Source organism: Juglans regia, chromosome 13, assembly GCF_001411555.2.
Source record: "Juglans regia cultivar Chandler chromosome 13, Walnut 2.0, whole genome shotgun sequence".
NCBI lineage: Eukaryota > Viridiplantae > Streptophyta > Magnoliopsida > Fagales > Juglandaceae > Juglans > Juglans regia.
The window spans coordinates 38,806,402-38,928,393 of record NC_049913.1 but is presented as its reverse complement, the minus strand read 5'-3'; the positions used below and the strand labels follow the sequence as shown (position 1 = coordinate 38,928,393).

The 121,992-nt window shown below is 36.9% G+C and overlaps 12 protein-coding genes and 1 pseudogene across 14 annotated transcripts; 7 read left to right on the top strand and 6 right to left on the bottom strand.

Moving 5' to 3' along the window:
* Positions 1 to 11,949: 11,949 nt before the first annotated feature.
* LOC109010885 (low affinity inorganic phosphate transporter 4-like) lies at positions 11,950 to 13,542 on the bottom strand. The gene has a single exon (XM_018991833.1). It carries the CDS (start codon positions 13,540 to 13,542, stop codon positions 11,950 to 11,952), a length of 1,593 nt encoding a protein of 530 aa, XP_018847378.1.
* An 8,433-nt stretch (positions 13,543 to 21,975) lies between these two features.
* On the top strand, positions 21,976 to 22,967 carry LOC109010869 (mavicyanin-like). Its single transcript, XM_018991817.2, has 2 exons — positions 21,976 to 22,299; positions 22,479 to 22,967. The coding sequence occupies exons 1-2, from the start codon at positions 22,110 to 22,112 to the stop codon at positions 22,832 to 22,834; spliced, it is 546 nt and encodes a 181-aa protein (XP_018847362.1). The 5' UTR covers positions 21,976 to 22,109; the 3' UTR covers positions 22,835 to 22,967.
* Positions 22,968 to 25,729: 2,762 nt separating this feature from the next.
* Positions 25,730 to 36,433, top strand: LOC109010868 (mitochondrial carrier protein MTM1). 2 transcript variants are annotated; one of them, XM_018991815.2, is made up of 11 exons: positions 25,730 to 25,992; positions 26,092 to 26,373; positions 27,384 to 27,473; positions 28,218 to 28,346; positions 28,645 to 28,704; positions 28,864 to 29,034; positions 29,959 to 30,058; positions 30,261 to 30,352; positions 30,445 to 30,594; positions 35,365 to 35,423; positions 35,944 to 36,433. In XM_018991815.2, the coding sequence occupies exons 2-11, from the start codon at positions 26,137 to 26,139 to the stop codon at positions 36,074 to 36,076; spliced, it is 1,221 nt and encodes a 406-aa protein (XP_018847360.1). In that variant the 5' UTR covers positions 25,730 to 25,992; positions 26,092 to 26,136; the 3' UTR covers positions 36,077 to 36,433. The 2 variants fall into 2 exon arrangements, with proteins under 2 accessions (XP_018847360.1, XP_018847361.1); XM_018991816.2 differs by having other exon boundaries at positions 26,096 to 26,373; positions 35,944 to 36,429.
* Positions 36,434 to 41,617: 5,184 nt separating this feature from the next.
* LOC109010871 (arabinogalactan protein 41-like) lies at positions 41,618 to 42,800 on the bottom strand. Its single transcript, XM_018991819.2, has 2 exons — positions 42,581 to 42,800; positions 41,618 to 41,982 (listed from the first exon to the last, which is right to left on the bottom strand). The coding sequence occupies exons 1-2, from the start codon at positions 42,690 to 42,692 to the stop codon at positions 41,909 to 41,911; spliced, it is 186 nt and encodes a 61-aa protein (XP_018847364.1). The 5' UTR covers positions 42,693 to 42,800; the 3' UTR covers positions 41,618 to 41,908.
* A 743-nt stretch (positions 42,801 to 43,543) lies between these two features.
* Positions 43,544 to 44,989, top strand: LOC109010870 (heat stress transcription factor A-1e-like). The gene is made up of 2 exons (XM_018991818.2): positions 43,544 to 43,906; positions 44,525 to 44,989. Exons 1-2 carry the CDS (start codon positions 43,679 to 43,681, stop codon positions 44,528 to 44,530), a joined length of 234 nt encoding a protein of 77 aa, XP_018847363.1. The 5' UTR covers positions 43,544 to 43,678; the 3' UTR covers positions 44,531 to 44,989.
* A 2,097-nt stretch (positions 44,990 to 47,086) lies between these two features.
* LOC109017570 lies at positions 47,087 to 51,873 on the top strand (annotated as a pseudogene).
* A 570-nt stretch (positions 51,874 to 52,443) lies between these two features.
* LOC109010887 lies at positions 52,444 to 53,905 on the top strand. The gene has a single exon (XM_018991836.2). The coding sequence runs from the start codon at positions 52,517 to 52,519 to the stop codon at positions 53,786 to 53,788; it is 1,272 nt and encodes a 423-aa protein (XP_018847381.2). The 5' UTR covers positions 52,444 to 52,516; the 3' UTR covers positions 53,789 to 53,905.
* Positions 53,906 to 53,919: 14 nt separating this feature from the next.
* LOC109010867 (probable polygalacturonase) lies at positions 53,920 to 56,972 on the bottom strand. Its single transcript, XM_018991813.2, has 6 exons — positions 56,823 to 56,972; positions 55,831 to 56,166; positions 55,485 to 55,608; positions 55,189 to 55,363; positions 54,977 to 55,047; positions 53,920 to 54,851 (listed from the first exon to the last, which is right to left on the bottom strand). Exons 1-6 carry the CDS (start codon positions 56,853 to 56,855, stop codon positions 54,154 to 54,156), a joined length of 1,437 nt encoding a protein of 478 aa, XP_018847358.1. The 5' UTR covers positions 56,856 to 56,972; the 3' UTR covers positions 53,920 to 54,153.
* A 4,713-nt stretch (positions 56,973 to 61,685) lies between these two features.
* LOC109010874 lies at positions 61,686 to 66,573 on the bottom strand. 2 transcript variants are annotated; one of them, XM_018991821.2, is made up of 4 exons: positions 66,406 to 66,573; positions 65,579 to 66,106; positions 62,899 to 63,961; positions 61,686 to 61,964 (listed from the first exon to the last, which is right to left on the bottom strand). In XM_018991821.2, the coding sequence occupies exons 2-4, from the start codon at positions 66,042 to 66,044 to the stop codon at positions 61,778 to 61,780; spliced, it is 1,716 nt and encodes a 571-aa protein (XP_018847366.1). In that variant the 5' UTR covers positions 66,045 to 66,106; positions 66,406 to 66,573; the 3' UTR covers positions 61,686 to 61,777. The 2 variants fall into 2 exon arrangements, with proteins under 2 accessions (XP_018847366.1, XP_018847368.1); XM_018991823.2 differs by having other exon boundaries at positions 62,899 to 63,958.
* Positions 66,574 to 82,716: 16,143 nt separating this feature from the next.
* Positions 82,717 to 84,078, top strand: LOC118344298. The gene is made up of 2 exons (XM_035684801.1): positions 82,717 to 83,336; positions 83,434 to 84,078. Exons 1-2 carry the CDS (start codon positions 83,308 to 83,310, stop codon positions 83,972 to 83,974), a joined length of 570 nt encoding a protein of 189 aa, XP_035540694.1. The 5' UTR covers positions 82,717 to 83,307; the 3' UTR covers positions 83,975 to 84,078.
* Positions 84,079 to 101,649: 17,571 nt separating this feature from the next.
* On the bottom strand, positions 101,650 to 102,788 carry LOC118344255. The gene is made up of 3 exons (XM_035684408.1): positions 102,356 to 102,788; positions 102,055 to 102,244; positions 101,650 to 101,932 (listed from the first exon to the last, which is right to left on the bottom strand). The coding sequence occupies exons 1-3, from the start codon at positions 102,786 to 102,788 to the stop codon at positions 101,650 to 101,652; spliced, it is 906 nt and encodes a 301-aa protein (XP_035540301.1).
* A 2,584-nt stretch (positions 102,789 to 105,372) lies between these two features.
* Positions 105,373 to 108,633, top strand: LOC108984579 (transcription factor SPEECHLESS-like). The gene is made up of 3 exons (XM_018956586.2): positions 105,373 to 106,183; positions 106,804 to 107,340; positions 108,164 to 108,633. Exons 1-3 carry the CDS (start codon positions 105,776 to 105,778, stop codon positions 108,227 to 108,229), a joined length of 1,011 nt encoding a protein of 336 aa, XP_018812131.1. The 5' UTR covers positions 105,373 to 105,775; the 3' UTR covers positions 108,230 to 108,633.
* Positions 108,634 to 114,921: 6,288 nt separating this feature from the next.
* Positions 114,922 to 117,989, bottom strand: LOC108984580 (probable WRKY transcription factor 53). Its single transcript, XM_018956587.2, has 3 exons — positions 117,165 to 117,989; positions 116,930 to 117,061; positions 114,922 to 115,826 (listed from the first exon to the last, which is right to left on the bottom strand). Exons 1-3 carry the CDS (start codon positions 117,479 to 117,481, stop codon positions 115,133 to 115,135), a joined length of 1,143 nt encoding a protein of 380 aa, XP_018812132.1. The 5' UTR covers positions 117,482 to 117,989; the 3' UTR covers positions 114,922 to 115,132.
* Positions 117,990 to 121,992: the final 4,003 nt, after the last annotated feature.

Genomic DNA, 121,992 nt, shown 5'->3' with positions numbered 1-121,992 from the left:
TAGCATTACTCTTAGACAATTTATAGCAAGATACAACAACTAATTAACCTATATCTATTGAATTTTCTCAAAAGCGTGAATCCGGTTTGCCACGTGGATGTGTGGTGTAGGAAATAAGAATCTACAGAGAAAATTCATACTAGATGTATTAATTAATATAAGGATGTGTCTTAACGAGTATTTCTAGCGCAGCATACTGATATTTTTTTTTTTTTTAAAAAAAAAAAAGGTAAATGCTGTTCGTTTTCTATAATTAGAAAATAGTTTTTTTTAATTCTGATCTATCAAGAGGTTTTGCAGCTTTAGGGTATGGCCGCGCGCGTGCATGTCTTCTTCCTGTTCCTATTGTTTGTACATGCCCATGGGTTATATGCTTTGGCTTCGCTTTCTCTGATCTGGAATTAGAGGTTGCATATCGATCAACCTTAAATTAAGCTGTCCAAGTTGTTGTTGTGATCGCACGTTGTACAAGTTGAAATTAAAGTACATAGGTTTCTTCACCTTATAATTAAGGAAATGGCCAAATAATATTGTGCTTATTGAAATGATCCGGGACAAATATGTGTGTATATATATATATATTTATATAAGAATCATATATATAGATATTCACTAAATCAAAGACACTAAGGCGCCATTGTTAATATTAGATGTTACTTTCCATTTTCCAACAATATGCAGCAGCTAGCATGCATGTATCCAATTTTTTTTTTTCTTTTTAATATATTAAGCAATAACTCCTCAACATAAAAGGTACTCAAAGTAATAAAGGTTGGCCGATTTCAGGGAATAATTCAGGTGATCTGTAAATTTTAAAATAAATCAAACTTTTTTCTTCCCTAAAATTTCAAAAACTAATTAGATTCACAATATTTTTTACTTCAGCCCACTAGCAAAACCGTACCACGTACGTACTAGCGCTTGCCTTAGAAATTAAGCCATGTAATTGTATAACTGATTTAATTTGATGAGGAATGTTATGTATCAATTACTATTCACTCTCATATTCTATATTTATAACTTTTTAATAAAATATAAGATTGTTTTTCATAAGATGTAAAGTGTGTGATGATAAATAGTAGATAATAAAAAGAGTTTTTTCTAATTTGATATAACACGTGATATATATACATGACGTACCTATACGCACATAAATTAAGCATCGATGAGGTCTTTAATATAAATATATATATATATATATATATATATATATATATATATATATATATATATAAGCTCCCTCACATGATGACTCTGATTAGACATACATATAGTCTTTATTTTAAGAAAAAAGCTATTATACCCACCATTTTTTACCGCTCGATTAACTTGATTCCTTGGGAAAAAAATTTTATTTTTATTTTTTATTTTTACTTAACAGTTAAGAAAGTGATTATAAGTATATTAGTATATTTTTTATTTTTTAAAAATATTAAAAAATATTAAAAATATATGAATAGAAAAATAAAAAAACAATTACAAAAATAACTAATAGTAACAATGAAAGGTGCTACTCAGACGACAGAGTATATAGCACTGCCCCTATTTTAAACCATGTAAAAATTGTTTTTCTTACCTCGTGTGGTAGATTTTTTTTTAATATTTTCTTTTTCTTGGTCATACAAAATCTTATTGGTCAATATGGCATGTGTTTAATTGCAAGCTTGAATATGATTTCTTTTTTCTTTTTCTTTTTTTCTAAACTTGTACGTTTTCGTTGGCAATATTGTGCAATATTTAGGAACCTAACTGGGTTGAACTTGAAGTGATGAAGGGAGTTGAAGTTTAATCTAGAAACGGTGTCGTAGAAGCTTTGAAGAAGACAATGTCGTTTGAGTTGAAGTAAATAAGACGTTGTGTTTTATGTGGCTTGAAGCTGTTCATTTTGGATGTAACCAATATTGTGTGTTTTGCCAGGGTTTCCAAATTAAGTTGTCTATCATTTTCATAGGGTTTTATCTTTTGTCGACAGTTTATATATACTTTGTACTCCTCTGTTTTGGGGTGGTTACACTTAGATGTTGAACGAATGGTAAAAGGAGGAATCAAGAGGGAGAGAGGATTCATTCTGGAAACTTTAAGGAACCTGCTTGTTTTCTTGGAGGTTGGGTTGCCTCGAATACCCTGTGTAATTACAGCATATGATGAACATTCGCATTTAGCTTTCATTTCCATTTCTATAGATTGTCATTGATTTACATTTTCCCATTACAATTCAGTACACAAGAACCAGGGTCTTTACAATTGGTATCTAGAGGACGGGGTAAGTTTCAAGAAACAACAAGAAAATTTGTTGTTGATGGAAAAAATTCTTGAATCACTTCTACAACTCAAGAATTTAGTTAATCGAGTCCACGAAAATTACAAGGTTTTGAAGCAATCCCTCGTGGAGTGGCAAGACTAGGAAGACAAAGAGAACTTGGCAGCTATGGACTCAACTGAAGGAACACAAAAATCGGTAGTGCATGAAGAAAATGGAACAAATGATGTAGATGACGTTGCGAAGGAAGGCATAGAAAAGACATCAAAGGTGGAGGAGAGTGTGGTGGTGTCCACGAAAGTTAATCCCAAAGAAATCACTCCATCTGTTCTTAGAAATCCAAATCCAAAATTAATTTCTAAACTCTCATATTTCCTTATCTGAATTCATTTTCCTTCATTTCATCTCACAAATGACTTATTCCTCCCTTCGTACCTAGTAAAATCAATACACTGACTGTAAAGGGAGGAGCTGTGAAGCCTAGCCCCAAGCCCAATATTTTGGTTTACTATCTTTTGTTACTGTGGGCCTGGCCAGTATAGAAGCCCAAACTAGGACCTAAAACCCAGCCCTTTACCTCATATGACATCGTTTTGGCTTAAAGGGTTAAAACCCTAAGTTCTTTCTTCTTCCTCTTTCTTTTCCAGCGCCAAACACTTGCTCTTCACCCTTCCCAGTCGTTGCCTTCTACCCCACTTCGTCGGCACCATCGCATCCTCGCCATACCAAGCTCATCGTTGCTAGTAGTCTATTGATATCTATGTTCCTCGATCTTTTTGTTTTCGCTTCTCTCTCTCAGCCATCTTCCTTCTCTGCCGTAGCCGCACCTCACACCATTGTCATTGGCAATGTCTTAGGCAGCCACCCATAAGGCTTCGTCCGTCTCTCTCTGGCACCTCCAAACTTTTGCTCGGTTCCTTATAGCGGTGTTGTTCCAGCAACCGGCCCCGCTGCCGCCTTCATCGCTATGATGCACCACCGCTGCTCATCACTGATCAACCTCAAGCCCTAGCAGATGTAATGCCTTTCTTCCCATAGATCTCTCTCTCTCTCTCTCTCTCAGTCTCTCTGAGTCTTGCCCTCTGTCCCTCAATTAAGGCACTGCCGCTATGAATCGCCACCCTCCACAGTTATTGAAGGTCGCCCGACCACCCCCAACCTTCCAGTTCCAACTCAACCTCTCCCCTCTCAGATCTTCCCCAATATCGAAACCATATATATATATATATATATATATATATATATCTCTTTCTCTCTCTCTCTCTCTCTCTCTCTCTCCTAGGGTTTTACTTACTGCGGCCAACCACCACCAACCACTAGTAGTCCCACTTCCCATCCTCTAAGTTCATCAGATCCACCACCCATCAATTTTCACTCGTTGAGTCTCGTTTGGCCCAAAAATCGCCATTCTTCACTGTGCCATACCATTACAGCCACCGTGCTCCGCCCCTCTTGACACTACCACTATAAGTTGTGTGCCACTCTGCTTTAGTATTAATTTTTAGGCATTGTTAGTTTTAACTAACTGCTGTCCATCTCGTTGCAACACGTACTCACACACGAGATATCTTAAACAGCGCGTTCGATTATCCAAAATTACCTTCGACATTATAAGTAAAACCCTAGGCTGACCCTTGGAATAATGACATTGGAAAATTGTTTGACTGCATTATTACAATCTAGTTGTGTTGGAATTGTTGGCCGAGGGCCAAGTGAAGTACTAGGAATCGCGTGTAGTTGTGATTTGTGAATCTGTGTGTTGTTCGGCCATTGGTTGATGTATTATTGTCATGTCAACCAGTATCTATATGTTCATGCATCTGCATTATTAGTTATTGTTATTTACCTTTATTGTATTAACTATGCTCTGATCCATGTCTGTGTTGTGATTAATTCATTAATTGTGCTATGTTTTCTGGTTGTGCTGTGAAATTGAAAAACTATGTTCATGGTGTTATTTATTAAAAACGTGTTTGGTGGGTGGGTGCGCATCAAGACCCCAAGCCGAGATGAAGCATTATTGTAATGGAACTCCTCTGGTCACTAGGGAGCGTGTCAATCTAAGTGACGTCCCCTAGATTGTAGCTGGTTGAGAAGGAAGCTTGTTTGATACAATTTTGGTAATGCTGAAATATCTCAATTTTTTCCTTTATTGTGAAATGTTTATAATTTTTCGTAATGTTTCAACACTGTGTTTCATTTAGTGTAGTGTTTCAGCACTGCGTTTCATTTACATGAAACACATTGTTTAAGGATGTGACCTTGAATCTATCTTGTTTTTTGTCATTTACCGTTATTTTAGCTTTTGCATTTCATGTACTGGAATTCTGTTAGAATCTCAGATTGTATATAGGGAAGAGGACGAAACATTAAAGGACAAGCAGAATCAAAATATTTCCTTCATTAATTGTCGATGTTGGGTTGCTTGGAACAGACCCATGGTTATTTCATCTGAATGAAATTCTTCCATTTTTTCCTTCATCTTCATTCTGATTGAGCTTGATATTATATTTTTTTTCATTACTCAAAAAATCTATTACAAGAGCTTCCAACAGGGACTTAACATTTGGTATCCATAGCTTTCATCCTGATGGCAGTTGGTACATGCTCCAGGAAGTAGCATGATGCACTTCAACGACAGGCGGATCCCCATGAAAAATCCATGCAAAATGTCTACGGAAGGTTAGATCAAATCAATGAAAGGTTAGAGCAACTTACTAATATGATGAGAACAATAATGGCACACCAAAACAATAATGTTAATAGAGAACTCCAAGTGGGTCTTGAAGGGGACCAATTCCCTCACAAGGGTATGTTTACAAGGGGCGTCCGTTTGGATTTTCCCCATTTTGAAGGTTATAACCCTGCTGGGTGGGTATTTAAGGTCATACAATATTTTGACTTTCATCAAACACCTCTTACTCAAAGGTTATTGATGGCTTCATATAATATGGAGGGAGAGGCATTGGTGTGGTACCAAGATGTCATTGAATCTGGGCAATTTACATCATGGAAAACATTTGTGAGAGCATTATTGTTACGATTTGGGCCTACGGCTTACGATGACCCTATGGAAGCACTCACAAGACTCAAACAAACTTCCTCAGTAGCTATGTATAAGGCCCAGTTTGAGGCGCTATCAAACTGACTAAGAGGGTTGTCCGACCATCACAAGCTTTGTTGCTTTATGAGAAGGATGAAAGGTGAGATTCGATTGCGCATTTGAATGCTCAACCCCATCAACCTTGGGGCAGTCTTTGGCCTGGCCAAGATACAAGAGGAATACCTATCCTTTGCTAGAAGAGTTTCCAGATCTGTTCGAAAAGTCTTTTTCACAACCTGTAAAGTTTTCATCATAGGGTGGCCAATCAAGTGACAATAGTTTTAAGACCACTAAATATACACCCCCAACAGAAGGATTTCCTCCACCTGCATGGATGATAAGCGTCGGAATGGGCTTTGCTATCACTGCAAGGAGAAACAAAACCCAACTCACGTATGTAAGTCCCAAAAGATCTATGTATTACATGGTCAAAATGAAGTGAAAGACATGGGGGTAGTGAGTAACGAAGAACATGAAGCTCAATTGGTGGAAATGATAGGAAGTTCCATGACAGTACCAGTTGTACCTAGGGAGAAGGAACCAAAAATTTCACCGAATGCAATTTATGGAACCCCAAGTGCTAATACAATGAGACTCATAGGAAGAATTGGTCAAGAACAAGTAGTAGTCCTCATCGATTCAGGGAGTACACATAATTTCATTGATACATCTATTGGATTGAAAGCCAAACTCAGGGTCGATATGACTAAAATGTTGTCTGTCAAAATAGCAAATTGGGACCTGATAAGTGAAGGATGCTGTAGTAATGTACGCACCAAGATACAAGATACTCAGTTTTACCCTTCTTTTTATATCTTATCATTGGGTGGTTGTAATATTGTGTTGGGGTTAATTGGTTGGTGACTTTGGGCTCTATTATTTGAGATTTCTCTAAGTTGACAATGGAGTTTGCCTATAGGGATAAGAAAGTCAGTTTAAAGGGCTTAAGCCCTTCGGGGCTGTCTTTTGAGGGTAGCAACAAAACCCTCTTACATTCAATCAGTAAAAGGAAGGGAATTTTATTACAGTTAGTGGACACTGAGCTGGAACAACACTCCAATACAGCCCCTATGGAGATTCAAGGTATCCTTAATAAATTTTAGATAGTCTTTGAGACACCCAAAGGGTTACCACCCTTTCGGTCCCATGACCATAGAATTATTTTGAAAAAGGGAACTTAGCTAATTTCAACTAGACCATATCATTACCCTTATTATCAAAAGGTAGTGATAGAATAAATTATGCAGAATTACTTACCACTGGGGTAGTCAGGCCAAGTAATAGCCATTTTCATCCCCGGTACTATTAGAAAGGAAGGCGGACGAAAGTTGGCGTCTATGTGTGAAATATAGGGCACTTAACTAGGCGACAATTAAGAATAAGTTCCCTAGACAATTATTGATGAACTATTGGACGAGTTATATGGCTTAATGATTTTCTCTAAGCTGGACCTGCGATCTGGGTATCACTAGATCAGGGTAGCCCCCGAAGATGTACCCAAAACAGCCTTTAGGACACACGAGGGGCATTATGAGTTCCTTGTGATGCCGTTCGAGCTCACCAACGCCCTTTCTACTTTTCAAGGCCTTATGAATACCATATTTCATCCATTTTTTAGGCATTTTCTGTTGGTATTTTTCGACGACATTTTGATTTACAACAAGTCATGGGAGGAGCAGTTGGATCACCTTCAACAGGTTTTAAACGTGCTAAACAGCCACAAACTCTATGCTAAACTATCGAAGTGTAGATTTGGAATTTCTAAAATTGGTTATTTGGGGCATATTATCAATTCTGAAGGGGTTAAGGTTGATGCTTCTAAGGTTGCAGCAATGACAGATTGGCCAACACCAACTAGTATCAAGTCACTCCGCGGGTTTTTGGGCTTAATGGGCTATTACTGTAAGTTCCTTAAAATACTATGGTTTAATTGCATCACTACTCACCTAGCTGCTTAAAAAGAATGCTTTTCTGTAGAATGAAGATGCTGATAAAGTATTCTTAGAATTGAGACAGGTTGTATCCACTCTCCTGGCTTTAAGGTTACCAAATTTTTCACACCCCTTCACTATTGAATGTGATGCAAGTGGCAGGGGCATAGGGACAGTGTTAATGCAATTCAAACAACCTATTGCTTTCTTGAGCATGACTCTAAAAGGTAAAGCCCTCATGTTATCCACTTACAAGAAATAATTTTTTGCCATGGTAATAACAGTTCAAAGTGGCGGCCTTATTTACTAGGTCAACCCTTCATTATTAAGACTAACCAACAGGCCTTAAAGTACATTTTGGAGTAAAAAGTGGGCACAGAGGCTCAACAAAAATGGCTCAGCAAACTGTTAGGCTATGACTTCACTATTACTTACAAGAAGGGTAAGGAGAACTAGGTAGCCGACGCTTTATCAAGGAAGGGTGAGGAAGAGATCAGCCCACAAGGGTTATTGGCCAGATCTTTTTTCCTAACCCTGAATGGATTGAGGAATTGAAGTCCAACTATAGTGAATAAGCATAAATGAGGGATTTGATTACTAGGCTTTCAAGTAACTCAGACCCACCCAAGGGCTTCCATTTATAGTAGGGATTGATTATAAAGAAGGGTAGAATTGTCATTGTTCGAGACTCTAGTTTTAAAACTAAAGCACTGCATTATATTCACGATGACCCCTTAGTAGGTCATTTGGAATATTTAAAAACATACCACAGGGCAAATAGGGACTTTATATGGAAAAGGATGAAGCATGACATAAAATAAATGGTTCGAGAGTGCATACTGTGTCAGTCCATCAAGAATGAAACTGCTCCGCCAGCAGGGTTACTACAACCCCTGTCCATTCAACAACAACCTTGGACTGACATTTCTATGAACTTCATAGAAGGGTTACCTAAGTCTCACGGATATGATGTTATAGTGGTAGTGGTGGATCATCTCATTAAGCTTGGGCACTTCATACCTCTAGCCCACCCTTACATGGCTTCCATCGTGGCTAATTTATACATGAAACATGTTTTCAAATACATGGGTTACCTAAATCTATTGTGTCTGACTGGGATCTAGTGTTTATAAGCACTTTCTGGAATGCCCTCTTCACACTGCAGGGGTCTTCACTCAATTACAGTTCGGTCTATCACCCCCAAAGTGATGGCCACACTAAAGCCCTCAACAAGTGTCTCGAGGGCTATCTCAAAAGCTACGTAGGAGGAAAGCCTACCCAATGGGCCTAGTGGCTAGCCCTAGCAGAATGGTGGTACAACACATCTTATCATAGATCTACGAAACTTACCCCTTTTGAATCTGTGTATGGGTATCCCCTACCCCCCTCATTTCTTATGTTCCAGGTGCCTCTACCAATGACTCAGTTGACAAATTATTATGCACAAGGGAACAAATTCTGAAATTGCTAAAGTAAAACTTACAGATTGCACAAACTCATATGAAATATTATGCTAATAAGAAAAGAGTAGAAAAGGAGTTTACAGTGGGTGACATGGTGTACTTACGCCTGCAACCCTACATGCAAGCTTATCTGGCCACCAGACGCAACTTGAATTTCTCACCATGTTTCTATGGTCCCTTTCCGGTCAAGTAAAAGGTCAAATATGTCACATATCATTTGGATCTACCCACTACAGCAAAGATCCACCCCACCTTCCATGTTTCTTGTTTAAAGAAGAAGGTAGGAACTCAAATCTAGCCCCTGTCGACACTTCAACTTGTTGATGCACATGGAGAATTCTCCCAGAGCCCGAAGCCATCGTCGATCGTCGTCTCAGGAACGAAGGAAACCAACCCCTCACGGAAGTCTTAGTGAAATGGAGTGAAATTTGTGAAGATCATAACACTTGGGAAACTTTTTGGAGGCTTAAGCACCTTTACCCGCCCTTAGTAGGCAAGAGGGGTGGCGAGGTAACCCTAGGAGGATCTGGAAGAAGACTGAAGGAAGACGAGAAAGGAAGTGAACTCTCTGAAGTCAAAGTGAACTGTAGACTTAAGTGGGGATCTCTGGACGTCGTCATTTGAAGAGGTTGGAAAAAACGCATCGTATTGAAGCGATAAATAACCAGCTGAAATGTAGTGTTTCAACATTGTGTTTCATTTACATGAAACACAGTGTTTAAGGTTGTGACCTTGAATCTATCTTGTTGTTTTTTGTCATTTACTGTTATTTTAGCTTTTGCATTTTATGTCTTGGAATTCCGTTAGAATCTCAGATTGTATATAAGGAAGAGGATGAAACGTAAAAGACAAGCAGAATCAGAATATATTCTAGATTAATTGTGGAGGTTGGATTGCCTCGAACAGACCCATGGCTATTTCGTCTGAATGAAATTCTAATTCTCTGTTTTCCTTCATCTTCATTCTCACTGAGCTTGATATTATATTTCTTTTCATTACTCAAGAAATCTATTAGAAGAGCTTCCAACAGGGACATAACATACAACCTCTTGATCTTTACTAGGCCTGCAACCCGAGCGACCCATGCATGTTTTTGGACCGACCCAACCCGACCTGCATATTGATGGTTTCTAGTCGGGGTTCGACCTGTAATTTTCTTTTTTTGGACTAGCTTATACCTAGAATCACGTACTTCAGAAATATCGGCATCTCCGAGGCAAACAAGCTTTATGCTTGTTAAATGGCATGAAGACAAAATGTTCAAATTAAGTGTATGATGTGGTTCTGCGTCAAACCGTGAGTCCTCAACAGATTCAGAACAGAGTTGGGATTCTCTACGTTCTCAATGTTGAGCTTCTTGGAAGCTAAAGTGGCCAAATCTAAGGACAACCCACACGAGTTCCGGAGGAAGGAAATTGTAAGAGATTTTGGGTCCGTGGAATTAGGGGGTTCTGAGATGGGCTTGAGAGTGGAGGTTGAGTACAAGTGGCCATGGAAGATTGGTGAAGCTCTGCGCCTTAATTGTTAGGGCAGCTTAACGGAAATTAAACGAAGTATTTGGTTTGATTGCCGAAAAAGCTTAATCAATGGTTACCTAGATTGGGTTTTGAGATGGAATGCGATGCTCTTATTGATTGAAGCGTCGGCCTCCTCACTTTCCCCATGCTCTATGACTCTCAGTGCATCAATGAGTTCTGCTGGAGGTATAAGACTTGTAGTAAAACTTGTAGCTTTAGCCACGCGTTATTCGTCGCTCCAAGATTTAAGACTCTTGGGTTGTGGATGATAGCGTTGCGACGAAGAGAAGTGGGGAGGGGGGGAACAGAGGCAATGCAAAGAGAAGTGGAGGTGGCTGGTTAGGGTTTCATGTTTTAAGAGGCGGGTTGTACGGGTCGAACCCGAGATGTTGTTAAAATCGATTTTTCGGTGCGGGTCAGGTTAGGTCAGGTCAAGCGGACAAATTAGTTCAAGCAGTTTTTTGCACAAGCCTAATCTTTACATTCACAACTTGGCTCTTAATTCTTTGTTGGACGCATGATCTCTATAGATAGAAACATATTATATATATATATATATATATATATAAAAGACAATATATAGAGCAAATTGTAAACATAATATTGGCTTTTCTGATGAGGAAATGATCATATTATGTTGACTTGTCACGTATAATTAGACAAGTACGGTTAGGATAAACACCTGGATTAATATTTTTACCTTTTTTGTAAAAATTAAAAAGGGAAATATCACAAAAAAACTCATTGACCGCCAACAGAAAACCTAAATCAATCAATTCACACCAAAATTTTAAAGTGGAAACCCCTCCAATAAGAAGGGAAATACCACAATATGTAGCCATTAAATCTTCAACTGTCGTACTTAATAATGGCTTTACAAACTTCTTCCCTAGAGAACACTTTCTAGAGATCATGACTACGTACATGATCAGATCAAGAATATAAATATTTCTTCGATTAGCGTAGATGTTCATCTCAATGATAAAGTGAATTTCAACCATAATAATAAGAAAAATATCATTAAAGTGGGTATATACTAGTAGCCAACCAAGTGTGGCCACATGCGCGCACCACCCCTAATTAATTTCCTTTTAAAACACACGAGTGGCCTAGTTTGGGTACGTAGTGAGGTACTAGGTATTTTGAGAATATCTCATTGTTATTTATTATTTTATTATTTAATATTTAATATTTTTTTATTATTTTTTTACTACTATTTACAGATCAATACCTGAAAATACGTACTCACTATACCAAAAAAAAAGGTCCACGTCTGTTTTTTGTATTTCTTTTTATTTGGATCAAGTTGGTTCCCTTACATATGAGGCCGGGTACAGCCGAGCAAAACTAAGATCATATATAAAACACCAAAAAATGAAAAATAAAAATAAAAAGAAAACTAACGTAAACAACCTCAACCTTTTCAAAGCTTCCTTCAATTCATAACTTCACAACATTTAACAGCTCTTATTGGTAGGACACATGACCCAGACACGTACCATATTAACGTATAGTAAACAATATTTATATAGCAAGAAACATATGTCTTTTTCTGATGACTTATTTTGATGTCACGCATGCTTCACTTCATACTTTTTTTTTTTTTTTTGTGTGATCACATACATATATATCATCTATATTCCTTAACTTCCTTTAGTCAGAGAAAGTCTTATCTTCACATGGAGTACTCCCTATGAGTTCCGGTAGTAATTTGAGTCATCCCCACGACTCCAGTTGAACCCTGTGTGTTGTTGCCGCCACCATCCTCACCCGATATTTCCTCCAAAGACCGTCCTTTGGTCTCGACCACACAGAATGTGAAGAAAAAGCCTAAAATGTTGGTAAATGCCATAAAAATCATTGCTTTCCTAATTTTGTCTTGATTACCATCCAAAGTATAGTTCTGCACCCCAAATGCCCCGACTATTGCCCCAGCCTTCCCGGCAGCCGCGCTTAGAGCATGGCATGTCGACCTCACCCTAGTTGGGAACAATTCAGCTGGAAGCACAAAGGTGGTGCTATTAGGCCCAAAATTTGCAAAGAAAAATGTTAAACCATACAAAACCGCGAACAAGCTGCCATGGAGTTTGAGGTAGTCGTATTTGACCCCTATGATAAGCATGAAGGCGGACATCATGAAAAACCCAATGAGTTGGATCATGAACCGTCCCATCTTTTCAATGAAGAACACGGTGAACCAGTAACCAGGGAAGGTACCAAGCAGTGCAATGACAAACATGGCACGTGACGTCTCGAAGACTTCTCGGAGAGCATTCATTTCCACGTCCTTTTTTATTAAACCCATTGCTGGGAAAATATCCTTTTGGGTCAAGTTTTGGCTATAAAAGGCTATGTCCAACAAGAACCATGTCGTCGTTGTGCCAATTAGATGAACCCCGTGCCGCCGAAGGAACTCCTTAGAAAGCAATGGATAGCTGTTTGCAGCCTTGAACTGGGACAGCTTGTCATGTTGGGCTTGAATTTCAAGATCAAGTACCCGTCCCATATCGGCAGCAGCTTGTTGTGCGTTCCCTTCAATTATGGCCGTGTACCTACCTGTTTCGGGCATTTTCATTCGCCAGTAGTAAGTTAAGAGTGCCGGAACGGCTCCTATCATAAGCACAATCCGCCATAGATAATCTCCCTGTGGTTGTGTGGAAAACAGGTGTTCTTCTTGGAATGTGCCAACTTTTTCGCATGAGTCGAGGAAGATCTTTGAGAGTATCAAGGAGACTAGGCCTGCGAATACAATCCCCACACCTTGCATTGCAAACACGGCTGCAATGAACGTCCCACGAGTTTTTTTGTTGGCGTATTCAGACATGATCGTGGCCGAGAGAGGATAGTCTCCTCCAATACCAAACCCTAGCCAGAACCTGAAGAAGCAAAGCGTTCCGATAACGGATTGTGTACTTGAACCAAAAGACAAGCCGGAGCATATGGCGCAAAACACCATGATAATTAGAGTGACACCGTAAACCTTCTTACGGCCAAGCTTGTCACCAAGCCAGCCGAAGACTAGTTGGCCTGTTAGGGTACCAACAAGGGCAACACCAACCACGGCGTTGTTCACAGTATGGGGGAGCTTTCCAGGCTTTCCCGTGCTAGGGTCATAGTAGTAAAGGCGGCCCAAGAGTTTTGACACCGTCGAGATGCAAAAAAGGTCATATGCATCTGTGAAAAAACCCATCCCGGCAATGACAATGGTGGTGATATGGTACCATTGTGTACGGGCAGAGTCAAGGGCGTCAAGCACATCTAAAGCCATTTTTGTACGTGGGCTGTTTGTGGCCTGTGTTTTTCACTCTTTTCTAGCTGCATGCTCACTTTGTTATATATAGCTGGTCTGTGAAGAAATGTTAAGGAGGTGAGGACTCAGGAGCGTTTAATCCTAGGTTTTGGCTTGTTGCATTGGGGCCCGGGGCTGGGGAATGAAATTAAGAAAATTAAGTAACAAACTATTAATTTGATGGATATTCTATTTGCATAGATACAATAAAGGATATACCTTAATTAATTTTGTAGGCATGCCCAAATTAGACAAATTTAATGCTTAACCAGTATGCATGATGCTGTCGGATTGATTATTAATCGGCCATCCATAAGACAGCCGAAAACTTGTACAAATTCCGCTAATTACTATTGGAATATTATCTAAGTTGATAACAAGCTGGAATTAATTAAGTTATTTTACTAATTAAATGCACGGCCGAACATGATAATTTTTAAAAATTAATTATATATATACCAATTAAGATATATATTTTCTTAATTTGCAAAATCAAAGACCTATATTACGTCAAGATCGAGATGATCATGATCAATATATAGTTCCTGTTATAATATTGCACGTTGATTGAGAGTTTGGCATGTCATCTATCGCGCTGATCTCATGCAAATTGTACATTAATTTCTAGCTACATTGACGTGATCGATCGGTTTTCTTGGACAGTACTATTAGTACCATGCAACTCGTTTAATTAGTTGATCTGCCGGCACAAAAGATACTAGACTGGTTCAAGCAATAGCTAGGAAACTGGATAAAGATTTCGAGGTGGTACTAGTGCATGGATCGTGGAATTCTAAGTTTCCAGCAAGAATTGAAATCAACAACGTTGTCGCTTGCCACCTTGTAACTTTTAGTTAAGTTTAAATGACATGTTCTGATCGACCTAACCGCTACATGTCCCTAGCCTATCGTACTTGATATAAAACCAACTGTTATGAATTAAAAATTATTCACAACAAATGGTCTCAAGGCAAAAAAAAAAAAAAAAAAAAAAAATTAAAACTCAATATTGGATATCCACAGTTTAAATAAATCTAATAAACATATATAATATATTGACGACTGTGCTATTTACATTGATCAATTTGCCGATTGCAGCATGTTGTCCTCTGGAAGTTCATCTGGGATAAAATTCCACAACCGGTGGCAGTAGCATGTTGTGGCAGATGGGTGATTGACGGCCAACAACGGCAACCACAAAGTTCCACATAGCAATAAGAAGCTGCAGTAGTAGTAGTACTAGGCTTTCACTAGAAGCTAGATTCCTCTCAAACCTTTTGAAATAAGAAATAAAAATAAGTCAATTCTAATAACCATAGAGCCCATAAATTTGGAATGAAACTCCAAGTTTAATATATGATGAACAAGGTTACCAACCAATTCTTTAAATTCAGTAAAACAAACACAATGATTTAACATCTTTATTAAGTTCTAATAAGGTATAGTCCACTCACTTTAAAGCTAGTGAAAGAAGTCAGAATAACAATGAACTGCAAATGCAGTACTGTTGGCACCAAAAAATGGTAGCAGTGGAGGAAGCTATGAAAAAAGAAAGACTTTGAAACAAAGTAATTAGCTAAGCAGATTTATATGCAACTTAACAGAAATCTTCTAGTCACTTTATGTTGTAGTGACATTGTTCTAAATTAGTGTGGCAAGCTGTGCAAACTTCAGACTGGTTAACCCCTGTTGTAAGGTTGTGCTATCATATCATATCGTATACCATGTTTAACCCCCGTGGTAAGGTTGTGCTATCCTCGGTGGCTAAACCAGACAGTATCATATTGTGAAACTTTTCATTTTTCAATCTCGGAGTCCCGAGTGTGCACACATGAAAGAACACATAAAAGATCACTTTGTTTCCAAAGTTGGTGCACTCATATCATATCATATCATATTGGTACCAACCATATCACGTGAACCAATATCATCATATCAGAACTATATTCAGAATCAGAATAAAAACATGTAAGTATGCCAAAATTTTTCATATCCATATCATATCATTAAACCACGTGCTGAACATATTCATATTATTTTCATTTGATCAAAAAACAGATCCAAATCATTTTATATCACGTGTATAAAAATCTCAATGATATCATATTCACTCTTTAGCATATTTCATAAACATGTCAAATATTTTTCATGTCTACACTATTCATGTCAAAAGTATTTCTTTTCTCTTTCATACATATCTCATGAGTGAATGCAAAACATATACTGAGATTGTTTTTCACCTTTTCTTTTTAAAACAATATGTTCATTTTTACAAACCAACCCCAGTTCATTTCTTTTTATGCAAATCTAGCATAGGAACCCCACTTACCTGGATTTCTTAGTTTTTCAAAAATTTCCTCAACAATATCGAACAATTATCAATCGTCACCTATAAGATAATCACGTAATTCCCGTAAATTTCTAATCGATCACGTATTTCAATATTTAAGCCTAAGCTTCTAAAATGACCTGTTTTAATTCCTCAAAACCTAAAATCCTCAAAACCTCAAAATAACATCATTTTCCAAAACTATCAATATCCACTTAATTGAATTCGTAAGGAACAAGAATTTAATCGAACAAGTATTATGATAATTACATAACTCAATAAATACTAATATTAAAATATCTAAAATTCCAACAACATATTACAAATAAATAGAATACTTTGACTATTTAAAAAATCTTCTAAAATACGTCATGAAAAACTCCTCTCTTAAAAATAGGTTTACTTCCTTTAGTTAACAATATTATTAAAAATATTATCTACACAAATACAATATTTTATGAGACTTAAAAATAAACCCATTTAAATATAAACCCAAATAGACCACTTATTCGAAAATATATATATGGAACATACACTAAGGGTAAACTGGCAATAGTACTCAACTATTAGGTTAACAATTTACATATATATATATATATATATATATATAAAACTTTTAGAACAAAACTTGAGGATCAAACACACGAAAATAAAACCAAGTATGCGGCGGCAGGGGCTTACCCAAGGGAAACCGAGGCACGAGTGGAAGGGTAAGGTGCAACGGGGCTTGTTGGAGGGACTGTGGTGGCGAGGCTGAAGAGGAGGAGTGTGGCAGAGATTCTGTCGAGCTGGGCTGAGCATGAGAGAAAGAGAATGAGAGGTGAGCGAGAGAGAGGGCGGAGAGAGAGGGCAAGTAAACTGAGAGATACTCATCGTGAGGGGTTGCTAAGGGGCTGAGGTGGCATGTTGGTGTCCGACGTCCTTTTCCGTGCGGTTGGTGATGACTTGGAGCTGCTGGTGTGGTGCGGTGGTTCGGAGGGTAGGATCTTTATTTCTGGTGGCTAAAAACAAAGGAGTTCGTGGGTGGTGCTTTCTTTCAACGGCTGGGTGATGATGATGAAGGGTGGTGGGGTGTGGACAGAGGTTTTCGTGGGGTGGATGAACCGAGCGGCAACTATTTGGAGGTGTCAATTGGCTGTTGGCCGTGCGTGGATGCTACTCGACCAACATCCAATCAATAAATCCTAAAAAAATAGTTTTAATAAGACCTGAGATTCAAGAATAACACCCAACAAAATGGGTAATTTCTCACTACAAATCAACCAAAAAATGTCTATTTTCGTTTATCCCACGAAATGATCTAACCAGACAGCTCTAAAAATCAGTGAATCAAAATTTATAGACAATTGTGGCTTGATAGAGACAAAGCTAGAGAGAGATAGAGAGATCAACTTACCATGGATGGATGATTTGGTTTGGTGGCACACGATGCACTAGGCCGTGGGTATGGTGGCAAAATCGAGTCTGAAGATAATGTGAGAGAAACAGACGGAGAGCAAGAAGAGAGAGAGAGAGAGAGCTTACTAAAAATGAAGATTTATTGGAGGAGGTGGCAACGGCATGGAAGATTTACATCTGAATGTATTGTTATGTTCGGACGTTTATACAGTAAAACGTTTGAATGTAACGTTTTCCTGACCGTTTGACTCATAACGTTCGAACACAACATTTTATAGTTTGAACGGTTAGGTATATGTTTGAATTGTATACTACATTCGAATGTAAGGTCTCATGGGACGTTTTAGTCCTAACGTTTGACTGTAGACCTGCAATAGTTCAAACGTTTAGTCAAATACGTTCGAACGTATTTACATGAAATGTTCGAATGTAACGTTTCGTGGGTCTATTGACTCCTAACATTCGAACGTGATTACTTGCACGTTCAAATGTTATCATTTTATGTTCAAACGTATTTCAGAACAGTTTTAATTTGTTTCCTTATATATATGTATACTCAATTTTTTCTTTCTGTAGAAAATGGCTTATCATTTGACAATTAGGAAACGGGGTAAGGAAGGAACCCAAGAGACTTTTCGAATAGGTTGTAGAACTGTTATGGCAAAATGTGAAGTGTATATGAACTATTTAAACGAGCTGACATGAGAGAAGAAGAGTTTGAGGTCCATCTCTATTTTTAGAGGTTGGACCAACATCTGCGCACTGAGGGGGAGGATATACCCCTCCATGGTCCACGAGTTTTACATGGAGATATCGTCTATGCCTCATGATGCATCATCTCATACCGTAACTGTACACGGTGTTTAGTTCGAGGTTTCAGTGGATGTCATCGCCAAGCTACTCGGGGTCCATCGTGTATCTGAGGCATCCATTACGGTGGATGCTTAGGCTGAGAATGCACCAGATATAAGCACATTTGCATCATCTATAGGCTCAGTCGATTCTATGGCCATAGATATAGACTGTTTAGAGGGCGAGGGGACTGATCAATCTTAGAATGACGATCATGATGAGGATATCTTCATTCTCATTAGGAGATACCGCACACTGTTCAATAAGAAAAACATGTTCTCCCAGATGTTGATACTGCCATTTTTCCTCATGTTGCATCTCAAAGTTACAACAAACATAGATCCTATGGCACATAAGGCCACCTTCAATCAGACTCGCGCACAATTTCTCCTACGAGTGGCATGTGAAGAGTCCATCAATTTGCCACTACAGATATTTGAGAGGATCTGTAACAAGGTGAGCATCATATCCACTGACAACCTACCATATGGGGTGATCATTACTCAACTATTACTGGAGAGTGCCACCCCAAGCGGAGGAGTGGTTGATTGAGCAGATGAACCCCCTAGACATGACCTCACATCTTCGAAGCATTGGACAAGGGAAGGGGCGTGCTCGGCGCCTACACCAGATCTTGTTCCTCCAACTCAATTTGGGGTCATGTTGCTCCCTATAGTGAGAGTACTAGTCAGCAGCTAATTGGTATATCTACAAGGGATATGCGCCCTACTTGGCTAGATACAATGGTCTTAGATATTACTGCGCACATCGACTGACAGATCGCGTCAGTACAGTAGAGTGTCAATGAGGTTGGCCATCGTTTAGATATCCTAAACGAAAAGGTCAACACATTGAGTGAGCAATTTCATACATTTGTAAACAACTTGTTATGAGCTTTGGTGCACTTTTATCGGATTTTGTATTTATATTTTAATATATTTCTTTTTCTATACATTATGTAATGAACAATATCATTTAATATATCTAGTGTTTTTGTATTTCAATTCTCAATCTTTTTTAATTTGAAATTCCATATTTAATTTTAAAATAGTTCATGTTCAAACAATAATGACAATCGTTCGAACATAAACTAAATCATTCAAATTGTAAGACAAAATGTTAGAACGAATAGTCTACACATTCTAACGTTCGAACGAATAACTTACAAGTTCGCAAGTGGGCTTAATGTTTGAAAGTATTAAAACGTTCAAACATAACATTTTATACGTTCACATGTACTCATTCCAAAACGACATCATCTGAGTTACGTTTGAACGAAACATTATTATAATTCAAACGTATAATCATTTCTCATCCACCTTTAGTGACGATTTCCACTCACATAAAAAGGATTTGTGGTGACAGTTTGAGGACTGTCACAAATTTAAAATTGTCACAAAAATTCAATTGTATTGTAGTGCGGATCATATATTTCTATAATTTCCATGATATATATATATATATATATATATATGTGTGTGTGTGTGTGTGCGCGCGCGCGCGCATGGAAACTGACTTTGACTATCTTCTAGGCAACCAATTAGTTTCTTGGGGTACTATAGAATTGGATGGCAAGGGCAAGCTGAAGTGATCAGCTTGAGATGGGAGCTAGCTAGGGAGGTTAATTCGGACTACTGGATTGGAATTCGAATGATGGAGATGGGAAAATTAATTGTATGCATGACTGACTGGTCTCTAGCTTATTTATGAAAATGATGAATCACCGGCAGGCCAATCATCGATACCCAAGTTTTTGTACAAGGTGGTTATTTGAGCGTAAATTAAGATCGATTCACCCAAAGTATTTTTAAAATTGAGCAAAGAGAGGTAGTAGAGATAAATATGCATGGAAGAATATATAGCTAGAAAGCCTTGGGAAGGATTGAGGATATCCAATATCCATGGAAGAGATCAGACAAATGAAGAGAGTAAACAAAGGGAGGTCATGCCACTGCATATAGCTAAAATATGATTTTGGATTCCCATTTGCCCACATTGCATTTTCTCATTTAAAAATGAAAGAAAATAGAGGATTTGTCGGCCCAATATATATATGAGTAATTCTACTCTTAAGCCAGTTTAGTCTCCAACAATACACACCAACTGAGATGGCAAACCTGGTTTCTTAAAAACGATCTAATCATTCTCTACTCTCCCCCTTTCCTCTGCCGAATCCCTCCCCGCCTTCCAAAACTGAATCGCTTTTCCCTGTCAACACCCCTCGAGAAACTAGATAGGGGACTCAAAAATCTCCGACGAAATCCCTCCTTCCATCCCTCTGCCGACTGTGACAAACCCGTCAACACCCCTCAAGGGCTAAGGGTTGACTGGGAGAAATCTTCGACGAAATCCCTCCCTTGATTCCCTCCCTAATATAATGAGTGAGAGAAATGTAAACAGAGGGTTGCTCGTACTGTGGAGGTTAATGGATCTTCGGCAGTAGATGTCAATCAAGGAAGATTGAGAATAGTTGCAGACACTATGCAAAGAGCACTAAATTCGTACCTTCAAGGGCTAAGGGATGGTGGTGGGGTTACAACGAGCTCTGGTTGTGTAGATTCTCTAAGATTGGTATCTGGCAGTGAATCATTTTAGGTTGTGTAGATTTTTTAATTGCTTGTATTTTTTTTTTAAAGGGTATGCAAAGTGGAGGAACTTGAGGTGATGGGGGAAGAGAACCCTAGCAATGGATGATTTGAAAGAACAAAGTTGCAGAGTTCGGTGATGGATGGACAGTTAATCTGGGGCTAATTTGATTAGCAGACTTAGATCTCTAATTAGTAGGGTGGATGATATTTTTGGACCTTAGATCATCTGATAATTAGGGTGTATAATGTTTTTGAAGATGAGCGTAATTGTTTTTCTTGTACAAATCACACTTGACTACTGTATGATACGAACTCTGTAAAAAAAGTTGGTTTTGTTGGAGTTTTATATCCCCAATGGACACTTGCAAGATGTTCATCTTCTCTTTTAGCTACACTCGGTTCAACCACATCATCTCTGTTGTTCTGTTGTATTGTTGAATCTAGTTTGACAAACGCAACCTAAGGTCCCCATTCAAAATACTTAGTATTTTGCAACATGCTTCAACTTGTGAAGACCCCGCCCGGGGGGGGGGATATGTGCAAAGTCTTCTCCACATGCATTTGTTTTTTGTCATCTCACATTATTTTTTACAACAGTTTCAAATGACATTTATGAGCTCGCTCTCTTCTTTTTCTTTTTATCCTTCGTTTGTGGTTGATATTCATGCATCTAAAAGTAGACCTTCATAATATATTTTCATTACAACTTTACGAAAACCAATGGTAGCTTTTATATAAAATCTCCATTAGAATGCAAACAAAGTGAAATGGATTAAAAATGATTGATTCCACTACAATATTATTCAGTTGGGGTTGGTAAGAAAACGAGAGGGGTGAATCCGAATGGAAGCTTTGGGGGAGAAGGTCGAAAACGTGGAAGTAGTATTCAAAACGAATCGTTTTGAAAAAAAAAAAAAAAAAAAAGGTCAGCTCAGCTGGTGTGTGGTGTTGGAAACTTAAGTGGCCTAAGAGTAGAATTACTCTATATATACTGATTGATGATTATTATAATTAGAGTAATAATATATATATGCTATTTTTTTAAATCTTAAATTCTTTTTCTCAATCATACTTATTGGCATGACTGATGATTAGGTAATTGATAAGATTTAAACATGAAGGAACACCTTTTCTCTAACAATTTATGATGATACAAATGGGTTTTGGGGTCTAATAATAGAGGCCACGCTAAAAATAGTATAGTTCAGTACAATATTGTAACCACCCATGGTCGATATCGCTCCTTAATTTGTTGGAGGCGATGAAGGAAGTAATCATCAAACCCTCATCATCCTCCTCCTTGTCCAACGCGCACAAGTCTGCAGGAAATTAAAACCAGAAAGCTAGGAAAGAAGTACTACGTCTCGCGCGTGAAGAAAATGGCAAAGCTGCAACGTCGTCTTTGTTTAATATTGTTTGCAACTATCGGCTGTTTTCTAAGCGGGCTGCAGGTACGTGCAATGACGCACATTGTTGGAGGAAGCTATGGCTGGCGTTTCCCTTCAGCTAATATTTCCTTTTACCAAGATTGGGCCAGGCCCAGAAATTTCACTGCCGGAGACAAACTGGGTAACGTAAATGCATCTTATTATAAATTACATCATCATTTTGTGTTTTGCCTGCCTATCTATTAATTAATCTGACATCTATTAATAACTAATTTAACCCCTAAACGCGCGTAATACTCTTTTTTCAACTAAATCTAATTAATTAATTTTGATTCCACTCTTGCGCGCGCGCATTGACAGTCTTCTTGTACACAACGGGCATGCACAACGTGCTAGAGGTTAAAAAGGAGGATTATGATGATTGCACTCAGAAGAATGTGATCAAAACTTACACAAATGGACCAACAATTTTTGAGCTCACCAAACCTGGTGATCACTTCTTCATTTGTGGTCTCAGCAATCAATTCTGCAACGGTGGCCAGAAGTTGAGCATTAGGGTGATGAACGGAGATACGTCTTCCGATGGTACTACTGGTGGTTTATTTGGGATCATTACCAAGTCCAGCTCGGCCGATCAGTTGATTCACAGTCGTCTCGGTATGGTTTTGGGTTTGCTTCTTCCACTGATCATCATCATCATCATGCTGTTAATATAATATAAGATGATGACGATGATGACGATGATGATCAGCTCTCATCATGTGTAAATTATTAATTGGGATCTTTAATTAATTGTAAGCTGCATTAATGTGAGATCGATGCTAGCTAACTAGCATGCATTCAGTAGTACTTCATGTAGACTCTCAAATATTCATGTTTTCATGAACTAGTCTTTGGTATTGTTGTTGGGTACGCAATGGCCGGTGGTTAACACATGATTAATTGTGTTTAATTAATTAATTATTAATTAATGACTGCATCTTCTTTATTAATTAGACATGATATGAAACCGATCGAGAGGATCTTGTTCTCTTTTAACTTGTTAATTAATTGTACGAATTTGAATTAAAAAAAATTATTCAAACAAGAAAAAGATTAATTAATTACGTATTTAAACTTGATTATCCAATATTATATATTATGAAGAAATATCGAGTAATACTTCAAGCTGAGAATGAAAATTAGCTTCATAAAATATTTGGATTAGCCACAATTGATCAGTCACCCATATATAATTACTATTATTATTGTTGTTGTTGTTGTTATGTATAAGAGATTCGGATCAGTTACTCCTTGCACTATTTTACCAATTTTATCGAGCAAGTTTTATACTACGTACTACACCTTAATAGGCAACTCCAAAAAGAAGAAGGGCGAAAATCAACTTATGACAACTGTGATATTGTCTTAATTAGGAGTTTAGATTTGTGAAACCGTCGATTTAATTTTTGGGGATATGCTGATCAAAGTCAACATGGCAAGGAAATAATTACTTTTTGTATACAAAACATTTACCTTTATATCAAATACCTACGTACTTTATGTGAACATAAAATATAACTTTTCTCCTGCCGAAAGCTCTTCCATCACCTCACCAACATGTCTCACAAGTGACTTATGCCACGTGTAAGATTCACGCGTTGCTGTGCCTTGGAGAGCTTCTTACCGTCACGAGTGGCACTATCGGGATCAGAGGCATTGGATTTTTCAGATCCGACTTACCATTTTACTCCAAGTGTGGTGCGTGTCTTGCATGCGGCGCCACCTCCAGTGACAGCCCTTCGTCGACGGTTCGACACTGTTTCTAGTTGCTACTCTATGTTCTTGCTTTTCCTAACCTAGGATTAAGGGAAAGTCTATTCTAGCCAGTCCAGACCAACAAGATGTAGCACACAACCCTTTATTGCGGCTTCTAACTGCAGTTTTATAGTCTATTTATCAGACTATATTAAAATTGCTTCAAGCGATCTCCCCTAATGGGAAATGGGTAGGAGCCAAACTTTTGATTTCAATTTTTTTTTTTTTTTTGTGATGTATCTGTTGGTTTTGAGAAAACTGTAGGGGACTCCCACCCCATTAGAACTTATATCCTGTAATTCGCTAGTTTATGAGATGGAAATGATTTTACTCTTTAAGAGATATATTGCAATTAACTTATCAAAGCATAGAAAATTTATGCAATTCATCAAGAGTAGGGGTGTTAAAAAAAAAAAAACTAGAAACTTGGTTGAGCTGGACCGGATTAGACCAAACGGTCTGATTTGTAAATTGTCTAGTGCGGTAATGATTTTTAAAAACCAAAATCGGTTTTAAATCGGTATGGTACCGATTTTCATATTTTAAAAATTGATTTAAACCGAATCAGACCAGGATATATATTTATAATTTTTTTATATTATATTATATATATTATATGTTAAATTGTTAATTAATATAATATAAAATTATAATCTTATTATTCAAGTCTATTAATCTTATAACATAAAAATTTTAATTTTAATCTTAAACATAAACATTAATATTAAGTTATTAATATAAACTTACTTTTGATATATATATATATAAAGGATAAATGCATCTTTGGCATAATAAGGTTGAGTTTGGATGTTGAAGTGAGTTGAGTTGAGTTGAGATGATAAAATATTGTTAGAATATTATTTTTTAATATTATTATTATTTTGAGATTCGAAAAAGTTAAATTATTTATTATATTTTGTGCTGGAATTTAAAAAAGTTGTAATGATGAGTTGAGATGAGTTGAAAGTAGTTGATGATCCAAACGAAGCCTAAATGATATATATTATTTTTGTAAATACATTTTTATACATTTGATCATATATATTTATATAAAAGGTCTAAAAGTTATATAAACTATAGTTAAATTCAATACCATATTGGGATGTATTAATTATTATAAAATAATATATTTATACTATAATATAAATAGACTAATAGTTTAGTAAATATAAAGATCATATTATTACTAATATAAATAATTTGTAAAATCAGAAAAATTGAAAGTTTCAATTTCAATAATAAACTAGACAGATATCGATTCTTAAATTTTTAAAATAATATATATTGATTCATTTAAAAAAAAAAATGTACAAAATGGAATCAAACCTACAAAGCACACCCTTGGTTAATTAAGAGGGGTGTGCGAGCCCCACTGCTCACATAAATGTGCTCCGATTCCTCTCATATTGGTTACCTAATTTTTCTGTAATCGATCTATCGATTAGGCCATTTAATCTAAAAAAAAAATCATAAATTTATTAAAGTACATACGTAGAAGGTACTTCCTATTACGTATAATTTAAAAAAAAAATGATATTTATGAGGTTTACAAAATTATATTAATATGGTAACAAAAAAGGAATAAAACTATTTTCTTTAATATCCATTTTTAATTACAGCTATGTTTTTTGTATTTATTTATCCGTGAATTAATAAATCGAGCAATATTTCACACCGGCAAGCGTGCCTGGTGTGAACCGCAGCAATAGAAAGCCCTAGAAAGAAGCCCAACGGCCATCCCACAGTTAAGGCCCTGTTTGTTTCCACCCTAAAACGGAAAACCTATTTAGTTGGTCTCTGTTTCCAAGTCCAGTAGCGTCAGAATCAGTAGTCTTCGTAGCCAACAAACGTGGCCTCCCCCCTTTTTCTGTATTGCAAGAGTCAGAGAGAGACGGGGGAGTCAGAGAGAGAGGGAGCGTTTTTCTCGGCTTGCTATTTCGTCTTCTCCAAGGAACCAACCAGGAAAATTAGCATTAGACTATATTTCTATGTATAGTTTTTTATTTTTTTAGTTTTGTTCTGAAAAAATATATTCCAACATCCAACGCATAACAAGGAAAAAAGAGATCAGTTCCCAGTATGTTTCCTTAATTCTATTCTGTCATATTTTTGCCTCCTAAATATAATACTGTAGCTTGTCTTTTGGTTTCGGGAACTCAGATTGTTTTCTTTCTAGAAAGTTCTTGGGAGAGAGACACAGAGAGGAGCAGAGCTAGTGAGGATGGTGGATTCAGAGCGCTCCCAAAATTCTTGGGTCAACACAATGGATGGCCATGATTCCGCCTCGCCGGAATTGACGACCGAAATGAGGCAAGAGCTGGGACTTGGTGCTCCGAAAACCTTGCGTTCAAACAATGGTGGTTCGGATGGCAGTTTGGGGATCGGAGAGCGAGCTTTCTCTGCTGCTGGCGCCGCCTTTCTCTCCGCGATAATTGTTAACCCTCTCGATGTAGCCAAGGTAAGGAAGCACATCCAAAAGAAATTGTTATTTATTGTTTGTTGGTTGATGTTGTACATGTGTATGGTTACATCCAAAAGAAATTGTTATTTATTGTTTGTTGGTTGATGTTGTGTGTATGGTTGGTCTGGTACCGTGTAGAATGGACGCAAAAATCAGTTTCTGATTGCATGAATGGAAATATTTACTCACGAAAGTATTTTTGGATTTGAGTGATGGAAGGTTTGATGTTCTGATACGTCATATATGACTTATGTGTCTTTATTTTTATACTTTTCAAAGGGGGCTTAAAAAAACTATTCTGTATGTTTGTAACTGACATTGTGATTCTTTAATGGTGGTTCGATTGGTGAGGTTCTCAATTGTTTGGCTATGGTACTAACAAAAAAAATTGTTGGTATCTATTATTGTGTTATGAACCCACTAGGTAGAACTCACACTTGAAAACCAGTTTACAAGAGAAAGGTGCCGATGGGCTTATAAACCACCAACAAATGTCATACTTAGTCGATGTGGGATCGCAACAACCACCACGCTTTGCAGCCGACGTTCACGGCTGTCCCGACGCACACACGGGCTGGCTATATGCTAGGTCTTTCCTAGCCCCGGATGAACACTGCCATGCCGGCATCACCCCCTGTGCCACACGATTGCAATCGTACTGCATACGTGGGATGGCTCTAATACCATTTGTTATGAACCTACTAGGTAGAACTCACCTTTAAAAACCGACTTGGAAGGTTGCTTAGGGGCTTACAAACCACCAACCAATCTCATACTTAGTCAATGTGGGATCGTAACATATTGTGGTGTGTTCTTTACGTTGTTGTTGATGAAAAATGCTTAGTGGGTACCGGATTAATTTTGCTTGATGTAGTGAATATCGTTTATATTCTGCTTCCAATTAAATATAGCACGTGCTCTTAGCAAAATATTTTTTCTTCTTGTTATTGAGATGGTTAATTGTGGATCGTAAAGCCTAACCAGTGTTCTTCTCTCCTGTCTATCAGACAAGGTTGCAAGCACAGGCTGCAGGGGTTTCTTACTCGCATCCATTAAGTAATATTATTAGTCGCATGGCGTATTTTGGACCAAGAACGGTAATTTTTCTGCAACCACATTCCTCGATCATTAGAGCTTTTTTCTCCTTTAATGTTTGAATTGAAATTGTAAATTGATTGTTATAGTATTCGGTTTTTTGTTCATGTTCTAGTCTAAACATGAGTAGTCACTAGAGTTTCTTAGCTTACCTGAACTGACTGGTAATTGTAAATTTGTAACCTTGGGGCGTTCCTGAATACCCCATGAAAAATGTATCTTCATTGTAATTTCAAATGGCATATAACATTTGGTGCATATTTATTGTTCTGTGTTTGGTCCCCAGTGGTGTTTTTGAATTTCCAAATTTACTTTTGGTTGAAGCTTTGGGCCCTTAACTGTTATGAGTCCGGCATTGTGACGTCTTGAAATGTTAAAGGGAAATAAAAGGAGATGATGTTGTTTCGTATTTGTGAAAGAGGCATAAATGTAGTATATTGATTTCCATACCTACAATGATGCCAATGAGAAAATGTTATAAGGGCATATGCGTGTGTAGCTTCTTTATTCTGTTTTTCTTTCTGGGGTCGATCACTTTATTTATCTTTTTGAGGTTGGGAAGGCCTTGGAGGGTGGGGTGTCAAATGAAAGAATTTCCAGATTGTTACAAGACTCGCACATTTCTAATATTATTGTCAACAGCTTACTTCTGTGTTTACAATCTTAGGGGCATTGCTTTTTTGTTTAAGTTTACCATCAAACAGTATGTGGTCAATTAACTTATCCTTTGCTATATGTTGGCACAGATGTTTGCCGATCTAAGATGTTCCCCAACATGTACACGTGCTGGAATTCAGGGTACTGTGTCAATATGCCCTCCTGATTGTTTCCAATACAAAGGAACACTAGATGTCTTCTACAAAATTATACGTCAGGTTTGTGGGTTTGTCACTTTTGGGCATATAGTTAATTTATTTTGACGAGGAAGATAGTGTTTTTGCTGAAGGCTGAAATTGAGTGAAATGTATCCTGGCAACTGCTAGGTTTAAATGAAGACATTATGTTGCAGAAATTTTGAGAATTTGATTTGATAAATGCAGGCTCTAAATAACAAAACAACTTTAAAAATGGTTAAGAATTAGTAGGTTTTATCTGCTCTGTTTAAGTGCTCACTGACGTGTTCACTATAGCATTTTAACGATAATGGTTTAATTGGAAAGTCACTTTTTGCAGGAAGGATTTGCCAGGCTATGGAGAGGCACAAATGCAGGCCTGGCGCTTGCGGTACCTACAGTAGGTTCCTTATGTTATATGTGGGATTTTCTTCTCTTGTCGCCGGGGGGGGGGGGGGGGGTGGTTGTTGCATTGTTGGAATTTGATTAGTGTAATCTTTGCCATTGAGAATACTTTTATTGAAATTACTCAATTCTCCTTTTTTCCTTTGAAAACCAGGTGGGAATCTACCTACCTTGCTACGAAATATTTCGCAATTGGTTAGAGGAGCTAACTGCCCAGCATGCTTCAAGTGTGACTCCATATGTCCCTTTATTTGCAGGCTCATTGGCACGCTCTTTAGCTTGCACAACTTGTTACCCTATTGAACTGGCAAGAACTCGTATGCAGGTAGTTTGAACATTGATGTTTTCATTCTCTTGTCCACTCTGAAGTTTGGACATTTTAGATGTTCTTCGGGATGATGTTTGTCTTGAGTTGTGGTTAATAAATTTTGAAAACTTCTTGGTAATTAACATGTACCTATTTCTTGGACACGGACATAACTTTGGAAATAACAGATTATTGCCAAACATCCTTGAAGACAGCCTTGATATCTGTTTTTCAGCTTCCATCTTTACGCAGATAGTGGGCTTGTGGTGACATGGTATAACAACCTATCAATGGTTACCTTGGCCCAGCTCACTAGGTGAAATTTCTGGTCCTCCCATGCTCCTCTTTAAAAAATCCTTTTGTAATTTTTCAATGTGGATAGCTATGCCAGCTGGATGGGAAAACAGAGACAGAAAGTAAGTGGGAAATTTTGACAAATGGCTCTCTCTTTGTCAAAAGGGATTCTGGTCCAGAGAGAACCGTTCCACCCACCAATCATCATTCCTTCTTCAGCACACATATGTTCCTCTAGCTTTAGGTTTTAGGACTAATAATGTTTTTGCTAATGATACAGTAATCATCAAGTGTAGTCAATACTTTCTGAAACACTTTAAAATTTGCCACGTCAGTGACGTTGTCTGCATAATAAGTTGTATGTCTGTCTCATTCTTTAAGTAATAAATATAACTTAGGACCAGATGTTTCTCATAGCTCCTGTTGGTACAGTTATGTGTTACGTTTTACATGTTAGCCTTTGGTTTCTTGAATTTGTCTTCCATGTCGATCAGAACTCTTTGCAAACTCGATTAATTTGATTGTTCATGGTGTATGCTCTTCGGCATTTTTTCCATTGTTCTGGCACTCCAACTCTTGTTTTGTGGTTGCTTCTTATCTTTTAACTTTTTTTATTTTATTTTATTTATTTATTTATTTTTATAATAGGCATTTAAGGTGACCCAAACTGGTGCGAAGCCTCCTGGAGTCTGGCAGACTCTTCTTGGGATCATCTCCCATGTTAACAGCACCAGTGGTCAAAGCAACTGTAAGTTGACTTTTCTTGTGATTATGGTACTTGGGGTGACATGATTATGGTACAATGCAAGAAAGCATTGTACTTATCACGCATCTTTTTTCATATTGGAAGCACTACACATGATGATTGATGTTTTGCCCATAAGTATCTTATACTTGATTTTAACTGTGATCGACATAATTGTTTTTTTTTTTTTTTTTTTTGGCTACAGTTCAAGGCTATCGTGTCCTTTGGACAGGCATGGGAGCACAGCTTGCTCGCGATGTTCCCTTCTCTGCAATCTGTTGGTCAACTCTTGAACCAGTAATGTTTTTTCCTTGAAACTGCTTCTTTCATGAATATCAGGGGTCTCTATGTTTTCGTTTGATGATTATGTCTGATCTCTATCTTTTCAGATAAGGAAAAAACTCCTTGGTCTGGTGGGAGATGAAGCAAATGCAGCCAGTATCCTTGGTGCAAATTTTTCTGCTGCTTTTGTTGCAGGAAGCCTTGCTGCTGCTGCTACATGTCCTCTAGATGTTGCGAAAACTCGAAGGCAGATAGAGGTCGTTTCCCTTTAAACTGAAACTTAAGCTTGATTTTGCTGTGCGATTTAGTCACCAATCTCTTACATGATATTTCCTTTTAATATCCTGAGGGTTCATTTAGAAAGTTCTGAATTGACGCTATTATGTGCTGGGATGGTGTCTTGGCTTCGTTTCTTTTTGTTCATATATTTGATTGTGTATTATCAATAACATAATGTGCTGAGACTTAGCTTGGAGTGATTGCCTCCTATACTCTTTTTTCTCTCCGTACATCTGAGAAAAAATGTTGTTTCTTTCGTTGCGGTTTATGGTGGTCGAGTTCAGTCGTGATTAGCTTAGTATTTCTTCATTACGTTATGAGTGTTTGCGCCATGGGGTCGAGTAGGAATGTTATCTTTGATCAAAAGTGCTTTCAGTTTTTGAAGGTTAATGAAGGGTGGTGGAGAATCACGGAGAGTAGTTGTCGTGCGGTTAATCATATTTCCATTGATCAAGCATCATTGAGGTGGTTGGCTGCCATGATGAAGGAAGGTGTAGCTTTTGGGGGTCCTTTTGTGTTTCTTAGAACAAGAAGAAATGAGTCTCAAGTTTGGGTGGTGCAAAGGCAGCAAAACTCTCATGGGAGTTTTTTCACCTTATTGGAGTTTGGCTAAGCAAGGCGGCGTGGGATGCTAGTGATACCGGAAAGGAGGAAGGGGTTAGGATGGAGAAATTTTGGAGACTTGTTGGAGGAGCTCTCTGCAAAATCCTCTGTTTTGGGAGGGAATAACAGAGGGACTTATCCATTGATGCCCTCTCCTCCATTGCAGTACCACCAAGCCTCTTCCTACAGGGAGGTCTTGTCTCGAGCCTCAAAACATGAAGAGAGGCCAGCCGGTTCTTCCTCTTTGGTGAAAGCGCAATTCTGTGAAGGGAATGGCCGGAAGGTGTCGGGGACAAATGTGGCATCTTTGTGGCATGCCTTGACTGAAATGGAGAAGCAAGTGGGTTGCTTGCAGATTAATATGGTGATAATGAAACGCTGCGTTGAAGAGGGGATGAAGGCCCACGTAATGGGCCGGGTAAAGGAAAGGCAGTGGCCTCTGATGGCTCAGTGGCCTTGATGGGATTTCAAGTGGGCCAGTGGCCTTCTATGCAGGCCCGAGTGGAGCACCAGGCCCAGTCTACTTCCCAAGCCCAGGCAGAGAAGCCTGTCTGGAGGAAGAAGCCGTTGCACCCTGGTGGCCCGTTGACGTCTCGGCCTGTGTCATCATTGCTTGTGATACCACAGACAACATCGCTAAAGACCATAGAAGCTCCGACGGAGGTCCTGGCGCCGGAGTTTGTTGTAATCGAAGCTGGTGGAGGGCTTAACGTTGCATCACGGAACCCGATGTTGTGATTTCTGCTCAGATCACTTAGCCAGAGCATTCTGGTGCACAGACAACAGCGAATAAGTCAGAGAAGGTGTAAGAAGCTCCGACGGAGGTCCCGGTGCCAGAATTTGTTCTTTTCGAAGTTGGTGGAGGGATTAAAGCTGCGTCGCGGGCCAGGATGATCTGATTTCTACTCAGATCACTTCGTCAGAGCATTCCGGTGCACAGAAAACGGCGAAGAAGTCAGAGAAGGTGTCTGAGAGCAACAGCAAGACTGCTGTCCTCGAGCTTGTCACGGCTAGTCCCTACGATGAGATTTTGGCCACTGTTCCCGAGTTTTTGACCTCACCTTAGGCACAGAAAGCTCCGACAGCCAAGGGTGGTCAAGGTTGGATAGATTTATAGTGTCCCCTTCATGGGAGACGCACTTTCCGGAATATGTCAGAAAAGATTGTCACTGGTATGTTCTGATCATTTTTCAATTTTACTTGATTGTGGTGGCATTCACGGGGGTAGGCGCCCATTCAAATTTGAGAATATGTTTGAAAGTTGATGGATTTGTGGATAAGGTAAGGGCTTGGTGGGAAGCTTATTCCTTTGATGGAACACCTAGTTTCATAGTGGCGGGCAAACTCAAAGCTCTAAAGGTTTACTTAAATAAGTGGAATGAAGAAGTATTTCGACATACGGAATTGCAGAAAAATATCATTTGGGATGAGTTGCAAGTATTGGAGGAAGGAGAGATGAATGAGGATTCTTTGTCAAGACAGAAAGTGATGGTAACCGAAATAGAGAAAATGTTGTTGATGGAGGAAATATCTTGGAGGTAGAAATCAAGGGCACTTTGGTTGAAAGTGGGAGATAAATGCACTAAGTTCTTTCACAAGGTGGCTAATTCCCATAGGCGCCACAATGCTATTGAAGTCCTTCATTCATGCTCGAATGTGTTACAATCTCCTGAAGAGATCCAAGACCATATAGTGCAGTATTATGAGGAACTCCTAGCTGAAAAAGTTGAGTGGCGCCCCAAACTGGATGGTTTATTGTTTGACCAGCTAGGTTCGGAGGTAGCAAGTTGGTTGGAGAGGCCGCTTGTTGAAGAGGAGGTGCATCTAGTGGTGAGAGGCACGTGCAAGGATAAAGCCTTGGGCCCAGATGGTTTTTCTATGGCTTTTTTTCAAGAATGTTAGCTAATCGCGTGAGTTTGGTGATGGACAAACTCATTTCCAAACCTCAAAATGCTTTCGTTCGGGGGAGGCAAATTTTGGACTCCGTTTTGATAGCAAATGAGTGTTTGGACAGCCGGTTAAGAGAAGGCATTCTAGGAGTTCTATGCAAGTTGGACATGGAAAAGGCCTATGATCATGTGTGTTTTGATTTCCTCTTTTATATGTTGAGAAGATGTGGTTTTGGAAGCAAGTGGTGCGAATGGATTAAATACTGTGTTTCGACCACTCGGTTCTCGGTTTTAGTCAATGGAAAATCTTGTGGTTTCTTTCAGCCGTCGAGGGGTTTGCGACAAGGGGATCCATTATCACCATTCCTCTTTGTTTTAGTTATGGAGGCTTTGAGCCGCATGATGGAGGCTGCAGTTAGGGGGGGTTTTATTACGGGTTTTTCGGTGGGTAACGATAGTAATGGTGTCAATTCCATTTCTCATTTATTATTTACAGATGACACGCTTATCTTCTGTGATGCTGCTAGTGACCAGATTCAAGTTCTAAGGGCGGTCTTGTTGTGTTTTGAAGCTGTCTCGGGACTTAAGGTGAACTTGGGGAAGTCGGAGCTGATACCAGTGGGGGTTGAGTAATATTGCTTCTCTAGCTGAGTTGTTGGGTTGTAAAATTGCTTCACCTCTTATGAAATATCTTGGACTCCCCTTGGGGGCGTCATTTAAAACAAAGAGCATTTGAGATGGGGTGGTAGAGAAGATTGAGAAAAGACTATCGGGGTGGAAGCGGCTATATTTATCAAAATGGGGGAGATCAGCACTTATTAAAAGTACCATTTCCAACCTTCCTACTTACTATTTTTCCCTCTTTCCTTTGCTGGTGGGAGTGGCTAACCATATGGAAAAATTGTTTAGAACTTTCTTATGGGGGGCATGGGGGAGGAAACCAAATTCCACATTGTAAGTTGGCAAAGGGTGTGCTGTCCGATTGAGAACGGGGGATTAGGGGTATGAAATTTGAGCATCTTCAACAAGTCCCTTCTTGGTAAGTGGTTGTGGAGGTATTAAATAGAAGGGAACTCGTTATGGAGAGAGGTAATCGAACACAAGTATGGTAGTGAGTGGGGGAATGGTGTTCTAAGGAGGGTAGGGGGTCATATGGAGTGAGCTTATGGAAATTTATTAGCAAGGGGTGGAACACATTTGAAAAACATATTAGGTTCAGAGTGGGTGACGGAGCAAGACTTTGCTTTTGGCATGATGCTTGGAGTGGGGAAAGTCCTCTTTCCACTATCTTTCCACTCGCTTTTAACATGGCTGGAAATCAGCAAGCGGTAGTTTCAGATGTACTATGCTATACCAATGGGACGGTAACTTGGAATGTCACTTTTACTAGAAATGCTCAAGATTGGGAGCTTGATGAGATGGCAGCCTTTTTTAGCCACTTGTATTCAGCAAAGGTAGGAGGAAATGAGAGAGACCGTATGTTGTGGATTCACATAGAGAGAAAAGATTTTACTGTTAAATCTTTTTACAAGGCTTTAACAGCACTACAACCCATTTTTTTTCCGTGGAAGAGTATTTGGAAAGCACAAGTTCGCCTAAAGTTGCATTTTTTACTTGGGCAGCCATGCTTGGAAAGATATTGACGGTTAATAACTTAAGGAAGTGGGGTATGGTGGTCATGGAGTGGTGCTACATGTGCAAAAGGAATGGAGAATCGATAGATCATTTGCTTTTACATTGTGAGGTGGCGGGGGAATTATGGGCTGGTATCCTTGATAGAGCTGGACTAAGTTGGGTGATGCCTAAGAGTGTGGTGGAACTATTAGCGTGTTGGAACAGGAGGCATAACAGTGCACAATTGGCAGCAGTGTGGCGTATGTTACCTTTGTGCCTAATGTGGTGTTTATGGTCAGAAAGGAATGATAGGTGCTTTAACAACAAGGAGCGTGTAGTGGGGGAAATCTGGATTTTTTTTGTATTCTCTCTTTTACAGCGGTTTTCTGCTATTGTACTGAAGGGTGGGAGTGTCCATAAGTTTCTATCTTCTTTTCAGCTCACTAGAATGTAATTAGGTCTCACTTTGTATACTTCCTGTGTACTTGGGCATTACCTAGTTTCATTCTATTCAATAAAGCTATCTATTTACTTATAACAAAAAAAAAAAAATTATCAATAACATTTTATATATTTTAACATTATACTATGTTTTCTCATATAACGATGTTGTCTTTACCTTTTATTTTTTGAAATTTGCAGAAGGATCCCGTCAGGCAATTAAGAATGACAACAAGGCAAACACTCGTGGAAATTTGGAGGTATGTCTCTAGTTTATATAACTGTACACTAAATGTATCCTCTTTTTTCAATTTATAGTTAATGAGAATGAGACACGGAGATAAAAAAGTTATATCTCAACCCTTTTTTATAAGAAGGATAGACAGAAGTAACAAGGATTGCCTAAGGAGTCGAGATTCCCATGCCTTTGAGGGATAGATGTCTTCAACAATTTGTAATGTTGAAAAAAGGTTGTTAGGCTTTCTATAGTATAAGTGTCTGCAGCCAATCTATCATCATGTGTTTGAGCTTTCTTAGGTAGCATGAAGGTGTGAGCTACTTTTCTTTGCATGCTCTAGTACTTCATTAAAATAAAATAAAATAAAAAGGAGGGTGCTGATCAAACGGGGAAAACAATCTTGTACTGCTTGCTACATTTGAACATGTAATTAAGCATTCCGTCTTCATATTCTTTTGATCTTTATACGTTGTTAGTATTTAAGTCAATGATCAATTTTTTTTGTTTACTAAAGTCTTGAATTTTAAATTTGCTTGCAACAGGGATGGAGGGATAAAGGGGCTGTTTACTGGAGTTGGTCCTCGTGTTGGCCGTGCAGGCCCTTCAGTGGGGATTGTGGTTTCATTTTATGAAGTTGTTAAATATGTTCTACAGAACCATTATGCAAATTCATGATATAGAGTGGGGGCTGCTTTTTATCCAGTTTTGACTTCTTCAAAGTGGAAGGCTGGAAGAAATTTTGGTGATTTGGCGAGAGAGACACTTGACCCGAAAGCATAGAAGTTTCTTTATCTGTTGATTTTTTTTTTACAAGCTCTGCTATTTGGTTTATAGCATGCAAATATGGTATGCAGGTCTAGATAATTCTTGTCCATGGTAGATCCTTTTCTATAGGCCCTGAAGGGCAAAAGTGACTTCTGATCCCCAGTTTTGGACAGAAGAAATTCTTCTGTTGTAATTTTTTTGGAGCAGAAATTTTGTGACATTTGGTTTCATTTTAAAGAAAGAAATTTTGCTTATAATCTTCATTCTCTTCTTCGTTTGATTTTAAAGAATAGAAATATTCAAATTAATCTGGTTGTGTTTAATGGACTTTGTGGTAAAAAGCAATTAGAAGATCAGCATAAATGGGCGTATGCATGTTTATAGAGAAATGCAAGTAGTAATGAAAAGTCCAAGGGACGTTTGCGGAAAAAAAAAGATAACTATATTATAATATATATATATATATATATATATTGTCTTAACTATATATAGATAGTTAATAAATATAAATAACATAATTGCATCACAAGAAATTATAAATAATATAACTGCAACAACCATAATAATATATACGCAAAAGAAGTTTGATATAAGTTTACAAAATGTAGTTTGATTTAAATTCTAAAGAGGAAGTAAAGTTCATATCACAATCATATTAATTAGCACTTTCTTTTTCTTCTGCAAAATTAATTGATAAGATATTAAAATTCTTATAGTGTTGTTGGTTCATGCATCACCTAAAAACCAATCTGTAGGATCTAAACATCCACTTAAATTCTCCAAAAAATGCATGGCAATGGTTTTAACTTTTTTCTGTTGTGTTATCCACATCCTTTGTAAATTTTATAAAAATGAAGAAGTTAAAAAATGCATGAAACAAAAAACTAAACATATAAACCCATAACATGCAAATCCATGACATGTACAACCCAAATTCCTTCAAAGAACTAAACAATCAAGTGCATAAATTCAAAGAGGAAAAAAAAAAGTGTGAATAGCTGAATAAAAAAATAAATGAAGCAGAAGTTAAAAAATGCATGAAAGGAAAAACGAAACTCTAAAACCCTAAACCAAAAGACCAAAACATCCTCAAAGACCAAAATACCCTCACTTAAACTGACACAAAATGTTAAAACAGAAGGACAAAAAAGGACAAAACACACAACAAACGGACGACAACACGGAGGATGACAAAAAACATTGCTCACGGCCATCACAAATTTGAAACCCTTGATCATTCCTCAAACTATAGATAAATTAATAATCACATGTTATAACGAAATAGTTTAGAAAAACAAATCTTAAATTAAAACTCTAATGTGAATGCTATTGTTAGAAACCTTCTACAAAAAATAAACAAAAAGTTAATGTTACACAAAGGATACATTCACAATTAAAAATAATAAAATAATGCAAACAAATTACAAAAAGTTGTAAGAAGGGATTTCATCATATTCTTTAATCAAATTTCGCTATTATGCAAACAATCCATGCAAACAAATATTAAATATTTCTGACTGTAACAAGTGAGGCGTATCAAAACACTCACTATAACTGGCCTTTTAAAAAAAAAGATCTGTAGCATCAAAATACCCACTTAAACTTGTTAAAAAATATAAAATTAGATCTCTGATCATGCATCATCACATCACCACCTAAAAAAAATCAGTTTTAAAGCTTGAAACAAAACCAAGTGGAATAATCTTTCACGGCATAGCAAAGGAAAACAATCTATATATTTCTTCCACAAGCAAACTTCTCCCAAAAAATTAAGTCTACAAATATGGCACAGCCGAACAAAAATCCATATATTTCTTTTCGAAAAAATTAAGAGATACCAACTTAAAATGAAAAGTCAAAACCAGTTAGTCAAAAGGCCAAAATCAAATTTCACAAAAAATATAAAATAGCCACAACATGCAAATTTGAAGGGAAAAGTTTTTTTTTTGCAAGAAATACCAAAACTCCATAGCATGGACAAACCCATGTAAAATTACCAAAGGAACGACACCCAAAAAAAAACCAACAAACCCATGTAAAATCACCAAACTAACCGAACCCAAAAAAAAATACATAATAAATCAATAAGCAGAAATCTTGATAGTAAGTAACCAGATATTTTTAGAATGAAATATAAAATTATAAGCAAAAATTACCAAAAATTTATACAGTTAGAAATTAGAAATATTTATGAAGTTCAACATCCAATGTCATAATCATTCAGTAGTGCAAGTGTATAACATAATAGTTTAGAAAAATAATGCTTGACACAAATCAGTTAACAAAACATGAATGCTAAACTCATATTGAGCTAAGACTTGGAACATGGTTTTAAGCCACCAGCAGCAAGAGGGCTTAGGCTTCTTAATCAAGGCAATAAAATTGAGTACACAATCAATTGCAAATTCAAACTTAAAAAGGACTTCATAGAACCTGGCCGATGATCATTGACACATAAGATGTGATATAAAGTTGTATTTTCAAGGCAATAACCATTAAAAGGTTGTGAGACGTGTAAATAGAGCAAATAAGATCAGAAAAGGCTAGATCTTAACGATTCTCCTATGGTTATAATGGCATGTAGATAAGATAAAGATAAAACTCGAAACAAACAACAGAACAGATCTCTCAAACACAAACTGAGTTCCATCCAATTACACAACCAAAAAAAAAAACCTTCGACACACAATCAAATACAAACAAAAAACATACAAGAGAAAAGAAAAGAAAAGAAAATCTATTTTTTCTAAAATCTACAAACCACAAAACGAAAAAAAAAAAAAAACTATTTGATAAAAATAAAAATCAACAAAACTAGGGAAAAAACCATGTATTTTGTCACAACAACCAAAATTCGAACAAAGAAAGCCACAAAAAAAAAAAAAACAAATTTGCAAATTAACGAGAACAAAAGACAAAGACCTCACAACATAGAAATCCACAAGATAAAAGTAAATAACATACAGAAGGAAAAACTATATTTTTTCACAAATCTGCAAACTACAAAACTCAAAAAAAATTTCATTTTCTGACGAATCTATAGATCAAATAATCAAAAAAAGGTACAAGCTATTTGTTAAAAAAATATCAATAGAAAAATAACCATTGAAGCAACGTAAAAATTTGTGTTCTTTCAAAAATCTATACATCACTAAAGTGAAGAACAAACTAACTAACAACATGCAAACCGACAAAACAAAAACCCATCTACTTTGTTTCAAAAATAAAAATGAAAACCGTATATAAAACCCAAAGATAAAACTCATAACATACAAACCTATAGGAAAAAAATTAACGAAGACAAACCCAACGCTGCAAATAACAAACCTGAAGAGAGAAAACCCAAATACAAAGAACTCACAACATGCAAATCTAAAAAAAAAAAATGAAAAAAAAACCATCAAACAACCAAAAAAATTATATCTTTTAAAAAAATGAAATGAGAACCAAAAAAGCCGAGTCCATGAAACGAAAAAATGTGAAAAAAAAAACCCAAGGACAAAACTCACAACATGCAAACCCACAGGAAAAAAAACCCCATCGAACATAAAAAAAAAATTATATTTTTTCTAAAACATTTAAATGACAAAAGCAAAGAATAGAAAATAGACAACTCACGGCATGCAAATCTGAAGGAAAAAAAAAATCAAACAACCAAAAAAATTGTATCTTTTGAAAAATCTGTAAATAATGAAATGAGAAGAAAAAATCATCACTGAAATGAAAAACACGAAAAAATAAACACCCAACAACATTAAAAAAAAAAAAACTACTAACAAACCCATGAAAAAATATAAAAAAACGTCGCTTATTATAGAGAGAGAGAGAGAGAGAGAGAGAGAGAGAAGACACAAAGATGCATAGAGAAGAGAAAGCGTCGCTTTCGGAGATAAAAATGAGAGAGAGAAAGCGTTTCAGAAATATAAAAGTCAGAGAGAGCGTTAAAACAGAAGGATAAATCTCGGGAAGGAAAAAAAGCAAAAAGACCAAAATACCCTCCGTTAAACGGACACAAAACGTTAAAATAGAAGGACAAAAAGGAGAAAACACACAAAAAACAGACTACAACACGGACGACGACAAAAAATATTGTTCACAACTATCCACACTTATTATATATAGTATAAATATGTGGAGAGTAAAAGATTTCATTTTTTCACGAGGATCTCGATCTGTCCTTAGGGTGCTTGTTTTTTTACTTGAATTTAATAGAAAAGATTACGAATGTTTTCAACTTCAGCCTTGTTAATCAGGACTTCGTGAAAACAAACAGGCTTTGTAGTGACCATGCATGAAATAGAGTAAGGCCCATTAATTTGGATACTGAGATGAGATGATATAGTTTTAAATAAAAGTTAAAAGTTAAATAAAATATTGTTAGAATATTATTTTTTAATATTATTAATTATTATTTTAGAATTTAAAAAAATTGAATTGTTTATTATATTTTGTGAGAATTTAAGAAAGTTGTAATGATGAGATGAGATAAAACCGTTTTTACATTCAAAGCCTAAATTATTAATTTGTTCTTTGTGCCAGCCAAAATGAAAGGCGTGGGGTAGTAAATATTCGTGGTTCTATCTGTAGAATATATATATTAGTCTATTAGATGCATCTCGATCGGTCAGTGTACTTGGAGAATCGAAATAATCACTGTGGCATATGTAGGCACATGTTCTGAGATTGGGAAAAATAAAAAAGAACAAATCGAAGGTAAAGAAGAGAGGAAAACTTTCGTTTTTATATTGGGAAAAAAAATCAAAGGAATCATCCTATGTGCCATGCATAAAGGCATAATTAATATCCTTAAAAGCAGAATTTACCCATCATCCCTACACTGCTATACATATGCTTTTTATTTTTTATTTTTTTATTTTTTTTATTTTATTTTTCTCTTAGAATTGTGTGGTGTAAGGATGATGAATAGAAAAACTCTATACATGGTAGATTTGGAGGTGAGATGAGAATTTTATATTTTATTTTAGTGTTTAAAATATTATGTTTTAGTATTATTATTATATTGGGATTTGAAAATGTTGAATTGAGATTTGAAAAAATTGAATTCTTTATTATATTTTGTATGGAAATTTGAAAAATATGTAATGATGAGATGATATGAGATGAGAATTTTGTGTCTCATCCCACTCCCAAACATGCCTTAATGTCAAACTCGTATTTCTGTAAATATAGAGAAAAAATCCTTCTAGTAATTGAAGAGATCCAAAATTTCGAATGTCAAAGTTATTTTCTATTTTCGAAATATATTCCGACTATATGTTAGATCAATGCTTTCACGATGATCAGAATTTGTCCGATTCTCTTGACAATTAAAGATGTTCTCGAACTACCAAATTAACTATATATGAAAGGAACTGTAATAATATGCCGAATGAATAGAGATTATTAATTAAACAATGGAAAAATAAAACTAGAAAACGCCCACAATTAATGAATAAAGAGATTGTTATTTGAATACAAAATTAAGTACGTACGTACATACATATATATATATATATATATATATATATATATATATATAGGGCTTCTAAATGAAATCTCATCCTCCCATTTCCCAAATTACTGATAAAGTACACCACGCAATCCAAAAACACACTCACCACAGCTTCCTAACAATTACACATTAATGTAAATATATAATACATTCAGCATGCATTAGATATCGTAGACAATGAGGTCGACTCGATCGATCGCTTAGATATATTTGAAGGTACGAGCATGGATTTAGTGGATGATGTATGTGAGCGCCAAAGCCAGCAGCATCAGCACATATGCTATTCCTTGATCTATTGATGCGCCTGCAAATTAATTAAAGCATATATATATATATATATATATATAAGATCAATATGATAAATATTGATGATCATATATCAGTTTTAAAAAAGGAAACCTTCGAGAATCTTAATTGCTGAGAAACGGATTTGACATGTTTCAAAAATAATTAGGACAAGAAACATGAAAAATTGATTCCAAATCATGTACATATACATTCATGGTTTTATTAATCAAGGAAGTTGAGATAAAATGTTTCAAAAATGAATCGGCCAACATCAGTTGACCTTCCAATGATCATCACAACTCTTGATCTCGGCCATCCAGCTTGTAACTTTTCTTAGTGGGACATGTTTATCTACGTACCTTAATTATCTTTCCTTGCATCATTCACAAATATCCCAACGATCAATATGGAATAAGATCGCGCGCATCAGAAAGATTTCTTTTTTCATTAAAGAAAAGAGCTATATAGCTAGCTTCTGTTTGCCGGCCAAGAAAGCCTGGCCCGGGAAAAAAAGTGCGTAAAACTTGTCGAATCATATCGTGAAGAGTTCTACTATTTCTTGGGAATCAAACAGAAAACAAGGAGATCGAGAATAAAAAAGAAAATTAACCTACCGTCACTTGTGGGCGCAGGAGCAGGAGCGGGAGATTGGGCCTGAGCCATTTGCAAGATGATGGCGAATATGATAGCGACCACCCCGAATGATGAAACCTTAGAAACTGCCATCTCTTTCTCTGTTCTTTTGACAATTTGTTTTTCTCTCTCCCTCTGAGAAATGAGAGATAGAGAGAGAAATCGTTAACAAAGAAAAGAGATCGAAAGGAATCAAAAGGAGGTGGTGAAGGTGGCAATGAGAAATGAAGGGCTTTTATAGCGTTGGCTTTAACGAGAGGGCCTGTGACGTGTGTGCATGAAAGTTTTTTGTGGGAAGGCGGGACCCGCATATTAAGGGGACCCATACATACAACCATGTGATCTGAGTAATAGTGACCTCTAAATTCCTGTGGTTTTATTTGCTGTAAATGAATCTATTTTTTTTAATGATTTAATATATATGCTTATAGTGCAGTTCCAAGCTGGGCTAGCTGTCTCTTAGTTGCTGCCAGCATAGATGCTTACATTTCTGTCTGCATTGTTCATGCAATTAGAAGAATCTCCTCGGGATACTTTAATAAATTCCTTGTTGCCAAATTTATTTATTTATTTTTAAAAATTTTTTGAAAAAGAAAGAGAATCGTTTCAAATGGAAAGTTGCGTTATGGCAAGGGTTGTAATATTAATTTAGGTGGCCTATTAAACACCTTTAAGACAACTCACCAAAACTTCAGGGAATCTTTTTAAAAAGAAAAGTAGAAAATACTTTGAGAAATTATATGTTGAGTCGTCCGGGTAAACGCCGTGCAAGCGGCTGATGACGTGGATTCAATTAATCGAAATGCACCGTTTCGATTCTAGAAATTTCTCTCAATTGTTTTTTCCTCATCGTGCGTTTCGATGCCACAGCCTTCTCTCAAAATGTTTTCCTTCCTCATTCCCTCTTTCTGCATTTCCTCTCCTCAGTTTAGAAATCTCTCTCTCAATCCTTCCACGATTACCTGCTGTCGAAGACGACGATTCCATCCCCTCGAAGCGCCTCTGTCGAGGACAGCACGTCCCTCCCCTCGAAGCCGTCGTCTTCAGTGAGGGAGGAGCCTGGAAGAAGAAGAAGAAGAATGGCAGATGTTAATGATGCCAGATCTTCGACGACGACGACGGCGGATACATTGCCGCCGTTTCTAAGGAAGCTTTACACCATGGTGGACGAGCCGGGGCCCGACTCAGTGGTTTCCTGGAGCGACGGCAACAACGACTTTGTGGTCTGGAACCCATATGAGTTTGCAGCCAAGCTTCTGTCCAAGCACAAGAACTTAGCCAGCTTCATCCGGCAGTTGAACACTTACGTCGGTTATCTTTATCTTTTTTGTTCTGACTTCTTTCTCTAACTATCTCTATGGATTGAGATCTGATGTTGTTGTCTTGATTTCCATTTTTAAAATAGGGGGAGAGTGTGAGTTGGGGGTTGGGAATGAGTTTTTCTTACATCCATAAAGCCATTGGAAAAAATACATGCCAATCGCTGACAGTTTAAGTTCCTTGCTTGATTATAAATGTGTCAATATGATGAAATTTCTCTCCAATTAATTACAACCCACATAATTACTACACTAGCACAACCACTACTATACTGTTGCAGCATCTAACCTTTTGTGTTTCCTGTTCTTCCCTTCCAATTTCTGTTAGTTCTATTGCGCTCATTATCCGCATATAAGGTGGCATTTTCATAGTGTCTGCTATCATCTTGCAAAGATATGTCTTCTTCTTCCTTATATTTATTTTTATTTTATTGTCATGCTTTGGCTAAACTTAATACCACATTCCATTAACTCTATAAGCTACATGCTTGACCAATCTATAACTTTTTTCTTGTTTTTAGTATTTTGAGGTTAATAAAAAAATTATTATTTCTATTTTGATTTGCTCATTTTAGGACATTTTTCTTTCGATTCATTCATTCACAGGGTTAAATTCACCTCTATCGTTGCACTTATCAAATATTTCCAGCAAATGCGTGCACCAAGACGGCAACCCTTTCACACTTGAAGATCCAGTTCAGTTGTGCTTACGGACTCAACCACTTGAAGCTTGAGCGAAGACCACAAATTGCCGAAGACGACACCAGTTCCAAAATGAGCACCAAATCGACGTCTGTTTCTGGCCGAAGACCACAAATAGCCGAAGACCACAACCCAAGAGAAGCACCAACGGAGAAGCAAGCGGAACCAGAGTCGAAGAGAATCGAAAATACATTCAACTCGCCGTCAGTTTCTACCCAAAGAGTCGAAGGCCACAAATCGCCAAAGGAAACCATAGTCAAAGCCCACGAATCGCAAGACATGCTGGAGAAGGAAGCGGGAATGGAACTCTGTTTTTCATTTTTTTTAATTGAAGCTTACGTGGCAGCCGACTGTGCGGCGATTGTATACGGCAACTGTACATAGCAGGAGTGAAATACTTTTGCTCATTACAAGTAAGAACATAAAACTTTTAGCTGGATATTACATTTAGGGAGTGCTAAACTTACGTGCATGTTCAGCAATGCAGAGTTCAGATTCTTTAATGACAGTAGCTTTATGGTACAAATGTTGTTTTAACTATTTGACATACATCTCAACAGCCAGAGCTTTGCTTCAGAAATGGTGAATTTTTTTCCCAAATATGGTGAGTTTTAATCAGAAAAATGATATTTACTGTTGTAGAGTGTGCAAACATCACGCAATTCTTTTAAAAAAAATAAGTAAATATGAGAGCTTTGTTGGAAACATTCCATATTATGCAAACGATACGGAAGGCATTTTCACTAGATTTTCATACAAACAACTACGAATCCAATTCTTAAGAATAGATAAATGTACTTGTTCTAATAAACATACTACAAGAATAACGTTGAATAACTTATATGATATATATACAAACCAATATCTAGCAGAGAGTGGAACGCCGATAGAGGATTTTGATCTCTAACATCTGTCTGAATTAGTTGCGGGAAAAACTCATAACAGCTCGGATGAAAACTGCATTTTAACACTAGCCAATAAAAAGCTGCCACATAGAATGTGCAATAAATTAAAATTTACACCCACATGCAACAGATTATTTCATTTTATTTTCTCTCTCTTCCACCTCTTCTCTCTCTCCCTCCGCCACCTCCCACCGCCTGCAAGTCCCGCCTCTCTCTCTCTCTCTCTATCTCTCTCTCTCTCTTTGTTTACTTCCTCGCAAGTTTGTAACACAAATTTGCAACCAAAACCGTCTGCCATTGCAAAAGAAAGAGGCACGGTCACAAAGCTCTGCCTCCCAAGCACCACCCACCATTCTGTTCCCCCACCTTTTGTTAAACTTATCAAAAAGAGTTAGAACCCACTCCCCAATTCTGGCAGTGATCAATTGATCAGCCTACAATACAAACCACATGATCACTATATAAAATTATTGTAGAATTCACAAAGAGATGGCACGTCTTCACTTCAGATGTGGGGAAAGGTAGATCAAACGAAGAAAATACAACACCAAAACTATAAATTGATTTATATATCAACAATGCAACTCAAGTTATACGAAATTTTAATTCCAATCAAATCTTGAAGCTAAATTAATCACTCTAGAACCAGAATAACCAACTAACTCTCAATGTTTTGCTAATTGTCGACAATCCAAGCTTAACGTACATAATTTGCACTTATAAAACCAAAACAGGACAACCAAAATCACCTACAAAGTTCCTGTAATAGCCACACAAAAATGGCCGCAACTATTGTTTGGGTGCAATTAAAGACCAATCTCGTTGTAGTGACCGGGTAGAGTTAATTTCATTTTGGTCACTCTGCTGCAACAAAAGGAAAGTTACAAAACCAAAAACTAGATGGCAGAAAAGAAATGGCAAAGTGACGGGGGTGGGAGAGAGGGAGGAAGAAAGCAAAAAAAATGTAATAAGCTACATGTGGGTGTATTGTCTATTTTCTTGCAACCCATTCGTGGCATCTCCTGATTTGCAGGTGTAAAAGCAATTATTACACCCGACCGGTTGTTAGCATCTCCCATTAGTTGCAAGTCATGTCAAGAAGGGAGAAAGTGAGGATCCTCATTAATCTCGTAGATCTCAAACAGTTGTTTAGAGTAGCGAGTTGCCAATGTTCTGCAAAGCTCCACTGCCTTTGGGTTGAACTGTTGTAACTCCGTAACGGATTTCTTAAGACCACCTCCGGGGTCTCCATCTGTGAGAAACTCGGCCAAAGAAGAAGCCCTGTATGATAGCATAGATAATTCGGCAAATATAAGTTATGAAACTGACAGAATCAATCGATCAATTAGTAATGATTATTCAAACAAATTTGTCAAGGAACAGGAAGAAAGATACGAAACATGCTTTCACTAACATATAGAGAAATCACATATATGGCACATCTGGGAAAAAAACCCTTTCACTCTTCAACAACGCATTACACTTGTTTTTTGACAAGTCTGTACTCTCATAAAAACATTTCATCTTATCAGACATGTTCTTTTCTTCAAAGTAAATTACATATCTTGCAAGATCCTTTGCTCTTATTTACCTCCTCACTGGACCTTTTATTTACTCATTGTTTCAGTCATCAGTTCGGAAAGTAGCTCTTCAGACTGGGAAGGTACAAACCAATTTTCGGCTTCTTTCATGTCCTTTTTGGTTTGTATTAAATACCCGGTTCTTTTCATTTTCCATTATATCATGAATAATTATCATGTTAAAGGCAAATGGAATACTCTTTCAAAATAAATTGTGTTGGCCAGACCGATTGATTGCTGTTGTAAGGACAAAGATATGTTAATTTGAAAGTGGATCATAATATGCTGCATTACAGGATAGAGGATTTTATAGTTGTGATAAGATTACTGGTATTTGATTTAGTAACCATACTAATCAGATTGCAACACTTAACTGGAGATTTCAATTATAAATTCCTTATATTTTGGTATCTACAGGTTGAGGCTATTCATAATATGGATTATTCTTACTTTGGGGAGGGCTTAACTCTTCTTGGTGAAAGGTTTGTAAGGGAAAGGAAAACTTATAGTTTCGTTTTTACTGTCTTGTTGGTTAAGCAAGTTCAGGTATTCTGTATTTCTTACTTGATTTTTATTCAGAGGTACTTTCATCTACAAAGTACCATCTACTAGCGAAATTTTCCTGTATACCTAATGACCATCGTGCTAAGTACCAGGACAGCATTATCGGGTATAATAATTTGTTGCCAATCAGCCACTGTTCCTCTGCTTGGCCCCCTAAATGGCTATGTTCTGATAATTTGGTGTGGTAGTACTGAGGGTCTTATCTTTATCTTTATTAGAGGCTCATGCACATGTTGTTGCTGTAATAGGAGTGTTCGGATGCATATTGTGGGATTATTGTGTATAGTGTGCTATGACAATTTAAAGTGCTGGCTCAGGCGTTGCTTTGTATTTGAGCTTGCATATTAAGATACTTAAGTGCACCTGAGATGCTATATTATAATATAACCACTTGCAACAAAGATGTGCACCTACCAGATGCACATGACCCACCCATCCTGGGAATACTACATTTTCATGCATGAGATTTACCATGTCTTCCTTATCTCATTGGTTGCCACACTTTACGTCATAACAAATCTAGATTTAAGTTTGTTTGGATTGATTAATTTGAAATTTTAAGTAGTTTGATTACTTGGAAGAAGTCTATGACGGTAAATCTTGGAACAAATAAGTATGACTTATGCTCGTCAAGGACTTCCTGCCCTTGTGTGACATGTACGTCTTTTCCTTTTTTATCTTGTTGCGGGGCTCACATCTTTCTGATAACTTGAGCAGGGTTAGTATTTCCTATTTCTAAAATCTAAATAACTTGATCAGGGTTCTGTATATGCAAAAAATCATTGCTGTGCATGTTTAGTTAATTCAATTAACATATATGCCTTTCCTCCAAAATGTTTTTGCCTTTACCTCTCCATTTACCTTGTATCTGTCCATGAAGTTTTTAAATTGTTGATTTATACATATTTTGTTCTTTCCACATTTGACAGAGTAACGATTCTGATCTAGTAATTTTTATATTGTATAGGCTGTTCCAAGTAACGTGGTTGAAGAATACTGGTTTCATATATGACCGAAATAATTTGAGCAAAGTTTGTGCTTCACCTCTTTTCCTCATGTAATTTTTTTTTTCTTCCTTATATTTGTTAGCAGGTGAAATAAATCACAGTAAAAGCTAAAAAACTTTTAAAACAAAAATGTTGAAGAAAACCTATGTAGAAATATGCCCCATCTAGACTCGAGATGTTTAGAGTTTGGCTGTCAACTTCATCTAGAAATTCCATCTCCTTACCCCCACCCCACCTAAAAAAACTCTGAATTGGTTTAATTCTGAAGTTTAAGGCAAAGCTGAAAGTTCTGATGATTTGTGATATGAGATTAGTGTAGTATATGTAGTTATCAACTTATCAAAAAAAGTAGATGTAGTTATCTACTTGTGTGTGTGGGTCATAGTCTTCTACTTGAAATTCCAATTGTCAAAATATGATTCTCAAGACACTGGTATTTGAAGATTAGCTCATAATGTTCAATTTTGGATGTGGAACACAACATGGGTATTTTGGATCAATGAAGACCTGATGGATAAGCAGTAGGGTTGGGAAATGCAATGTGGCATCATCAATTTAGTTTCCATAAGAGTGACAGGTTTTGTGCTCTCTGGGAGCTAATGGAAATAATTTTGGTTGTTTCCAGGATGATTTAACAGTGATTCACAACTTACTATCTTGAAAAAAATTATGTCTTCTCTATGTTTCAATTTCCTTCTGTGGTGACATAGATATTTTATTGTTTAGAAATAGAGTATACTTTTATTTTTTTTATATATTCTTAGATCAAATATTGTTGTTTTTTTCTTTTAATGTTCTCTTATAAAAAAATAAAATAAAATGTTCTCTTTGACTATGTTTTTGGACTGCCATCAATATGGATGATCCAAATCTGTGACAAGCTTCATGTTTTTATGCTGAATGCAGTTTGAAAATTTTACGCATCAAATGCAAGATGGTTGGGGTCTGGCAACTGACGGAGAAGTCTTGTTTGGAACTGATGGGACTTCAACATTGTATCTGATCAACCCTCACACATTGAAAGGTTTATATTGCATATTGATACAATTCCATTCCTTCTCCCAGAATAACAAACTCCCCCTTCCCCCTCCAAAATAACTAGTGGGTGCATTTTCTTTTGCAATTTATTTATTTATTTATCTGAGGTTGTTCCTGACATTACTCATGGTGCATCACATTTAGGAAATTCTGAGCTTCAAGTTGTGGCAATAAATTTTCACAGCCTTCAGTTTTCACCCCCCTTACATGCACTTTTTATTCCTCCATAATGTGGTGGTATATTTTTCTTGAATTTTAACTAGTTTAAACTCATGTTTGTTATTACTTAATTGCATTTTAACTTCTTTTATGCAGTCATAAGAAAAGATATTGTTAAATATAATGGTGATGAAGTACACAACCTCAACGAACTGGAGTTTGTTGACAAAGAAGTATGGGCCAATGTTTGGCAGGTATGTCCTTACACATAATTGACCATGACCATTTTTTCATATGGCTTGGGAGCTTTATAGGAGTGGACATTGTTGTGCCTATTAAGTGGGAATCAGCATATCAGTCTTCTTTGTTGCCTTGGTGGTACAGTTAGTTGCGTACTTTGATGTTCATCATGGTCAAAGGTTCAAGGCTGGTAGATAAAAGGAGAAAAAAGTGGTTCTTTGCAGAGTACTTCTCATCCCAATGCCTTTCATGGTCCATGATTTACATAATATCCATATTTGTTAGATAACAGTTGATTTGTGGCTTGAAATGGTTTTGTTTTCTTGGATTGCCTGTTTAACTCTATATGCTTATGTGTAGACAGACTGCATTGCTAGAATCTCGCCTGAGGATGGTACTGTGCTTGGATGGGTTCTCCTTCAAAATTGAAGGTTTTTCTATGCATTTGGTTTACTTTCTACTAATTGATTGACTCGAGAATTGTAATTAAGTTAAATTTTATGTTCCTGAAATTGCACTCAGTTTTCCTCTTTCTTCCCTTCTATGCATTGCAGGGAAAAATTGGTAGCAGCTGGGAATTATGTAAGCATTTGAAAAAAAAAAAATGATCTGTTTTTGTTAAAAAAAGAATTACACCGCATGTGATACAATGTAGGCTGTTTTTAGTTTATAGAGAGAGGAAGAAGCTGCCTAAAATGTCTTTCCTTTTATGTGTTTTTTCTGTTTCCTCTTGTTCTTTCTTAAAACCAGATGTCATTTCAAAACTCATTGTATCTTTCAACTGCCTAACCTAATCGAGTTATATGAAAATCTGCTGTCTCTCTAGGGTGTTGATGTTTTGAATGGCATAGCCCGGGATAGCGAGGAAAAGCGTGTTTTTGGTAAGCTCGAATATTTGACATTCCTTTTCTACATTCACCCTTTATCATCATTTACATGTGTCCTGTATTATTATTATTATTATTATTATTATTTTTATAGTCAGATCGCTGGTAGTAAGGGAAAAAGAGGGTTTTGGAACAGATAGTACGTTCTTCTAAAGATCATTTTTTTTCCTGCTATTGATTAATACCACTTTTAAATTTATATTAATTTATCTCATTGTAAACTCTTCAGCATCCAGTTGCTTTTCATTCATTTCGATCTCTTAATGTGTGTTGATATTAAGATAGACATTGTTTTGTTGTCAAGCACTTTCAAAGGAATATTGCTGCATCTAATTAGGGCTTGATTTTGAGCATGTCTTGGTATTATGGTTCTGAATTAATCACCCATTGGTATTTGTTTTATATATATATATATATATTATTTTTGTTTGGTTGCAGTAACTGGAAAACTTTGGCCAAAGCTTTATGAAATCAAGTTGCATCGAGCAAAGAAACGATTTAAAAGTGGAGTTATTGAGCAGCTGTGCTTGCGGATGCCATTCCATTTTGCAAAGCCCTAGACAAGCGCACCCGTGAAGATCTTCACATGCTACGTTGGGAGGCTGGGCCTGGGGGGATGCTCTTCTTAAAGACCCTGCAGTTTTGAATTGATATAAAGGCATTCCTCTTATAAATTTGGTCAAAGCACAGTTCATTGGGGGAAATATTGCTATGCTGTTGTAATAGAACGGTTCATGTAGCAAGGATTTGGATCCAAGTTTTGGCCCAAATTCTAAGATTTAGAGTGTGAGAGAAATAGACACAATATTTAATTTTGCTAGAGTTAATTTTTCAGGCAGCATTAAAAATATTGAAGACATGTTGTAGGACCTATATTGATTATTGTGGGTCTATCTCTCTCTCTCTCTTGTTGGGAACTCTAGGGATCTAAATCCATTCAGAAAAGAAACGACCTTCCTTGTATGGGGAGGGCTAGTGTTTGGACCAAATTATAGATGTAGAGAGGGATGAATGGGCCTTTTTGAAACAAGTAACAAAGAAGAATTCAGTCATTCAGATATTTAAAAAGAATACATTAGTAGAAACAAAGAAAAGAAACGAAAATATAAACACTGAGGCCCCTTTTGTTTTTTGTTTTTTGTGTGTGTGTAGTTGTTGTAGGGTGGGGTGGCCCAGTCGAGATCATCGAATGCAGTAAACAAAAAATCTTCACAACCTCTTAACACTTTACATTTTATATTATTTTTAATTTTTATTATTTTTTTCTTTTATCAAATATTTATTACATAAATAATAAATAAAAAATTTGAAATCATTTTTAAAAAATAAACTCAAAAATATTTTTTTTTTAAAAGCGTGAAATATGATAGAAGTTAGGTAGAAAAAGTCGCAAATAAATACCATAATAGCAAGGGAGGGTTTAAAGTTCAAGTACAAGTTTTATCCTGAGCTTGGATTTGGGTTTCGATCCTTGAGGTTGTTTGACTATTCGCCAAGGACTCTGCGCTGGCGTATAATGGTGTACAACTATTTACAGAAGCTTGTCCATGGTGCAAAGCTTTTAGAAACCAAGCAAATTGGAGCTTTGTATGTCAATGCGCTACTATATCACTGCTCGGAAGTATCCCATCAAGAGCCTTTACCTCGTGAATGGTATGACCACGCTTTTCCAAAGATAATAAAATTGAGCCACTCGTTGAGAAATGTGGATTGGGTTGATGGAAGGCTGGTTGACGCAAGTAATGATTCGATAGTCTCTGATGATCAAATCGAACACAGGTTGCGAACTTTCAAGTCCATGGCCAGGGTCTTTATTGGGTCTCCATCAGTTCAGCGAGTGGTTCGGGAAAACGTAACGGCCTTTTCGGTGGCGAGTGCCAACTGCACACCACTTGCTTGTTTCAGTGCACCTAGTGAAAGAGAGCCCATGATTGTGAATTCGCTTACCAAAGTGAGCAACTTCCTTAACATTTCCGCGCAGCAAAGGAAGCTCGTTCGTCTCACGGTATGCCCGCAGGTCACGCAACAGCGGATATGGACAGCTGCACTTGAGGAGATACTCAATGGATTGAAAATTGAGTTGGATTTGTTAACTTGTCGACGCCCAAGCAAAGGGACCGAGATGGGTCAGCAGATAGTTTCTAGCTGTCTAAAATTCTTGGCTGACACAGTCGTTGCCTCTAACCATGACTCCACTTCATGGATGAGGCTTGTGCCTGCAAAAGTTGTTGACTCTTCTGCTTCACATAAATGGGAAGACGTGCTTGAGATGTTCAATGACCTCATTGATTGTTTGAAGAGCGAGAAGGAATTATGTTTTCTTCTGGTGAAGCTAGAGGTCATGAAAGAGGGACTTTCTCAAATCAAGGATGTATTGATTGATAAAAGTATAGGGTACAAGGAAGCTAGACATCAAGAGAGTCTAGTACAGAAGAAGCTCTCCAAGACACTGGGTCATTCATCCAAGTGCTTGTTCACACTTCTGTTATATTATCTATGCGGACATGTTAGAGATGTCGAAGTGGATATCTGTGGTGGAATTTATAGCATTGGTGAGGATAGGTTTTGCTTGTGCATGGGAAGGATTTTGACTACAGTAGAGGAGAAGATTGTCCAAAGAGGGGTGAGGCAGTTGGATAGAGCTCTTCGGCTTTTCAAGTTTGTATGGGAAACTGCCGGGATGAAGGCAGTTTTGGAGCTGCAAGGCCATTTATGGTGTGTTGGGGCTGAGGGCAGGATGCTTACGTATAGAGAAAATATGTACTTTTTACATGGGATAAATCCTTGACAACAAAAAGTTCCCAAACCAAATCGGTTGAAAATTTTTAGAACCATTTTGTGGTTGAATTATGTTTGTTTTTGTTCATTATTTAATGAAAAAACTCACTTGTCTGCTAGTATAACATGTCAGATTGAAAATTTTAAACTTTCAATTTTTAAACTCCTCTCACAAACTAACTTTTGCCTTTGTTACTGGTGTCCACACATTGACTTGCAAGTAGAATGACTCTTGCTTTATTACATTCAAATAAATATATATGTGAGGATCTTGCGTGTTTTTTCGTTTTAGAAAACACGATTTATACACGCAAGTCTTTAGTAATCTAGAAACTGAAAATAGATAACAAAAGGTTACACTTTGATCTCTCACACCTAGGCAGTTTCGGTAGTTGAACAAGTCTTCAAATGTACATCCTCAATGGGCAGCCTATCCTCAGGAAAGGCACAATCAACTTTTTCCTTTTCGGGCAACAAATTGCAGGATTTAGGAGTCACATTGCTCGTCACTCCAGCAATATTACTGCAATTCCACTGCAATTCCTTTGGCATCTCACTCAATGAGATAGTCGCATTAGAAATGCATATTCCTGTAAAATGGTCGTTGGGAATCCCATCAAGTCTTGCTGTATATGTAACATTTGTCGCCACCACATCTTTGTAATTTATTCCTTTAACCTCCGGAAGAGCTTTTGGGTCAAAACCAGTGTCAGGGTGTTGATTATAAGCGCTTGATATATAGAAAACGTACTTCATTGTCGTGAAGGTCATTCTTCTTGCATAGATATCCTTCACGTAAGCTCCTCTACCGATAGCAGTCTTGATTCTAATACCCGATTGAGTGTTAATGGCTGTGATGTCTTCAATCCTAACATCTTGAATTCCACCAGACATTTCACTGCCTAGAGCAATGGTGGCACTGTCGGGGGATATGCAGGTAAACCTTCTGATGATTAGGTGCTTTGTGGGCATTCCAAATTTAATGCCATATTGATCCCAACCACTTTTCACGGCAATGCAGTCATCCCCTGAGACTACGAAGCAGTCCTCAATACGAGTATTTGTGCATGAATCTGGAAAGGAAGAAACAACATCGACTCAAATTATATGGTCATCATTATTAAGTACCTATAATATAATTCTCTCTCGAGCAAAGGAATGGCAAGCAATGCAAGTGACTCGAAAGTGGCAAACAAACCTGGGTCTATCCCGTCAGTGTTAGGAGAGTCAACAGGGGCAAGGATTGTCATCCCTTGGATTAGCACATTGCTGCAAATTAGAAACAAAAGATGAAGACAAGTAAGAAATGCAAAGATCATGTTTGTGCAATAAGATATATATATATATATATATATGTACATATAAAGTTAAGGAGGTAGAGGATCAGGACCATGCTGATCGTGATCAAACCTGCTATAAGTCGGATGGACAAACCACGAGGGAGAGTTGATTAGAGTAAGATTAGATATTTGGATATTGTCAGAGTACAGAATTTCAATCATGTACGGTCGGGTGAAATTCAATTGGCCCTGGTGAAATTTGTCCCACCAAATTTTACCCTGGCCGTCGATCGTGCCATTGTTACCTAATAACAATAATAATGAATCCCTCAGACATGGTCAGGCCAAAATGATACTAATTTGACATGTAATAATCAGAATTAATGGGGGCGGTGGGGGGGGGGGGTGTAATTAGTCGATAATTACCGGTGATTACGACATCGGTGAGGTTTGTACCAAATATGAGGCTGCTGAACCGTCCATCTCCATTTCCATCCCTTCCTATCCCATAAGAAGGCAATGTAGAAACAAGTGGAAATTCCGCCTCATCCTGTCCATTTTACAATGCATATCATGCAAGGTTTTGGCAATTAATATAAGTAGTACTCATAGTATGGGAAGAGTAGAATTACATAGACGAAGAGGGAGCTGTATCCAAGGTATCAAATTTATTTATAATGAATTTAATTGCTTAATGGGTTCCAGGTGTTAGCCAAGACCGGTATAATTAATTTCATGGCGTTGTTCATCATGATACGTGTTAAAAGTGTACCTGAGATGCAAGAATAACCGCATCCTTGTGAAGAAAGAGGGTGAAATGGCTGCTGGTGAGATTAAAGCTCCCAGTTAACCATTTTCCAGGAGGAACAATAAGCTGTGCCCCACCATCTGATGCATACTTGCTGAGGCTATCAATTGCAGCCTTAAAAGCCTTAGTGTTCAATGTTTTTCCATCACCAACTGCTCCAAAATCCGTCAAAAGTGCGCTGTGCTTTCGACAATTTATTGCACTGTAGTGTAAGGCGTCCGGAACGCTACCTTGTTTGCACTCTATGACCCTTAAACTTACTGTTCCCAGCACAAGAACAGCTAAGATTGTCTGAATAACCTGTAAACAGAAGAAGAATTAATGAAGCAAGTCAATTCTCCAGTCAACTAATTTAAATTCTTTTGTATAAGTCAATCATTGAAGTACGTAAGAGATTTTAAAAACCTATATATATATATATATTAAAACTTACTACCAAAAACGGTTGTTTTATATGAAAATAATCGTCACGTAGGTGAGATAATGGTTGTTTAATAATCTGTACACAAAAACAATTATCTTCTATAGAAATTATAACTTGCTGGGGGCCTGAGGCTATCATCCATTTTTAAATACTGATCTCATGACTAGAGCAAGACAATGGTGGAATATAGGCGTAATTCCTTAAATTATTTCAATAATTTTCCATCTGATCAAATGGAAAAGGAAATTAGAACAAGCTTATAAACAAAACCAAGAAAATATCACATTAAAACCAAGAGAACCATATATATATATATATATATATATATCACAGAAGCACAAAAACAGTCTGTATGTACGTTGAGATTCAAACCAAAGATCAATCTAGCCCTAAAAAATGTTGATACTACGGATGAAGAACATATACATATATATACATACAAAGATACACGTAATATACAAAATAGAACAATATTTATTCATGACAAAAAATAGAAGGAAGAAGAAGAAGAAAAAGAGATGGAGCGTGTTACATCGGATGCTCTGAATCCTATAGACCGCTCCATGTTCTGAGAAGAAAAAGTGTACGTAAGACTGTTTTGCAGTGCAGGATGGGGAGGGAATTTATAATAATAGGGAGGGTGCGGGAGATCAGCAAAATTGGAAGGATAACTGAGCTTTCTCTTCCTGTCCATAAACCATTAACAACTTATCGCTTTAATTGCTGAATCTTTCACTAATAATCTGCCTATATAAATGTTCTTTTTTTAGTTAACTAGTGTTTGTATTACTATTTTCAGCATCACTTTTAATTATTCATCTCTTTAGTCTTTTGACTTGGTACGGTATCCAACATTTAATCTATAAATAATATTTATAGTTATAGATTGTGTAAATATCATAGTGTACTACTTTTGAAAAGAAAATAAATCAATATAAAATTTATATAAAAAATTAACTTTTTAATGATAGATTTCACTCTTTTCAAAAGAAATGCTCGCGTTTACATAACCAATAACTATATCTAACATGACTCTTATACTAGAATGTCACATCATGATGAGCATTATTAATTGTTTATGAGCAATTATTAATTAAGGATAGTTGTGTAGGTGTTTATATGAAATCAAATGCATGCATGGGCTCAATTAATTTATAGACATGGGTATATTCCTTAATTATTAATTATGAGAAAAGATATTTGCAATCGTAAATTGTACAATCGTCGTGTAATCTTTTTTAAAAAAATAAATAAAATATGAGATCCATATGAAAAAAGTTAATTTCTTAATAGTGAACCTCACTCTTTTTTAAAATGATTACGCGACGTTAACGCACTTCACGGTTGTATGTAGAATTACTTGTAATATTATTATTGTAAGTCCAATCCTGCTAGGTACAACCACCCATGCGAAACCATGATACGTCAACATCATGTGGCTTGTCGTCCTATGGATCAAAAGTAATCTTGAGTTTCGATGTTCCATATTTTCAGAAGTCCATCATCATCCTAACTATTTGGCCTCCTCCCTCCCTCCCTCCATCTCCATATTCGTCCTCTTCCTCTTCCTCTCCCTCTCTATTTTGTTTTCTTCTCCCTCTTCCTCTCCATATCTATCCTAAATCCATCCCTCTCCATCTCCATATCACCTGCTTTTCTACTTTTGGGTGTCCATAGAAAAGCTTTTAGACTTAATTTTCTCTATTTTTGACGTTGGCATTAACTTTGTTTTCTATGTAAATTCAAGTAAATAATCGTTCTCATGCTAAATTAAATATGCTTGGAATTAAGAGGTTTTTATTTTTTATTTATTTTATTACTGATTTGGGCATCTGGGTATTGTTGTGATGGGGTCAGATTAGTCCGTGAAATTTCAAACAGATTTTGACTTTGTAGAAATTCTTTAGTTGGATATTCTTGAGGATTTTGGTGACTAGAGGTTCTGGCTATTATTGGGTTTGTGCTTCTGTGATCTCAATGCATGCATTTGACTTCCCATCTACTTCTGTAATTAAAAAAAAAAATAGACTTTTTGGCTCCATGGCTCTGAATCCGAGTTAAAAGAAGAAGACGAAGATGCGAAGATGAAGGAATTTGGGAGAGAGGCTCGAAGTATGCTGAAGAAACAGCATAGAGAAGTTCGTTTGGGTCTGTGGGAAGAAGAAGGGAGGAAGATGACAAAAATGAAGAAGATGAAGAGGAGGTGGTGAGTCTAAGGGCAGAGTGGGCTGCAAGGAGAGAGTTTGGTGCATATATAGTGATATAAATGACACCGTTTCTTCTATGCCACATGGGCAACATTTTATCTAGCAATTCCCCAGCCGGTTGTGTTTAACATTTTTCTTTTCTAATATTGCCATACGTTCAATCTGCATGCCCATCCTTCAATTGCATTATCGTCACTGAAGCACACTGCACGTAGCATGCGTATCCGTGCAAGTTAGAATGACTACTATTTATCAGGCTGAAAATGAAGTAGATGCTTGCATCATAATTAATTCGATCATAAATGCAAAATTAAATTATATCAAAAAACAATACAACCGTCGATCATGCATGCTCTTCAGCACAATATAGATCACGAATATTTAGATTCCGTTTAAATTCAAAACTCACTTCAATTCATTTCATTTTATCATTATAATTTTTTTAAAGTTTTACACAAAAGTTAATAAATAATTCATTTTTTTTAATTTTTAAATAATAATAATATTTAAATAATATTTTATTCTACTATTCACAAATCATATGAACAAATTCAAATCTAATCAGCTTGCCTTCCGTAACCCTCTTTTGCTGTGGGCTAAAATCTCATGCACTTCTTATCTTGTTGGATTAAGTATTGGGTTTGGGCCGTTCGGGTTATAGCCCATATCACCCACTTTTCATGGAACTAGACTAAGTTGAAACTGCATGAGACTTGTTTATGGCTTGGCCCGAGAAACTCACCAGCCCAGTAATTATTTGTTGTGGGCCTCGCTGTGGTCTCAATAATTAAAAATCTTGGTTGACAGTAGAATGAATATAATTTAAGAAAAAATGAGAACGGATAATAAAATTTTGACCATACGATAAATCTTGTTCAAGGAATCCTTAAAAGAGAACACAACATTACATTAATACCTATCGACACCAATAATTGATGCGTCAACACCTGGGTCAAACAGGTCAGCCCCTGCAATTTGCCAGGTGTCAATCCTGGACTGGAATAGATGTGACACGTGTTTACTAAGTAGGGGTAGGGCCACGCCACGGCCACGAGAAGAATCGTTATCTCAGAAAAGAGTATAAATTACCAGCTAGTTAACTCGGTACAACGTGGCAGTTGAGAAGAGCGAGTAGGTGCTAAAATCCAAACAATTAAGGGAGGGACTGAGTCTTGTTATTCTGTCAGTATTTGGCAATCTGCAATGTGATTCGCTGTCGTCTCCCTTCGTAATCTTACGGCGGTAGGACTGTTCATCTGGGCCTGGTTTTTTCCCGGCCCGGTCTAGAACCCGGAAAACCGGGTTCTGGATCAAACAGCCTGTAAATGAATCTATTTTTTTTAATGGTTTAATATATATGCTTATGGTTTGTTGGTTTGTTTGTCAATTGATTTAGTCCAGTTCCAAGCTAGCTAGCTGTGTCTTAGTTGCTGCCAGCATAGATGCTTACATTTCTGTCTGCATTGTTCATGCAATTAGAAGAATCTCCTCGGGATACTTTAATAAATTTCTTGTTGCCAAATTTATTTATTTTTAAAATTTTTTTTTTTTAAAAAAGAAGGGAATCGTTTCAGAATGGAAAGTTACGTTATGGCAAGGATTGTAATATTAATTTAGGTGACTTATTAAACACCTTTAAGATAACTCACCAAAACTTCTGGGAATCTTTTTAAAAAGAAAAGTAGAAAATACTTTTGCTCATTACAAGTAAGAACATAAAACTTTTAGCTGGATATTGCATTTAGGGAGTGCTAAACTTACATCCATGTTCGGCAATGCAGCGTTCAAATTCTTTAATGACAGTAGCTTTTATGGTACAAATGTTGTTTTAACTATTTGACATACATCTCAACAGCCAGAGCTTTGCTTCAGAAATGGTGAATTTTTTTCTCAAATATGGTGAGTTTTAATCGGAAAAATGATATCTGCAGTTGTAGGGTGCGCAAACATCACGCAATTCTTTTGAAAAAAATAAGTAAATACGGGACCTTTGTTTGAAACATTCTATATTATGCAAACGATAAGGAAGGTATTTTCACTAGATTTTCATACAAACAGCTACGAATCCAATTCCTAAGAATAGATAAGATAAACATACCTATTCTAATAAACATACTACAAGAATAACGTTGAATAACCTATATGATATATATACAAACCAATATCTAGCAGAGAGTGGAACGCCGATGGAGGATTTTGATCTCTGACATCTGTCTAAATTAGTTGCAGGAAAAACTCATAACAGCTCGGATGAAAACTGCATTTTAACACTAGCCAATAAAAAGCTGTCACATAGGATGTGCAATAAATCAAAATTTACACCCCAACAGATTATTTCATTTCATTCTCTCTTCCACCTCTTCTCTCTCTCCCTCCCCCACCTCCCACCGCCTGCAAGTCCCGCCTCTCTCTCTCTATTTTTGTTTACTTCCTTGTAATTTTGCAACACAAATTTGCAACCAAAACCATCTGCCATTGCAAAAGAAAGAGACACGATTACAAAGCTCTGCCTCCCAAGCACCACCCACTATTCTGTTCCCCCACCTTTTGTTAAACTTATCAAAAAGAGTTAGAACCCACTCTCCAATTCTGGTAGTGATCAATTGATCAGCCTACAATGCAAACCACATGATCACTATATAAAATTATTGTAGAATTCACAAAGAGATGGCGCGTCTTCACTTCGGATGTGGGGAAAGGTAGATCAAACGAAGAAAATACAACACCAAAACTATAAATTGATTTATATATCAACAATGCAACTCAAGTTATACGAAATTTTAATTCCAATCAAATCTTGAAGCTAAATTAATCACTCTAGAACTAGAATAACCAACTAACTCTCAATGTTTTGCTAATTGTCGACAATCCAAGCTTAACGTACATAATTTGCACTTATAAAACCAAAACAGGACAACCAAAATCACCTACAAAGTTCCTGTAATAGCCACACAAAAATGGCCGCAACTATTGTTTGGGTGCAATTAAAGACCAATCTCGTTGTAGTGACCGGGTAGAGTTAATTTCATTTTGGTCACTCTGCTGCAACAAAAGGAAGGTTACAAAACCAAAAACTAGATGGCAGAAAAGAAATGGCAAAGTGACGGGGGAGGGAGAGAGGGAGGAAGAAAGCCAAAAAAAAAAAAAAATGTAATAAGCTACATGTGGGTGTATTGTCTATTTTCTTGCAACCCATTCGTGGCATCTCCTCATTTGCAGGTGTAAAAGCAATTATTACACCCGACCGGCTGTTAGCATCTCCCATTAGTTGCAAGTCATGTCAAGAAGGGAGAAAGTGAGGATCCTCATTAATCTCGTAGATCTCAAACAGTTGTTTAGAGTAGCGAGTTGCCAATGTTCTGCAAAGCTCCACTGCCTTTGGGTTGAACTGTTGTAACTCCGTAACGGATTTCTTAAGACCACCTCCGGGGTCTCCATCTGTGAGAAACTCGGCCAAAGAAGAAGCCCTGTATGATAGCATAGATAATTCGGCAAATATAATTGAATCAATCGATCAATTAGTAATGATTATTCAAACAAATTTGTCAAGGAACAGGAAGAAAGATACAGAAACATGCTTTCACTAACATATAGAGAAATCACATATATGGCACATCTGGGGAAAAAACCCTTTCACTCTTCAACAACACATTACACTTGTTTTTTGACAAGTCTGTACTCTCATAAAAACATTTCATCTTATTGTTTGGCCTAGACTCAGGAATTCAAACTTTATTTGGGCAAATGGCATCAGATGGAGTGGTGCTTGGTTAGCGCAAGAGGTAAATAATACAGTTGAGTTAGGTTTTCTCCCTTATCTGAGTGGAAATCTTGTGTGCTTACCCGCTGGAAACAAGGCCTGGACGCAAATGCAGGGATAATGCACTGCTCCAATGTGTACTGAATGAAACCTCAAACCCAGGGGGATTTCACAGGGTTCATTCAAAAACAAGAAAATTTTAAGATGTTAGAATGAATATAAACAAACGGCGCAGAGATTAGAGGGGCAACTCAGGCTAAGCTTAAAACTGGAGACCTGTTGGGCTATTTGATTGAGAACAGGGGGAAGTTTCTTGAAAGAAAGTAAAATACACCGACATCATCTCATTGATTTGAATCAGATGGAGTAGGACGCAAATATTAAATGGAAACCCGGAAAAAATAACGTACATCAGATTGATAACCAACCAAACAACATATTCTATTTCTCTAGAACAACAGGCAGGAATGTAAGACAGGATTTCAATAACAAGCATGTATATGGCCATAATACGTTGGCATTTAGAACTCATAAAACCAATAGGCTGAATGAATTGTAAATTCTATCTAAAAGTGCAAGGAATTCAACTAAGACCTTAATTGTATAAAATAATTACTTATACCACGGAGTCAAATGCATACCTTGGGGCATCAAACTTGCTAAAACCTCGGTGGTTGTAGTAAAATGTTTCCTTACTAGATTTTTCATCAGAAGTTTGCCGTCGATACAGAGCACAAACAGCCTTCATGCACAGTTCAGTATCCTTCCCCAATTCTGCAAGCATGTCCCCCTCAAACTCCCATTTTGATTTACCATCTTTCCTCCGTTGAATTTTGGATAAAATCTCACCGAAGTCACTATTTTCATCTGATACCTCTGGTGACTCGCTAGAAGCATCATCAGCATGAGAAACATCAGGGCTCTCAACAATAAACCCACCCAAACTTTCACCCTCGCTGTCTGACCCAAACTCTTCCGAATCAGCTTCAACATTGTTACTTGTAGGGATTCCTCGATGATAAATAGATTCATCAGCCTGAATTGAAGAATTTCTTTCCACCCCGCCTTGTCCTTCACATTTTCTCAAAGTTGCCAGACGGTGCCTTGGAGGGGTTACACTGCCCTCGACATTGTCACCCAGATTAGTGGTAGCAGTCACTGAGCAGCCATTCAACTCAGAAACTACTTGACCAGGAACTTTTTCCTGAAGACGCATCCGCTTGAGTTTAGAGATCGGAATATGATCCTCATCACTCTCGCTGTCACTAGTAACAATATTCAACACTCGTTTTCTTCTGGAAGGCAGAGTAAATAAAAGGTTCTTGTTGAAAGCATCCACCTCTTCCTCATCATAATTTGTCTGTTTCGAACTATTTCCATAAACCACTTCCTTTTCACTTCCCACAGGTGATGCTAATGTACCATCCCCTAAAATTTGAACATTTTGAATGCCCTCATTATGAGAAGCAGGTAATTGGATATTGGTAGTTTGTTCATTCTCGCTGTCACTGATATCAAGAATGCAAATGGAAGCAGGTCTAGCACCACCTGGAGTGGATGGAGCCAACTTTTTGTTGGGGCTCTTCTCTTCTTCAAATGTCAACTGTTTCCTAGCACGCCTACCATATTCCAAGCAGACACCTTTCTTTTTTTCCTTTGTATGAGCATCATGCTTATATGGAAAGTCATTTAAAGAAGTGCCTGCTACAAAACAGGAAATAAAAACAAACATTTTCAATGACTTGCTGATCTATCTCAATCAGAAAGCATCATTAAATATCTGATCATTTAAATTTCTTTTCCTGAAAAAAATAAGGCCTCATGGCAATTTGATATGCATAAAAAAAATATTTGTTAAAACACAGCCCCTGCCCACAGAAAAAGTCCTTATTCACTCCTCCAGGAATAAGAGATTGCTACCTCATTAAGTTACTGCACTATAAAGAGAATGACAACAACAGCATATAATAATTTCTTGAGATTTATCAGAACGCACTGCTAAAGTAGCTCACTGAGGAGATGCTGAAGGAGCAAGGCCTTGACAGTCCAACAGCCCACTTTATTTCCGTGGAAGAGTATTTGGAAGGTTTTAGTGCCGTCTAAAGTTGTGTTCTTTACTTGGACAGCTGCAATTGGGAAGATTTTGACAGTTGATAGTCTAAGGAAGCGTGGTATGGAGGTCATGGAGTGGTGCTTCATGTGTAAAAGGAATGGAGAATCGTAGATCATTTGCTTTTACATTGTGAGGTGGCTGGGGAGTTATGGGCTGGGATTCTGAGTAGAGCCAGGCTGAGTTGGGTAATGCCTAAGAGTGTGGTGGAATTACTAGCATTCTGGAACAGGAGACACAATAGCGCTCAACTGGCAGCAGTGTGGAGAATGATCCCTTTGTGCTTAATGTGGTGTTTATGGTCTGAAAGGAATGATAGATGTTTTAACAACAAGGAGCTTGTAGTAGGGGAAATCTGGAACTTATTTGTTTACTCTCTTTTACAGTGGTTTTCTGCTATTGTATTGAAGGGTGGGAATGCTCATGAGTTCCTATCTTCTTTTCAGCTTACTAGAATGTAAGTAGGTGTCTCATTTTGTATACTTCCTGTGTACTTGGGCATTATCTAGTTTCATTCTATTCAATAAAGATACTTATCAAAAAAAAAAAAAGTAAACAGTTTTCAGGTATATAATTGACAACCCAACCAATAAGTTCAGCAATCTGCAGCTGTGGTCCCAATTTATTTAAAACTCAAGCAGAAATGAGTGTATAAATGATTGAGCCCACCAAATATAATTATAGTTTCCAGTGCATGGAAAAAAATTATGCCCTATGGACGCAGATGATCAAAAGGTACCGGCAAACTAATGTATTTCCCCAAATAAGACCCCTTTTTATTTGTACTATTATTAAAAAAAATCTACACAACCTCCTACTATTCACACAACCTTCACACACCACATTTTTTTAAATTTTTATTATTTTTTTCTTTTATCAAATATTTAATATATGAATAATGAATAGAAAAATTGAATTAGTTTAAAAAGAATAAACTCAAAAAAAAAAAATTTTAAAAAATATTAAAAATATTAAAAATTTTAAAACAAATGTGGTGTGTGGAGGATGGGAGGTTGTATAGCATTGCCCTATTATTACTATTACTGTTGTTATAGTTATTAACATTATATTATTGCTTATTATCGTTATCATTGGAGTCATTGGGGCTAATTGAGAAAACATAATCCATTTGCTAATAAAAGGCAAGACCTAACCTCTAAATCTTGCATTTAGAAAAATATTATTGCAATGGGGTAGTCTGTGATTCCTACCTGTTGCTTGCAGACACTTGAACTTTTCCTTCCAAACCTGAACCTCACTCTCAGCTCTTTTCTTCTCACAATCCAAAACCTTATTCTCAATCAAAACCTGAAAGAGATTATCTTCGTCCTCATTCTCTGCCGTCAAATCAACAATCCTTTCTCTTCGACTACTAACTTTACTTTCACCTTCAAAGCCGCAAACACATTTTTTAAGTTCATCATTCTCTCTTTTCAATACCTTAAGTCGATCCTCAATTGCAAGCCTGTCAATTTCCAATGCCCTCAATTTGGCTTCAAGTGCTTCATTTTCGCTCTTCTTCTTTAGAATATCCAATTCCAACTCAACACACCTCCCTTCAGCTTTCTTGCTCCTCTCTTCCAATTCACTGCACCGACAATCTACCAATTCTCTGTCGCAAACGCTATTACAGTTTGGGACTTCTTCATGTTTCGATTCTTCCAAATCCATCTCCATACTCACTCTCAAAGTTACCCGACTCAAAATAACCACTCAAAACCCATACAACTTGAACAAGCCTGCATTCGAGAAATCAATTTGTAGTACGAAAAAAGCCAACTTGACCAAAACATGTCAATCATTTTTATTTAAAGACAAACCATCAAAAGCTAATGCTCAACAACAACAATGAACATCGAGCATTGCCGATACCCATTTCAGCATAAAACAAAATTTTGGCTAAAATTAGTACATTTATTGTTTTTCCATTACTTGATGAAGCAAAAGCAAACAAAAAGCCACGTAATAAAATGAAAAATACTCTTTTGCACCAAATATTCTCGGGAACCAAACAGATAATAACGAATTGGAAACTTACCTCAAAAAGTAGTGATCAGAAAGAGAAGTAATGTTCTTATCAAGAAAAAAGGTGTCGTAATGCTGTGAAACTTGCAATAAAACGTTGATTTCGAAGAGGGACTCTCTAGTCGCAGCTCCTGGGGTTTTTAGTGGAACAGCACTGAACCAAAGAAGGTAAACGGAAACATTCGGCTTCCAAGGGGACCAAAAAGAAAAGGAACCGGCAACTTCCTGGCGAAGTTTGGAGCCAAATGGATGCCACGTGTCTAACTTAGGGAGAGGGATCGATATCCATTTATTTTCAAGAAAATACTAAAAATTATATTGATATTCACTCAACATATTTTACATTACATATTTTAAAATAAGAATATTTTTATAAAATGATCTTATTTTTATAAAATATTTTTTAAAAATATCTCTCATTTTAAAATATAATTATAAAAAATAATATATATTTATCATTTTTCCTTATATATATATATATATACCACCATCCCATCCCACCGTTATCTTAGAGCTTACGCAAGTAGAAAACCAATCCAAGGATGTAGGCGTGGGTTCGATGTCAGCTATATATCAACTTCACCAAGACTAATGTTATAAAAATCTCCATTTTTTGTTTTTACAAACGTATATCTAAACATTATCTTTTGCTTTCTTTATATTTTTTAATAGTAATAGAGGAGAATATTACAAGGAAGAAGGAATATGCGGAAGAAATTCAAATATAATATATACGACTATATGGCCTAATTGTCTTAAATCTAGGATTTTTTTTCACATGAATAGCGTCCAAAGCAAATAATTATAAATTGAACCCAAATTTTGGTAAGTATATAGTAAGGAAATGTTTAGAGAATGAGATGTGATGAGCATTATGTGCATAGTAGTAAAATAGGTTGTAAAATGTCTGAGAGGATGCTGAATGAGATAATATGAGAATTTTGTGAATAGTAATAAAATAGTTTTAATTAATATTTTATAGGGTTTTGAGAAATGAGAGAAAAAAATTTAATAAAAAATATTATAAAGTTAAAATATTGTTATAATATATATTTTTTATTATATTTGTTTTGAGATTTGAAAAAGTTGAATTTTTTTTATTTTTTATTTAAAAGTTTGAAAAAGTTGTAATGATTTATTTGAAAGTGTTTATGGTTGAGCGATGTTTGGAAAAGAGATGAGATGTAGTGAAATGAGATGATACTACTTCCAAGCATCCCCTTATTGGATTTTGGAAAATGAGAAAAGAAAAACTGAATAAAAATATTATAAAGATAAAATATTATTAAAATATAATTTTTTAATATAATTTTTATTTTGGGATTTTAAAATTTTAAATTATTTTTTTTGTGTTTGAAATTTTGTAATAATTAGATGAAAAGTTGAATATTTGAAATTTAAAAATATTTGTATTTGAGTGGTGTTTGGGAAGAAAATAAAATGAGAAATTTTAAGATGAGATTAGATGAAACCATCTCTATATTCCCAAACAACCCCTGGGGCCTCGTTTCGATGTTGAGATGAGATGCGAAATTTGTGAATAATAGTAAAATAGTATGTGAATAATAATGAAATGATTTGAATTAAGATCTTTATGGAATTTTGGGAAATGATAGAAAAAATGTCGAATAAAAATTAAAATATTATTATAATGTAATTTTTTAATATTTTTTTTGTTTTTCGATTTGAAAAAGTTAAATTATTTTTTACGTTTTGTTCGGAAGTTTAGGAAAATTGTAATATTAAATAATGAATAAATGCAAAAACTAAAAATTTAAAAATTTAAAATTTAAAATTGAAAAATACTTGTGTTTATATTTAAATAGTATTTGGATGTTAAGATGATATGAGATAGGATGAAATGAATTGAGACCATCTCACCGTCCAAACGGCCACCGCATCAAGAAGCAAACCCCAAATAGAAACAATGAGTTCTTAGATTTGCTACAATGGTCTCTCCCACTTCAAGTTAAATATAGAAAAAAATATATAGTCTTTTTCTTCGGATAAAAAATACTCTAGACCAGGCAATGGAGCATGAAAATGGACATATGGGTCATTTTGATTAGAGGAAAATTGGTAAATATATAGTTCAAGGAAGAGAAATATTGGATCCATAATACAATTTAGAACCTCATCAATACAATTTAGAAACTCATGCATCAATCGCTAATCTAAAGATGTTATTTTCAGTGATTGTTTGATGTTTTGATGGAATTTACAGGCCATTGTGAATGCTTGGGACTAGTATATATATATACAGTTAATTCAGTTAGTACTTGACATTCCCTGATTGTTCTTTCTTTTGTTTCCTTTCACATTTTGTGCTGTAACTGTCTCCTCAAAGTGGTTACCATCGTTATATGGTCCTGGGTTGAGTTCCCATTATCAAGAGTTTATTTTTTCCAACCTTCGTATAGTAGAATCGATGGTTGGAACTTGGATAGGGTGAATGTACTTGAATATGTTGCATAGCCCAACACATTGTTTGATTTAATTGATGAGGCCCAGCATTTTGCTTAAGTCGACTAGATTGTTTTTGTTGTAATTGTACGGTCTGTTTCTATAACTTTGTCCCGTTTGGATATAAAAAGAATTTTATCTTATTGTATTATTATAAATTTTTTAAATTTTCATAAAAAATATAATTAAAATTTAACTTTTTTTTAAATGATCTCAAAATAATAATAATATTAAAAAATAATATTTTAATAATATTTTATTTAACTTTCATCTTAATTCATCTTATTTTAAAATTAAACATAGTGATAATTGATTGGTGCTATATATATGTGTTTGTGTGTAGGAAAACTAAAATTAAGGCATGCAGTAGATCATCACAATCTAATTCTTTATTGTGATGTGGCTGGCTAGCCTTGTGGTTGTGGGATGATTTCTTCAACATAGTGGGATCGAGTAGTATGGGTTATGCCTAGGAGGAGGGGTGGTTGATTTCCTTGTTAGCTATAAAGGTTTACTTTATATGGCATCTTGTAAATCGCAACGTACGTACAGTTTGGGTGGTAGTTCCTATATCATGTCTATCATGCATGGTGCATTCGGAGGGAAAGTAACAACAACAACGTGGACTTTGAAGATATGCTCAATAGATTACCTTAGACGTTTTTCTTCTCGAGTACTTTTATTTTATGGGTAATCACTATAAACTTCTACAGGCACGACTTTTCATGATTTGCTTGTATTTATTTTTAACTCTTTAGAGGGGCATGTTTATCCCCTATCGGGCTGGGCCTGGTCAACCTTGCCTAGGCCCAAGGACCAAGGACCAAATACTCCTAGCCCAACAAATGATAACAGAGAAGAAGGCCCGAATCAGTATAGGAAGATGGGACAGCGTTTACACTCTATCCCGATAATTCGCATGAAACAACGCTACATTAAATGATCCGATATGGATTGCAAGCGGGAGATCTCAATAGAAAATTTTATCCTTGACAAGTTATCCCGAGAAAGGTCGTACCTCACTACCTATTGTGGGAGACATGACCACAGGAGTTGACAGGAACAGCTGAATTAAATGCAACAACATGGCACCCAAAGCAATTAGCGAACACCCCAGGCACAGGCACAGGCCAACCTGTAGGGGGGGGGGGGGATAAAGCCTAAATATATGTAAAACTCGGACTCAGGTCTTTATAAAAAGCTTCATCCCATAGATATACTAAAGTACTTAGATATCGAAAGTGTCACCCACTAACCACCGAGCTCTCACCTTTGCCTTCACATTTCTTATGTTGCAAGCACTATAAGAAAACTGTTTAACTATTTACAGCTAAAATGAGTATGCTAAAAAGGAACACCGACTGCGTGTACTTCCTGGCATCACCTCTCACCTGTAAGAAGGTCCGAAAAAGAAATGTCGTCATTTCGTTTGTTTCTATGAACCTTCTTGCTCTTATGATTTTTTCCTATGTTGTTTCTTTTGCAATTTTAAGATGTTTATTTTGTTTGTTTTTGCGATTTATATTCTACAATACGTTGCATTCGACTGGTTGGTGAATTTAAATGAATCAATTTGCTCTTAATTTTCATGTTATTTTACTTGGAGATAATATGAAATTTCTATAACTTTATGAGCTTCAGTACTGGTTGGTATTTCGAGACATTATGAATTTAGTTTTTCAAGCATTCTGGTTTTTTGGTTTATGTGATTTTGGGAATATATAGTTGGTTTTTCCATAATGATTGCAATGTAAACGGCAATGTTTCTCGAAGGGATGCTACCCTTATGGCCAAAGACAGAGGCACCTTTAATGAGAAATAATCAGTTGGATTAAGAAGAGTAAAAACATTTATGGGCATGTACATGCACCTGTGAAATGTGGTGATAAGAAAACAGGGTAAGGTGGGAGGTCGAAAATACATAAATGCATAGAGATGTATACAAACCTATGAAACCTGTTTGACAATGGAATTAGGGATGGACTTCCACCTGGAACCATAAGTTGAGAGGCTGATGTAGTGTTCTTGTAGCTTTTTAAACTAGTTCGGGTCTATATGTGACTACTTCTTTTCCTCGGCCCTAACAGATTTCCACAATCCAAATCCGCATACGTATATATGACTACTTCTTAATGCATCATATTTTAAAGACACAAATAGCACAAGCAGTTTTTTTTTTTTTTTTGGTTGCTGCTTTTTCTAGCTTTTAAGTGATTATCATTGAAAATTGATTATATTGTTGTCATGAATATATACCTGAATCTCATATATGCTTCAAAGAAAGTCATGAGTATAGTACTATTGAAACCATATATACAGTACTTGATGATCATGAGACTCTTCTTTATTACAAGAATACCAAGCTTTACACAAGTCCAAAGTACAATAAGGAGGTAGTTACTAACAGTTTGTTGCTGTTGATTTTAATTTCCTATCTACTATAATTATTTCTGAACTTGTTTTTGGTGTAGAGTTTTCTGCAACTACTTTTTATGGGCAGATTTTGAAGAATACAATGAAAGTTCAGTTGTCAGGAAAAAAGATCTCCAACAGAGAGAGGAAAAACAATAGCAGAGAGAGGAAAAACATTAAAAGATAGAAGAAAAATTCCAACATGCAAATGAAGAAATCCATAAAAAAGAGAAGGACATTCAAAAGAAAGTGTTGGTTATTGTTAATGTTGTTATGTTGTATTGGGACTTAGCTCATTTGCCAAGTTTGTAAAGTTGTAAAGTGTTAATATCACTTTATGTGCTACACGATATCAGACTTGTGATGTTACAATAAATAATTAGAGTTTTTCAGACTTTATGTGCTACACTGTCCAGAAGCCATACTTCATAAGAAAATTCTTTACGGGCGGTCTTGCATGAAAATTGGAAAAAAAAAACATACTTAAATGTATAATGCTTAGGTTAAGATAAGCTTCTAAGCATACTTAAATGTATGATTATATAACAGCTTCTATATATACTTAAATGCTTAGGATAATGATCGGGAATGTTCATGACATGCAGTTTCAAATTTGATTAGTTTCCAAACTCAGTCGCTCATTCTTCAAAATTTCAGTCTTCAATTAATCCAGACATAGTAAAAATTGCACTTCATTCATTAAAAACTCGCCAATATGGAGTAGCAACTTTGAGAATACATCATCAAAAACTCGAAACCAAGATAGAGTAGCATCTCTTAGAATACATCATAAAAAACTCAAAATACAAAACTATACAATGATTGAACTGATCTGAGAATACATTATCAAAAAATCAAAATCTAAAACATCAATTTGGATTTAACTCATCAATTGAGCACGCTGGTCATGATGTTGAGGATCCATAACACCTCATCGATCTGTAAAAATTACAACTTAAAATCACAGCCACAAATATAAAACTCAAAATACTTTTAAAAAAAAACATGTACTTACTTAAAAGTCGCATACCTGTGAAATGACACTTTGTTGTGAGCCAGGCACTAACACTACCTCTGTAAAAACTGTAGGGCCACTCGAAATTTTGTCATCTTCCGTTTGTTTCTTTGCTTACTTTTGAATATATACATTTTCTTAAAAATCAAATTAAATAAAACTAGACATATTAAATTCATATGAAATACCATTGAAATAAAAAGAGATAACAATGGAATACATTTATTCTCTTTTTATTGCCACCGGCATCGCATTGGTTTTTTTAGTACGTTATATCAAATGTTATAACATCTCTAAAATATCCATATCTTACTCTGCTACATGCATCAACCTAAAACATATTTTTTAATCTTCCGTCGTCATTTAAATTCATCAGTGAGTGAAAGCCCTCATTATTCCAAACCCAGTCTGTTCCCATATTTCTTGTAGTAATCAATGAGCTCCGCCTCAGTTTTTAAAACCATCCCAATCGTTGGCTCTAAAACCCCCCACTAAGCTTATCTTTGTTAAAAGTCCTCTTTTTTCATCCCTCTTATTTCTCTCGACCGTTAGTTTATACCGTTTCTTTAGAAAAATAAATGTCAAAAGAAAAAAAATATATCTCAATGTAAAATCAATTAGAAATCCCCAAGGAGAAGAGGAGAAATGCTCACTTGATGTTTGAACACCCAGGAGGATTCGAAACTGGTCTTGGGCAGAATCGCTATGGAGGGAGGGAATGTAGCTGAATCAAAAAAATTGAGCTCTAGGGAATTTTTGACATTTCACCATAATTTGAAGAGTAGAATTACTATAAACTCCATTCGTGCGCACACAAGCCCTTGTTTGGGGTTATACCTAGCAGTTCCCTTCTCTCTCTCACAACAAAAATCCCTTCCCCCCATCATCTCCTCTCTCTCTCTCTCTCTCTCTCTCTCTCTCTCTCTCTCTCTCTCTTAATCTTCCGTATCTCTCTCAACCCCCTTCATACCCACTCTCTCACAACCCTCTATCTCTTTCCCCGATTCTCTCAACCCCATCATCTCTCTCTTTCTCTCTCTCTCTCTCTAACCCTCCATATATATGTACATATATATTATTTTATTTTATTTAATCTCTCTCTCTCTCTCTTTCTCTCTCTCTCAATTTCCCTCCACCCATACATATATTTCTCTTTCTCTCTCTGTGTAACTTCCACCCACAGCCACTACTCCTTACTGTTTTATCACCACTAACGATAATACTAGGTAAATTCTCATCCCTCGTAAAAAGTATATTTAATGAATTTTGAATATAAAATTTATTAAGATTTGATGTTGTGAATTTTTCATAATATACCTAGTTGATTAGGGTATTAGGATTAATTTTAATGTCGCTATTATATGGTTGAGTGTAGACCTTAATTACATTGAATTAATAAGGGGAAAGAAGCCTGTGTATGTGCTGTCCGGTAGTGTATTTGCAATGTAGAAATTTAGAGTTTATTAATTTTGGAGGATAATTTTTTAGAACAAGTCGAAATTCATGTTATTAAGGATTGTGTGAAATTTTAGAATTAAGTGAGATCATTTTGAGTGTAAAAGTTGACAGAATATAATAGCCTTAAAATAGGTTCTGAGTGACCATTGGCGAAGGAGTATTATTTCAAGTAGAAATCGAGGTAAGTGGCTCTTTATTGGATTTTTAATAAAAGAACTGTTGGTTTTGTTTGGAATGATGCACTTGTGTATTATATTTCAAATTTGTATAAACTTTGAATTTGCGCACATTCTTATACTATTTTGGTCATGCTTGTGGAATTGGTACAAATTTGGTAATGGTTGGAATGTTTGAATAATGATATGTGGCTTATTAAATTTGAAAGTTAAATGTGAGCATGCTATTTATTCTTGAACTCATGATATGAATGTCTTTATGACATGTTTGACGTCCCTCGCAGCATAATGTCTTTGTGACATGATATCTTTGTGGTATATTGATGCCCTCGTGGCATGATGTCTTCCTGGCATGATGTCTTTATGGTATATTGGTGATTTCTCTATTATCATATGGCATTGAATATGATATTTGGCTAAATATGTTGGTTGAGATAAAGTTGTATTACTCACATTATTTTATTGAGAACTTATTCACTCTCTTATAGTCAAGTAAATCACCAACTCTCACACCCCTCATTAAATTGCTACTTACTTAGCACGTGACAGCTCACCACTTCATTTCACATATTTTTCAGAGTTGTACAAATTCATTCATTTGAAATGATAGTTTTTGAGTCAAAAATTTTAAAGTGGACTTGGTCTAGTCAATTGATGCTAGAAGTTTTGGGGATTAATGGTTCTGTTGCTTAAAGATGGTTTTGGTTGTACAGAGAGTTTTCTTATTGTCATATTTTAGTTATTTTAAAGTTTTTATTGGAGTATTTGTATTATAATTATTTAGAATTTAATGGCTCTAGTCGAACTTGTGAATGAGTTTTTTAGGATCATTGTATTATAGTTATGAATAGTTTGCAGATTATGTACTTGGTATATGTTTGTAAATAGCAAGAAAGTTTTGAAAATATAAACAGAACTTTGTCCGTTTATAGTTTTGGATTTGGGGTGTTACATGTAACATAAGCCAGATAGCTAGAATCAGACAGTTAGGATAGTTGGCAGCCTTTCTAAGGAATGTGTGGCGGAGCCACGTTTGCGCACTGGCGAGGACATAGCACAGGAACCGAGATCCAAAGGATCTAGAGGTAGGGAGTCCGATTGTGCCACGTCTGTGGTGGTAGGAGCCACGTTTGGCGACTTCTCTTATTAAATGTAGTTCATACTATATTTGTTTGTGTTGACTAGATGTCTTCGTATTTAGTTGGTTTGTAACTGTTTGGTTTATTTTTTAGTTGAGTTGTAAATGTTCCTATAAATAGCTTTTTGTACAGCTACAGTAAAAGGTGAAAATAGATTGCAACTTTACCTTCTCTTTAAAATAGTATCAGAAGTTCTTGAAGCTTCCTAAACTCCTGCGATAACTTTTTCTCTTCAATGGCTTCTCTCTATGATGTCTTCAATGACACAACAAGTCATTTTTTTCTTCACCACGGTGATAGTCTTGGAATCATTCTTGTCACGCAACCCTTGACCGGCAATAATTACCATACTTGGGCCAAATCCATGTCTATGGCTTTAATGGCCAAGAACAAGTTAGGGTTTGTTGATGGCTCTCTCCCCAAACCTATTGCTTCTGATGATCCATTGCTTCTTCCATGGATTCGATGCAACATCATGGCTACTTAATTCTCTTTCCAAAGAAAATTCTATAAGTGTGATTTACATTAATTATGCATTTGAGATTTGGACTGATCTAAAGGAAATGTCTCAAAAGAATGGGCCATGTATTTTTCAATTGCAAAAATCCATTTCAATTTTGGTTCAAGGCCAATTATCTATTGGTGCCTATTTCACTCGATTGAAGGCTTTATGGGATGAATTGGTTAATTACAAGCCAATTCCAAACTGTTCGTGTGGTGCTATGCATACTCTTCATGAATATATTTACCAAGAATGAGTTCTCCAATTTTTGATGGGTTTGAATGACTCCTTCAACTTACCACCTCTTAATAAGGTTTTTTTCCTTAATACTCCAAGAGGAACAACAACGTGATATTACTCTTGCTAGTCTTGGTTCTTCCTCTATTCATGCCTTTGCTATTAAGTACGATATTTCAGTTGGTACTTCTAGCAAGATTTCTTCCAAAAATGACTGATCATTTTTCAGCATTATGGCCTTACTTGTAATACCCAGCTCCTTCTTCTTACGTACGTTTCTCTCTTTCTGATGTATGTTTCGTCTTGATGACGTAAGCAAACCCTAATGGCAGAGATTATGTGATCATCTGCCTTTCTCACTACCGATTGCGAGTCACGTTATGCGTGTCGAACCATGATAGCGTGTCTCGAAAGATATATTGTGACTTCTAGGGCACGCCCGGTGTTTTAAATATGCTGGAAATATTTATAAGGAGTATTTCCATCATTATTGAATTAATATTTGATCTTAAATATGACAATCATAATATTATTGAAGAGCTCCAAAAATATTATAATTGCCGGAAATCATTTTAATATTATTATTAAAATGATTTCAATTATTTAAGATATTATGATATTTAAATTATGTTGAGAACTTTTATTAAATAAATGGTTTAACCCTTTAAATATGTTAAGTGAGACTTCATCATTCTATTAATGATGAAGAATATTATTTTATAAACTAAAGTTAGTTTAAAATAATATCTACCTTAATTCCTCTAAGTGCTTTTAATTAAGTTAACGTTTTACGCATCTTCAAATTAGTATTTCAATTCCTCGTTGTTAGATCATCGTGTAGACCCCCAGACGAAAGGACTGGGTTAAATACCCAGACCCCTCTCTTTTCCATCTCATTTTTCCCGTAACCCTCTCTCTCCTCCCTCTCTCCTTCGGCGTACGCAGTACGCAGACCACCCACGCCGAACGGCTTAAGGCCTCAGCCCGGCGCCGCCGTGCGTCGCCTGGCCACACCGCCGACACCACCGGCTGCTCCTCACGCCGGCGAGCTCAACCATGCCAACCCCTCCACCTCACGCTCCCTCTTCCTCTCCCTTTGAAGTGTGAAGCCCGAACGGGCTTGACGCGCGTAGCGCCGCCGTGCGCCGCCCAATGGCTCCACCGCTCCCACGGCGAGCTCTTCTCCCACCGGCCATCATCCTCCACCAAAGCCAGCTCCCATGAAGCAGTCCTCCCCCTCCTTCCACGGCAAGTACCCGAAATGGGTCTCTAGCCCATTTCCCACCGTGTGCCGCAGTACGCGGCCACCCACGACCACCATGCGACGCCATGGACCTCCTTTCCCTTTCCCCGAGCTCCTCCATGTGACCCATGGCCAGAAACCCCCTCCTCCACCTCACGGCTCCTCACTCACGCACGCACGGGTTGCACGCCGTGCACCACCGTGCACCGCCACCCATGGCTGATGACCGCCATGTCCAGCCGACTCAGGCCGCCACCAAGCCAACCCGACCTCCATTGGCCCCGATCTGCCACCCACGAGAGCACACTCTCTCTCACTCTCCCACGGCTTCTCCTCCATGGAATGGCCAGATCCGCCACCGTGAGCTACCGTGGCGCCACCTCGACGCCACCACGAGATTCACCACACCTCCTTTAGCCAAGCCCTAGGTCTAAACCATCACTTTATGTGATGGGTAATCACTGCACATGATGGACAGTCACTGCGTGTGATTGACCGTCACTGTACATGGCTAGATCCACCATGTTATGCTCTTTACCATCATCACAAGGCTATCACGAGCCTTTCCAAGACCACACCTAGCTATCTAAACGCCTAAACAGTCACCGTACGTGAGTTAGCCGCCACGTACGACTCTTCCGACATCATCGGCTATGCCGGTCAATGAGCAACACACGGGTTATCCCGTCGATGGTATAACCCTCTATCCCTTATTAATTATGTTGGATATTGATTAGTTGACTAGGTTGTGGACTGTGCTGTTAGTATTTGTGGAGTTGAGGCATTGTGATGAAGTGTTGGGCATTCTGTGTAGTGAAGTGTTGGGCTTATCTGTATTGTATGGAGGTGCATTATGCTGTGTAGTGTACTGTGATGTGTTGGGCGTAATTGGGAAGTGTGCTGTGTAGTGTGATTGAGAAATATGTGCTGTAATGGTGGCACAGTATATGTGGAACGGATACAATGCACACTGAGTGTACTCTGTGTGCATGTGGCGTGTTATGTATGTAGGGAGTACAAATGGAATGTACTCCATGTGATGATGAGATGCACCATATGGCGGGTACGCCATAATGGTGACATGCCGTGATGTGTATGAAGGGAGTATACGATGGGTGTACTCTGTGTGGGGTATAGTATATGTGAGGAGTACACGTGGAGTGTACTCTATGTGGTAGAGTAATGCACCATGTGGCGGATATACCATAATGGTGATGTGGCATATGGGATGGGAATAGTACACGCTGTGTGTACTTTATGTGTGGCGTAATGTAAGACAATGAGAGTATATGTAAAATATACCCTCCTGGCGTATGGTGGAACGGGATGAGTACAAATGGAGTGTACTCAATGGCGTAATGCGTGTAAGAGGAGTACATGTAGAATGTACTCTATGTGGTGGACGATGCACCATATGGCGTGTATGCCATATTGGTGATGTGGTATGTATGTGGAGAGTACATGTAGAATGTACTCCATGAGATGGTGCGATGCACCGTATGGCGTGTATGCCATAGTGGTGATGTGGCGTGTTGTATATGTGGGGAGTACAAATGGGATGTACTCCATGAGAATGTGAGATACACCATATGGCTTGTATGCCATAATGGTGATGTGTCGTAGTGTGTATGAAGGGAGTATACGAGAAGTGTACTCCATGTGATATAATGATGTACCATATGGCGGTTATGCCATAGTGGTGATATGGTGTGTATGGATGGAGTGCATGTGGAATGCACTCCATATGATTGGGGATGCACCATATGGCGTGTAGGCCATAGTGGTGATGGAGCGTATGTAAAGGGAGTACGAGTGGAACGTACTCCCTGTGATGGAGTGATGTACCATATGGTAGGTATGCCATAATGGTTATGTAGTGTGTATGAAGGGAGTATACGTGGAGTGTACTCCACGTAGCAGCGACACTACGTGTGACGTGTCGTAGAGATAAGGATGGTTATGTGATTTATGGGCGTGGAATGTGATGGATAGTGTCGGGAACTGTGGAACAGTGTCCCGAAGTAGTTATGGCGTAACTTGTAGTCTGAGGTGACAAGTGTCACTGCGATGGACTTATAGCTAAAAGTATGCGTGAAGTATCAAAGCAAGTATAAGAGTGCGCAGCGGAAGCATGGCTGAGGAATGTCACGAAGTGACATGACTACTAACAGTCGTGCTTGTGATGGGTGAAGTAGTGGAATAAGTGTAAGAGTACGCAGCGGAAGCATGACTGGGCAACGTCACGAAGTGACGTGGTTATTGGAAGTCATGCTTATGATGGGTGAAGTGTTGAAGTGTAGAAATGGCGAAACGGGAACGTGACGAGATGTCACGATGGGACAGAAGTACGTGAGGAACCGTACTCGTGATGAGTCAGGAGTGATGAAGTAGAATGCTAGGTAACACGACAAGGTCACAGTGTAGCACTGGAGCAATCTCGGGCTATATAACGTGACATGAAACGTAGTTATGGATGGAGTCTTGTCGTGTTAAGTGTTGGGATGAACTGTCAAAAGGGACGGGTAGCGTGAAGAGTCATGCTAGCCGGGTTAAGAGAAGATTGGTATCGGAGTATGACCCTTGTCCCTACGAGCAGGTGATCAACGTGTTATATACGTTGATCTTAGGTGATAAAAGGGATAAGGTACCTGTGTAACATGGTGAGAGATACATGCCGGACGGATTCACTATATGTAATGGGTAATCTGTCATGAGCATAGTTGCACGGTGCTTAAGCCTCAGAGTTGGCTTAGAGCCATGTGTCTTTATGGATGGGAATGAGGATTTAGTGTGGGCCAAGATGCATGAAGATAGTGACGGATGCATCGTTAGGATTTAGATGTGTGATTCCATCAGTCGGAATCATGCATCGAATGTGGTTGTAAGAAGAGTAAGACAAATGTCCTAGTGTCTTAATCCTAAGGTGAATAAGGGGTTCACTTTAGTGGATGAGCACTCGAGACAAGACTTTGAGTTGGAAGTTGTGGTGACCATAAGTGGTCCCCGAAGGGTCTAACCTAGTGAAGGGCACGTAAGTGCACGGGATAGAAGGAGAGTGTTCTAAGTATAGCGTGGTTCTATTTATAGTTTAAGTTACTTATGCATTAGATATAGAATGATGCTAAGGTTATGTGTATGCATGTAGGTTGCCATCTGACAAGCACGTGAATGGACTGAATGACATGTAAGTAGCATGGAGTCCAGGTAAGTGTTACGTTCATACTCTTCTAGAGTTATCAAAGATACAAGAAACGTTTTTCCCTTAAAATGCTCACGAAAAGACTAAAACCGTTTTAAGAAAGAAAATGCTCAATGTTCAAAAGTATAAGTATGTACGGCCCCTCATTGGCAGCCCCTTTTTACGCACCCCAAAGTATTAATTGTACGCATGTGAATGGATGACTATACGCTGTATCTATTGTATGTATTTTCTAAGAAAAACCCATAAACTGATGAAGATGCATGAAAGGCATGAAAGCAGATGCTTTTGTGAATCCTACGAACCGACGCTCTCATGTGCACCACGAGGTGATACTTGCGGATGCCATGATTGACGACGTTCAAGGTGACACTTATAGGATGCCACGGAAGCTGACGCTTAAGCCCATGTATGTTCTTTGTTAAAGAGAAGATAGAGCTGAAATGAAATTGAAAAAGAAAACGGAAAGACCATTTTCGGGCTTACGCCCCAAACGATACCTTCTCACGAAAAGAAATGTTTTCTCATGAAAAGAAAGGACTGTAAAATGAAAGAAAAAACTAAATGAAAGCTTCAGCTCCTTCGAGCTGACATGAACGAACGAATGAAAAGAAAGAAAGAAAGAAACGAAAGCATAAATGTATGAAGACACGTAACGGCCACATGACATGAATGAAAGGGTACCGATGAATGGGCAGATTGCAATGCCGGGTAAGTAGCGCTGGAAGTGCACCCAGTGCTGCCTCCTATGAAAAGGGGTTCCCAACTCGTGGCCACGGGCGGAATTCGGGTCCAAAGGAAGACCGCTAACCCCAAACACACAGGGCGTAATTGTGTGTACTGGCCTATGAAAGCGATAAGAAAGAATGGATGTACGCACGCACGCACGAACGCACGAACACACATGTATGCACAAGAGCACGGGCTCTTTAAGAAATGAAGGCACTGATGGGGGAACGTTTTACGACAAAGCCCTTTTTAAAGTAAAATCCCGTACAGAGACTCTTGACCAAATGAAGGCACTGACGGGGGACACGTTTTAAATAAAGAAAAGCCTTTCGAAAGAAAAGCCCCGTCTAGTGACGTTTTCAAACGAACGCACACAAGACACGTAGGCACGCACATAATAGTATGTACGAATGATGAATGCATGAATGAAAACCTATGTTGTTATATTTTAACCGTATGAAGTAATGCTTACGAGTCTTCGAGTCATTTTAGTTTTTATGCATGTCCCTCCCACTCACAGGAACTGCACGATCAGGACGGACACAGCCCATGGGGAAGAGCACGGAAGTCTAGGCACGAGTTTTAAACGTACGAGGCCTTTTTATTATAAGATTTATGTTTTCCGCTGTAACCCTCTTTTATGATCAAAGCACATTTTATTTATAAACGTAGAGTCTCGCACCCTGGGGATTCAAGTGAAAAGTTTTAAACAGGACGGTAATTCCCGTCGTCCTTTTTATAAAAATATTTTAGAAAAAGTCCCACTACAAGGACGGGCGTTACATTACTGGTCATGTTATTGAAAAGTGTTACAAACTTCATGGTTACCCTCTCAAATATAAGTCCAGACAGAAGCCTCAATCTATGGCAAATAATGTTGTCGCTGTGGATAATGCTTCTACAACTGCCTCTCATGTTCAATTAACTGAGGTTCAATATCAGCAACTTCTCTTTTTTCTTAATGCACAATTGTCTGCTTCCTCTGTTTCTGATGATTCGCATCAGGCAGCTGCTGCTATTACTTCCACATTTTCTTAGCTCTTAGAGCACTGTCATTGGATTCATCAAATTCATTTTCAAAATTTGATGAAAAGTACATGTTTTCTATATATCTAAAACCTCCTTATCCATAACTCCATATTGGATTAGCCATTGGATTCATCAAAATAATAATATAATATTATTTTTTTAATAATATTTTTTTTTTTTTTTTATAATATATTTTACAATTACACTAATATATGTTAATTAATAATTTAATTTGATACTTAAATTATTATTTTTGAATTACTTTTTTTTCTCAACCTAATTATCCAACAAACACATTTTGACAACCATTCTTCTACCTAATAATCATATATAAAATTTATCAACACATTTACAATTCTTTCATCCAACAAACATATTACCAATATTTCTTCTACCCAATTGTCATATCTAAAATTCTTGAAATCAACAAACACTTCCACAAACCCTTCTTCTCTACCTCACATCTACAATTCTAAAAGCTAACAAACACATTCATTCCACCATGCACAATATCAAGCATTCATATCTATAATTCTTGAAACCAACAAGTAGATGGTGCCAACAATTCTTCTTTTACCAAGTTTTTTAGCTACAACTAATAGTCTCATATTAAGCCCTATAAATAGATCCATCCTCTCATTACTTCCCACTCATCAAAAACCAATCTTTCTTTTTTCATTCCATCAAATTTTTTTCTCCCAATTCCTTATGGATCCCTTTGAGAGTATTGATCATATGGAAGATGAAGATTATTTTGATCACGAGGAGTATATGATACAAGCAATGGACCTACATAGACAACAACATGCAGCCGAGAGAGCATCTGCTTCACATCGTCGTAATTCTCAACCTCGCATGTTCATCAGACGTAATCCATTGGAAGGTCATGAGCGCCTTTGGAATGATTACTTTGCTGAGCCGTCAATATATCCGCCAAACGTTTTTAGGAGGAGGTTTCGAATGCATCGTAATCTTTTTTTACGCATACATTCTGCAGTTGAAGGTCACGACGATTATTTTGTCCAAAAAAGAGATGCCAGTGGGAGACTTGGATTGTCCTCCCTTCAAAAGATAACTGCAGCAATTAGGATGCTTGCATATGGGGTTACGGCAGATCTTATGGACGAGTATGTAAGAATTGGAGAAAGCACCGCACGGTTGAGTATGAAGAAATTTGTAAAGGCGATCGTGTCAATTTTTGGGGGTGAGTACTTGAGGTCTCCAACCAACAGTGATATATCGAGGTTACTAGAAGTCGGACAAAACCGTGGGTTTCCAGTAATGTTGGGTAGCATTGATTGTATGCATTGGAAATGGAAGAACTGTCCTTGTGCTTAGAAAGGTATGTACTCTGGTCACGTAAATGAACCAACTATTATTTTGGAGGCTGTTGCATCTTATGATCTTTGGATATGACATGCTTTTTTTGGTTTGCCTAGGTCTCATAATGACATCAATATACTCGATCGATCTTCTGTTTTTACTACGTTGGCCAAAGGTCATGCTCCTCCGTGCAACTACACAATCAATGGTCACGAATACACAATGGGATATTATCTTGCTGATGGTATATATCCTTCATGTGCAACATTAGTGAAGACAATTCCTGCTCCACATGGAAAAAAGAAAAAACATTTTGCTGCTTGTCAGGAGTCTGCAAGGAAAGATATGGAGCGAGCCTTCGGAGTACTCCAAGCTAGATTCGTAATTGTGTGTGGACCTGTTAGGTATTTTCAGCCCCGAGTTCTAAAAGACATTATGTACACATGCATTATCTTGCACAATATGATCGTTGAAGATGAGCATCATCAATATCTCGGGACTGACCAGTTTATTTACAAATCCAATGATGATACTCCACATGAGCCAATTTCACGCGATAATATACCTGAATTCAGGGAGTTCATTACGCAACATCATCAAATTAGAGATAGAGGCACTCATTCTCAACTCCAAGCTGACCTTATCGAGCATTTATGAATTTGCATAGCCATTCATAATTTACGAGTTATGAAGTTTATTGTCGTTGTTTATTGTCGAGTATTTGTGGAATATGCATGGAGTTCATTGTTGTTGTTTATGACTTTTAAATAAGTTTATTAGTTATGATGTGTCGTTGTTTATTGTTTTAAAGCTTTTTATTGGAATATTGTTTTAAAGCTTTTTAAAAACAATATGAATGTCATCTGGAGTATTGATGTTTTTGGAATATGAATGTCATTTGGAATATTGCAAATTCATATTCATGCTTTAAAAAAATATATAAAAGACAATGCACATTCTGTGGTTGCATTGTTTATTTTTAATTTTATCATTGTTGCATTGTTTATTTTATCATTTTAAGAAAATATATAAAAGACAATGCACATTCCTTCGGCTAATATGCCAAAGTATGATACAAGTGGGGGAATAAAGAAAAGACCATCATTATTTTATCCTATCCTGTTTTGTCCTATATACTTTTATCATGGAATAGTCAAAAGGTGACAAAATGTACCAGGCTTCTAACTACAAGACAAGCAACAAACTGAGGGAAGAAGAGAACGAAATAAGACATACCTGTTATAGCTATTTTCAAACCAAACAAGTTACTAGGCAGATTACATTACTGGCTGTCCAGCATCAACAAAATAAAATGACTATTCCACAACAACATCAACTAACATTCACATTACAAGTGACTGTCCAGCCTCAACAAAATAAAATGACTATTCCACAACAACATCAACTAACATTCAAGAGACTGCTGGCTGTCCAGCCTCAACAAAATAAAGTCTCTAAAATCCACAACAACATCAACTAACATTTACATTACAAGTGGCTGTCCAGCCTCAACAAAATAAAGTCTCTAAAATCCACAACAACATCAACTAACATTCACATTACAAGTGGCTTTCCAGCCTCAACAAAATAAAGTCTCTAATCCACAACAACATCAACTAACATTCACATTACAAGTAGCTGTCCAGCCTCAACAAAATAAAGTCTTTAATCCACAACAACATCAACTAACATTCACATTACATGTGGTTGTCCCGCCTCAACAAAATAAATTCTCTAATCCACAACAACATCAACTAACATTCACATTACATGTGGCTTTCAAGTCCTCAACAAAATAAAGTCACTATTCCACAAAAAAATCAACTAACTGCCCAGTCATCTATTTAAAACAAAACGAATTCAGTAGTACTAGTGGCTGCCCAGCCACTAAATACTGGAATTTTGGGTTGTAAATGAACTAACAGTTACACACCTCCATGAGGTATGAAGGGAGATGTGTCGAATGTACCTTCGGAATTATTCAAAGAGTCCTCATAAATTTTCTTCTGAATATTCAGGAAATAGGCTTCTTGCATGACGATCATATTAGAAAGATCCTTACTCATGATCTCCGCCTCGAACTTCCTCTTATCAAGTTCTAGTTGTGCACCTCTCATTTCATCAGCCTTCGTCACCCATGCTCTCCTCTCTCCCATGAACAGTCGCCCTATCAGCGGTCATTTTTTCTAACTCACCGTTGAAGTCAGCATCACATGATTCCTGGGCCTTCCGCTTCCTGAAGTTATATTTCTCAAGTTTTTTGCCTGGAGGCCTCTCAACATTCTCCTCCACAACGTCATCGGGAACTTCAAGAGACTGCTCATTGGCTGGACGTTTATCGGGTGGTTTTCTCCTTGTATTCAGATTGTTCATGTGTTGCTGCCATTTGGGTCGGTGTCTCAATTGACACCAACAATGCTCCACTGTGAAATTCCCCTTCTCTATCTCTTTGTACATTATTTTAACTTTTTCAATCTGAAAAATTGAAGGAATATTGTCAAAAAAATAAATAATAGATAAAAAATACATTATTTAAAGGAAAATGGTACATACCTTGTCTTGCTCGGTTGCACCACTTGGGTGCAATGATTCTACTTGTTTGTGCATGTTTGGATCATAGACCAACGATTGATCAATGACCCTATCGAACGATTTGCAGTATTTGGTTTTTTATACTCGTGATAAAACTCAGAAATTTTGTCCCACATTTGAGTGGATTTTTTATCGGTACCCCGTATGGCATCAATGCTAATGTTGAGCCAACAGGAGACAAGTAAGTTATCCTCCTCAACAGTGAAAGATGCACCTCTCTGAACTTTTTTTGGAGGAGGCCTCTTTTCACCGTGAAGGGGAGTTGTTTGGATCATAACATTAGAATATTGCTCATATGTTGGAGTGCAACCTTCTCCTCCACTTTGTAAGAGAGTGGTGAAGAAGGGGTCCTCCTCAGATGGACTGCCCATTCTTTAAGAATCAAACAATAGATACAAGGCAGCACAATAAGTACAAAAAATTAGATACAATGCAGTACAATAAAATAGATACTAGGCAGCACAAGAAAATAGAGCAGTGGAAGCACATTTTAAAAAAATATCAAACCATGTTGCATGTTGGTTTTCCAAGTTTAATTTTGATTAAACTGTTAAGTTCATACACAACATTACAATTAGCAGTTCATACAGGCTGCCCAAATCATGAAGAGAGAATGAGTTTATGCTTGAATGAATACATCAAATACACAACTCAACAAAAGAGAGTCACAATTCCACAAAAACATAAATGCTTGACTGCCAACAGCAAGTTCAGATATCATAGTGGCTGCCCAGCCACTAAATACAACTCAAATACACAACTTAAATACACAACAGCAAGTTCAGATATCATAGTGGCTGCCCAGCCACTAAATACAACTCAAATACATAACTCAAATACACAACAGCAAGTTCAGATATCATAGTGGCTGTCCAGCCACTAAATACAACTCAAATACACAACTCAAATACACAGCAGCAAGTTCAGATATCATAGTGGCTGTCCAGCCACTAAATACAACTCAAATACACAACTCAAATACACAGCAGCAAGTTCAGATATCATAGTGGAAATTTTTTGCTTGACTGCCAATAGTTACACATCTCCACGAGTATAGGCACACGGACCTCACATTACAAGATGCACTTTATTTGTATGAAAGGATTTATTGGTTTGTTACAATGGTACCCCTAACCATAGGAAATTGACATGTACCATTCCTTCATAAAAAGTGGTTTCAATTATACAACTCTACCAAACCAACCAAAAAAAAAAAAAAAAAAATTCTCATAAAAGGCACAACCCAATGGAGTCACCTATATAGAATACTCTAGTTCATAACATCAACTTATTATGGGTATGATCTTCCATCTTCCATTGCCAAAATACAATATGTATAAAACAATCCCTACAACTATCACAATTTAGAAAGGACTAGTCATATCTACACTATACTACAAAAGTTCTAGTCATATCTACATTCATACAAAAGTTCTACAATTCAGCCCCACCTAATATAAGGACTTAACACAACACCTTCACAATCCAGGGCATCACAAACTCCTAGTACCTTAATGTCACATGATAGTACTAAAATTCTTGTTCATATTTACATTTTATCCAACACAATCAGCCAAAGTTACAGCCCCAAGTTACTTTAAATCGCTTATAAAGAATGAATCAGTCTAGGCTTCATAGAATGAATCAAAACTTCATGTAATTTGATTTCCTAAATACTAATAAAACTTGAGGTTTATCCAAAAAATCATTAAAGTTGCTTTCAAATTTGTTCATAACCTTCGGCCAATTTCTTCCTCTTGATCCCCCATCTCTCTCTCCCTTCCTTCATCCACTGTGTATATTTCCTAAAACTATCATCAGCAGTACTAGTACCAAAAGGTAAAATACAGAGAGCTCTATATCCAGCATATATCTTGAATACTTAGGCATGGACAGCAAGTTCATCACCAGCCCTTTTATCAGTAGTTCTGGGCAAGAAGAGAACATTGACAGGCCCCCAGAAATGGGGTCGAATCCCCTCCTCCACCATCTTTGACAACATGAAGATCATATAAAATCATACAAAATCAATTCGTCCCCAAGAAAAAGGTCATATAAAATCATATAAATGATCATGCAAAATTTTTCATACATGCATATATGATTAAAATATATATATATATATATATATATATATATGAGAGAGTGAACTCACGGAGATGGAGAACGATCAGAGCAAAGGGAGAAAGGATCGGTGACGGTGTGCCTATGGGGGTGATGGAGGTCCTGTTTCACCTGAAACACTTCGTACGAACTTCAACATCTGCTTCACGAAGATGAACGGGTCACTTTCTCGGCAAATTTTATGATACAAGCTTCGGGAAAAACATGAGGAAACGGAGGGAAGAAACGGAGAAGAAGAAAGGGAGCGGAAGAAAGAAAGGGAGAGGAAGAATCGAAACGGGAAGTCGGGATTTGGGGGTTTTGGGGTGGAGAAGAAAACAGAGAAGAGAGGGAAGACCGAATGGTTTTCCAGATTCAGGAAGAAAGAAAGGGAGAGGAGAGGAAGAAAGAAAGGGAGAGGAAGAATCAAAAATGGATTTGAGGATTTCGGGATTCCGAGGTAGAGGAAGAAGGAAGAGAAGACAGGGAAGAAAGAATTGGAGATGTGTCGATTCGGGAAGAAAGAAAAGAAGAGGAGAGGAAGAAAGAAAGGAGAGGAATCGAAAGGGATTGGGGATTTCGGGATTTCGGGGTAGAGGAAGAAAGCAGAATAGAGAGGGAAGAGAGAACGGCTTTGCGTGCGAAATAATTTTTTCGTAATAAAATAACTGGATAGATGTTGAATAGTAGGTCGCCAAGTTTGGCGTTAAAGGAGAGTTCACTGTAGCTGAAAGCTTGAGATTTAAGGAAAAGGTGAATCCAATGCCGAGTATTTTGAGTGAAAATTTTCAAATTATGGACATTGGACTCATTTGATGAGTCCAATGCCAGTGCTCTTAGGTAGTTTTTTTTTTTTTACAAACTTCAATTAGATTTTTGCCATTTTATTTTTTCTTCTACTCATCATGATATTTCTTTGCTTGATACGTCTTCCTGGATACTTGATTCTGGTGCTACTAATCATATGATACTTTCTCTTTCTTATTTTACAACCATTAAATCTATTCTTAATACCACTGTCAAACTCCATATTGGTCAGAATATTACTATTACTCACAATGGCACCATCAAACTTTCTATGACCTTAATCCTTCATGATGTTCTTTATATTCCTATCTTTTCTTTCAAACTTATTTCCATTAGTAAGTTAACTCAATCTCTTATAACTTGTTGTTTCATTTTTCTCCCTGACTTTTGTTTTATCCAGAACCTCATCCACTAGAACATGATAGGAGTGGGTAAACAATGGGGAGGTCTATACTTTCTGTAGCAATTAGGCTCTGTTCCATTTAGTTCTACACTTTCCAAATTACCTATTTGTTCTGCTTCCTTATCTTTTTCTATTTTCGAGTTTTGGTATAATAGATTGGGCCACTCTTCTAATTCTAGAATGCACTTCTTGAATAAGGTAGTTCCTAATTTCACTGTTTAGAATTTACCTTGTAATGTTTGTCCTCTTGCAAAATAAAAAAAAGTTGCCTTTTTCCAATAATAATCATTTCTCCCAATTTTCCTTTGATTTCATACATTGTGATGTTTGGGGGCCTTTCTTTGTTCCTACTGTTGACAGTTATCGTTTTTCCTTACAATTGTTGATGATTGTACTTGATGCACTTGAGTTTACCTTTTGAAGCATAGATCTAAAGTCTCTCAACTCATTCCTATTTTTTTTAAGTTGATCAAGACTCAATTTCATTCTAAGATCAAAACCATTTGTACTAATCATGGCTCTGAGTTTTCCTTGACTTCTTTTCTTGCTTCTAAAGGTGTCAATCATCAGTTCAACTGTGTTGAAACTCTGTAACAAAATTCTGTTGTAGAGTGTAAACATCAGCATATGTTAAATGTTGCTTGGGCTCTCATGTATCAGTCCCATTTACCCTTGCCATATTGGAGTGATGCTATTTTAACTACTGTCCAATAATCGTTTACCTACTCCTAATATGCATAAGAAGTCTCCCTTTGAACTTCTTTTCAAATCCGCTCCCAATTACAATCACTTGAGAACTTTTGGTTTGCTTATGTTTTACTTCTACTTTAGATCATGCTTGATCTAAATTTGATTCTTGAGCACGTAAGTCTGTTTTCCTTGATTATTCTTATGGAATCAAATGTTACAAGCTTCTTGACATTACCAATCAAACATTTTACTCCCATCATGTTATATTCCATGAACATGTATTTTCCTTTCATATTCAAACTGATTTTCCTTCTAATTCATTTCAACCATCTGACTCATTTCCAAATATTTCTCTTCCTATTCCTCATTTTTTTCCCATCTTGATAATATTTTTTCAGCTCATTCTCCTGTAGTTTCCAACTCTTTACCTGTAGTTTCAGATTTTTCCCATACCATGTCAAATTCTTCTTCCAAAGATCATTTGACATCTACCTCTTCTATTTCCTCTCATGCTTCTTCTTCCATTTTAGTTCCAGTCCAACAATCTACACAAATTAGAGGAGCTCCTGATTATTTGCAGAAGTACTATTGTAACAATACCTTATTTTGTCTTGCACCTTCCACATCAGATTCCACTTCCTCTAGTTTTCTTTCTTCTTCTCCTACAGGTAAACCATATGATATTTCTACTTATCTTTCATATTCTAGTTTATCTCCTTCTCATAAGTCTTTTGCTTTTGCCATAACTGTCCATATTGAACTTGAGTTCTATCATCAAGCTATCAAACACTCTTATTGGAGATATGCTTTGGCAGCTGAGATAGAAGCCTTGGAGGCTAATAATACATGGACAATCACTAATTTGCCTCTGGAAAACAACTTATAGGCTGTAAATGGGTGTATAAAATAAAATATAAAATTGATGGATCTGGTGAAAGGTATAAAACTTATTTAGTTGCTAAAGGCTACCCTCAATGAGAGGGCTTAGACTATTCTGAAATTTTCTCTCTCGTGGCTAAAATGGTCATAGGTAGAACCTTACTTGCTGTCGTTGCTGTCCAAAACTGGCATGTTATTCAGCTTGATGTTAATAATGCATTTTTGCATTAAGACTTATTGGAAGAAGTTTATAGAAATTACCACCTGGTTCTCACTGTAAGTGGGAGTCTAAAGTTTGTAAATTGAACAAATCCCTATATGATTTGAAGCAAGCCTCCCGTCAATGGTTCTCCAAGTTTTCTACCACTTTACTCTCTCTTGGATTTGTTTAGTCTCGGGTAGACTATTCCTTATTCACCTAGACTCAAGGTGCTTCTTTTGTTGCTATTCTAGTCTATAGTGATGATATTCTTCTTGCTGGAAATGATATTCATTCTATTGAGCAGCTTAAATTCCTTCTTGACAATAAGTTCAAATTGAAAGACCCTGGATAGCTTAAGTACTTTCTTAGCTTGGAAGTAACCGGATCAACCAAAGGTATTTCCTTGTGTGAAAGGAAATATGCGTTGAAACTTCTTCAAGATGTTGTTTTCTTGGTTCCAAACCAGCATTGTTCCCTATGCAACAAAATCTGAAACTCTCACGTGATGATGGTGACCTCTTAGAGGACCCAACATTGTTTAGAAGATTGGTGGTTTGACTTTTCTATCTCACAATTACGCGGCCGGATATTACGTATTTTGTCCATCGACTTTGCCAATACATGGATAAACCACGTCATCCACATTTGCAAGTTACTTATCGAGTACTTCAATATATTAAATGTACTCCAGCTCATGGTTTTTTTTTTCCTGCTCACAACTCCTTATGCATCGAAGCTTTTACTGATTCTGATTGGGTTGCATGTGCTGATACGTGTTAGTCTCTTAGTAGCTATTTTGTTTTCCTTGGTGAATCTTGAGTCTCTTGGAAGTGTAAAAAACAGCAAATCGTTTCTTGATCTTCAGCAAAAGTGGAATATCGATCCATGGCTTCCACTACATATGAAATAGTTTGGCTACTTGCTTTACTTTCATATTTTCATATTTCTCATACTCAAAGTGCTCAATTGTTTTGTGATAATGAGGTTGTTGTACATATTTATGCTAATTCGGTTTTTTACGAGCATACCGAGCGTATTGAGATCGATTGTCATTTTATTCGTGACAGAATTCAGGATGGCACTATTAAGACTTTTCATGTTTCTTCACGCCATCAACTTGTTGATGTCCTCACTAGAGTCCTTGGAAGTCAGCAATTTCATCATTTGGTTTGCAAGATGGGTGTTCATTCCATTTGCACTCCATTTTGAGGGGTAGTATTAAATGTAGTTTGTATTATTTTTATTTGTGCTGACTAGATGTCTTCGTATTTAGTTGGTTTGTAACTGTTTAGTTTATTTTTTTAGTTGAGTAGTAAATATTCCTATATATAGCTTTTTGTACAGCTACAATAAAAGGTGAAAATAGATTGCAACTTTACCTTTCCTATATAACGGTTTTCTAAATGTAATTGTTGTGTGAATGGTGGTTATGAAGACCAAGATCATGTTTTGGCAACAAGTGAATTTGCTAAGGAAGTATGGAAAAAAGCAAGTGTACTTGGGGATATTCCTTATGTTCGTGGACAACATTGGTAGGAAATTGTTGCATTGTGGCTTCAAAAGGCTACAAAAAGATCACAAATGGGACAGTTGATGGGTTTAATTCCTCTCATCATCACCTGGAGGCTTTGGTTGCATCAATCTACAAGCCGCATGGAAGGAATTCTTGAATCTAGTGCCTTGGTTTGGAGGGTTATTCAGTTATGGATTGGTCGAGTAGGAGAAAAATTAACTGCAGGTGCCTCTCTCTCACATAGGGATGCTCAGATTTTACAAAGTCTTAATCTTCCCATTAAAAAGCCAATGAGGAAGTATGTGCAGGTTATCAAATGGTTGAAGCCAATGGAAGGGAAATTAAAAATGAATGTAGATGGTAGCTCTTTAGGCAACCCAAGGAGTGCAGGTGCTGGAGGGTGATTAAAAGCTTAAATAGTGATCTGATTCGTGCCTTTGCGGTGCATACTGGACATGGTACAAACACCTTTGTTGAAGGTATGGGCTTATTACATGGTTTGCGGCTATTGAAGACGTTGGGCTCAGTTTATGTAGACCTGGAGATGAACTCTATGCTTATGATTCAATGAGTGGAAAAAGCAAGATGTGGCCTTTGGTACTTTGAAGATTTTTGGAAGGAGATCTTTCATATTTTGTCAGGGTTGAATTACTCTATTTATCATGTCTATAGGCAAGGTAATTCGGCGGTAGATTATTTGGCATGCATGGGAGCTAAGGGATGTAGATGCACATGGAATAATTACAATGATATTCTACGGTTTTTAAAAGGTTTGCTTAAAACAGATAAGATAGGTCTTCCTTATTTAATAGTATCTTAAGTCATAAGTTGGGTTGACGTTGGTTTTCACTTTCAATTGTTGATTTTATCTTATTGATAATGTCTTTGTAGTAATTACGATTTTCCTCCGTTATAAGTGAGGGTTTCAATAAACGCTGAAGGTTCTATCCTCCTTTTATATTAAAAAAAATAAAAAAATTTACCTTTTCTCTCTAGCACCTCCAATGGAGTTTTAAAGATCGACGGCTAGCGAGTACAGTGGTGGGGTGCGTGTGGCAGTTCGACGGCTGAAAAGCGATAAATCAAACATTTTCGATCTAGCGGAAAAAGAAAGAGAAGAACAACGTAAAGCCAGTGACAATCCAGAGAAACAAACTGAAAAAACTACTATATAGTGGCTGAAGAGGAGAGGAGCACTTCTCCCTCCTGCCTCTGCATGGCGAAGGTCTATCATGGAGGTACCTACTACATATGGCGGCATAGGTTTATGGCAAAAGTTTAGAGAGAGGGGAGAGGTTACACGTGTGATCCCTAGCTTGTTGTATGTCACGTAAATAATGATCTTTTTTTTTTTTTCAAAAAATAAGATTTTACTTAAATTAGTTTATAATTAATGAGAAATGAACAGTTTTTAACGTACGTTAACGCCAAAAAAAGAGAAGAAAAAGAAGAAAACTTTTTTCGCGTTAAATTATAGATATATAGATATATATATATATATATATATTATATATCTATATGTGTGTGTGTGTTTTGAGTCGGATAACGATCTCAGATCTAAAACGTCTTGGGGTAGCATCTGCTACCACATGTGACATGTTTGATTTCAATTCACGAAATGATTGTTGGTAGTAAGCAGCACTGCATGCAGTTGTGTGGAGAGTTGGAACTGTGGCTAAACGCATTTTTTCAGGTGGAAAATTACTGGCTGTCTTTTTCTTTTTTTCTAGACAGCAGCTGTCAAGCTGAGATTACTGGAGGCAGATGATCTTGAACAACTTCAGCTTCTTTATCAGGAGATTGGATCCAATTTTCCAGAAATTTCGGCCTTGGTAGTAGTGTTCATAGCGGAACGCAAAATCCAAATCAGTTTACAAAGGATATATATTAGCTTGTTCACTCTGCAAGCACATGACTAATGGAACTTGGAACTATATATATTAGCTGCTGAGCGTTTCGTTAATGGTGGTTTCATTGAAGATTGTTGCAGTCAGCTAGGTACTGGATCGATCTCTGCATATTGTTTCAAATTTTCGATGGTGCTAGCTACTCGATCAGAACAGTTAAGGCAGCAGATTTTTTATTCTTTATAATTTATTTGATGTATTAATTCATGATGTTATCATATGAGAGATTATTTCCCTACGAGAATCTATATGAAGCTGATCTGCCCTAGCTAGCACGATAAATTATTATCTCCAATATGATCAGATTCTACATGCATATATATATATATATATATATATATATATTACGTTTCTTGGCTTCCATTTGATCTCGTAAATCCCTAAACTCAAGATGAGATTAAGAAAAGAAACAAGAAAAAGAGCTTACCATTTCGGATAATTAGTAAGAAAAGGTAATTAAGCAAAAGGTCCCCATATGTTTGAGACATTCCTGCAGCATGCATGCATGCATGTCGTGGGACCAAAGCGCGTAAACAGCAACCAACTCTCATCTCAATGGTCACCATCACCGGCAGATCAGTCTAGAGACAGCTAATTCAAAATTTTGTTTTGTATGGGAGGAATGCCAATAATGACATTGAAGGCACATCTTTCTGCAATTTTGCTACTGAAATGGACACCTCCATGCCACATCTACATGTGCCTTTGGATTTCGATCTATTGTTAATTAAGAAGCATGCATGCATGCATCTTACATGAATAGCCTCTCTCTCTCAAACGCCGAGCAAACTACAGACAAATTAATTTGGACATCGATCAACTGGTTTACATGAGTCGACCAAAAAGTACTGGCCGGACCGGTTTACAGAACAAAAAAATGAAAAGGTAGATTTTGTTCTGCCTCTAATATTGTGCCATAGAGGTGCATGAAGGGAAAAGCAATTACTTAATTCCATTTGTTTCTAGTCTCTACATTGCCCTCAAATTTGGATTGATGATGGAAGTCCATGCAAACTCCAAACATACGTACCTTCCTAGCTAGCTTCCTGTTTAATTCCCTCTGTTACAAAGCAATTATCTCTCGCCTAGCTGGTATTATATATTGGTAGTTGCGTTGCAGTTAGGCTAAAAATTAATTAGTTTGTCGAAATTAAGTTCGTTATTTTCATGCAAAAGAATATTATAATTTTTTGAATCCGAGCGGACATTATTATAATATATGATACGTGTTTTTTTAATATATGATCGATACGTGTGTTGATCAAGCCATGCATTATATATGTACAATTAGTTACCCATGATTACTTTTCTGATCTCTGATATCTTTATATGATGAATTAGCCCATTAATTATTATACTTTATTGCGATTGATCTCGACCAAAACTCAATCTCTTGTTGTTTTGAAATTAAAGATATAGAAACCAATAATTTATAATCTATCGTCATTACAAAAATATTGTTTATTTGTAGATAATTAATTCTAATGAAATGATTATTTATAATTAAAATAAATTTATTTTAATCATAAATAATTTTTTATTGCAAATAAGTAATTATAAATATTTATTTATTTTTATAATAAGCACGAAATGACGTTGTACGTACATGATGTTCCTCCATGTATATAGTACGAACATCATGTACATTCTAATGATAAAATAATACTAATTATAATTAATACAACTAGTCTAAGTCATATATATAAAGAAGACAATTAATGAAGGATTGAGCAACTTCGAATTTTAAATTATTGACATTTAGCTTGACATGACCAACGGTTGAGAGGGACAGAAGTAGATGGGGACGTGACCTCCCAAATAGGGCATGGAAATCTAAAATGTAATCAAGCCCGTAGGACCCACATATTTTTCTGATGAAATGGGGTCTCCTCTGAGAGAGAGAGAGAGAGATTAAATGAGTGCAGTTGTATGGTAGGTTAAATCATGTGGTAGCAGCAAGCAGCAGTAGCAGTAATTATTAAGTAATAATGTTATGCTCATACATTTCGTGGGTGATATTGAATGATGTTTTTTCCCGGACCCCAATGCAATAAAAACTACTGCAGCCTACTCTTTGTTTTGAAATTTTGTCCCACATTCCCTCATTCATATAGAATAAGGGCCATACTACAAAATCAGAGAGAATTTAATACAGCTATGACAAAGATGCTGAGTGGCTTTATCTCTCTAGAGCTGCGTAACTCCATCATCATAACTAGGCTCAGAAACAGAATGTGAAACTCTTTGGGAAGCCGTATATGCATACATGATATGCTTCTAGCACTGCATATTTGCCAGCCTTTTTGGTTTTGGGTTGGAAAGTCTAGCTTCCTTATTATTTACTTGCACTTTACATGAAGTTACAGTACTACTTCTAAGCACATCTTAAAAGAAGCAAACGTCGTACGGGAGTACTCTGATCAGCTGATAAACACATCGATTATATATGTAAATATTTATATATAGAACTACCTCATTCACCATTTAGTTACCGGCAACATTGTAGGCACTGAGATGCCATACTTGTGCATTAAAAGCCCACCATAATAATAACACTAGTATCATTCTGCATGCAATAAAATATTATATATATACGTACAAGTTGCTGATTTTGCCAAAAGCCCCTGTCGTCATCGCCACTTTACGCGTGCCTTGTCTGATCATTTATTTCTTCTCTCTCTCTCTCTCTCTCCCCTAATAAACACTTACGCATGTCCATTTTGTCTTCCTCACAAGGAAGTAACTAGGGTAACACAGCCATTTTGTATAGGAGACAGACATGTTTAATAACGTGATTTTTGTAATTGTTCCCTACCAGTACTGGTCTTAGCTAGTCATTGTCAAAACCCAACAAAGAAAGAAGGTAGCTGCAACGGCTCCGTCTATCGTGAGCTAGCTAAAGTCGAACTCGATCCCCATGGACCATGATTTTGTCGGCGGTAAAATCTTAAATAAGCTATACATGATTTTTTTCCCAAAAAACTAAAAAGTTACAGCTATATATTCCGACAAAATACGTACAAATCACTGTTGCATATATAGTACGCATAAATTAGGGGAAAAAAAAAGCTGAACCTTTCCTGAAGGCCGGAGTCAGATTATATCGATATTCTTCAAAAAGCTTCTGATCATCCATTGTTGAGTTTTACCATGGAATAAATATTTAATGGAGGAAAAAGAACCTTTTTCTGGAAGAGCAAACTCAACTACCACAGTATATATGACAGTGTGCTTATAAGTAAATTGTTTAAAAAATGCTTGGACGAGACTTTCCTAACTAAAGTCAAATTGTTGTACGGCCGAGGTTTTTGGTAGAAATTAACATTCTAATTCAGTACTTGTGACCTTGCAGCGTGATGATATAAATTCAATCTGGGTTCTTTTTCCTTACAATGAAACAATCAATCCTTTCGCAGCTTCGCTGGTAATCAAGTTGCCCTAATGCCTTCACTCTGAAACTTACAGTACATGATGATTTTTTCCTTCACCAAGCTGTATACTTATAGGGTATATAATGAACTAATGAAAACCATGACATAATATTTTTTATTATAAAATAAACTTAGTTGTAACATCCTGGATTGAGCGCCTGCATGTACGCGAGGATGGTAATCTAGATGATCCATTCCTTAGCCAAAAATATGGGACTCGAATCGAGCCAAGTTTCGAGTCGTGCTATCTCATGTTATTGAATGCTTAAATATATGGGGGAGGAAGAAGTTCTTGCATGGGGTTTATAAATAATTTTAGGGAAGTTCAATAAAATGTTCCACCATTTCAGGGATCGAAAAACCGGCCTTTTTATGATTGATCAATGTGCCTCAACGGCACTGACGGTTGTGATTCAATCATCATGTACGCAGTTCGTTTCTTCTACAAATATGGGTCGACGACTTGCCAGTTGCATTAGTTCTAAGTCTGTACGTACCGACATGTAGTCGTCTGAAAACTGACACTAAGAGCATTCAAATCCACGACCCTGGCCTGTCCTAACTAGCGGACCATGATATATGGTATGCAAAATCAGAATCCCAGCTTCAATTGATCATAATTCTAAACTTAGACACACACACACACACTACCCAATTAAATCGAGCACCATGTAATCAAAATGCGCAGGAGAAGAATGCAAAGTAAAAACAGAGGAAGCAGAGAGGGTTGTTTGTGAAGGCAATATGAACGTAAACCTTTATTCCATTATATCAGAATATACATTAATGCACTGCGATATATATATACAACGATAATGAATTAATCAATAAAATAAAGAATGAATAACATAAATAGATTCCATCAATTTGGTGGTGGTTCTCTTGTAACCGACTTGTCAGTGGGAACGGAAGGGGGAACTTGAGAGGCTGCATGAGATAATTCTAATATCCCCACAAGATGGAGAGTAAACATTGATTACTCCCATCTTGGACAGAAGTTGAGTGAACACAAGGGATTGCAAAGGCTTAGTAAGCAGGTCTGCAACTTGAAGATGTGAAGGCACATGAGCTGTTTGAACCTACCCCTCAGTCACTTTGTCTCAGACTAGATGACAATCTAGTTCGATATGTTTTGTTCGTTCATAAAAAATGGGATTCGCAACTATATAAATGGTTGTCAAATTGTCACAATACAATGTGGCGGGTCCAAAAATATTAACATGCAAATTTGTAAGAAAGTAACGCATCCAAGTTAATTCGCTCACCACAGATGCCATTGACCTATATTTGGATTCTGCAAACGATCTAGAGATGGTAGTTTATTTTTTTAATTTCCATGACACTAGGGAATTTCCTAAGAAAACACAGAACCCGGTAGTTGATCTCCTTGTGTCTGGACAATCCGCCCAACTTGCGTCTGAATAAGCCATGAGATTCAACTGAGTCAACAGGGAAGAATAGTCTTTGACCTGGTGTCCCCTTTACGTATCGCAGAACCTTGAGGATTGCATTATAGTGGGGAATCCTCAGTGTCTCCATGAACTGACTTAACAAGTGCACGTTGTGGCTGAGATCTGGTCTGGTATTCGTGAGATATAGGAGCTTGCTGACAAGCTTACGATATAGTGGTGGATCATTAAATACTTCACTCTCGTCTCTTCTGAGTTTAAGATTCGGCTCCATAGGCAACATAGATGATCTGGAGGGAAGCATGCCTGTTTCTGCCAATATATCAAGCGCGTATTTGCGCTGACACAGCTGAATTCCCTTCTTCGAATGCCCAACTTCCATCCCAAGGAAGTATTTAAGACTCCCAAGGTCTTTGATTCTGAATTTTGACTCCAAAAGCTGTTTCACAATAGCATTTGATGAAGCCTCCGACCTTAATAAAACAATGTCGTCGACAGTAAGTCAAGGGCAGTAAGTTCTTGCTTCATTGCCTCGCACCAAACATGGTCTTTGATGGCTTGGGTATAAAAGGTTGGTTCGGTTTGGGAGGAAATGGAAGTAGTAAAAACTTTGAATTGTGGTGAGAGTAAGTCATAAGAAATGAAATTAGAAAGAGGAAAACAAACCTATGAGTGTCATGAGGAGAAGCCTTTCATCTGGGATGATGACTGAGTTAGATTTGATGTAGCGATATGAGAATAATGGAAATCTTGAAGGTAGGCTAAGGCATGTCTTGTTCGGGTGGAGTGACATAGAGCATGGTTAAATGGGCTTAGGTTATGAGGGGAGGACTCAGGGGTATGAGTATTGAGGGGTTGGGTTTCTGGATGAATGAGTTGGATATTAAGAGGGATGGGTTGAGGATTAGGAAGGAAAGGCTAGGTATGGGTAGTAACAGGTTGGGTGGGATGGGTTGGTTCTATATTTGTGAAAAGTGGCTGGGTGTTGATAATAATAGGTTGGGTGGGATGTGTTGGTTGGTTTTGAATGGGGTTGGATGTGGTAGGAATGATTTTGAATGGGGTTGAATGGGGTTTGATGTGTTCAAATCAAGGAGTTTGTACCCTTTTATGCCATGGGGGTAGCCCAAGAATAAACATCGACGGGCACGAGGATCAAATTTAGACCGAACATGGGAAAGAGTTGAAGCAAAACTTAGGGACCCAAAAACACGTAGGTGAAAATAGGAGGGTTTTTTGTTGTATAAAACTTCAAAAGGTGATTTGTAGTTGAGAATGGGAGTTGGTGTTCGATTAATCAAGTAAGTTGTTGTTAAGACAAAATCATTCCAGTACTTTGTAGGAAGACCGGACTGGAATTTTAAGGCTCTTGTGACATTCAAAATGTGTTGGTGTTTTCTTTCGACTAAAGTATTTTGTTGGGGTGTGGCTACACAAGTAAGCTGATGAATCATGCCTCTTGGTTGATAAAAATCTGGCATGGAGAACTCAGGGCCATTATCACTCTGAATAATTTTAATTTTGGTGGCAAATTGGTTGTCAATGAGAGAACAAAAATTTTGGAGGCATAAGCGTGCTTTGGATTTGGATTTTGAAAGATAGAGCCAAGTACATCTAGTAAATTGATCAATTATAGTTAGAAAATACTTGGAGCTATCGTAGGCTTGGATAGAATTAGGGCCCCATATATCGACAGATATAAGATCAAAATGATTGATGACATTATTTTCTAATTGTGGAAAGGGTAATCTGTGTTGTTTGGCAAGTGGACAGATAGTGCATGGACTAGCTTTAGTCAAAAGTTTAACATCATTTTTACAAATATCATTCAGAATTTGTTGTGTCATGGAGCTGTGTCCAAGCCAAAAATGCCACAAAGTAAATTCATCATGTTTTGTAGTAACAACAGTATTGACCATTTTGGAATGAAATAAAGTCGAGAAAGAAGTATGAAGAGTAGTGAGAGAAGGTGGTTCAGGTTGTAAGTGATATAGGCCATCGCGCACCTCACCCTTCCTAGTCGTCATCAAAGTTGAAAGGTCCTGTATGTAGCACGAATTTGGAAAGAAAAGTAAGCAACAATTAGAATGTGTAGCTAAAGACTTGGCAGAAACAAGATTAAAGGAAGAAGTTGGAACACGTAACACATGTTTGAAAATTAATTGAGAAAAAAACTGTATGTCATCGAGATGAGTGGCGATAGTGGTTGTACCATTGGGAAGCTTGACTGAGTGACTAACACGAGTGATATTGTGTGTAAAGAAATTAGAACTATAAACCATATGGTCTGTGACCCCAGTGTTGAGAATCCACTATACAGATGAAGTGTTTATTTTTTTGTGTGTTAAGAGGCAGAGACTGTTACCGAACATCGTAGGCGAATTTGAATGGAGAATTTAAACTTGGTTTGCTGCTGCAGGCGTGTTGTCGATGGTGGAAGATGGTTGGAGTAAGGCAAGAAGCTTACCATACTGCTCCTGAGTAATAGGTGAGCTATTGTGGATTTGCTCCTGCTCAAGAGAAACAATGTTAGCAACAGATTTGGATTTGGGGCCATTTTTGTGGCCTGGAGGATAACTATTCAACCGATAACATTTATCTTTGGTATGGCCTGGGATACGACAGTGAGAGCAGATTGGAAGGTTCAGATTAGCCTTGAAGCATCGCTCAAGGGAATGCCTAGAAAAGCAGAAATGTTGCAATGAGAACAATATAAATGATCCTTGCGTGAGGATGATAAGGGTCTTGGATTTGGTCCCCATGTGACCATCACAGCTAGTGTTGGTACATAGTGAAGTTGCTGACGTCTTTCTTCTTGTTGAATAAGAGAGAAAACACGGTTAAAAGATGGAAGTTGGTCAGATAGGAGAATTTGAGCACGAATGGCATCATAAGAATCCTGCAGTCCCACTAAGAACTGCATGACCTTGTGACGATGATGGTACTCCATGAGAGGCATTGGCTCATATACATCGAATTCATCACAATAACCTTTAAGTTTATTGTAGTAAATACTCACAGAATCAACATTTTGAATTAAGGAGGAGATGGCTTTTGTGAGCTGGAAGATCCGAGGGGCATTCTATATAGAAAAGCATTAACAAAGGTCAATCCATACATCGGCCCCTGTCTCAGCATGGGCAATTGTAGATCGAAGGTCTAAACCAACATAGTTTTGGAGCCACACAATGATCATGTCATTGCATCGTTCCCATGGGAGGAACAAAGGATCGGAATCCAAAGGTTTGGAGATCTTACCATCGAGGAATTCAAACTTATTTTTTATGTTCAGAGCTCTACGCATGGAGCGAGCCAAGGTAACGTAATTTTCAATGGTAAGTAACTCGGGGACCGATGGAGAGGAGGCATTTTCGCCGGGCTGAATGAAATACTGACTAGCTGGGTGATGAGGATTGTCCTCAGGTTTGGGATAATCAGAGGTAGACATGGCACAATGAGTTGAAGAGCTTGGAAGGGATTGAGATGGAGAGCTCTGAAGGGGTTGAGTTGGAGAGCTCGGAGGAGATTGGCTCATGATACCATAATGGAAATGGTGCAGAGAAGAATGCAAAGTAAAAACAGAGGAAGCAGAGAGGGTTGTTTGTGAAGGCACTATGAGCGTAAACCTTTATTCCATTATATAAGAATATACAATGTACTGCATATATATATATATATATATATATATATATATATACAGCGAAAATGAATTAATCAATAAAATAAAGAATGAATAACAGAAATAGATTCCATCAATTTAGTAGTGGTTCTCCTATAACCGACTTGTCAGTGGGAACCGGAGGGGGAACTTGAGAGGCTGCATGAGATAATTCTAATACCATGTATAAGGGAAGAATTAGCACGTACGTTGAACAGTTCAATCGATCTACTTTACATTATCCTTTTCATGTTGCCCTGATCAGACTGATCATCACATGATGATTACGCTTTCTAGATTAACAGTCCTTCTATAGACAACCGCCTAGAGGAACCCTTGCGGCATCGTGTCCGATGTGGCATATCAACGTCGTCGTTTGCATTTCGCTAGAAGACAAAAGGAGTCAGTTGGCCTCCTTTCCCATTTTGCCATCCCCACGAAAACTGCTCTTTTTACTTTGTCTATAAATCTTTCCCCTGCATCCCGCAAGTCCAACGAAAACAGGTTTCAACGTAGCACCACCACTCCTCCGTAGACCAGCAATCTCGCCACTGCCCAACTCATGCAGCACCTTGCACCAGACCATGTAAACAACCATGCAAGCACCACGGCAATTCCACACTGCACATCCTCCACATGTACAACCTGCACCACCTTGCCGAAGCCAAGCCTCACGTAAAACATGCAAACTGTAGGCCCACGTCCGAGGCATTCATGCTGCACCTCCACGTCGTCACCATTGGCAAGCTTCAAGCCGAAGCCCATGGAACCCCATGCACGGCAGCTCAGCCAGTCCCACCTCCAGGCCGCGTTCTCACCGCTGCACATGAACCCAGCAAATTGTGAACCAAGCACCTCCACGCCGTCACTCCTGCACCATCAACACACACATACGGCCTCCACCTCACGGCACAACAACCAAGCAACGTGAAGAAACTTCCCTCACACGGCAGAAGCCACCAACGCCACCATCGTTTGCCACCCTCTGAAACTTCCCTCACAAACTCATAACGGTGAGCCCCTGTTTCAGCCCCCAAAAAACAGAGGATTTTCGTGAGCCACAGCAGCCAGCCATGGCGCCAGCTCTCCCTCTCCGCGTAGTCATTACCTGCCTAGAAAACGCCGGCCGTTGCACCCACTCCCTCAAGTTAGCTGCTGTCGTCGCACCCTACCTCCTCTCCCTCTATGTTACTCTCGGTTTTTCTTGATTTTTATTCCTCTTTATTTCTTCTATTTGCTAATTTCTTCTCTAATTTTTGGGTATGAGCTATTGTCTGCTTTGTGGGTTTTGGAAAACAGAAGAACTCGTAAATGATTGGAAGAAATGAGGGGAATCGCAAAACTGTGACTTCGCAAAACCATGGCTCAGTGGCTTCGCGGAGAAGACGAAGACAATGACTTAGCAGAACCGTGGGTTCGTGGTTGGAGACCACGAAGATTGATTATGGGGAAGACGAAGACTGGGCTGCAGCGGGCTCGACTTCGTGGGGCGGCGACTTCGTGGAGGGCGATGGGGCTTCGTGGATGTAGAAGAAAAAGATATGAAGATAGTGTGAAAAATAGTTTTTCGTGGGATGGGCAAAATGTGAAACGACGGCGTTGATATGCCACATCGGACACGATGCCGCAGGGATTTCCCAAGGGCGGTTGCAAGTAGCATTTTTGCTAGATTAAATTACCCATACAATGTCATGAATTAGGTACCACGATGCATGATTTATCAAGAGTATGCATAGGCGGGCATGCCTAGCTAATCATGTGAAATATCCCAACGTACGTACATTAGCCAGCTCGAACGTCCTACAATGTCCTGATAATAGTCCGGCCAAAAGCAAATTACAAAGAACACGAGAAAGATTATATCGATCATAATTCAATGGCCATTAAATTTCATCACGTCCATATATATCAAATAACATGATCATGTCCTTTTGCCATGCATTCACCCAGAGTGCATGCATAAAATTATCACTACAAGAAAAATGGGCTTTTGTGGCCATTTAATTGCGGCGAAAATGTTATTTGTGACCAAAACAGACTCATTTTGGCTGTAAATAATCATTTCGCTGGAATTAAATAGCCACAAATAAGCAATTTTCTTGTAGTGTATATGTAAATAAATAAATAGTATTCGTGAATATATAAATTAAGCACAAATTTGATCTCATATATAGTTTCTAATTAGCAGACCATTCTAATAGACAAATGCATTCAGGAGATCAAGATATCATCATTCAATGCACATCTCCTCAGTTAATAGACCAAATCAGAAACGTAGCTTTTACATTTATATCTTACCTAATTAGCAGAAGGAACTGGAGCTGACGTGTTATTGACGCATCCTAGAAAATATCGAAATTCGTAAAAAAAAAATTCCATTAATCCAATCACCACCTTAATTTGCTCATGAACGACAGTTCGCATGACTCTATATAACCCTCTTTCTTCTTTCCCTCTCTTTCCGCAACGGTTCTCTGCTCTAACATGTTTCTGTTTTTGGTTTTTAAATTTCCATTTTCTCGGGATTCTGTGTGCTCCACTGCCTCCCTGATTTCCCGTGAGATTCCCCAGCATCTAACGGCCGTAAAGGACGAAGCAAATTTCATACACCGGGTCCAGCTATCAAAGAGTTGATGATGGCGATGTTTAGTCTCTTTCATCCCAGCCTGAGCTCTACCATTTACACCTCTTAGCATTCTTTTTTTCTCTTGATCTTGACAATCTTAAACCTGCACTTCTCCATCTGGTCCTTTTCCTTTAAAGTCTCCTCCACTCCTCTATCCCCACCAGGCCCTTCCCAGATCGTACACTTGTTAATATTTAGCGGTTTTCAGGGAGGAAAAAAATAAAAAGGAGAGCTGAAAATGGGCGATATTCTGTCTGATTTTTTTCAAGAACATGAATTAGGAGATACCAATCTGGCTGAAGATGATCTTTTCAGCATCTTTGAGAGCTTAGAAAGTGTGGCGGAGTTCCCTCCGAATGATCATGAAGTTGTGGTTAAGGCCACGAAAGAAGGCGAAGAGACGGGAAGACTGGTCTCTCAGAAGTCTACTTCCTCCAGTGCCTTCCAGGAGTCGGAGAGCGAGCTTGAACCATCACCGAAGAGCAAGAGACTGAAACTTGCGGGGATGACTTCTTGGGAGGAAGCTAACCCGGAAGGGCAAACAAGGAGTACTTCCCATATTACTGTGGAGCGCAACCGGAGGAAGCAAATGAACGAGCATTTGTCTGTGTTGAGGGCACTTATGCCTTGCTTCTATGTCAAAAGAGTAAGTTATATATATGCATGCCTAGTCGTAGTACTTCAGACTACGCTTCTCAAATAATTCACTGTGTTTTGGTTATAATCTGGTTTCGGATGCTTCAGTAACCTCAGTCTTAATTACCAAGAAACTGTACGTATGCATTTGGCTTTTGCACACTAGTTCTGGCTACTTAATTGGCGAGCTCTAAACTTGATCTAGAATTCATTAAGCTTTTGATTAATTATGTAGCTCTAGAGTCTAGAGGTCATGACACTATGGTTGCAGCTTGCAGAGAAAGAAAGATCACTTCAATGTAATATATAGTAGACATGCAGTAGGATTTGGTTTCGAGTGGACTATTCCTCAGCACTCAGCAAAAGATATTTCCAAATTAAATGACAGTGTTAGGATCAAATATTAGAAGTTAAAAAATCCTATATATGTAGTGGCTTTTCTAACACCAAAATGACTAGAAACTAAAATATATCCCCTATAACCCAATATCATTATTTCATTATTTCTTTCAAGTTGCAGCTAACACGCTGATCATCTTTTGTGTGTGTATATATATACATATATATATATATATATATCTCCAGCATCATTCAGGAGTAAGTTAATTTCTGCCTTTATGGTACGTACAGGGAGATCAAGCATCCATAATTGGAGGAGTGGTCGATTACATCAAGGAGTTGCAGCAAGTTCTTCAGTCGCTTGAGGCCAAGAAGCAACGAAAAGTTTACAGTGAAGTCCTCAGCCCTAGGCTAGTTTCAAGTCCAAGACCCTCACCACTTAGCCCTAGAAAGCCACCTCTAAGCCCTAGACTAAACTTACCCATCAGCCCAAGAACCCCACAGCCAAGTAGCCCCTACAGGTCAAAGTTGCAGCAAGGTTACCTATCTCCAACCATGGCTAGCTCAATTGAACCATCTCCAACATCTTCATCTACTACTTCAATCACTGATAATGTGATCAATGAACTCGTTGCAAATGTGAAGTCTCCGATTGCAGACGTGGAGGTGAAGTTTTCAGGTCCAAATCTTCTTTTGAAGACAGTATCCCCTCGGATCCCAGGGCAAGCCATGAAAATAATTTCTGCACTTGAAGACCTCTCCCTTGAAATTCTCAAAGTAAGCATCAGCACTGTTGACGAAACCATGCGTAATTCCTTCACCATTAAGGTAAAACACTACATATCTTGAACCTCGCGCTCTTTTTTCTTTCCAGATTTTAGTTCATAATATTTATGTTGGCATTATAAAATTAACTTGCATTGAAAAGAATACAGATCATAGAACCAAATTCTCACTATTATTCTGGAAAAATACACAAATTAATATAGCGTGGAGCTCTACAGACAGTACTTGAGATTTGTCGAAAATGCTCCTCATGCTACCTTTTGTTCTGTAGTGCTTTTTGACCTCTCTCTCTCTCTCTCTCTCTCTCTCATTAATGATGTTTCACAGTATAGCCTGATCAGAACCTATATAACACATCTCTCCTAGCTCATCCTCCACATGCTTCTAAACAATATTCTAAGATTATTAATTAATTGGGTAGTCACTACTCTATTCGTGAACGTATTATTCATTATCTTATTTGTACGTACATAATCGTGAAAATCAAAGGTAATAAAATACTTAGTTGTACTAAAATTGATTTACGAGCATATTCTGATCACCTTAATATAATTAAGAATATTAAGAACGCTATATATATATATATATATATTTATATATATATATATATGGTACAGTAACTTGATACCAATCTGTGGAAACTGACGTTGTTGTGCTGTCCTAGTACTACTGACTGTCAAGTTTAATGCATGTCTTTGGGAACCACGATGCATTGCATGCGCTGAAAACTATGGTACCTAGCGCGCAGCGACATGCCCTCATTAATTTGGTTGGAATTTATTGAAGAATTGTTATGTGACATTCATGCTTTGATTTAATTAAATTTATTGAACCTAATGAATATTGGATGTGTGTTTGTTGATAGATTGGAATTGAATGCCAACTTAGCGCAGAGGAACTCGCACACCAAATTCAGCAAACGTTCTGCTAAGTTCAGTGATCAAGATTATAAATTGTTTCACCATGAGCAGTCTGATCAACCCTAACAAGACCTCTTTCTTTCTTTTTCAACTGAAGTGCATGCACTAATAAAAGAGAATGTAGGGATTGGCATTTTCCGACATTCCTTTTTAACTATAAATGTAACAGTAATCAGTCATGGCCTCATCATGTGTTAGGTAGTCATCATCATGTGTAACTCTCTCTGTAGCTGAGCTTTTTCAAATTTGAAGTTGCATGGTCGTCTATGATGAATTTCAATTTTCATTATCAAGTTATATTTACTTGATGAATGATGAATTAATTGTCTTTACCTAACTTCTCATCATGTGGGGGCACTTTCATTCATGTAATATAGATCATCATGTTCTTGCACATGATGACAGCTTTTACCATGGAATTAGCTACATTAAGGTGCATTTCTGCATAAATATCAAGTTAAGATGTGTTATCAACCAAAAACTACTTACACTCAAACTAACCAAAACAGACAATTTATCTAAGTTATAAGAAAAATTAAATTCTCAAGCTGATGTATAGATTAGCACACCTAGTAAAGTGCTTGCAACATGACATAATTTAATTTAGAAAATAAATTTTAAAATTTAAATCTTACAAATCAAATCTTACCATTAAAATGACTGGATGATGAACTCTACATACTGACTCGATAAAAAAATAACTCGGATTATAATTATAGAAGAAAATCAAACTTGGATTTTGCAATAAGCATGAATTACGTTTTACGAGTGGATTGAACTTTAGAATTTGCAAAACTGTGTCCAATTCCATATCAAAATCATCTACAATGTATTGATGCATGAGATCTCTTGTCTATCCATTTTCAAATTAAGAGCGCCTCTCATCACTGATTTTGGGAGATTCTAAAAAGTACTAGAATATTCCTGGGTAAGCCGGCCTCTTGGACGTACCTAATTAATTTGTTAACGAAAAACTCGAGCAGCTTGATTAGCTTCTCATAAAAGCATTTCTCACATGGATAGATCATCAGCAACTGAAGTGCAATTACCACTCTGATCTTTCAATCAATTCATCGCAACAAGGCAGTCGAACTCCATGCAGTACTTAACTCTACCTAATCTCCTATATAAATTTAACATCTCATATATACAAAGTACTTAGCCCATCTAACGCGCGCAGCTGATGTTACATCAATCAACATATTAATTTGGACCCCCTCAATAGTAAGCAGAAAATGCCACTACAAGCCTTTCTTAATTCGTCATCCCCAAAGACCCCACCATCATTAACGTAGCGTTGTCCAGACCAATCCATTTTCCTTAACTAGCTAGCTAATTACCATCACTGTCAAGTTTAATTAAACCTCCTTGAGACCGACCCTCTTCCTCTTCACCCTTCGCATCATATATATATAGCTTGGTATCTTAATGCAAGGGAGACATATCTGATTCGAAACCCAATCTCGCTTCCGCATTGAATATTTCAAAATTTCTTTTCTTTTGGTTTTTAGACGTTGACGTACGATTCTTATTAGCTTCTTTGTAATGACTAGACCATAAAGGGGATATAGTAAGATTTGACTAGGATAGGGAAATGGGGCAATGTTGGACCATTGATCATTCATTCACCTCGATATATATACTGCCTGCAATTTAATGTCATGAAAAAGCCAATCTAGTTGATAGATATATAAATGATCAATAGATCATGGAATTTGCAAAGCTCTTTAAAAGTTGACTATGTTTAGACAGATGATCTATAAATAGTAGCGAGAATAGTAATGAAATCGTAATGAATAATTTGTAAATAGTAATGAATACATTATAAGAAAATTGCTTATTTGCAGTCAGTTAATCCCAGCGAAATGATTATTTACAGCTAAAATGAATCTGTTTTAATCACAAATAGTCTTTTCACCTCAAGCAAATGGCCACAAATATCCTTTTTTCTTATAGTGATAATTTGTAAATAATAGTGATATAATATGAGAATATATAAAAATAGTTATGTTTCTAAACAAACCAATGTTACCGGCCTACTCTAAAGTAGATCGAGACGATATATATAAATATATGTATATAAGCGAGTGCTATAAATAATTGAGCTACGTACTAAGTACCCTAGCTATACAAGAATGCAATATTCGTATTGCCTCTCTAACCTAGCTAATAGTAGAAACCCTATTTGAAAATTGCATTGTGTCTTCATGTGTGTCCAAGCTAGCTAGGGATTGGCATTAATTCCTTCATTATTGTCTCCCCACCTAATAAAATTCAGTGTACTGGGCCGGGGGAGGGCCGGCTATCTAAACTTTTCTTGGAATCTTATGACATATTCATTTATGTTTGTGGATATCAATATTTTTCTATCCCTTTCGATCGCTAGCTACGCCCCCACCTTTCCTTATGATCTGGCCGGTGCATATATGGTCTATTCTAATACCTCCAACGTATTCTAAAGTCCGGCCAATATAGTATTAATTACCTGCATGCACGATGAATCTATATTTCTGAAGTACTGAATATTGCAGAAGCAATATTTTAGAAAATTAAGTTCCACATAATTTTATGAAATTAACCTTACTTAAATTATATTTGATTTTTATTTTTATTTTTATTTGGATTTTATGTATTTAAAATTTGAAAAACTTATATTCTATGAGGAAGTAGTAGTAGATCATAAATTATAGATGAGTTGTTACCGTATTATTGCTCATATATAAATAGACTGACCCCTGACCCCTTGTACAGTACATTACATTAACAGAAAAATACATTAGAAGATCGATTGATCAAATCATGTACAAATTTATTTCTACATTATATATATTTCTTCAGAGGCGCTTCCTAACGGTCGGGCTGCAATTCTCCCAAAACAACCCTCCATTCATCTCAAGCCACGTAAGAAAAAACATCCTAAGAAAAATACACCCCACCACAGAGAAGCATTTAGGAAAAAAACTCAATTCGTATGTGCTACAGTGCTAGCCCGTTTCTCATTTGCACCATCCAATGCCCTTCTCTTCGCCGTTACTCTCTGCTTGACTACCCTTCTCTTCGTCACTACTCTCTGGTCAATGCCCTCAATCCGATGCCGACGCAAGCATCTCAGTCCGAAGCCGATGCCGATGCCAACTCAACCATCTCAGTCCAACGCCGACGTTGTCGTAGCTCAAATCGCACCCTTCTCTTCTTTGTTGTCCCTCCCTTGTTCGGGTGCGATTCGTGAGGCTCAAATCACCTTGTAGGAAATTGTGAAGGGAGATGCAGGGGTTTCGCCCGATTCTGATTTCTGCTCTCTAAGAAATCGCGAAGGGAGATGCACAATTCTAATATATTGCTGGTCCAGAATAAGTATAATAGAAGCACTAGATGTATGTGATTGACGGGCTGTTATTTACCTATAACCAACCCGACCGGTCTTTAAGGAATTCCGATATTTCTTTATCAGCTTACTTTTTCTTTATCCTCCGGTAAGAACCATTCATCAAATAATATATATATATATATAAATATATATATACACACAACATTGAGGGGACTTGGCCAGCCTGCAGCCAACAATAACTTGGTGTACTTTGGGTAGTTTAGAGACTGAAAAGATTTAATAACTTTATGTAGTATCCGTACATATACAGGCTAGCTATGCCATGCATTAGCATCCGTATATATATAAATATAACACCTAGAAAGTAGAAATCTAGCGAAGCGCTAGCCCTAACGTTGATGCAGAAGTGGGCCAAATTAAATTAAGACTTGACAGGCTAAGGGATGTTTGGACATATAGATAGATACGAAATTATTATAATTTTTACTGATTTTATTTCTAAACATTATTTAAATATAGAATAATTTTAAATTTTAAATTTTAAATTTTAAATTTTTATCTTTTTCATTTAATCATTATCTAAACATAAAAATTAATATAATTTTTACAAGCGACAAAACAAAACACAAGAATCAATACAAAATTTCAAAATAAAAATTATATTAAAAAATTATATTCATATAGTTTTTTAACTTTATAATATTTTTATTCAATTTTTTATCTCTCAATATTTCCTAAAATCCAATGTATAAAACATCTCAATTAAAATCATTTCATTAATATTCACTGAATTTTAAGATACTTCAAATGTCCAAAAGAATCGTAATTCCTCTTATATATCGATCGATCTATGTTGATGTGAACTTGTGTAAAGTTAGCATCTTTGAGTGAAGAGTAATACTACATATAATCCTGGAATGCGTAAGTATCGTGCAGTTGCTTTGAAAAAGAGTGAGGTCGACAATTAAAAAATTAGTTTTTTTTTTTCATGTGAGTCGCATATTTTATTCATTTTTTTCAAAATGATTGTATGACTCTTGTACATTCACGACTGCAACTATCATTTCTCTTAAGTGAATGAGACATGATCAATATTGAAGCACTATTTTAATACAGTCAGAGAGCATCCAGTCCTCTCGTACTCCTTTTGAAAAAGAGAGGACCACTATTAAAAAAATATTTTTTTCATATAAATCTCATATTTATCTATTTTTTTAAAAGAAATATGCTATAATTACATATTCCAAAACTGTAAATATCATTTTTCGTTTTTAATTATTACAATGCTTTTTTTTCCCGAGCTTTTATTTGTTAATTTATGCGTAACAGCTAAATATCTTTCACAGAGATTGTGCAGTAGTTAGCTTTCACAGATATTAACAAGGCCGACCCACAACGAACTATTTTTAATATCGATTCAGATATCGAATAATACATTCTTCTTTTAATTCAAGTAGAACATATATTCTGTATAGAGTAATGCTACATACAGTCGTGGAATGCGCAAACGTCGTGCAGTCGCTTTAAAAAAGAGTGGAGTCCACTATTAAAAAATTAATTTCTTTTCAGGTGGGTCCCTTATTTATTCACTTTTTTCAAAACGACTACACGGCGACTGCACGCTCACGACTGTAAGTATCATTTCTCTTCTGTATATTATGGGTAATTTTACAAATAAACTTTTCCTGCTAAAACAAAACGAGCAATTGAAAACAAGTACAGGGCCTAGTGGGTTTTTTTTTTTTTTTACTCATCATTTCCACACATTACAATTTTTTCATTAAATATGTGATGTATAAATAATGAGTAAAAATATTTAATTAGTTTAAAAAAAATAAAATTAAAAAAAATCAAAATAAAATAAAAATAAAAATAATATATAATATATGAAGATGATGAATAAAAACCTTTTTTTTTTATCAGACAGGGTACCATCAATCAAGTGCAGGCTATAGTGTCTTGGTCTAAGGGTTCATGAGCCTACCCCAAAGCCCCATTGTTGAGAGTCCACTACTTTATCGGTAAACTCCAATTTTTTGGGTCAACGGCCCAAAACTATCTTTGAATGGTCTTGCATGTGCATTGAATAATTCAAGTTGAATTTGGTAGTTCGATCGTCTAATTCCTGTGCTGATCCGGACCCATGATTTTCAAGTCAAGTGATATGTGAAGCACACCGTTCATATCATTTAAATAATAATATTTTATTTGTAAATTTTAAATTTTAAAATTCATCTTCTAAATTAAAATATGCCATATTATAAGTATTGTATTTGCCTATTAGGTGTATTCCACATCACTTAAATTATAAAATTTAATTTATAAAATTCAAATTTTAAAATTTATATTCTAAATTAAATTATACTATATAAACATTATATTAACGTTTATATAAACACCTAGAAATTTCGTATAATTAATTCCCTTAAATACATGCTATATACCAAAACTACAGACCATAGTGCAGTTTTTGTAAACAAAGAGAAAGATAAAAACAAAAACAAAAATAAAGAGCAAAAAACAAAACTAAGTAGCAACATATACAGGTTAATTAATCCATGCGGGGCCTCTTGCAGCTACGTACGGCGGCCAGCTATTAATTGAGATCTTCACCATCCCATAAAAGACGAATTTTAAAAGACGAATTTTGTAGGGAGTAATGTTATATAGAATCGTGAAATGTGTAAATATTGTATAGTTATTTTTAAAAAAATAGAATTTATTATTAAAAAATTAATTTCTTTTTATATAGATCTTATATTTATTTATTTTTTTTAAAATGACTGTACAGTACTTACATACTCATAATTATAAATATCATTTCTCTTTTCGAGTGCATACAACCTCATCCTGTAATATTTTTTTTTTTTTTAATGGAACAACCTATAATACTTGATTGATGGACGTTGTAAATATGAACTTCATGTAGTATTTTTAATTTAGATAGTTTAGTACTTTTTTAAAGTCTTGGTTTATTTTCATGAGATTTTTGTCATCCACGGGCTTTTTATTAATATATATATATATGCTATTTTTTTTAAAAAAATAGGTCTATCAATAAAATTAGATAAATTAAATTGAATTGAGAGAGATTATATATATATACACACACAGTAGTATTACAATCTTTCCAACTTATCCTGATCACATGATCATGCACGTTTTTTTGCCCCCAAAATTGAAAGCTGGCTGCATGGTACATGGTTACATCTTGTAAAGACGTACGAGTTTTATTTTTTGGAGAAAAAATCAATTTTATTTTTCATTTCAAAGCTAAAAAAATACTTTTCAAACTACAACCAGCTACGTACCTAATCCATGACCAAGCAAAATTGTCTTGTCATAAGAGGAGATCACCGCTGGACCGGCCTCCACTTTCCAGTAGTCTTCTTCAAGAATACCACGTAGTATATACGTGTAATCAGATAATTAATTGGTTTCTCTCACATCAACTAGCTAGCTAGGTAGCTAGGATCACCATGATGATCATCAACTGCATGCACTCGTCTAAAGTACTTTACGGCCTGCTCACATCTAATGCTATGTTCGGTACTTTATAATTTCTCTCAGCGAAGTATAAATTAAACTACGAAAAGAATCCAGGGTTGTCAAATGTGAAGTCGGCATCGAATTCAGGAGTGCCAAATGGAAAATCCAAACCAACAGTAGGAGAATTTGTAGCTGAGGTTGCAACTGATGATATCTGTTCCTGAGTAAGCTCAGACTGATCACAGCCTTGAAAATGCTGGTGCCGGACTAGTCCAAAGCTATTCATACTCATCCCACTCGGGGACATGACCGAGAAATAATTTGTTTCAGAAATTGCAGGAGACCTGAACGATGGAGAATAGCTTCCCACAAAGTTGTTATCTATCAGTACAGAGTCCGGAAAGTACTTTTGTGTTTCAGCCTCAATATTCGATGTAGAAGGGAAGTCAAACAAGCTGGGAAATGATCGGCCGTCGTGGGTGTCTAAGTTCTCGGTTTCAACTTTAAGGCTTGCCTGTAAATTCAAGAGCATTTCTTGTGACCCATGATGTAGTTGCTGAATTAATTGCTGTGGTTGGCGGTCATGAGGCTGAAGATCCAGCATGCTGTGGTTATTGGGTTCTTGATTTTCAAGTGATGGTGGGGATGGTAGTATTATGTTGGAGGCTTGGGCACACGTATGCCTTCCTCGATAAGTGATTGCAAACATCGTCGGGTCTTCACCAGAACGTTGAACTTGCTTTGTTGCCAAGCAACCTTGGACACTTCGATTAGTGCACCTGTAATAGCCTCTGCAAGTTCAAACAATATCAATCCATTAATTATGTTGATGGAGATCGAATATAGCATATCATGATGTAAATTAAGCAAGTTCATGAAGTTGTATTCATTTGAGCACAATAGGATTCACATAAATGCAATGTAATAGATCATCCTAAACGTACAATAGCATGGCCTAGGTAAAGAAGGATGTCATGTGTGTGTGTATATATATATATATATATATATATATATGCATGATGAAAGAATAGGAATGTTTAGAATTATTATCATCCTTAATTAGGGTCATGTGCCCAACTTTATAACGCAATTTATATATAATATATATAAGCTATAAAATATACAAGCATAACTGTAGACAACCAAAGCTATATTTTTCAGAGTGTTTTTTCAGCAGTATCTGAGTCAAAATAGGCAAACCTAGCTAGCTAGCCATGGACAATAGCAAAAAGGCTTCCGTTAAAAATATACATGATCTTCCAGAATATCTATCACTTGATCATGAGTGAGTGATCTGATCAGTTAATTAAATGATATCCGAGGCATGAATATAGACAAGCTAGCTAGCATATGTGCAAAAGTAAATGATCCATTGCCTAAATTCATTTAGATCAGGACGATCAAAACAGGGTTAATTCGAACTTTATATTAGTAAAGAGTGGCTTAATTCTCTGTCTCTGTCTCTGTCTCTGTCTCTCTCTCTCTCTATATATACACTTGATCTGTAGTTACATATATATTATATCCAGCTTCATAACAGCCCTATGATCTTGTTAATGTTCACAGCTTGGCCGGGATGGTAATATTTGTTCAAAAGCCATGCACAAATTAATAATAAACAGAAGGAGTATATAAAGCTATATATCATATTCACGTCCCACTTTTATCTCATAAGATGTGATAAATGTGTGACATCTTATAGAGTAGGATGAAAGTAAAATGGTAGTCATGTAGTGTATAAAATTTTCCTAGATCATGTGCAAATTATTAAGTTGCTGATCGCAGATCATCTCCAGAAAACCACTTTGAAATCAAACTATATATATATATATCAACCAAATTAAATATATAGATTTGTGTAAAATGTCGTAGTACGCGGTTACGACGTATATACCTTGGGTATCTGGCATTAAGAATTTCTTTCTGCCCATATTTCCTCCAACTAAAGCCATCATCAAGACGCCCTTGATCAAGTTCCATCCCTGGGCTAACTCTAACTTGTTGTGTCCACGTTGGCAAAGCCTTTCTGAAAGTCCATAAAATTAAGTACATATAATTAAGAACGCAACGTTATTAAGTAATTCGGCTGAAGAAATATTTCTAGCTAGCTAGCTATAGCTTGAACTTACCTCTTTCTAGAGGAAATATCTCTGTGCTCCGGGTTCTTAAGGTCCCGATCTGAATCTTCGCTCCGCGGACTGCCAACTAGATCAGAAGGTGGGGATTCCGACGTTCGAATTGCACCCCTTAACGGCTGTGGCTGATCTGAGCTGCTCCATCGGAGCATGGAGAGTGCCGTTTCATATGAAGCCAAGATCTTTTGGACTAAGATTTCTCGACTCTCCTGCGACGAAGATGGTGCATTGAGATGGCTTTGGAGCTGTCTCGCTAGCTCCCTCCCTTGTGTTAGCTCGTTTTTAAGATTCTTCTGCTCCCAATCTCCCATGTTCTTCTTTTCTAAACCTCGGAAAGATCAGTTGAAGGATATGGACAAACCTTCGTTCAGATCATACAGCCCATAAAACAAAAGTACGCCGGTTTGACTTTAAATTCGCTACAGCTAGCTAATATCAGATCCAAAGCGTGAGATCAGATCAGATCGGAACAGAACAATCTTATGCCAAAGATATGCTACTACAACAAGCTTAAAAGGCGTGGAAGTTTAGCCAAAAATAAGAGTTGGGTTTTGAGAACTGATGCCAAAAACTGGCAAGCTGTGCTTCTTTGCTTTTTAACTACAAAACTGACAAACTGGGTCGACGCTAATAAAGCTTTTGCAAACGGATCTCATGGAAAAAGGCAAAACCATTAGTTCTCCAAGACGAACAAAACAAGCCAAGACTTGGAAAAATATTGAAAAGGGAATGCAGAACTGGTACTGAGTTTATGGTGCCTTTTGAACCGTATAAAAAAGGAAGAATCTGTGAAGCTGAGGAAATAAGGGCGAAAGGAAGGAGGAGGGTGTGAGGATCGATACAAGGAAGCCATGAGATTTCAATTTAGAAAGAGGGTAAAAGAGCAGAATTGACTAAGATGGTATATCAGGCAAGTGGATTTTTGTCATTTAAAGACTGGTCTTTGGAGTAGTGTAGAAAAAGAAAGAGGAAAAGAAAGTCAGAGATGGAGCATTCGGAGTTGCGTAGGAAAGGAGACCATAGAATCTTCAAACCAAGCTCCTCGTTTTACTGTTATGATGGATTAAATAAAACTTGATCTGCTATTTCTACGAACACAGATCAGAAATGATGACATGCGCCTGACGATAACTTGGAACCTTTTGCTTACGTTATATAATGCTTTCGAGGGAGGACTCTTAGTTTGGGAACATGAACGAACAAGACAAGCGTATTTTGTGGTGGCTACACGCTATTCGATTGAACTGAACCATGAATCATTAGCTCCACGAGGTGTGAATTTTCCTTTTTTTTTTTCTACAGAAAAATATATTTTATCCTCTCAAACTATTAAAATTTAATTTTAAGTAGCTAGGCATTTTTAGAAAATCATAAATAATATTTATAGTTTTAACATATACAAATTTCATAATTTTTTTTTTTTAAAAATATGAATAAATTTAGAAAATAAAAAAAAATATTTTTTAATAATAGATCATATGTACTTTTTTTAAATAAAGTATACAAGATTTATACATTTTAAAATTATATATAATATTATTAAAAAGAGTAATAGTATCAGTCCAATGAAGATTATATGATAAACAGTAATAATATTGCGACGTTATATTTCATTTATAATTAGATATCTTTCACATTTACCAATAAATTGTAGTTTTGTTTCCTTGATCGGGTTGTTTAAAAATTTAAATACGGCAGTAAAAGGACGTTAGATGTTACAGTATTCAACCTCGTAGTTGAAACTTCGATACATGTAGGAGAAAAATCTAGAATTTTGGACCAATTCAATGATAATAGTAATGTCAATGACGGACTGGATGATCGAAGGGTTTGAAAGTGAAGCACAAAGCTGCGCGCTGCAAGTAAGGGGGAATTTCTGGGTCATCTAGAGTAATGTCAGTCTTTAAATTTGTAGCCGAAATATTAATTGATTTTTATAAGGATATTGCTTTGCGCAGCTTGTATGACCAATTCTACGTGCATGCGGTCCAAATTATTAAGGCTAATTAACCGTGTGGATCGAAGCTAGCTGTAGTACGTACGAACCTCGCGCGCAGGCAGGAAGTCATTAGCTAGCTAGAGGTTAGGTAACAACTAATTAAAGCTACCCGGACGAACAGTGCTAGGTCGTGGACCCGTGGTAATAAATAATGAATATAATGCTAAAAAGTAACGTGTATATATATATATATATATATATATGAAAAGTATGTGAAAGTAATGTGATCACATTTGAATATGTATTCCCTCTGTTATGAAAAATGTTTTGACTCTCCCTAGCTAGCTTATTAAAAAGAAATTTATGGGATTTTGAGTCCGACAACTTTCTTCATGTTTTGTATGTTGATTGGCAAAAGTTTTTCAATGTCATAATGCCCACCTAATTCATTGCCACGTCCTTTCAACGCGGGTCCGTAAATGCATATAATATTCCATCTATAAAGCTCAACCAATACTGAAAGAAAACAAAAAAGTTAGACGCAGTCAGTTTGTGCAAGCATCATGCAAATGGTCCTAACGTCAAAAAATGAAAATGACGTCGTTTTTATTTTATTTTAATTTTTCACAATTTGCCTCCATTTCCCCAGCTCTCTCTCCTTCTCTTTGTGTTTCGACTCCTGCATTCTCTTTGTGTTTCTTCGACCTCGAGACCTCTCTGTTTCTCATCCCAGCTTCCCCTTCTGTCATTCGTCTCTGTGTCACAGTGAACCCCTTCCTTCTCTCATCTCTGTGTCTCGAAGACCCTCTTCAAGAAATTTCTCTCTAGCGGCGAAGCCCCTTCCTTCCTTCCTCGCTATGTCTCGAAGACCCTCAAGAAATTTATAAAATGCAATTTCCCTCACTCGAAGCCCTTCATTTCCCTTCATCTCGAGTTCTCACCTCCCTCGAAGATGACCCAGTAAACCTCCCTCCCTCCTAACCCTAACCCAACCTATTTCCCTTCATCTCGAAACCTTAACCCTAACCCTAACTAGCCATTTCCCTCATCCCGAAACCCTAGCCCTAACCCAACCCATTTCCCTTCATTCTGAAACCCTAACCCTAACCCTAACCCTAACCTTAACCCTAACCAGCCCATTTTCCTTTCCCTCATCTTGAAACCCTAACCCTAACCCAACTGCTTTCCCTTCATCCCGAAACTCTAATCCTAGAAGAATGTGATTAAGGAACAAGGAAGAGACTCGCCCCTATCTGGTCCAGGTTGAAGCCAAGTACACATCCTTTTGTATTATGTTTTTTTATCGAATTTTTAGTTTAGAAAAATTCTATTTGAAAACTTTTATACCACAAACTATTCACATGCCATAATTTAATTTAGAATATAAATTTTAAAATTCGAGAAAAATGCACTATTTATAGAAAATTAAGCAAAATTCATGGATAGTTTAAACTCGTGAGGATACATAAAGGTTCGAATCAAATATACAATGAAGGAAATGGACCATTATTCTGATGTAACATAAATAATGCTAGGACAAATAGAACACATGAATTGAGACATTGAAATGACATACCAGCCATTGTTCTTGACATAATCCCAAAGCAAAAACTTTCCCTCTTAATAGATCGGCAATACGAGTTCACACTCACTCAACATCACATATCAACACACGAAAACATGTGAATGCAAAACTTTGATAAAGTATAAATTACATGAAAAATAAAATGGCACTGTAACACATCTCTAAAAATGTTTCTCAATATAACTCACTTGCTGTTGAAAACATAAGCACGCACATATACACACAAAGAAATCAAACGTCAACATTAGAATATTGCTTTTAGGGGATAGATAGCAGGTGATATTTATCCCTTGTATGGTCAAATATGTTGAGCTACTTTTGACCAATTTTGTTTTGGCTGGCTATAATAATGGAAAAATAAGTCCACAAATAGGTTGTATATATGTGCTTTTTCTACACCAGCAACATTAGCTAAAATTTAACATAATATCTTTATCGTTGAGGGTAACCATGTGACTAGTCATGAAATTAAAAGTAAAACTTATGATATTCAAATAGGTGTTATCATAATTCATAGTATATGGAGGAATAATCGAATTAATAACCCACCAATGCATGCAAACACCCTCTAGCATGACCACCACCTGTGAGCGGTTGTAAGGATGCCATCTGTTGTGATATGGTTGGTTGATGAGGATGAGAAATTTCAGGCAAGTGAGAAGCAAGAGCACATTGATGACTATGAGGATAGTGGGATGCAGGGTGCATGTGTTGTTGATGATTCTGATGAACTGGGTGAAATTGGGGCTGATGCGAAAGCTATTGCATAGGATGTTTGCAAATGATCTGCTGTTGATTTTGTGGCTACAAAGAGGGATAAGAAACAATAAATAAATAAATTTTACAAAAGAACAAAAAAGGCTATATATTGAATGCCATAAAACTATCAAGAACACATTTGCAAACGTCTCAATCACAACCATGGCAATCAAACAGCATTATTAATATGAATATAGACAAAGATTGATTTTAGTTCATTGACCATTTATTTCTGGTTGACTTCTTAAACATGATGATTTATTGGGAAAGATAGAGGATTGTTTTATGTGTCTTTTAATATGTGTGTCTTTCAATTGTGATTCTGATTCATGTTAGAATGTTTTCATCATCACTATCTTCTTCATCCTTTGGCAAACGTACTTTGGCATCTCCCTTGTGCTTCTGTGACGTTGAAGCTATATTGAGATACTCAAATACCAGTGTGCTTCTGTGACGTTGAAACTATATTGAAATACTCAAATACTAAGGCAAATCTAGGACAACCCTTCTTAGGGTGTCCAAAGTAAAACACGAATGTA

Bases quoted from the DNA above. Each gene is read 5' to 3' on its own strand.
- LOC109010869 (XM_018991817.2), top strand. From the start codon at position 22,110: ATGGCAAAGCTGCAACGTCGTCTTTGTTTAATATTGTTTGCAACTATC. The intron at 22,300-22,478 runs GTAACGTAAATG...GCGCATTGACAG, and splicing joins CACTGCCGGAGACAAACTGG to TCTTCTTGTACACAACGGGC.
- LOC109010868 (XM_018991815.2), top strand. From the start codon at position 26,137: ATGGTGGATTCAGAGCGCTCCCAAAATTCTTGGGTCAACACAATGGAT. The intron at 28,347-28,644 runs GTTTGTGGGTTT...CACTTTTTGCAG, and splicing joins TCTACAAAATTATACGTCAG to GAAGGATTTGCCAGGCTATG. The intron at 30,059-30,260 runs GTAAGTTGACTT...TTTTGGCTACAG, and splicing joins CACCAGTGGTCAAAGCAACT to TTCAAGGCTATCGTGTCCTT.
- LOC118344255 (XM_035684408.1), bottom strand. From the start codon at position 102,788: ATGAGCCAATCTCCTCCGAGCTCTCCAACTCAACCCCTTCAGAGCTCT. The intron at 102,245-102,355 runs GTTAATGCTTTT...ATAAACTTAAAG, and splicing joins CGATGTATGGATTGACCTTT to GTTATTGTGATGAATTCGAT. The intron at 101,933-102,054 runs GCAACTTCACTA...CTGCTTTTCTAG, and splicing joins CAACAAGAAGAAAGACGTCA to GCATTCCCTTGAGCGATGCT.
- LOC109010885 (XM_018991833.1), bottom strand. From the start codon at position 13,542: ATGGCTTTAGATGTGCTTGACGCCCTTGACTCTGCCCGTACACAATGG.
- LOC108984579 (XM_018956586.2), top strand. From the start codon at position 105,776: ATGGGCGATATTCTGTCTGATTTTTTTCAAGAACATGAATTAGGAGAT. The intron at 106,184-106,803 runs GTAAGTTATATA...TGGTACGTACAG, and splicing joins CTTGCTTCTATGTCAAAAGA to GGAGATCAAGCATCCATAAT. The intron at 107,341-108,163 runs GTAAAACACTAC...GTTTGTTGATAG, and splicing joins GTAATTCCTTCACCATTAAG to ATTGGAATTGAATGCCAACT.
- LOC109010874 (XM_018991821.2), bottom strand. From the start codon at position 66,044: ATGGAGATGGATTTGGAAGAATCGAAACATGAAGAAGTCCCAAACTGT. The intron at 63,962-65,578 runs GTAGGAATCACA...CCTGTTTTGTAG, and splicing joins CAAGTGTCTGCAAGCAACAG to CAGGCACTTCTTTAAATGAC. The intron at 61,965-62,898 runs GTATGCATTTGA...GCTATCATACAG, and splicing joins AGCAAGTTTGATGCCCCAAG to GGCTTCTTCTTTGGCCGAGT.
- LOC109010870 (XM_018991818.2), top strand. From the start codon at position 43,679: ATGGCAGATGTTAATGATGCCAGATCTTCGACGACGACGACGGCGGAT.
- LOC118344298 (XM_035684801.1), top strand. From the start codon at position 83,308: ATGGAAGAACTGTCCTTGTGCTTAGAAAG. The intron at 83,337-83,433 runs GTATGTACTCTG...TGGTTTGCCTAG, and splicing joins CTGTCCTTGTGCTTAGAAAG to GTCTCATAATGACATCAATA.
- LOC108984580 (XM_018956587.2), bottom strand. From the start codon at position 117,481: ATGGGAGATTGGGAGCAGAAGAATCTTAAAAACGAGCTAACACAAGGG. The intron at 117,062-117,164 runs GTAAGTTCAAGC...ATGGACTTTCAG, and splicing joins GATATTTCCTCTAGAAAGAG to AAAGGCTTTGCCAACGTGGA. The intron at 115,827-116,929 runs GTATATACGTCG...TTGAACTTGCAG, and splicing joins CTTAATGCCAGATACCCAAG to AGGCTATTACAGGTGCACTA.
- LOC109010867 (XM_018991813.2), bottom strand. From the start codon at position 56,855: ATGGAGCGGTCTATAGGATTCAGAGCATCCGAT. The intron at 55,609-55,830 runs GTACACTTTTAA...TAAAATGGACAG, and splicing joins CGGTTATTCTTGCATCTCAG to GATGAGGCGGAATTTCCACT. The intron at 54,852-54,976 runs GTTTGTTTGCCA...CTTCCTTTCCAG, and splicing joins CACTGACGGGATAGACCCAG to ATTCATGCACAAATACTCGT.
- LOC109010887 (XM_018991836.2), top strand. From the start codon at position 52,517: ATGGTGTACAACTATTTACAGAAGCTTGTCCATGGTGCAAAGCTTTTA.
- LOC109010871 (XM_018991819.2), bottom strand. From the start codon at position 42,692: ATGGCAGTTTCTAAGGTTTCATCATTCGGGGTGGTCGCTATCATATTC. The intron at 41,983-42,580 runs GTAGGTTAATTT...ATTAATTTGCAG, and splicing joins TCCTGCGCCCACAAGTGACG to GCGCATCAATAGATCAAGGA.